General features: G+C 38.7%; 3 protein-coding genes across 5 annotated transcripts; all 3 read left to right on the forward strand.

The window, feature by feature from the left end:
* The first annotated feature begins 25115 nt into the window (after window positions 1-25115).
* ciao2b (cytosolic iron-sulfur assembly component 2B) lies at window positions 25116-28076 on the forward strand. Of its 2 annotated transcripts, XM_073836988.1 has the most exons (5): window positions 25116-25330; window positions 25470-25549; window positions 25637-25762; window positions 25851-25896; window positions 27506-28076. In XM_073836988.1, exons 1-5 carry the CDS (start codon window positions 25204-25206, stop codon window positions 27604-27606), a joined length of 480 nt encoding a protein of 159 aa, XP_073693089.1. In that variant the 5' UTR covers window positions 25116-25203; the 3' UTR covers window positions 27607-28076. The 2 variants fall into 2 exon arrangements, with proteins under 2 accessions (XP_073693089.1, XP_073693088.1); XM_073836987.1 differs by having other exon boundaries at window positions 25470-25762.
* A 1887-nt stretch (window positions 28077-29963) lies between these two features.
* On the forward strand, window positions 29964-32905 carry rrad (Ras-related associated with diabetes). Of its 2 annotated transcripts, XM_073837125.1 has the most exons (5): window positions 29964-30655; window positions 30773-31144; window positions 31274-31347; window positions 31528-31732; window positions 31936-32905. In XM_073837125.1, the coding sequence occupies exons 2-5, from the start codon at window positions 30787-30789 to the stop codon at window positions 32211-32213; spliced, it is 915 nt and encodes a 304-aa protein (XP_073693226.1). In that variant the 5' UTR covers window positions 29964-30655; window positions 30773-30786; the 3' UTR covers window positions 32214-32905. The 2 variants fall into 2 exon arrangements, with proteins under 2 accessions (XP_073693226.1, XP_073693227.1); XM_073837126.1 differs by having other exon boundaries at window positions 29964-31144.
* Window positions 32906-34878: 1973 nt separating this feature from the next.
* On the forward strand, window positions 34879-90262 carry cdh16 (cadherin 16, KSP-cadherin). Its single transcript, XM_073835842.1, has 17 exons — window positions 34879-34914; window positions 35009-35104; window positions 39503-39637; window positions 40668-40797; window positions 42458-42616; window positions 44940-45136; window positions 51496-51621; window positions 55966-56116; window positions 56190-56402; window positions 56865-56941; window positions 66070-66261; window positions 70950-71191; window positions 72809-72939; window positions 83980-84219; window positions 89032-89148; window positions 89940-90056; window positions 90162-90262. Exons 1-17 carry the CDS (start codon window positions 34879-34881, stop codon window positions 90260-90262), a joined length of 2460 nt encoding a protein of 819 aa, XP_073691943.1.
* The last annotated feature ends 53917 nt before the right edge of the window (window positions 90263-144179 follow it).

Consider the following 144179-nt stretch of genomic DNA (forward strand, 5'->3'; position numbering starts at 1 on the left):
TGTTTTTGATTACACCATTACTGTTTTTAATATTTATACCATATGTACATCGACTTAACATACAGTAGTCACCACTAATAAGCTACTAAATATATTGTAGTAGCCTACTTTTTTGTACAGCTGCTTTGCAGCTATTTGTATTGTGAAAAGCGCTATACAAATAAACTTGAATTGAATTGAATTGAATTGAATTGAATTTTTAAACGATGAGCTGTCATGCAGGATTTGTGTGTGTGTGCAAGTCTGGTTTTGTTAAAATTGAAGCAATCAAATGTCCCCAACTGAAGTCACTTACATTGTGGAAACCATCAAACCGGGTTCATGAGGAAAAAAGCTTAATATAAATAGGGATATGCCTAAAACAGTAAACCATTTTGGGAAAGGACATAAATAACAAAATAATAAAAAAAGAAAAATTGTTACGTTGATTAGAGCGATATTTGTTTCTAACATATGTGACCCTGGATCACAAAACCAGTCATAAGTGTATTTTTTTTTAATACATTACCTGAAAGCTGAATAAATAAGCTTTACATTGATGTATGATTTGTTAGGATATGATAGTGTTTGGTCGAAAGACAACTATTTGAAAATCTGCGGAAAAAAAATCAAATATTGAGAAAATCGCCTTTGAAGAAGTTCTTAGCAATGCATATTACTAATCAAAAATGTCCTAATGATTTTCGACATAAAAGAATTTGTTATTTTTATTTTGACCCATACAATGTTTTTTGTCTATTGCTACAAATATACCAAGGCTACTTAAGTCTGGTTTTGTTGTCCAGGGTCACATATGTAACAAAACTATGGTGAATCAGTTAAGCTTATATGACTTTGAATTTTATGAATAAAAATGTGGTGTGATTCCAAGTTCATATCGGATGGCCGTGTTTCAGGCTCTAAAGGACTTTCTCCCAGACCTAAGAGATCACCATGTGTTGGTGCGCACCGACAACACAGTGGTGGTCTCTTACATCAACCACCAAGGAGGTCTGCGCTCACGCCCCTTATACAAGTTGGCGCACCAGATCCTTGTGTGGGCCCAAGGGAAACTCCTCTCACTGAGAGCAGTGCACATCCCTGGGCACCTCAATCTGGGAGCAGACATCCTGTCGAGGCAGGGGCTGAGGCCCGGGGAATGGATGCTTCACCCCGAGGTGATGAAGCAGATCTGGAGAATTTTTGGCCAGGCTCAGGTGGACCTCTTCGCGACTCAGCAAAATGCGCAATGTCCCCTCTACTTCTCTCTTCATCATCAAGCTCCTCTGGGACTGGATGCTATGGTACAGACGTGGCCGAGGCTACGTCTGTACGCATTTCCCCCGATTGCTCTGCTCCCGGGAGTTCTGGTGAGAGTGCGCCGGGACGGGGCCCAGCTTCTTCTAGTAGCCCCGTGCTGGCCAGGTCAAGTCTGTTTCTTGGATCTAATATCCCTTCTAGACGGCTCTCCCTGGGAGATTCCCGTCAGACCAGACCTTCTCGGAAGAGATTCTCCACCCTTGCCCAAAGCGATGGAAGCTTTGGGTGTGGCCCCTGAGGGGGGCACAGCTCGTAGCTTCGGGTCTCTCAACTGAGGTTGTAGAGACCATCCTCCAATCCAGAGCTCCCTCTACGAGGAAACTGTATGCCTTGAAGTGGAAACTCTTCACGTCTTGGTGCAGGGACCGCCAGTTGAACCCAGTTGACTGCCCAGTTGGTTCAGTGCTGGAGTTTTTACAGGCCCGTCTTTCCACCGGGTTACGGTAGCCTATGAATCCTCTGGTCTCCCCTCACCATTGGGAATCAGAGCTCATTCTACCAGAAGTGTCTCTTGTTCTAAAGCCCTACTTTCGGGCCTTTCGGTTGCTGACATCTGTAATGCGGCGGGCTGGTCTACACCCCTAACCTTTACCAGGTACTATGGCCTGGATCTCAGAGCCTCTCCAGGCTCATTTGTCCTCTCGCCTTCACCGGCTGGGACTTCCTAGAGACACTTCCCCCCCTCTAGCCCTACTTTCGGGTCTTACCTAGCCCTACTTTCGTGCCTTTCCTAGCCCTACTTCCGGGCCTTTCTGTCGAGCCTCTCATGGTTCCTTCGTCCCCTTGCTCACAGGCAGGGACATTCCTCAGTATGGCAGCGCGGGCATTCTCGTTCCCAAATCGTTCGATGCAGCTCGAGTTACCTGTAAGGGAACGTCTCAGGTTATGTGTGTAACCCTAGTTCCCTGAAGGGAATGAGATGCTGCGTCTCTAAGCCATACTTCGGCATCCCTGCAGTGCTTGCTGTCTCCAGAAGCTGGCGTTGTACTCCACCGCACGTGTTCTTATGCTTCCCGGTCTGTGACATCATGACGCCCGTGACGTCTCACACTCTGGTTGGATAGTTGCACACATGATTCAGGACGTGGTGACGCAGGAGGCATTCCCAAAGCATTCGACGCAGCGTCTCGTGCCCTTCAGGGAACTAGGGTTACATACATAACCTGAGACGTTTTTGCTGCATACAGTCGGGAATAGCTGTACAAGGGAACAGACAATCCAAGATAATAGAGTTAAGCTATATCTTAAAATGGTTTATTCATTTTGCTTTATTCTATTCTATTCTATTCTGTTCTATTCACTTCTGCCTACTCTTGCATCTCTTTAAATACAGATTTTCTGTGCAACAGATAGATACTTCATACAGAGTATGACTTTGCTGCACTAAACATACGTATGTCTCGCAGCACTGTATCGGCGTATGTATTGGTAGTAGCAAGTTCCTGTATTTGCTTTGCAAAATCCACAATAGCAATAACCAACAGCAGCAGCAATTCAGCACTGTAGCAGATCTATTCCACCAAGACCAAATAGATTAACATTGCCATATACATTAGCATGCTAAAATCTTCAGAGTTGTTGTGGTAGAACTATATTTTTAAATCCAATGTCTTAATGAAAATATAAAAATGCAGAAAGGTTTGTGTAAGGATTAGGTTTTGAGATCATAAAATTATTAGCTCAGTGTTAAAACAAAGGAATGTAACCATCATTATAGAAATATGTGTACATGTCCTATATAACTTATATGTATTAAGGCTTCTCTAAAATAAACATAATATTGGAGGACTTTGAAATATTAATACAACAGACTCTGACTAAAAGTGTGCCTGTCGGAAATATAACTTTTCCTCTCCAATTACTTGAGCATCTTGAAAAGTGCCTTCCAGTAGCAATAAACAAATGTCATTCATCACAAAAGGGTGGATCAAAGATTCATGCATGATAAAACAGAATATGTTAGTATAAACAAAGGCACAGCTTAACCAAGTTTATTCAATCTCAGATGCACAACAACCTGCATTAAAGCTGTCATCTCTGCTGTGGCAAACCAATGTGCCATTTAGTAGTCACAGAGATTGTCTCTCCCATCTGGCCATTGTAAACTTATCAAACACCACTTCTTCTGCCTACCCTTCTCAAGCTGGCTCGTGCCACTTGCTGCTCTATTTAATTGGGAAAATCACCCCAGAGCGCTGGTCCTCTGACAGCCAATCAAAGCTCATCTTTCACTAATACGCTAATAGACACTGAAGTCATGCTAAGCGACGGATTTCTTCAGCAGACTGTGCATGAGGGATGGAGAGTGCTCTGTCTGCTGCATGCACAGTGCACTAATGACAGAACTGCTTTAATTTAGGACCGCTGTCTCAGGCTGCTCTGGGTAAGTGATATTTCAGTGGGTTATTTCTCTTCATTAGGGCACAGTGTGTACGGCTGCACAGGCACCAAGAGCATGAGGTGCACAGCCTTTGATGGCATCTTATCTGGTCTCTGTGCTGTGACAGGGATTGGGGCGGCATTAGTGCGACTGTAGCTATCCTATATTGCACATTCCCAAGTCCATAATTGGTCTGTCAGTCCTGCAAAGAAAAAGCCCTCCAAGGACTTCAGAGCAGTCATTGATTTTACGATGATAGAAATTTCCGGTCATTAAAAAGCCTTTTCTTTCCCAAGTCTTGCATCAGGCACAAGAGCTTAATTCTCATATCAGTTGATCTGTCTGGTTGAAAATAAATGCCAGAGAAGTGTTGCACATAATAACATATACATCCCAAACCTGCAATGGGACACATTATGTTTTCACCAAAATGTGCGAGTAAGCAATAAAAAAAAATAACACTGTAAGTTATATTTTACAGCTATGGACAAGTCTAATATGCAACATTGAATTAGAGTGCCGCAGAGCCACAGGCAACTTTCAAATATGCAAAACGCAAACAGGAGAACGTCCCCAATGGCCATGTTCCATTGCAAAGGTTCAGGAGGTCTTTTGCCAGTCATTTCGAGTGAAATTGCTGTCTACTTTAAATCATATCCTGCCCCCAGGACTGCTCAATGAGAGGAAATGAGGAAAATGGCCTTGCCTCAACCCCAGATCAACAAAGACAATAGCTGTTGCCAAGTGGACGGTAAATTCTTGCTCTTCATTACAATCTGAGCAGTGAGATACATATCTATATCTGCGATTTCCCAGCAAAGCAATGATTTTCAAAATAATGGGACTTACCGATACAGCTTATTCTGTTTTCAGTCATATTAGACCACTTTAAGTATCAAAGTAGTGTATTTGTTTTTTGAGTTGAGGTACTTGGATTCGGACTTCAGACTGCAATTATGAATTAACTTAAAGAGATAGTTCACCCAAAAATGTGAATTCTGTCAAGAATTGCTCACCCTCATGTTGTTCCAAACCTGTAAGACCTTTGTTCATTTTCAGGACACAAATTAAGATATTTTTGATGAAATCTGAGAGCTTTCTGACCCTGAATAGACATCAACACAACTACCATGTTAAAGGCCCAGAAAGGTAGTAAGGGCATTGTTAAAAATAGTCCATTGACATCAATGTTTCAACCTTATTTTTTGTGCACAAAAACTATTTTCATAGGTTTAAATAATTAAACTACTAATGTCACATGCACTATTTTATCAATGTTGTTACAACCTTTCTGGGCCTTGAATGTGGTGTACCATTGCAGGGTCAGAAAGCACTTGGATTTCATCAAAAATATCCTAATTTGTGTTCAGAAGATGAACAATGGTCTCACAGGTTTGGAACAACATGAGGGTGAGTAATTACTGACACAATTTGTTTTTTGATTAAACTAATTCTTTAATAATTGCCTCAAACTCCATTGGTTAAGGACTTGGACTCATAATCAACAGGGTGTACTCGGATACAACACTATTTGTTTTTGGTCACAATCTATTACAAATGCACCTCTTATTTGGTGGAACACATTGCCATGTTTCACAGACATGAAAGTTGTAAACTATTTAAAATGCACATCTTCTATCCACTTTAATATTGTTCTGTGGTAGGTGTGTGAACAAAAGTGCTTCATTATTTAAGAACCCCCCTTCGGTTGGTATATATCCTTTCTGCTGAATATGTTCATGCATTGTGATTAAAAAAAAGAATCTGAAAAATTTATCTAAAACATCTAATACAATAAAATATAAAAGATCAAATCCTTATCTTAGATCATTTAGAATTCCTTTTTTCCTCATGTGAATAACTTTTTCTTTTCTCTTTCATTGAAGTAAACCACCCAGCATGTATAGAGACCACAGTGAGAAGAGCTGTAATCCTATTTTTCCCTCTGTCTCCACTCCTTGGCTGTCTGAAGTCCTAATCCTTTTACATCCTTTTATCAACCTGATCTGTTCTCCGAGGCTAGGAAGCACCCTGATGAACAGCCATCAGCTGGCTAATAGATTCACCCAGAAAGAGCTACAAGTCTCTGCCAGGACAACTGGTAGACGCAATAAAGTATTGCAGCAGTTTATGATTATCCTTAAAACAATAAAACTGACCCAAACCTGCCAAAATAGTTATTAAAGCTGCCAAGTTTAAAGTATTAAGGATCAAATAAATTATGTGCCATAATAAAAAGGTTGAAATCTCAAGTATTTTATATTTATCGTGTTGATTCAATGAAAATGTTCTAGAAACTGAGGTATGTTTGATTTTGAAAATGAATGAATTTTCAAGGACTAAGGGAATTAAAAATTGCATGTGTACACAATAACAATGAACAGGAGTGATGTTAACATTAAAATTAACAAGAAGTAAGGGATGCTTGAGGCACTCTTTCATAAACACATAAATATACACACACACATTCATACATACATAAATGCATACAAAGAACCAGGGAGGAATTAATGGAAAGACTATCCTGTAAATTGTATTCACCTTATTTTTCAATGCAGAAGTAAGCTATTTTTGCAAGACTTCATTAGCTGCTGTGATAAATGCCAAGTTATGTCATGAAAAATTAGATGGCGCAGGCTGATGGGTCGCATTAAACCACTTGGCACAAGCTGATTGGTTTATGTTGCATATACAGCCAATGAGCTTGCGGCTTTACATTTAAATGACCGGTTAGCATTCACTTGAGAATTTTGCACGGTGCTTTCAGAGTTCCTCTGAAACCCTCAACCTCCCCAGCTCCACCTGCATAGATCTGCTACAGATTATTATATGTGCAGCAGCAGTATGTCTTAAATATTCACAGCACCGTATCGCTATGTATTGGCAGTAGCAAGTTCCTGTACTTGATTTGCAGCAGCAGCAATAATCTACAAAAGCAGCAGCAATTTAGCAGCATAGCAGATATATTCCATGCTAAAATCTTTTGAGAGTTGTTATAGAACTAGAAGAATAACAGTGCAGTAATTAGTGTTTTTATGATTACAATTAAAACAAAACAATATGATTAGAAATACCAGTTTGGAACATCAAACACTGAAATTAACTTTTTCATACCACTAAAATAACCGGACGCAAGTGACATTGGAAACCTTGCACGTTAAAATAAAAAAAAAAATTGCCATATTCACTGTTGCATTAAAAATAATATGGATACTGTATGTAATGCATACTGAATTGTTGCAATATCATTTTAACCCTTAAATGCATTCCTCGGGTCTTTTAGTTACCCGGGACGTCATTCACTACCCTCTCCCTCCTTCATTTTTTCAAGTTTGACATCAACTTTTGAAGTATTCCTCAAACGATTCATTATAAACAATATAACAAGAAAAAAATAACAAAATATAAAATAATGTCTATTTTCTGATTATTTTTCGTAAAATGAGTATTTGGTCACTAGAGACCCGAGGTGTGTAATAGTGTAAGTATATTTTTGTGCACAAAAATATGTAAATATCTGATGACTAAATACCTGCAACCCAGATAGCACATCCACATCTGCAAGATGTCTGTTAAAGATCACTTGATCTGAAAAGCATCTGCTGTGTACAAACATCTGGCAGACGTCTGTAAGATGTCAGTTTTACATACATTCTAAATCATAAACATCTTAAAGATATCTAATAGGTGCAACACGGTCTCACCCCAAGTCGTCACATATTGACGTTTGGTCAGGACCCCTTGGCGTCGCATTTTGATGCTTAAGGTACCCCTTTAGCGTAGTTTTTTGACGTGAAGGGTCCTCCACTGTTTTCACTTGTTTGTCTTACTGGTTTGCATGCATTTGTAAAAATGTAAACAATTTGATATAAATTTATACTTTGACTGGAGCACCTAAACCCACCCCTACCCTAAACCTACCCACTTCTGAACAATACAAAGCACAGGCAAATATAAGTACAGTCACATGTATTTATTGCAAAAACTGACCATAAACAAGCAGTAAAAAAGCATTAGAAACAAGTCGTGTTGCATTCCAAGTCTTCTTAAGCCATACGATATCTTTATGCTAAGAAGAAAGTAAAACATAAGGTTTTAATCGCTAAAAATTATCCCACTTCGTTAGCATGCTCACATTCTTATCAAAGTCCCTTTAAGGCACCCTTTAAGGGTATTCTATAGTCTTTAGGTGTTTCTCAATGTCAAGGATACGTCCTTGGCAGGACTGGTCCTTCCAAGTCACTTCCTTCAGAGGCTAGGCGAGGCTCCTCTTAAGCATTCGGAGAACACGTAAATGGAACAGGCTAACAAGTGCACATTATTGCGCCATTACGTCAGTGAAAAGGTCTAAGTTAGTTATTTACAAAAGAAATGCCGGTGACGGCTAACAGTTGTGAAATGACAGGTCCGGTTCAGTTAGCCATCAATAACGTAATTTGTATAATTTATAATATCAATACGGTAGTAATCTGTACTTGTTAATACAAAAATGTTTTTTAAGTAATTTGTAATTTTACATTTGAAAGCATATTATTGCCCGCGTTGGCGCTCCGACTCTGCTAATGTCCGTTATTTGTATTTTTGAACAAGATAGCAAAGCTGCGCGCATAGGATTGTGGGTGATTTTAGAGCGCGAAGAGCGCGAAGGCTACACTTATGCATCCTTTCCTGTGTATGGGATATTTTTCGAACGAAGGACGCAGTCCTTGGTTGAAATTCCGAGGATCCTCGACATTGGAACAGTCCTTCGACGGATGTCGATGACGTAGCATCCTCGAAATTCTGGCTTCCGAGGATCCTTCCTTGACATTGAGAAACGCCTTTTGATTCTTATTCAAAAAGATACACCCGAGCATTAGCATGACGTAATCGGTCACGAGACACACAAGAGCCAATAGAATTTCACAACCAAGGCTGACGTAATGCCTCTGATGTCTGGCGGCATTTTTTGAATTCGCGCACGGACTGCGGCAAACAGGATGAGCTTTACAGCGGACGGAGACGGCGATCGCTTCTGTTCCTCTCACAAAGCAATCGTTTTGCCTCGGAAGACTTGGAATATTCATATTTTTTCAATAAATTGTGACTGTAGTTGTATCTGCCTGTTATATCTGTGTTTTATTGACAAATGGTTAGGTTTAGGGGCAGGGGTTGGGTTACGTGCTCGTAAATATAGTGTAATATAAATAAAACTGTTGTGACTGTTTGCATTGAAAAATCACACCCCAATACATATGCAATAATGGCAATATTATTACCCAATATATCATTTAATCATGACGATACAATTCACAGTGCCTTTCGCGTCAGCTTATTGACGCCAAGGGTTTCTTATTTAAAGCAGTGGAGGACCCTGCACGTCCAAAAATGACGCTGAAGGGGTACCCTGTGCGTCAAAATGCGACGCCAAAGGGTCCTGACCAAACGTCAATAGGTGCGTTCGGAATTGTCCCCAAGTGCGTTCCATACGTTCGAGATGCACTACACTAGCCTGCCGCCGGCTGGCGAGAGCAGCCGCTTGCAGTCGGGGGAGGAGTGAAGAGACGGCCGTCAAGTCGGACACTTATAGACGATGAGACTGTATTTCAAACATACACAAAAAAAAAGGAATAAAGAAAAAGAAGAAATTAAACTACATAAGATAAATAAATAAAAGAAAAAAGTTACCCTATCATTTATTCTATATGCTACAATCGTTTTGCTTTTTTGTTGATCATATCAAGTATGTGAGTTACTTTAATGTAATGAAATATGACGCTTATTATTTGTATCTTGGTTTTGTAGTTAGCTATAGGACATTTTTAAATTTTTATAAGCAGTTTATTCAGTGTAGTGAAGCCTCTCACAACATCCATTAAAAAACGGCCTCTGGTTGACCAGTTTTTTTTTTGTTTTTTTTTTACTCTTATACAATAAGAATATATATTTACCATCGCCTAGTTGTTTGAATATCAGATATTCGATATAAAGATTGATTACACACCTGAACTTTTTTAAGAAAAACACGCAGCACACGTCGTGCTTGTCATCACATAATCTGACCAATGAGAATAAAGTGTGTCGTCATCAAGGCTTTCGCAGTCGGTTTTAAGCAACTGCAGCGCCTGACCTCTGCGACTGCTCTCGTTTTGCTCTCACGTTACTTTGATGGCACACGTGATCGAAAGGCGGCTGCAGCGCCGATCAAAGTCGGACAAATGATCTTACCAGAATGCATTTTGTAAGGCGGCAGCCGATTTCTTTCGGCGCCGCATGAAGTCGAACGCACCTAATATGTGACGACTTGTAACAGATGTCTATATGACATGTGATAGGAAAAGTCCAATAGAAGTATTGCAGATGAGCAAACTGTCTTGCAGATGTAAATGCAGACGTCAAATAGACGTCTCCGAGATGTACGTGTGTCACAGGGGATGTTTCACTCAAAACTATCGCAGGCATAAAACAAAAGAATATCATCAGCAAAAATTTAACTGGTTTGAATGGCTTTACACAAAAAAAATATTAATGTCACTGTTATTTAATTGTGGATGTGGTGGATTAAAATCTTGACTTTGAAGTTATTGAAAACGATAGTTTTGAAAATATTGTTAAGATCGTGAATATGAGCCAGATGCTGAATGTACTGTGGAAGTAGGCTACGTTATGAGGATGATGGCGATCGAAAAATCATCTGCTCAAATAATCGCTAAAGACCCGAATATGTAATTATGATTGGCGAAACATTAATGCATTTAATGGTAAAAATGTATTTAATATACATTATTGCTTGTATGTGTTTTACACTTAGACTGAAAGAGATGGACCACAGCACATGAATAGTCATAATGAAACTCATCTTCCAGACAGGGATTGATGCCCTCATAAAGGATTAAGTGTAAAAAAAAATGTGGAAATGATAACAGAGGCTGGCAGCATTGTTACCTGACCACTCAAGAATAATATTCTACTTTGTAAATGACACTGTTATTTTTTTCAATGCATTCATATTCATTTTTCTCATGCTTTCGACACATTCATTAGATGATAGTACTTTGTACTCAGTGTTCCTTCATTATAATTCCATGAAAGACGATGTAACAGTTAGTCATCTCATCAATATTGCAAATATTAATAACCATTTCAAATATGCATAATCATATAGAGTTAAATAGATTTTGAAGGACACAAGCTGAAAGCTGAACTACATCTGAAAAGCATTACACATCTTTCATTCTTGCATGGGATGAAATAAGAACTTACAGGGCATTGCATCAAGGAGAAGAAGAAAGAAGGACACAAAGACAGCAAAATACTTTTAATTTGATCTCAGTGAAAAGACATGCCTCCACTTTCTTTCCCACCTGACTTCGGAGCTGAATCATTTCCATCACCTCCCTAAAGTGGCCCTCTGAAAATTCATTTAGCCTTCGCTATTAGATTGATCTAATCAGCTCGCTCCAATTTTCGTCATGCATTTAACTGCGGCAGAGGGAAATCAGGCCCATAGTCTGGGGGTTTTGAAAGCCCTTTGCTACTAATGATGGCTTTGTTCCATAAAAAGTGATTTCCTGGCTGAAGAAACATTGTGTTTTGTTCCCTGTTGTGCGCTATGCAACTTTCTCCATATGCTTCTCTTACCAACTAATATACCCATGATGCAACTGATGGTCCGCCCAACAATTACTCACTCTCACACCTTCATTTCTTGGGACCAACTGGCCCATTTTCACAAAAGCCATCAGAGATAGTAGCTTCAACCAATAATTTTTTCTGGAATACACTAACCTTATTCATGACTAAGCTCAGCTGGAGTGTATGGATGTCAGTGTTTGGTTAAGGGAATGTGGCGGGTCACCCGCTGCCCTGTGTAATTTAATCAACATCACCTGAGCCGTATACAGTGGACAGGTTTTCAGAGAGGTTCAGGACAGATGGTCTGCACATGAGCGTATAATGGCAAGCATAGAGGAGCATGTTGGTTCATGGTTGTTGCATTCTGCACACGCACCAGTGATAAAATGTTTGCCTCTACGCTGCTGTAATCTCTGCTGTTGTCTAAGATATATTTCAATTGCCAGCAAGTTGCAACACTTTACAAGAAGAGGCCGTTATTGGAATTTCTCAAAGCCACTTTAAAAGAGCAAATGAACACAAACACACTTAAGGTGAACATTTTTAGATGAGAGAAATTTGATTCAGATGTTTGAAAAGAATAAGTCAATTTTTTCCCCGCTTTCAACCATTTTGAGAGCAATGGCAAAAAGACACTGAGAGTTTTACCTTCCCATGTGAATCTAGGTTTGTCATTAGCTGAACCACCCTTTCATTATTCATCATTAACATCAGAAACTCTTTTTTCTATTTGTTTCATTTTTTTGTAGCACAGTGGTTTCACTCTGAGTTGACAACTGCCCTTGTGTAATTTTACTGCTAATGAGGTCACCGCTCGTTTTTCCTTTGAAAGGTGAAATTCAATTAAATAAATGAAAATTGTAGGACGTTCTTTGATAGGCCAGTTTCTACACTTTTCAAGGTTACTAACCTTTTTCTGCTTGTGTATAAAACTGAGGATTTAAAGCCTTCTTGGTAAGTGCACTGAAATGAAATGCACAGCATTATTGTCGTGCCTAATGATGTTTTTCGATTTCCATCAATATTGTCACTGTAATGTTACTTACAATCATCACCACTGTCAGTATTATCTTCCTCGCAATCAGTCATACACAGCCCAAAAGCATAATGACCAACACAGCATATGTCTGTCTGATATCAGGAAATATTTTCTGACAGCTTTTATTTGTGTCAGATGAAGTTTTAAATCAGATGTATCTGTCTATGAGAAACTGATATTAAAATTTAGAATTTGATACAAATCAGTATTGCTCAGATGCCGACGTAAAACACATCCATTTATCTATAGTGCCTTGCAAAAGTATTCCTACCCCGTTTTTCACGTTTTGTTGCTGCCTTATGTTAAACTGCTTTAAATTACTTTTTTCCCACACCAATCTACACTACATACATCAATGGCAAAGCAAAAAAAAAAAAAAAAAAAAACATCTTTGCAAATTTCTTAAAAATAAAAAACTGAAATAATTCCATTGCAAAAGTATTCATACCCTTTTCTTGGACAGCTGAAATTTAGCTCAGGAGCATTCATATTGCTTGTAAATGTTACTACACTTCAAGTGGATTTAACCTAGGGCTGGGCGATATGGCCTAAAAATAAAATCCCCGATTTTTTTCACAAAAAATCCGATTTACGATTTAAATCGATTTTTTCCCCCCTACTACTTTTAGCATGTAAAGAAACCCCAGCTTTTCCACAATATATATGGGCACCATATATTTTGCAGTATACATTGCAACTGCATCAGTGCACCAGACCCCATTCTTATCATACCAGACACAGTAAATGTTTGTAAGACAAATAAATATGAGACAGGAGGAAAATATATATTTCCATGCTTTTCGCTTGGACTTATATCATATACAAAAATATACAATTTTGAACACAGAAATATTAAATGATTTAAATAACTGAAACGATCTGCCAGCAGACACTGATTTAATTACTGAATCATATTCATTTGATTCGTTTGAACGGATGGTTCATTCAAGAATAAAGCAAGTGACTCTTAATGAACGGGAAATTGAATCATTTCACTAGATTCATTTAAAAACGCATGTTCATTCATAAACGAAACACGCTGTGTGTTTGAGTGGAGATGCGCAGCGGCTCAGTTGTGACTTGTTTCAGACTACTTTTGACGACAAAATACAGCAAAATCAGGCAATAGTGTTATAGTCAGACAATGTAAGTCACTTAATAATAACTTCTTGTTTATTTAACTGTTATAATAAATCAATATCTCGTTTACAAACTCCCTTAAAAATGATTAAAAGCTGTAACTCATCTTAGTTCGCAATCTCACAAAGCTCTATTATAATAAACGAAGCTACTGCCCATTCAGTCTCTTATTTACACTCTCTCTACACTTGAGATACATTAGTCGATGTGCAAAACACAAAATAAACTTTGAAGCTCCACTCAGCGCAAATACAAATATGCTGGTCGCACTCGAGCCTTGATATGCAAATAATTCGCTATTGTCTTCAATCATCTCTCTACTCTGTTTATGTGATAAGTGAAATTGTATGTAATATAACAGGCTAACTTGCTAGCAAGCAGCTAATCATGTCCACTTAGTGACTCGCGTTATTTTACCAGAACGCGTTATATGTTTTCCGTTCTGAATACAGCGGTTAGTTAGGCGTGCTATCATGTGGTCGGACAACATTGCCTCTTAATTATTCTGCCATTGGTCCAATTACAATGTATCTAATATTTTTATTAAAAAATCGCGATACCTCGATTTAATAAAAAATAAAATCGTCTTAAAACGTAAATTCGAATTAATCGAAAAAATCGAAAGAATCGCCCAGCCCTAATTTAACCTGTGGCAAATTCAATTGAATGGTCATTATTTGGAAAGGCACACACATCTTAATAAAAGGTCCAACAGTTGAAAATGCATATCAGAGCAAAAACCAAGCCCTGAGGTAAAAAAAAAAAAAAGAAAGAAAGAAAGAAAGAAAAAACTACTTGTAAAGCTCAGAAACAGAACTGCACCAAGCCACACATCTGGGGAAGAGTTTAGAAAAAATCTGCTGCATTGAAGGTTCACAGAAACATGTAGTGTCCATTACCCTTAATGTAAGAGGTTTGAAACAACCAGGACTCTTCCTAGAGCTGGCCTCCTGGCCAAACTGAGCAGAAACTTACAGAAGGACAAACATCACTGCAACACTCTACTGGGCTTTATGGTGGTCTAGCAAGACTCAATCCTCTCCTCAGTGAAGATGCATGAAAACACACTTGGAATTTGCGAAAAAGCACCTGAAGGAGCCTCAGACTGTGAGAAACAAGATAAACCTCAGTTCCAAGCATCAAGTTTGAAGGAAACCAGGCACTGCTCATCACCTGCACAATACAATCACAACAGTAAAATGTGCTAGCAGCCTCATGCTGTGGGGCTAAGTAGGAGAAAAGCTCAGCACAGCAAAATTTTGAGATTTTAATGAGCCTTAATGAAAACCCAACCCAAAGTATTCAGAACCTCAGACTGGGCAGAAGGTTCACCTTCCAACAGGACAATGACCCTAAGCACACAGCAAGAGTGGCTTATAGACAGCTCTGTGAATGTACATGAGTGGCAGTGTTGCCAGACGTACGATAATTATCGTATTTGTACCATAATTTTGACCTCTGTACGATGTACGATCAATAATACCACAATGTACGATAATTTCAGAATTTTGTGACACCATGGTCGTTGTAATTATAAGAGCTTCTATTCTCAAAGATCGAGCTGTGTGGATACTACGTCTACCTTCATGATTGTGAGGAGACGTGAACGTGGTGTTACGCATGTCTTTCATCCAATCTTACGTCTTCTCAACCAATCATCGTGGAGAATGGCTCTCTCTCACAAGCACAAGTTAACGTTCCTGTCGTACTTAGGTCAGTTGTTTCAAAACTGAGGTTGTTAGTTTAACAATAAAGTATAGAAAATGAGTGCTGAAAAGGATAAATAGCTGTAACATCTAGATTAATAGCTGTATTTTGAACGTTTGACTCGGGTAAGATAATTAGTTTAGCATTGCAATAAGGTATAGAAAATGAGTGCTAAAAAGGAGAAATAGCTGTAACATCTAGATAAATATCTTTATTTTGAACGTTTGACTAAAATACGATAATTTTCTCCCAAATACGATAATTTTGAGCTTCTGGTACGATACTTGGACATTTCCAATCTGGCAACACTGATGAGTGGCCCAGCCAGATCCTGAGCTTGAACCCAATCAAACATTTCTGGAGAAACCTTAAAATGTGCATCTGCCCCCATCCAACCTGACAGAGCTTGAGAGGTGAAGAGGTGAGGAGCAGAATGGCAGATAATTGCCAAATGCAGATGTGCAGAGCTTATTGCATCATACCCTCCCAAAAAGTCTGAGGCTGTAAATGTGCTTCAGCTAAGCACTGAGTTAAGGGTATGAATACTTATGCAATGTACTTAGTTTTTTTATTTTTAATAAATGTACTAAGTTGTGACGATTCTGTTTTTGCTTTGTCATTATGGTGTATAAAGTGTATCTATCAAAACAGCTTACACTGTCTGTATTAAAGGACGGTGATGGAGTGAACAAAAATGTTTAACAAATCAAAACATACATCTTATCATAGATTCCTCATAGTATCCACTTTATAAATTGAGTACTTTTTTCACTTATTCTCATAAGCAGGCAACTATTTTATTTTGGGTATATCATTTATGCGCTCACTGTCTGCATTTCTCTACCCAGAATCCAAATGTGGCATGCATTTACATGCATATTCTTTATCAAATTTGTTCTATTTGTTTTGTCAATACATTCTATTCTTCATTTTATTCTTCAGAATAAAAGCCTATTTGAAAAAACGCAGACTCCCCCAGACTTTTATTGTAGCCGGTAAATTTGGAGTAGCTAATGTAGAATATTATAATAAAGAATGAGTAGTTGTATCCAAACATTTGTCTGTTAATGTAAATAAAACACTGTTTCAGATTTGCAATGTCCACAGATACAAATTCAGTCATCTGAGAAGTGAAACTCTGCAGAAATTACATAATCATTTTCAGTTTGTGCAAAACTGAGATTAAAATAAGCTACTCTTTACTTTTGCGCTTTCCATTTATGAAATAAAATGAAATTTCAATAGGGAAAGTCATTAACTTTTCATTTTTTTTCCCCCCACAAATTGTGTGTGGGTAAGTGAAAATGAAAAGTCTAGTCAGCTCAGCCAAAAGAAAAATGCCTCTTGACAGTCTGTTTATACACAAAAGCAGACTGGCACAAATGCACTGTCATCTCTGTGTGTCCATTTGACCAAATATGTCTCATAACCTATAAAGAGCAAAAGAGAAAAGACAAACTCTGGGGACGAGAAAAGAGACTCTTTGGATCCAGCTGAGATCAAGGCAATCAATGACAGAGCGGTAAAAGAAATTTAAACAAGTCAAGAAAAATTGTTGGGGTGTATAAATAATATATTTGGGAGTTTGTGGAAAACGATGGATCTGGGAAATGAAGAGAGTGAAGAGGCACTTAAAAGATGAACAGACTCGGAGTCTGTTTATAAGCTTCTCATTCCAACTGGACAAATTTGTTTTAGTTTTTCTTGACATTTGGCAACAGTGCCAAATTCTGGATGTTTTATACACAACTCTTTTTTGCTATTTATTAGTCAACTTTGAAATAAATTCAGAAATGACTCTACACCTCTGATGCTGTGTGACAAATATGTTATAAAATGTGCCAGATTTATTTATTTATGTATTTATTCATTGTCATAACATTTTTTGAGCGAAAATATCATGTGAATATTGTTTAATGCAGTATCAATATTACACACATTGCCTGTTAATAATAAAAAGATATTAAATATCTTTATATAGCCAAATTAGGGTCGTAGAAATGCATTATTTTAATTATATGCATAATTGTACATATAAGTATTATTTTTGTATTTAATCTGATAAACCTGTTAATAAAAAATAAATGAAGTAGACAAAATCTGCTATGCTTGTTTGTATTTTGCAACACTGGTAAAAAAAAAAAATATATATATATATATATATATATATATTTTTTTTTTTTTTTTTTTTTTCATGTATTAAATTCCATGTATTAAATAAATAGTTTCCCTCTACAGAAAAACTAAAGAATTGTTATTATTGCAATTAAAATTTATTTTATGACTGTATAAATGACCTCTTCAGGACTGAGAAGGATAAACAGTCTAGTTTAGTCCCTGGTGCTGTGCTGGTTTTGTGTTCATGCTGTGATTACTGTGAAGAGTTTCTAGCAGGGCACATGAGGGCAGTCCTCACTCAATATGCTAAAGCAGCCGAGCTTTCTGAGTCTTTCTAATTAAAATTGTGCATATTGGTCCACACATCTGCATGCATACAAAGCATTTGTGCTTAGAATCATTTTGAAGATATGAAAGTGTTTTCCATGTTTGTGTTTATCCAGAATGATTCCCTAAGGCAGAATAACCTTCGTACAGCAAAAAACATCTTAAAAGAAATACCGGTACCTAACATACTTCCAGTGTTTCATGATATTTATGGAAGTTACTGCAGAAGCCAGTTTTCATAAAATGGCATTGTATTTAAAACACATATACATCATTATGCCTACTACCATTATTACTGATTTATCTACATATTCCATATGTAGGTCTTCAGAAGGCCACATATTTTCGCACCTAAAATTTCATGCCCATTACAAATTAAATGTGCTACACATATCTATCATAGAGTATATGCCACCTTCAGTGGTTTTGATAACATTGCAAGTATATCAGTAACAGTGACAGCAAATATTTCAGTTTGGTCTGACTCTGAAAATTCGAAAAACAAGACAAAATGAAAGCAGAGACTCACTCTCCTCACCCCTCTGTGCCCAGTCAGCTGAACTGCTGAAGAAACTGGCTGCAGCTGCTTCAACCCAGTGATTCAGGCTGTCAACCCCGCTAGAGAAAGAACCAAAAACACAGTGACATCCCCAATGCCAACACCCTCAGCATTTTCTCTGTCCCTGAGAACCCTCGCATCAAACACCTCTCAGTCCAAAGTCTGCAGAGCAGTCAGCATCTTGCACATAATTGTTAAAAAGTGCACAATTCAAGTTTTAAGTATATAAGTAGGCCTATTAAGGCTACATTTAAGTATGTTTGAATATAAATGGCTTTTATGTCTCTCATATCACTTTACAGAATCGTTCTGCCTTGTTTAATACAAACATAAATGCTCAGAGTGTAGCTATTACTATAATATTACTGCTGCAGTGTTTAACATTTGCTAGGCAGATGTTTTGAATATTGTCCTTAGTGGATGTTTTAAGGCAATGCATGGAAAATGATAAAATGATCAAATTGATTCATGTCCACATTTATTTATAAGGTGAATAGCCTTTGATCTGCATCAGGTTTGTGATCGCCCTCCTAAAATAAAGGTTCTTTATTGGCACTGATGGTTCCATGAAGAACCTTTAACATTCATAGAACCTTCCCAGTGCAAAAAAGGTTCTTTAATGTGTATTTTTTTTAGATTGTTAAAAGTTTATCCACACTAAGAAAAAAAAAATTGAAAAAGATTTTTTTTTCTTAATGTAGAGATTTTAATAATCTACGCATATGCCACGCACACTGCAAAAAATGCTTTTCTTACTTCGATTTTTTTGTCTTGTTTCCAGCCAAAATATCTAAAAATTCTTAAATCAAGAATTATTGTCTTGTTTTCAGATAAAAAAGAAGTTAAAATTAAGTGAGTTTTTGCCAAATAATCTACAAATGGGGTAAGCAAAATAATCTTATTTCAATCAGAAAACTATATTATTTATCTCACCCCGTTGGCAGATTATTTTGCTTGTTTCAAGCAAAAACTCACTTCATTTTAACTTCTTTTTTTCTGAAAACAAAACAATAATTTTAACTTGTCTAGAAAATCCTTCTTGTTTTAAGAATTTTTAGATATTTTGGCTGGAAACAAGACAAAAAAAAAATCTAAGTGAGAAAAGAATGATCTCACACAGTGAAAAATAAGAGGAAACTGACAACACACCTACAGACAAGACACAGCAGGTTACTGCTGGTATGAAACAAGGTCTCAGCTTTCAAATTTGGTCATTTTGTGAGAAATTCAAACATTTCCATTTTGTGGCTCTTTAATGTGTCGTGACCGATCACTGTAGTGCCTCAGTTCAAGCGGCATGTGAAGCAATCATCTCTTCCTCTTTACTAGTTAAAGCATGAAATACGCTTGAATGAATATCAGAAGGTATTTTTTTCAACCACGGAAAGATGTCAATACACACCACATCAAGTTCAAGTCCACCGACATTAATATACTCCCAGGGTTGCCAGGTTTTCACAACAAAACCTGCACAATTGCTACTCAAAACTAGCCCAATGGCATTTCGAGAGGGCAAAAATCATCTTCCAGGGTGTAAAATACACTGGTAAAATTACCATCCCAGGGGGAAAATATCACGTTATTGGGGTAGGGTGACCACCCGTCCCGCTTTGTGTTGTACCGCACAGCATTTTCACCCTTGTCCCACATGTCGCCGATTGAGAAAATGTCCTGCATTTTCATCAGTCTGTTGGATTTTAATTGTCATATTAAGAAAACATAGATACGTTCTTTTGCCTTTAAGAAAGTTTATTCTTTTTGTAGCACAGTTTCCACGCAAAGTGATCTAGCACCACCGACCCTATATTATAGTTGCTTCAATCCACGAACATGAAAAACAACCCGCAGCAACAGTGTTAAAGTAGCCCAATTCTGCGGGAAAACCATAGACTTGGCAACACTGTCTACTCCTGTATGGTTTGTTTGTCTGACAAGATTGGGATCTATGATTGGTTAGATCGCTCCCTGCAAAGGGTTAATTATTAAACCACCAATCCCAGTACAGAACCGTTCATACGAGTGTGTTCATTGGTGAACCAAAAATGGTTCTTCCTCGACATCACTGTGAAAATCCTTTTTTGTAACTTCTATTTCGGGTTTATTTTTTGATAATGACCAGACACATTACCACTTAAACTGTTTATTTGTAGTTATTATTGTGTTCTTTTTCAGCATCATTACCTCTTCAAGTAGAATAGATACAGCTATATCAGATACATAGGCCTAGTGTTATCCAAAGAGTGTGTATCAAGTTGGCACTCCACTAGCCATCTGAGTCTTTAATCAGCAGTGTGGCTGAAATCCAGAGTAAACAAATGAATCTACTGCAAGACTGAATATCTGTAATACCCTCTGCAAAAACCTGTGGTTAACCCTGGCACTCTGAGTGAGCCTGGCCCGCCAAATATTGTCTAAAATCTCTGTCAAAGTCATTTGCAAAAACACATAGCAAACAAAACTGTGAACTTGTCAACAGCTGTTATTTGGGTTAAGAGGTATTTGACTTTCTGACTAAATGCGAAGGGATGCAGAGGGAAGTCATGATGTTCATAGTTATGGCAGCGTTCAGCTAAATAGGTCAGTACTGTTGGGTTAGTATCTGTGTGGCACACATTTCTCCACTAATATACCTCCCCCTCACACTCACCAACCCTGACAATGATATTGCAATCCATGACTTGTTTCCTACCTAGTTATGCCCTCATTTTAAAATTGTATGTGCCCCCCACTTACTCTGTGACGGCTATTGTGGCTCATACCTCTTATATCATACCTTTTCATTCTTTATTTATAACAACCAGCCACTCAAAGCTTTTTGCAGGATTTTCAAGTCTCCCCATGTAAAGCCTGGAAAAACTTCTGCAATTCTAACAGAATGACAGACCTACTTGCACTTAAAATGTCAAAAGCACTCAGCAGGACCAAGACAGGCCCAGATTCAAGTTTTATTCCTGGCCCTTGTACAAGGGTCGTGACTCTCGATGGGGTACAGTCAGATGACCTTCAAGAAGGTCCTGATGTGTCAAGTTAAGTCAAGTCACCTTTATTTATAGTGCTTTATACAATACAGATTGTTCCAAAACAGCTTCGCAGTATTGAACATGAAAGATACATCAAGATGCATCAAATATGGGGCAAATCCAAATTCTAATGACAACAGTGTCAGTCAGTTCTGTGTTGAGTTTAGATCAACAACTGTGTAAAAGTCATTGATTATATTTAATTATATATATTATATTCATTTAATTCAACGATAATAAGCTCAACTACAAACAATTTCTCAAGTTTCTCAATTGTAAAAAAAAAAACAGCAAATGTTAGGTATGTTTTGAAACATGGCAGCTAGTTTAAACTGGTTTAAGCTGGTCCTGAGCTGGTTATAAACTGGTTATGAGCTTGTCATGTGCTCATTCTAAGCAACTAGCTCTTGCTCAGGACCAGCTCATAACCAGCTCAGGACAAGTTTAAACCAGCTCATGACCAACTAATGACAGGCTTAAACCAGCTGCTATGCTTCAAAACATACTTAACCAGCATATGCTGTTTTTTTCCAACATGGTATTCATTTTAGTCAGTTCAGTGTTGACTAAATTAATTTCAGTAACATCGATGTTGCAAAAAAAGCAGCTTTCCAGACAACAGAAAAGCAGCTGTAATTTTTCAGCTCAACTTTTTGATAGTGTTAGTACCGAACATTATAAGGGTCTTTTTAACCCCAACTAAGCAAGCTAAATGCAACAGGAACATGTGGTCACATGTTTATAGGTTAAATTAAGTGGTATTGAGAAAATCTCAATACTAAAAAAGTATGTTTTTTTTTTTTCAAAAGTGAATCTGATTCTAGAAAGAAATTGAGTTTGTTTTCACAGCACCTTAAATAATCCTCTTATTTGTGTTCAACCAATGAGGGAAGAAAGAAAGAACGATGTCAGAGATTATCTGCTTTCCCTATCAGATGGCATTAAACCCAGTGCAGATTGCTGCAGTCCTTGTCACGATGAATAAATGGCAGTTGTTGTCATGTGGCAAGACTGCCCCCTAGTGGCTGCAGAATCATTTCTGCTGTCGCTTCGCCCTCAAGTAAACTTGAGATGCTGAGACACCATTTAAATCAGCTCAGAAGGTCTCTTTTTTTACATCTTCAGGTATTTTTGAAAATCGTTACATTTTGAGAGCGGCTGTTGGGTTTAATTATTCACTCTGGAGAAAATGAGTCATTTGCTATTTGGAGACATGCTAAAGTTCTTCAGACATAGCCTACTAGTAGACCTTCAACTCTTGAAGCTCTTCATGTGTATTAGCATTTAAAGCGTATCGTGCTTCATCTTACCCCTCATACGCAACCTCCTCTGCTCCATCCATTAAACTGCTTGATGCTAGTCAATGTTTTCCACTTGACATGAGACTATCCTCTCTCTGAAAATTATACCAGGAGAAATGTCTGTTCTCAAGAGTCACATCAAATAGCAGAGAAAGGAGAGCACTGACAGCAATTAGGACTTCAGTGTAAATTTGCAGATTGTACAGTCAAAAACATGCAGAATCTGCAAAATGCAATTATTTCACCAAAATAAGTACTGACCTGAATAAGATATTTCACATAAAAGATTCACCCTGGAGGGTGAAAACTTTTGGAATTTGAAGATCAGGGTAAATTTAACTTATTTTGTCTTCTGGGAAACATGTAAGTATCTTCTGAAGAGTAGTAAATAAAAAAATGATATTTAGGCTAAATAAGAAAAATGTACACATCTTCATTCTGTTCAAAAGTTTACCCTCCGGCTCTTAATGCATCATTTTTGCTTCTGGAACATCAGTGAATGTTTGAACACTTCTGTAGAACAGTAGTCAAAATTTAAAGTGGATCAAAACCCTTCATCAAAACAATACCCATTCTTGTCTTAGAACAACTTTGATTAAGTTTTTTGATCCATTTCAAATGTTGACTACTATAGTTGCATATGAGTCCCTCAGTTGTCCTCAGTGTGAAAAGATGGATCCCAAAATCATCATTTTCGGAAAGAGTTAAAATACACAAAAATGCACAAAAATCAAAGAATTTGTGAAACCTGAAGGATTTTTTTCTGAAAAACAGCGGGCAGTAAAAAAAAAAAAAAAAAAAAAAAAAAAAAAAAAAACAGCTGTGGATCATTCAGGTAACAACACAATAACAACACAATATTAAGAATCAAGTGTATGTAAACTTTTGAATGAGGTAATTTTTATAAAGTCAGTTATTATTTTCTCTTGTGAACTACATGTAAACATATTTTATGTGGATTATCTTATTCAGGTCAGTCCTAAATAAAATAATAACATGCATTTAGTTTGATCCCTCTTATTAATAATTTACATTTTACCGATTCTGCAAGGTGTATGTAAACTTTTGACCTCAAAAAAGTTAATGCAGTAATGTTTTTGAGACAAGTGCGAGCATCTCAGAGAGTCATAAATCGTTATTTTAACTTCTCAACTTTTTTGGTTGTAATATTTATTAAGTCTAGTCCTGAAAACCAAATCAGAGCATCTATAAATATTGATGAGAATTTTCATTTTGATCTCAGATTTTGAAACAGTCGCAGTGGGAATGATGGAAATAAGTGCAGTTTTATTGAAAATATTAAACAAATAATCTGTGGGAAAGCTTATTTGCAAAGCAACATTTCCCCCAACAGGCATTGATCAATACCAGCACTTCTGTGAGTTTCGAAAGGACGGGAGACCGAGGTTGTGGTCCATAAATAAATTCCTTTGTTAATTATCACCCTATACTGTTAACCTTTGACCTTTACCGAAACACACAGAAGCTGTCAGCAGATAAATGACAGTCTCTTAACAGGTCAATGCAGAGCAGCGATGCTAGATTTATAGTCTCGATGGTTGGAGAAGAGCCTAAAATAAAGGCACTTGTCTATTAAAAATAACATGGGACTCTCTTGATAATCTCTTTGTCTATAAATCCTTTGTGTGGTTGATTCAGCATCTCAGGAACAGACTTATTATGAACTGAAGTAGTGGCCAAATTTGTGCTATAGTGAGCTATAAATTAATAATGCACACACTGCATTCTCAAAATGCCAGAGCTTCTAAGAATAAAGAAAATGAAAGATATGAAACAGCACACTCAAAATGTGCTCTCTGTGGCAGCTAATGCAGTTATTTTGATTTCAGAATGCCATAACACTAGTGTATAATATAGGACACAAATTAAATGAGCACAGTACATTTAATAAGGACTTTGTAAGCAAACATACAAGCCTTGGTTTTTCAATAGATTTCTAGCAATGATTCTTTAATATAAGCTATATACCTATGTACAAAATGTATATAAAAATAACTTTATTCATATTATTTGAACAATATCTAATGGTACTAATTATTGTGAAAGGAAATATACAAGTAAATACTGGCTCATTAGATTGAAGATCTATGAAAATTCTGGTCTGATGCCAACTGGTAAAAGATTGAAAGCAGGTCTCTGCTGGGTTAAATAGTTGGGTTAAAAGGCTCTTTCTAACTGGAATAAGCATTGATTGGCTCACTAATAGCCTGACCTCACTGTTTAATCAAGGTCAGCTTTCAAGGTTGATGAACACCGCTTTGATGTATAAGCATATGATTAACCTTAAAAATAAGATATTTAAGGGAAGGCAGATATTTGTTTTCTCCTGTCAGTTAAGTTATGCTGTATAAATGACTATCACCCCTTTACGTTCAAGACTTTTTTTATACATAGGATTATTCTGTACAATGACAATATCACATCTATTTTTGTTTCCTCACAGATTATTATTATTATTATTATTATTATTATTATTATTATTATTATTATTATTATTATTATTATTATTATTATTGTGCCGTTAAAATTAGCACTGTATGTGACTTTTATTTTGAAAAGAGTGAATTTGGTTTCCGGTTTTTATCGTGAGTTCCGGCTTGCTTGTTTGCGACTTTGCAGAGTTGGTTACGTTAACAATTTACTTTGCTAGTTCTATTATTACTGTTGAGGCTGTAATAATGTCAGGCGGAACGCGACTAGAAAACGCCAATCCTCTGATATTTCAGCGATCTGGGGAAAGGCTCTTCACTGCCACTGATGAAGATGAGGATGTAGCGGATCCCATCGATGACAGGGAGATCTTCGATATCCTTTCAAAACTGCTTTGACATGTTAGCCTAGTTGCTTCAAATTATTTGCCATGATGACAGTTACGAATACAAACTGCGTTAGTTCAGAGATGCGGTTTGAATATTTTTGAGTCAGACCTTAACTAAATAAATACATCTGATCAGATCTATCAATGACCCTGAGCACCCGCTGTCCCTCGAAGAACTGAATGTCGTGGAACAAATGCGCGTCAACGTGAGTCTAATCTGCGAGCATCTGTCTATCTATCTAAAGTTTTTTTCTATCGTTCTGTCATTGTATCGTGTTTTTCTTCCTGAGCAGGTGAATGATGAGGACAGCACGGTGTCTGTGGAGTTCACACCGACCATCCCACACTGCAGTATGGCCACACTCATTGGCCTGTCCATCAAAGTGAAGCTTCTGCGCTCCCTTCCAGACAGATTTAAGGTAAGTTTAGTGAGCAGCCAAACACATTTAAGCTTACATTAGGCTTTGAGTTTCCCAAGTCATTTGTGTTTTTTCTTTTTGTTGTTAGATTGATGTTCACATTACGCCTGGCACACATGCTTCAGAGGATGCAGGTAAGTTTCAATACAAGACAGAACAAGTTTAAACTGATAGTTCACCCAAAAAGGAAAATTCTGTCATGATTAATTAAGTAAATGAATACATACATAAAATGCTATTAATGTCCCTTAAGCCTTGTAAAATCTGAAAATAAAAGTTTATTGTACCTTTAAACAAAGTAAAAAAAAAAGTTTGCAAATGTGTTTTATGTTTTGTCATATTTGATACATCAGGCTTTTATGGCTCATATAGTGGGAAAATAGAGCTAACACACTTAATGAAGAAAAACTGAGCTAAAAAGTTGTGGTAAATATTTAATTATCTTTCTCCACATGATGGTCTTTCATGTTACCTGCTCATAAATTGAATGTGTAAACACTTACTTCAGTGGCCTCTGTGTTTATGTCCGTATGACAGTCCGTATCATGCCATCTTGTTAGCATTCTTTTGCTGGTATGTACGGTGGCCGACAGAGGCCAACGCGCTGCAAACTTAAGAAAACACATGCAAACAGAAAAAAAAGACAACAAATTAAGAAAACATCTTCGTCAGTTTGACAACACAGGCGCTGCAAATCCTCGCAACGCAAACACAAATACGGAACCGCGCTGCAAATTCTCACAACAGAACCAAACTCAGAAACGCGCTGCGAACACACGAAGGCGCTGCAAACTAACTAATGCGCTGCATATAGCATGGTCCACAACGGAAATGTTTCAGGGGGACCTCAAAAAGTGACGAACTCATCTGGGACCTGATTATTTGTTCAGTGGCTGTTGGTCAGAGCAGAGGTGTTATCGGTGAACTATCACCTTTTAGTGATAGTATAGTATCACTTAAAGGTGATAGTGATATAAATAATCAGGTCCCAGATGAGTTCGTCACTTTTTGAGGTCCCCCTGAAACATTTCCGTTGTGGACCGTGCTATATGCAGCGCGTTTGTTAGTTTGCAGCACCTTCGTGTGTTCGCAGCGCGTTTCTGAGTTTGGTTGTGTTGTGAGAATTTGCAGCGCATTTCCGTATTTGTGTTTGCGTTGCGAGGATTTGCAGCGCCTGTGTTGTCAAACTGATGAAGATGCTTTCTTAATTTGTTGTTGTTGTTTTCTGTTTGCATGTGTTTTCTTGTTTGCAGCGCGTTGGCCTCTCTCGGCCACTGTACATATGGGTCAGTTCAGGATTGTGATTCGTTCAATCTGGAATCTGATATTGGCCACATTAAAAAAGATAAAGTGAACAGCCAAACAAAATTGTAAACAAATTGTATCTGAGCATCAAAATTGTGATAAAAATTATACTGTATATTTTAATAGTAGATGTGACATCAGTGGTTTAACCGTGATTTTATGAAGCTACTGTTCGAGAACTTTTCGTGCACAAAAAAAAAAAAAAAACTATGTTAACTCTCTTTACTTTATTCTGATTTCATCAAAAATATCTGAAATTGTGTTCTAAAGATGATCGAAAGTACAGGTTTGGAATGACATGAGGATGAGTAATTAATGACAGAATTTAAATTTTTGGGTGAACTATCCCTATACCATAATTTTTCCATTGCACAGCACCCTGTATCCATTTTAAAATAAAACTTTTTAATAAAAATTATTTTGTTTTTCCTCCTCCAGTCAATAAGCAGCTTGCTGACAAAGAGAGAGTGGCAGCAGCTCTGGAGAACTCTCAGCTGCTGGAGGTGGTCAACCAGTGTCTGTCCACCAGAACCATGTGATCCCAAGAATCCTGCTGCTGTTATTTGGTTTTCTGACACATCAGGATTTAACTCTTACAGCCAAGCCAGAGTTGAGTGAAAATAACAGCATTATTATTTTTTGTTTCTTTTTTAATTTTAGTGCAGTACTTAACAAACAGCACCAGATCAAATACACTGGTTAGTATGTATAAAATGAGAGATGCATCCAAGTTGAGTTTAAAAATGTATCAAGGAAAAAAAACAATGGTTATACAGAATTTATATGAAACCAGTGTTTTTTTCTTCTCAGTTTGACAGTGTGTGGAAACATAAAGAGACACATTATTCTGTAATTATGTCAAACAATTGTGAATATGTACAAAATGACTTCACTTTTAGACATTTGTGGACTTTCCAGAGAGATGTCTTATTGGTCAAAATGTTTTAATTTGCACTGCCTTTTGTACATGTTGTTTTTGCCAGTAAAAAATACATATTATGTGAAATCAGTTATTTTTTTGTTATTTTAATTCAAAAAGTTCAAATCATTTAATCATAAATGAAAAGTATTTTTCTACATTTCTGCGTTGATGTTACTGCTTTGTAATAGCTCTGAAAAGCTAAAACAAAACAAAAAACATAGGCCTACCTTCTATAATGTGGTATAAAATGTTAATTTCTACAGATGTGGTAAATGGATGCATCATTATACATCATTACTTTTATAATAGACACTTCATAATGCAGGCAGGATAACTTCTGGAGTTAGCTATTATCAACCTCCATCCCAGACCAACTTATAGTACACTAGTTTATTGCATTTTGAGAGACAAACAAAAAAGTTATGCTGATGCTCATCACACTGGGAATGACAAAACTCACATGACTTCTTTATGAAAATGCTATTCTTTAATACTGTGTTATAAAGTTATGATTAACTTGTTTGTCTTATATAGTCTGAAGGGTAATAGTCTGTCTAAGCTCAAGACAGAAGACAGTGATGATACACAGATACTATAATAAGCACAATAGTTTGCAGAGTCTGTTTAGATTACACTTGCTTGGCTTTCAAGTCACAAAAGTGCTTTCACTAGCATGCATTAAAAATGCATGATAGATACTATTTCACGTAATAGAAGTCTTTTTCAATAGTTTTGTTTTTTATAAATTACCAGACTAGCTAACGCTGCAAGTCTTTTTTGGTCCGGTCATGAAAATAAATACCAAACTTCAAATATACATATTTGTCATTAATTTATGATTATTTTTGTGAAAATTTTGCTCGCCTTGCATCTGGCGCTGTAAGTAGAAAGGACATGTCAGGACACATCAGCACAAAAAAGAACGCATAGCCTATATTCTCTGAATACATACATTTTGTTTACCATATAATGTTTTATAGTGTAAAAAAAAAAAGTGGGGAAAATAAGTATGAATTTTAGCAGCTAGTGAAGGCTATAAAAATCCCATAACTTTGGCAAGTTGTCACAACACATAAACCTCCTCAACATAATTCTGAAATCAGCTTAGCATGGATAAAAGACTTACATAGGTAGCCTACTTTCCAAAATGATTTTGTTTCACAGAATTGGTCTGTACATATGAGTGCTTAACAAAATCTGATAAATATGAAGAAGTTGTCATGTGCAATATGCAGTATTATACAAGCAGCTGTTAAATGACAGTCTAAAATGTGAAAATGTATTTTCTCTTATCACGTTGGAATAAAAAGGTGGAATTGTATTAGCTATGCACAAGTTAGCTGATACACCTGCTGGTAAATGCCAGTACTTGACAATACATTTCATACACCACTAGATGGCAACATTGAGCTATCTATAAATGTACTCCAACATGATGAAAGGGGATTTTGCCCTTGAAAATGACAGAATAGTGTTTTTAGCATGCAGTGAATATTATATGATAATTTGACAATGGATAATAATTCTGATTCTAATCAGAACATCTCTTTAAGTGATGCCTTTTGAATGCTAAGCAATAACAGCCCTGAGTAAATTGCTGGTCCTGGATAATTCTGTCATTCATTGAATTTTATAGAAATTCAATATGATGATAATTATGTGATGACATTTCGATAACTTTGAGACTTCAGTTCATAATTTTATATCATGAAATCATATAATGTTAATGTTAACCAACCTGTCATAAACCATTAAATCTTGTTACAGAACAGCACCAAAACCACACTATGTTTTTAAAACTGACCTTTCTAGCAGCTGTGATAAACCAATAATCACAATGTAGTGCACAATTAACCACACAAACAATGGAAAAATATCATCAGGGTAACACACATGATGCTAAAATAATGCTATGACATACAATAAACACAATGTACAAAATAATATTTTTTAAATCTAAACAAATGTTTGGTCAATGAATTTTGGGATTCCCCCTCTATATATGGGGGTACATATAATGTCTTGTTGAATTCATTCTTTTTACTTCTGAAAACATTAACAGTAAAATTGTCAATGTCAATATTTTTCCATATAGCCTATGGTTAGGAATCTTATCTTACAATTAACCAATTCACAGCATTTTACACTGTTTTGTCTTTAAAATAAAATAAAAAATTTAAAAGGCAGCTGAGCTCAGATTCAGAAACCAGCGTAAACCAGTTAAAACTAGCAATACGTCTGTTTCAGAAGGAGACGGAAAATAATAAATAACGTTAAAAATATGTATCATAAAGCATTTATGTTCGCACTATACGCCTTTGCTTTACCTACATGCGATGAAGAACGCATTTCATGGCTGTAGTAAAAGCGGAACATGATTCAGCCCCATCGTCCGTGCGTTACGCGCACAGGGGAGGGAAGACCCTCTCTGCCGGACGCCCTCGCAGAATTGTGAATCACACGCCCCTCCCTCAAAATGATGTTACTACTATAAGAAGTGATTCTCCGAGGCAAGCCCTCCCTCGGCCTGACGTCACTCACTCGCATAAATAAGGGATCCGTCTCATCACAGATCATAAGCGAAACCCTCAGCGGACGAATAACGGAGTAAAACGGAATAACTGAATTTTGACACTAAAAGGAAGGCGTTGTAGCCGCAGTCACATGTAAGTATCATTTTAACATATCTTTTCAACTCCTTTTGGTATTATTATAGGCTAGGAATAAGTTTATACTCAGGTGTCGTTAAACAGTACAGTTTGTTATAATATAGTTTTACACAGACAGGTTTGGAGTCATGACTTTGAACAAAGGAGACAAATTAAGGAACATGGATAAGAGAAGAGGTAGCATGCCGTTTCCCCTCCACCTGCAGAACTTGCACAGAAGAAGCATGCCAGTGGACGACCGAGAGCTGCGCTCCTCGATGCCCGAGGGTCAGCCCACCGAGCTGTCCAGCCTCATGCGCTTCAGTCAGGTGGAGGAGCACAGGAACAGCTGCGTGTCCGACTCCTCGGACTCGGTCATCTCGTCCGGCAGCGATTCAGACGGCCAGGTCTACAAGGTGGTCCTCCTGGGCGAGCACGGCGTGGGGAAGTCGAGTTTGGCGAGAATATTTGGAGGAGTTGAAGACAGTTACGAGTGCGAAGAAACAGGTAAACGTCTTGATTTATTGAGAAGTGCTTGAAAATTTCACCTTCAGCGAGTCGAATGTGGTGCTTTTTCGATTTACAAGCTTGTGTAAGGTTACAGATGTGTAATTATGTATTGCACCTTTATTTCAGGAAACACATATGACAGATCCCTTGTGGTTGATGATGAGGAGACGTCAATCCTTCTTTATGACATATGGGAACAGGTAAGCAATGGACTTAGGAGTAATATATATTTGAATAAATACAATATTAAAATAAATAGACATTTAACTAAATTAAAAAAATAAAACAAAATGGTTATAGTAAATAAAATGCATTAGTGTCATTATTGTCATGATCAGCATTAACTGTACAATGCATAACCATCCATTTTATTCTTACAGGATAACAGCCAGTGGCTGAAAGAGCAGTGTATGCGAATGGGAGACGCCTATATCATCGTGTACTCTGTGACAGACAAGTCCAGCTTTGAGAAAGCTTCAGAGCTACGAATCCAGCTGCGTAGAGCTCGGCAGTCGGAAAACATCCCTATCATCCTGGTGGGCAACAAGAGTGACTTGGTGCGGTCCCGGGAAGTTTCTGTAGATGGTAAGATTTCACCCACCTTCTTTATTTTAAAATATGGCGGATAGAGCCTCTGTTTAGAGATGTTTTGGATAGAGTACTTCTCTGACTCCTGAACTTTGAGGAGCTGCCTGGAGGCATAGCAATGATGACACGTTGCTTTTATCCCTCTGGTAATGGAGTTAATGCTCACCTGCTTGTGCATCTCTGTTTCCTCGTCTCTCTAGAGGGCAGTGCCTGTGCCGTTGTGTTTGACTGCAAGTTCATTGAGACCTCAGCCTCCCTGCATCACAATGTGCGCGACCTCTTCGAGGGCATCGTCCGGCAAATTCGGCTGCGGAAGGACAGCAAGGAAGAAAATGCCCGGCGCATGGCCAACTGCAAGCGGCGTGAGAGCATCAGCAAAAAGGCCAAGCGTTTCCTGGGCCGCATGGTGGCCCGGAAGAACAAGAAAATGGCCTTCAGACAGAAGTCCAAATCCTGCCACGACCTGTCAGTACTATGAAAAACTGGACTAATGTGCCCTCTGATACCCACGACCAGAAGCTGTGTGTTTTTCAATCTAATATAAGGACTATCTAGCTGTACAGACAAATATGAACTTGTTTTGTAAACCGAGAAGAGATTATATATGACACAAAACTGACAAAATCATGTTGATTATGTTGACTGGCATGAGGCTTTTTATTGTTTTGTTACTTTTACTCTGTTTTGCTGCCTTAATATGTATAGCTGTCAAATTCTGCGCATGTAAATAGGAGGTAAATCCACAAATCACAATGTTCCCTTTGGAGAGCTGTGGGTATGTTTGCACAAAGGCAAAAGAAATTGGTTCTTTTCTTTATGTGTACTTTAACTGTATCAGATGAAGGGATGAGCACAAGTAATTTTTCTTGCTGAAATAACATGGAATCAAATGTTACTTGAAACTGAGTGCGCAGGTTCGTAACTCAGCCAAGACACCGAACTAGAAGGTTTGGGGTTATTTGGGGGGTGGGATGGGGTTGGGCAAGAGGCAATATGGGATGTTTTAATATCAAAAGTCTGATATGGTTATTCTGACATCTATGCTCCGTGTGTAAACGACATAGAAGCAATAAATTATGTGTTGTGAGCTGTTTTTAAAAACGTTTGATTTGCACTTAATGCCGTTTAATATTATTGAGTTGTTAATTTTGTTACATGTTTACAATTGGTTTTTATAATAAAATAAATGATGAAAAATACAATGCTAATTTGCATGGTGTTCTATTTACTTTAAACACAAAATGCACATTCAGACTTGAGGCTATTATACCATGTAATTTATTCCCCCATACATATGCAAGCCAGGGACTTGCTAGTCAGTTGTGTAATTGGAGGAAACAAGGTAGTTTAAAGTTTTCTCAGCCGAATTAGGAAAGCTAATCATTAATCAGATACAAAGCAGATGCAATGCTCTTCTAACACTTAACGCCATTCTCAATTTCGCTCACGGGAAGTGTGGACTGGAGGTAAGAGCTGCTTTTATTAAACAATATATGATAAGTTAAACCGAAAGAACCGTGTGAGATTTTCTGTCACAGTCCATTTGTTGTCGTTTTAAATGATTTGCGTTGTTATAGCCTTATCCAGCATAACACAACCGCATCACTGATTGAGAGACTTAATTGACTTTCTTTAAAAGTTCGACTAAGACTAGGCCTATTTAGTTCTGCGTAAGGTGTATATATAGCCTGTTCATTTCTCTCTTTTTTTTTTTCTTTACAGACATAATCGTAGAATAGCCAACAGACTTGTTTGTTTTCATTCATGTAATCGCTGGTGCACGCACAGTGTTTATTCTCGTGTTTTGTAAAACGTGCACCTGACGGATATTCTTGTTTTATGGTAATGTTTTGTATTTTGAAGAAGAATAAGAAAAGTTTTGCAATCCTGTAGCTATTCCCGATAAAACGTAGGCTAAAAAAGTAAGTCGACACCTGACGTGATGTTACATTAATGAGTTGTACTTGAGTTTAACATTAACTGGAGGGCTGATGGCACGCTTGATTATTTTGCTCAGACTAATACTTTCTCTCTTCAAAGGTGTATTCAGCATTTTTTTAAATTATCAGAACGTTGAAGAAATACCCTTAGAATTACAGGTGAGGTCAAAAGTTTGCATAAACCTTGCAGAATCTGCAAAATGTTCAGAGGGATCAAACAAAATCCATGTTCTTTTTTTATTCAGTACTGACCTAAGATATTTTACATAAAAGAGGTTTACATATAGTCCACAAGAGTAAATAATAGTTACCCTGTTCAAAAGTTTACATACACTTGATTCTTAATACTGTGTTTTTAATACTGAGTTGTTCATGACTCCCTTGTTTGTTCTGAACAGTTAAAGTGCTGGCTGTTTTTCAGAAAATTCCTTTAGGTGCAACAAATTCTTCGGTTTTTCAGCATTTTTGTGTATTTGAATTTGAGCTACAGAAGATACTTACATGTTTCCCAGTACGTTTTAATCCAAAAAGTTTAATTCAAAAAGTTTTCACTCCCCAGATCTTATTGCATCGTTTTTTATTCTGAAGATTCAGTAAGCGTTTGAACCCTCTGTAATAGTGGCGTATGAGTCCCTCAGTTGTTCTCAGTGTGAAAAGATGGATCTCAAAATCATACAGTCATTTTTGGAAAGGGTTCAAATACACAAAAATGCTGAAAACCAAAGAATTTGTGGGACCTGAAGGATTTTCTAAAGAAAAGTAGGCAGATTAACTGTTCAAGACAAACAAGGGACTCATGAACAGCTATCACTAAACAAAAAAACACAGCAGTGGATCATTCAGGTAACAACACAGTATTAAGAATCAAGTGCATGTAAACTTTTGAACAGGGTCTTTTTTATAAATTCAATAATTATTTTCTCTTGTGGACTATGTGTAAACGTCTGTAATGTGAAATATCTTATTCAGGTCAGTATTAAATAAAAAAATAACATGAATTTTGTATTATCCCTCTCATTTTGGGAAAATAATAACCATTTTACAAGGTGTATGTAAACTTTTGACCTCAAATGTAATTATGTACTTGTACATTACAATGCAAACCAGCTGATAAGCCACATATGTCTTTAACTAAAGCAAAGCATATTCATGTTAAATTGATGTTGTTGTTTTTTTCTAAGCATGAAGGCCACTGTTATCTCGATGGAATCTCTGAGTGCTTGGTTTATTGCACTGAGTGTAAGTTGTCTAAGTTGGCCTTTTTGTGTGGACCATATACATGTTTATCACTCAACATGATTTGCCTTCTGCAATTAATTGCTTTCTATTTTAGGTGCTGTCTCATAACATTTTGCTTTCTGAGACTGCTCATCTTAAAATTGGTGTTCCAGAAAACTATGATGGTATTTTCCCATGGTACCTCACCAAGGTGAGTTCTTTCTGTAAGGAGGACAAAATGACTTTGGAAAGTTTACTGAAGCTTTAACCTGGCTTATATTGGGTATATATTTGTCCAAAGTAATAATTGTGATAACAATAATAATAAAAAAAATTAACAACAATAATTATTATATTTTATTTTATTTTATTTTGTTTTATTATATTGCATTGTATTGTATTGTATTGTCTTATATTATATTATATTATATTATATTACAAGCTCAGTTGAAACAGGTAATCAGGTAACTGAGTCTGAGTAACTGTGTGTACACTCAAAAAAATAAGTCATTGGATGAACTCAATTTAATTGAGGGCAGGATTTCCATCCAATAAATATGTGTGACCCCAACTCATAAAAAACAAATTCATGCAATGAAATGTAATTGAGTTGGGCCAACTCAATTTGATCAAATATAGTTTCAGTAAAATTGATACGTTTATGAAGTAATTATTTTATGCTTGTTGAACTCAATCTAAAAGATTTAACTGGAAAACAAATAACTAGGCAGAAATTCTTCTACACTCAAAAAATGATACATTGGATTTACTTAACTTTAGGCATTAACCAACTTATTAGGCATTAGCCATAAGATGGCTTTGTTACATCCATGGCATGCCCAAAGTAGTTGTTTATTTTATTATTAAAACAACTTTAACTTATGTTATCAGGTCCTCAACCCAAGCACATGCTCTATGCATTCACCACAATGGTAACCCCCAAAAACACTACCATACCAGAAACTGTTTTAAATACAAACATAAAAGAACATTAAACATTAACAAGTCTCCCAATTTTATCATTTTATTAAAAAAATGCATAAAATAAAATTTTATTTCAACATTTACTCTCCTTATCCAGCCGTGTGCAAAGCATGATGGGAAGGGGAAATCCACTTCCTAGTTACACAAGTAAAATAATTTATGTACTCTCAACTCTACTTAATTGAAATACGTTCTTTCAAAATGAAAATATTGAGTTGAACCAAAACGAAACTGTTTCAAATCAGTTTAACACAATGCAATTGTTTAAATGGGAAACCTAACACAATGGTGTTAAATGAAAAAGATTTTTTTTAATTAACTGTACAGTGTGGTAGAATCATTTTTTTGAGTGTATAGACTGGCCAGACAGATGAAGAGCTATGAAGGTTAAGAGGAGTGTATAATACAAGACGGTATAGGTTGCCGATTTGTCTAGCATTGTTTTTGTTGGTAGACTGATGAAAAGGGCATGTAGATGTTGAAGGCATGTAGATTTTTTCATATTATGAATGGTGCGGAGGTGTACCATTCTTTAGTCTAGACTGAAGAACTAATGTAATTTTTTTAAAAGCAAGCGGTTGTAACACCAAGGCTCTGAACATTACAGTAGGCTAAGAATTTCAATAAGCAGTTCTGACTTACTAGGTGACATATTGTCAGCTCTGGCGACAAAAATACAACTGAGAAATTGAATTAAATTGTTGTGCGTGTAAGTTATAGACTGAATTTAGTTAGTTTAAACGGACTGTCCTTGTGCCGCGTTGAGAATGACTAAAGAGTTCTGAGAATGTATTAATGACTGCTTCTAAGAGCAACATAGAGAAAAGACTGAAAAAGCAGATCATTGAACATGCCATTCAATAAACCCTACATCCCACTTCCCAGAGCACTCAGAACTCAAGGTGTAATTATGAGCAGGCATTCAGGCACAAACCAGTCGTCACCAAACTAAATATGGAGCTCGTGTACAATGCCTTACTTCAAACCCTGTGTCAGACATCTTTAGCAGATGCCGTTTGGTAATAGCCCAGTTGCTCTTCAAAAAGCTTTTCGCTTTGACACTGTAATTGGTGGCATTTCTGAAGGACTGTTTGGGTCCTAGTGCTTCTCGCTCGTCATTTTCTGTATTTGACGCCATGTTATAAAAACAGTCTCTGTGCGGTGTCCAAATCAACTATAATGGCCTACATGTGGGTGGGCGATAATTACCCGCGCCCTGTGTGATCACTGAAAGAACACAATGATGGCTACATAATATTTGTTTAGGCTTACAAAAATAAGGTCTGATGCATTATTTTAGCTCTCAGTTGAGCACCACAAGCAGAACTGATCAATTTCTGCTACCACAGTCAATCAAAACAACCAAGTATGTGTTTAAAGACTCTGTTCCCTGGATATCCTGTGCCGACGTGTAGGCAGATTGAACAAGGGGAAAAGCAAGCTACAAAGTGTCACGCGAGTCATGCTGTGTGCAATTTGCACTTCAATCAATCTTTACCTTTTCTAATAGACACTCACTGGCATGCTATCTTAAACATGCTAGGCATGGAATAAGCATGAAAAAACAAACAAAAGTATTAAAATTCACTGGCCAGGCAGATGGGAATTTTTGGCATGACACTGATTGTTTAGGTTTGTGTGCTATTTAAGATGTGTGACCACATGCACACTGCACCGTGTATTGAATGTGCCAGTACTGAACACAGAGAATTTAGAGCCTCATTCCCAGCTTAATTCTGAATCTCTATGTGCATTGGTGTCAACCACTGAGCCACATAACTGCTGTCAACAAAGAACATCTAGAGAACATTCAGCCAAACATTATTACAATCTCACTGACCACTTCTACTACACAACCAGTGTTTATACTAACAGTCATTAATGTGCTCTTCAAGCGCTCTTTATTGGAAATAGCATAATTACGAGTTCCCAGCACACGAATGACCAAGCCAATTCGTATATTTACAACTGGGAAATTCTAGATGGTACACAAAAAAGAAAACACTGAACTATGCACCTTTTTCCTGTAAGAGAGGATGCCATTTGTAAATTTTATGGGTCTGATTTTCGATCTACATCCAGCTATTTCTGTTGTACAAAACAACTTGTTTTGCTGCTTGATATTGCAAATTGGTGTGTCTTACCATGTTATTTTAATGTATTATCTTAATTATGAACACACTGGTTTGTACTGCAAAAAGTTACTGTTTACTTACTATTGTGGTTCTTGTCGTTATTCCCCTATTAAGCGCCTAATAAACCGGATGTCTTACCGTGTTGAAGGCTTACTTCCGTGTTGAAGAAAAAGGTGTATATGGATGATATATTTATAATCTATATAGAGATCAGTGAACAGAAGGCAAGTCAGTAATATATGGTGATAATTATTCAACTTTCACAGTTTGCTTCACGTATAGGCCTAGTTGTGATACCCTACTGTATATATAGTAAGTAAGTGACAGAAAATTAAAATTTCTGTATACTATTTTGAATTCTGATGTTGTTATGTGGGTTTATTGCTCACAATGTAATTTGTTTTGTTTAGAGAGCATCCATGTTATTTCCAAATTCAACATCAGACATCATTATGAAGAAGGCCGGGCACACTTTACATTAGGTGGCCTTAACTACTATGTACTTACATTTAAATTAATTATTTGATACAGTGCACTTATTGTGTACATGCATGTTTTTACATTGTATTAGTATTTAAAAACCTGAATCTGTATATTAATTTCTGTAATTGCATTTATAATGACACTGTTGACCCATTCCTTACACCTTAACCCACCCTTAAACCTACCCATATCACCAAACCTGTACCTAACCTTACCTATATAGCACCTCAATAGCAGCAGAAGTGTTTTGCAGTGCACTACAATATGAACGTAATAAGTACACTGTACGTATTTTTCAATGTAAGTACATAGTAGTTAAGGTAGTGCAAACAGTTTTACCGTTTACTGCACGTTGTTATTGTTCTCATTATTTCCGTACAGCGGCTAATGAACCGGAAGTCTCACCCATAGGCTTACTTCTGTGTTGAAGAATCAAGTGGATAAGGAGAATGTTTTTTGTGTGTGTCTGTGTATAGTCTATTTACTATTTGTAAAGGAAGTTTTTCTTGCTTCTAAAAGACCATTGACTGTCTACATACTGCAAAATTAGTGACAACTGCAGAACCAACTAGTGATTCTTTTTCAGTTGGCTGAGCGTATCAGACCTGGTAAAGTCTTTGGTGGAGTGGACAGAGTTTGTGTGATTTGAATGCATATGATGACTTATAAAATACACTGATATCCAATCACACATTGCATCACCAACTTTCTCAGCACAAGCAGTTCACAAAAGCTTTTAAACTTTTATCGTTTTTTTTTTTCAATGCGTGTTTAGAACATCCAGATACAAAGATTGCATTGATGCCAAGTGTAAACTGAGCCAGCACACACCAGAGCCATTTCTCACACAGTACATAATGTTGTCTGTTAAACAAATGAATAAAGCAATAGAGGTACATTAGATGTTCATCAGAATATCTTTTGATAACTACACAAAACATACAGTTCCACTTTATGGACATTTATAGCTTGTGTTTTTATATACTAACCATATTTTATTTTTACAGTTGCCAGATCTCCCCCTGACTTATTCTGATCTGATTGTAAGTGGAGACGATGAAGGGATTTTTGGGGTGGAATCAGGCTTTCTATACGCCCTTAAACCTCTGGACAGAGAGAAGCAGCCGTCTTACTCCTTGCAGGTGCAGAATTTTCTTAGACCTGTTTATGTAATTAATGTAATTTTTCTAAGTACATTAAAGATACACTGCCAGTCAAAAGTTTTTGAACAGTCAGATTTTAAATGTTTTTTAAGAAATTGATTTGATCCAAAATACAGCAAAAGCAGTAATATTGTGAAATACTTTTACAATTTAAAATATCTGCTTTCTATTTGAATATATTTTAAAATGTAATATATTCCTGTGATCAAAACTAAATTTTCAGCATCATGACTCCAGTCTTTAGTGTCACATGATCCTTCAGAAATATTTATAATATGCTGATTTGCTGTTCAAGAAACATTATTAATTATTACAATTATTAATATTCAAACCAGTTGAGTAATTTTTTTCATGATTCTTTGATGAATAGAATTGAAGATCCAAAGATCAGCATTTATCTGAAATAAAAAGCTTTTGTAACTATACACTACACCATTCAAAAGTTTGGATTCAGCATAAATGTCTTTTAAATGCTTTTAATATGAAGATTTCTATTTCATATATATATCAGGATAATAAAATGATTTCTGAAGGATCATGTGACTGGAGTAATGATGCTAAAAATTCAGCGTTGACATCACAGGAATAAATTTCATTTAAAAATATATTCAAATAGAAAACAGTTATTTTAAATAGTAAAAATATTTCAAAATTGTACAGTTCTTTTTCTGTACCTTGGATCAAATAAATGCAGGCTGGGTGAGCATGTTAGTGTACACTTAAATATATACCAATTATATTTTAATAATACATTATTTTAATTGTTATTCAATCTTTTACATATTCATCTAAATTCAGCATTGACTACTACAGCACATGGCTTCCCAGTGAAACCTACGCCACTCAGTTCATTTTTCAGCATGTAAAAATCCACGTCCAGCACATCCGGTGGCAGCCCAAAATAACAAATGCAGACGAAAATTGCCTGCCAATGAAACGTGAAGCAAAAAGGCTTGAGCTCTAATAAGACATGCTGTTTGAGTGCTTTGACCTGCGTATTTGTTCCCAGGTGTCCTTCACAAAGTCCGTGCACACTCAGAGCTTTACTGTTGAGGTGTGCGTCATCGATAAGAACGACAACGTGCCGGTGTTCTTGGAAGAGAGCATGAGAGGCAGCGTGCAGCTGGGGCTTCTCAAAGGTGGGTGGGGAGGCGCTCAGCAGGCCAGCGCCAGAGAACTTCCTCTGCTTGATGCTTATCCTAATTGCCTTGACTTCTTCTTAAATTCTACAGGCGTGCAATGCTCAATGAGATAAACTGTTAGTCTGAATGTCACACATTTCTTACACCACACAATTAGAGTAGCATAGTCGTGTGATTAGAAATAGCTTAGTGTGACGTAATTGAATAGAATTTTTTTTCTTTTTGCTTTCCATAATGAGACACATGAAGAGCTTTTAACTGATATGAGGACGAGCTGTTTTACCTGTGATGACAGATGAAATGCCCTTGAAGTGCTAATACTCATGTTCTTCAGGTTCTTCAATATTTTCTCAGAAACGCCAACAGATTGGAGTGAATAACAATTATTTTGCTCATTAATGTTCAGAGATTACTCATCACTTATTTTAAGAACATCAATAAAAAGACTCACATACTCTGACCTCAAAGGCTTCCTACGAACACAAAAGCGAACATACTTAATAAACAAATGATGATACTGATTCAACATCTATGTCAGCGCAAAGGAGTCATCCGCTTATGTTGAATAAACATCGGTGATTATTTGAATATAGCACATCAATAATGACCTGTGTTGAATGTCAGGCTAGTCATGAGATTGTAAGTTGTTTTGCAATCACTTGATTGCAATCGAATATCAAGAATGGTGCAATTAAAGAAAGTAAAATGCATTCTGATTTCAACAAAATGAAAGGAGTAGTTCACTTTCAGGACAAAAATGTACAGATAATGTACTCACCCCCTTGTCATTCAAGATGTTCATGTCTTTCTTTCTTCAGTTGTAAGGGAAATTATGTTTTTTGAGGAAAACATTTCAGGATTTCTCTCTATATAATGGACTTCTATGGTGCCCCCGAGTTTGAACTTCCAAAATGCAGCTTCAAAGAGCTCTAAACGATCACAGCTGAGGAAAAAAGAGTCTTATCTAGCAAAACGTTTGGTTATTTTCTAAAAAAATATATATATTATTTAATTTATATACTTTTTAACATCAAATGCTTGTCTTGTCTAGGTCTGTGTTTACTCTGTCTAGAGATTAAAAAGTATACAAATTGTAAGTGTTTTTAGAAAATAGATAAGACCCTTCTTCCTCGGCTGGGATCATTTAGAGCCCTTTGAAGCTGCATTTAAACTGCATTTTGGAAGTTCAAACTCAGGGGCACCACAGAAGTCCATTATATGGAGAGAAACCCTGAAATGTTTTCCTCAAAAAACATAATTTCTTTACGACTAAAGAAAGAAAGACATGAACATCTCGGATGGCAAGGGGGTGAGTACATTATCCGTACATTTTTATTCTGAAAGTGACAGCTGTCAACTCTAATCAATGCTAATAATTACAATTTTATTTTCTGTAGTAATTGAGGACTGTTGCACAGTATACCAGTCCTACTCCTTCCCCTTACTCCTTCCTCTTCTCGCTGTTGTTTCCTGTCTCTTTTCACACTGTTTATTAATAAAATGATATAATTGTAAGGAAAAGCTATTTTTGAAATTCAGTTCTGTCAATATGCAAATAACCACCATTTGCTCGTCAATCTAAATGTGCCAGTTCAGTCGGTTTATGTAGATTGTGATAAATAATTCTGATATATGTGTGTATGTGTCATTGTCACAGGAATCCCGTTCATGCAGGTGGAAGCGCTGGACCGAGACGACCGAAACACCGCCCACGCGGACTTGCGCTTCAGTCTTTTGGACCAGATACCACGCATCCCTGCCAGCCACATGTTCTCCATTGATTCCATCACTGGAGAAGTGTCTCTTACAGAGGATGGTAATACATTGCTCCTGTTTGTGTGTGACTAAAATTAGGATGAATTAATTTATGACTGATAAATTTGGCAAAGAATAATGTGATATGCTTTACATCAGTCAGTGTCTCTTAAACACCATGCCAATACATCGATCAGTCAAATCCTCAAAAGGCATAGAATAATACTTCCTTTCTGGATGAGTGCCCTCATGCTTTTAGCGTCTTGGTGTAAATTGAAAGACAGCATCCCTTCTCGTCTGCCATGAAATCAGCTAATAACACTCTCTCTTTCTCTCTTTCACTCAGCCAGTCCAATACGCTCTGCTTATTGCATTGTTAACTCAGCTGTTAACAACATTGCCCTTTGGTTTTTTAAACATGGACGCTAAATTAAAATGATTTTGTGCCAGTGCCAAACCTCAGAGAGCCAGAAAAGAAAGACGGTTAATTTGAATGAGTCATCGAGAGCCCGAGCCATCGGGTCAGCTAGGATTCTGGTTCAAATATAACCAGAGCCGCCTGGCATTAGCTCAGAGAGAGAGAGAAAGAGAGAGAGATAAAATCAGAGGCTTAATACTCACAGAGTGTTTGTACACTGTTTTCATGTGGCAGTGCAGACAATAGATGAAATAGCTTGGGTTTAACACCCCTGAGAAATAAAACCTGTAGCTGTATTTCAAAAATAGCTTTTTACAGTTTAGTTACACTACACAAACTGAAAATGTGCAATTGGAAAACTTGTTTATGTTTATGGTGTAACGAAATGTAGTCAGGTTAATTCAAATAACACAAATTTGACTTACATTACCAACATTCAGAAGTTTGGGGTCAGTATGTTTTTATATATATACACATACATAAAATAATGACTTGTTACAATGTATTATCATATTCATGTTGAATAGTAAAACGTATTTTCCGCTATTGAGGGGGGATACAAGTAAGGTTATGGGCAGGTTTGGTGGTATGGTTAGATCTAATGGGGAGAGGTAGGGGTCGACAGTGTAATTATGGAAGTAATTACATAACTACATCTGTAATTAAATTCTGTTATGTTTTCAAATAGAAGTACAATGCAAAAACATGTATGTACACAATTGTATCAAATTGTATCAAATAGTTAATTTAACTACATAGTACATAATAGTCAAGGATACTGTTAGATCATGCCTCAACGCAAGAAACAGAACAACTAGTCAGCAAAACTGTCTAACACCCAAAACCAGGGCTTTGTCTAGTATCCAAAACTGTATTAACAGTCTTCTATCAGCTAAGAAGTTGACTGAGTCAAGCCAGTGAAGAGCAGAAGCAGGAGACAAAGTGATGATGATAAAAAAGGAGCAGAGTTTTTTTTTTTTGAATAGTGTTATAGTTGTGTATGTCTTAATTCTCAGACTTCGTCTAATGAACACAAAACTAACGAGTAGTGTTATACCAAACTGTTTCACAGCAGCATCCCATAAACCTTGAGTTTCTATAAGCATTCTCTCTTATCATTTATTCATAAAGACAAACAGCCCTTGAAACACACAGTCATAAAACTAAACAACAATGGAAAATAACAATATAAAAAACTATAATGAAATATAAATGATGAATCAATTAATTAATTAATTAATTAATTAAATGAGTATAATGGTAAAATTGTTATTATAAATGATTATATGATTAAATGGAATAATGAAACAATTAAAATGTTACAATTGTGCATGAAAGTAAAACACAACACAAATGTTTGCTGAAGCAAAACACACACAGTTTGCATTTGAGGGTTCTTAGATCCTTCAACACTTAATATAAAGTGGGTACATATATTAAAATAGAATTTCTGATCAAATAAATGCAGCCCTGGTAAGCATAATATATACACTGCCCTCCAAAAGTTTGGAAACACCCCTGGCAAAGTGTGGTTTTGGACGATATCAGCATAGTGTGAATCATCTTTGGGCAATCTTTCAGGAGGCTTGGAGTAATATATCAAGTTTATGTTTGAATAAACCGTCAGCTCGGCTGCCCAGATTATGCAGAGCTGTAATAGCTGCTAATGGTGGATATTCTGATGAATCCAAAATTGAAGTTTTTTTTAAATGTATAAACTGTTTATGTAATAAAATATGTTTTCGTAGTTTGTGTTGTCCCTTATCAGTGCAAAATTATCACAAATTAAAAAAGGATTCATGCCAATAATATCCAAAACCCCACTTTTCTAGGGCGTTTCCAAACGTTTGGAGGGTAGTGTATATTGTTAGAAAAAAATTATTTATATATAAATTTATGTGTGAATTATCTTTTTGTGTTGTCCGTCGTGTGTTTTTTTTTTTCTTAAATGTGTCCATCTGTCCAGGTGCCTCAACTCTAGATCCAGAGATGTGCGGCCGCTATAAGCTGTCTGTGATGGTGCAGGACATGGCCGGCAAGGCCAACGCTTTTTTCTCCACTGGAACTGTCTTAGTGGAGGTGACTGGGAATGCATGGGCCTCACCTGACCCTGTGAGACTGCAGGAGAATCTGCCTGGACCATATCCCATCCCGATCTCACAGGTATGACGAAAGCAGAGGACTGACGGCATGAAATTGATATCCTGTGTGTGTGTGTATATTAAGATAGGTGAGTCTGTTTTATATTGCATTCATCCTCTTCAAAGGCGAGTGTGGCAGCATCCCACAATTGCACATAGCTTTCATCATGACCTTTGCTTTATGTTCAGATTTTATATTAGTCACGACTGCCATCTTAACATACAGACACTGTCTATGAAACACCTGATGTCATGATAGTGGATGTGGGGCATCTACTTTCTACCTCTTAGCACTTATCTTTAGTTAATTTTTAGTGCTAAATAAACACATTAACAGACACAGTTAACGCAGGGGCGGGGCAAGGGCAGGCCACCCCCACTCACAACTGCTGCTTCTGTCTCTTTTTTCTTGACAAGAAGTGTGTTTATTTAGTTGCCTTTATGACCACATCAAACGGGGCTTTTCAGACGCGCTCTCCAACTTTACTTCAGCGCTAGGCGCTAGTCAAACGAGCATGGGAAAGATACAGCAACACATTCTCACTCTCAACTCATCACATATTGACACTTAATCAGGACCCCTTGCCGTCGCTTTTTTGGCATGCAGAGTCCTTCAGTGTTTTCAGTTGTTTATCTTAATTTTATGGTTTGCATGCATTTGTAAAAACTAGAAATAATTTTATATAAATGTATACTTTAATTAGAGCACCTAAGCCCACCCCTACCCTAAACCTACCCACTTCTGAACAATATAAAACACGTAGCAGGCGAATATAAGTACAGTCACAAGTATTTATTGTAAAAACTGACCTTACACTGACCAGTATAAAAGCATTACAATCAAGTCCTGTTGCATTCTGAGTCTTCTGAAGCCATACAATATCTTTATGCGAAGAAGAGAGTAAAACATAAGGTTTTAATCGCTGAAAAAGATCCCGCTCCATTAACGCGCTTATATCTCATTTAAAAATAAGTCCCATAGCATGACACAATCAGTCACGAGACACACAAGAGCCAATAGCTGACGTTAGGCTTCTTCTGGCAGCATTTTTTGCGCACACAGGATGAGCTTTACGGCGGACGGAGAAGGTGATCGTGTCTATTCCTCTCACAAATCAGTTGTTTTGAAGACTTCTCTTTTGAATAAATTATAACTGTAGTAATTGTATCTGCCTGTTATATCTTGGGTTTTATTGACAAATGGTAGGTTTAGGGGCAGGGGTTGTAATATAAATAAAACTGTTGTGACAGTTTACATTGAAAAAATCAGACCCCAACACATATGCAATAATAACATTAGTACCAAATATATCATTTAATCATGACAATGAAATTCCCAGTGCCTGTCGTGTCGGCATATTGATACTGAGGGGTTTCTCATTTAAAGCGTTGGAGGACCCTGCACGTCGAGAAATGACATTAAAGAGTACCCTGAGCGTCAAATATGTGACGAGTTGGGAGTGAGAATGTGTTGTTAAAGCTCAAATGAAACTACGAGCATGTCAGATCTGCGTCACATTCAGCAGTGGCATCTCTTAGAGTAATAGCAGCCAAATAACCTAATAACCCACCATAGTATTTAGTGTTTAATAACTTTTCAGAATTCAGTTTCTGTATATTTCATACTTGCTAAACGGCACAGGTAAATAATAGGTTTGCGTGAAGATTGTTTCAAGTTCACTTAAATTAGAAGTTGTAAGTCTTATAAATGTTCAAATTGATAGCTCTCAATTATACTGTAATGTTGATTGCCTTTAGTCAATGGTTGAATATTAGGAAATAAAAGAACAACTTCCTAGAAACATCAATGTTATTGCTATCAGTGATACTCACATTCAGTCATAAATATATTTAACAAATATTAAAAATATAATGTCTTTATGTTGTTTCTACATAAATTTGAAGATTGAATGTGAAATTATTGCAATATAAATGTATATTTAAAAACTTTATTTTATGTTAGGTTGAATTAATCATGATTAATTTCAGAAAAAAATATGTAGTTAATTAGTTTATTTGTTTTAAATCGATTGACAGCTCTATTACTATTTCTTTTACATCTGTATTTTCACAGCAAAGATAAAAACTCCTTGAATACAGCCAGTAATATGAGAACAAAATAGTGCCGTGTGCAGTCGAAAGTGTGTATGATGTGTAGTTGCAGAATCATTTTTATAGACATTCGTGGGTTTGTGGCAAAAGATCCTCCTCTTTGTCTTTCGTGGGTGCCTCCTACACACACCAGCGCCTTTCCACCCACTAAAATTCCTGGATCACGCACACAAAAAAGCTTTGATTTTCCAACCAGGGTATACAGTATGTACTCATACTTTTGCTTTTTAAACCTAAAACATAAGATTACAACTTTAGCATCTTTAAAATATATTATAATCAATAAGAAATAATCACAATATCTTACTTTTAAGGACTCTTTCAAGAAAAGAAAAAATATGTTAAATGTGTGCAAGTCAATTCCACTGAATGACATTTGAAGAAAAATTGATGTGATTTGTGTTTTATGTTTGTTTGCTTATTTACTATAACATGGAAAATGCTGGAAATACTGTTCTGTTTTATAGTATTGGTTTTGATTTATTTTGAGTATTTGGCAACTGAATTTCAATATATAAGTTAATATTAAAAAAACAATAACTTAATCTTAAAATAAAATATAAGCAATGCAATCCTAATTCAAAATATGCTGTAATAGAACATTGGGCCGAACATATTTAAATTAATTTATGTAAAAGATCTTTTGATGTAAGGGGAGTCAGATAAGGAACAATAATACGTGTGCTATGTGTGAGCTGGGTCTGACTTTTTTTTTTTAATGGGAAAAGCCTTTTCCCACCCACTCGTGTGTGCTGTGATGTGCATGTGGGTGGCTGGAGTTACACTGGTTATGAAACAGATTAGTGGTCATGAAGGACTCAGAGTCTGCGTGTCGTGCATTTCTCTCTGTCTCTCATAGCAACACTGCAGGACAGCATCGGCTACGCTCTCCTCATTTCATCCTTCTCAAATTTTCTATTTTTAAAACAGCATAGAAATAAACCTAAAAAAGTTAATCCCAGTCCTCTTAACTCTGTATGTCCCTACAAAACACTTTTGGTATTTCAGATAAAGAGCTTTATTTGATCATAATGCTTAGTGTATGACTTGAGCTTGGGATGTCAGCTTTGTTTGTTTGCTCTCACTCAAATCCACCAAATAGAGGGGTGACGCAATTCAGGAGAGCAGCTAAACTGAGCGGCTACCCATTCTTCATCCCCATTTCATCCATGTTGTGTTTAGCTGATGCCACAATAGTGCAAATTAAATTTTCTCTCTATTTGTAGTCCACATTGACACTGCTTGACAAATCACAGCTCAAGAGGGACAATTTGCTGTTTGTGACTGAGTATGTAAAGGAGATAGATAGAAGCATTTTGAATTGTTATGTTTAAGTCAAGCCTGTAGAGGATGTCATGAAGCTTCAGGCTAAAAAATGGCATTGTTCCAGTAAATCTGTGATCCGTGATACTCTAGTTTATTTTGTAAGATGCTGGTGTGCTTTAAAATGTCTTGCTTAAACAGGAAAGCTCTTTAGGGAGCTTGGGTTTCACTGTGCTGCATTTTAATGAAGTTCTAAACATAAGTTCAGGAGGAGACTGATCGTTCTGTCCTTCACACAAGCGTCTTTAAGGAACCACCTAATTGTCTCCAGTTTACAGGGGTTATCGCCAGAGTCACCACTTTAAGTGCTGGAGCTATTTAAAGTCGGGTGGATTCTGATTGACTAGCTTATTAGCTGGACAAAAACTAAAAAAAATAGCTAACTTTGTTCATTTAAAAAATAAATAAATAAATAAATAAAAATCTATCTGTGACTTTATATCTCACAATTCGGTATTTTTCTATATCTATATCGATATTCTATATCTGTATATACAACTGCAATTTTAGGATAAACTGAAATATAAACTTAAAATTGTGAGATATAAACTCTTCTGAGTAGAAAAGTTGGAATTGCGAGAAAATAAGAATAAGAATTGTAACTGAAATCTAAAATTGAAATTGTGAGATATAAATGTAGAAAAAAAGATAATTCTGAAAGATATTCCAAAGATTTTGTTCCTTTGGAAGCTTGTTTAAATGGAAACCTTAGGATAGGATAGGATAGGATAGGATAGGATAGGATAGGATAGGATAGGATAGGATAGGATAGGATAGGATAAAATAAAATAAAATAAAATAAAATAAAATCTGCGACTTTATATCTCACAATTCTGTCTTTTTTCTCTTCTGAGTGTATATCTGTATAAACAACTGCAATTTTAATATAACCTGAAATATAAACTCAAAATTGTGAGATATAAAAAAAGGTTGGAATTGCAAGAAAATAAGTCAGAATTGTAAGATAAAAATTTTTATTAAATTAAATTAAATGATTAAATATACATTTTGACTGAATTTGTAAACTAAACTCAAAATTGAGATGAAAAAAGTTGTGAGTTTTGAGCTTATATCTTATATCTCACAATTGCAACTAGTAAAAATCTATTTGTGACTTTATATCTCACAATTCTTTTTTTTTCTCACAATTCTGAGTGTATATCTGTATATACAACTGCAATTTTAATATAACCTGAAATATAAACTCAAAATTGTGAGATATAAACTCAGAATTCTGAGTAGAAAGGTTGGAATTGGAATTGCAAGAAAATAAATCAGAATTGTGAGGTAAACAATGTAATTAAACTAAACTATTAAATATACATTTTGACTGAATTTGAAGTTGTAAACTAAACTCAAAATTAAGAGGAAAAACTATTGAGTTTTGAGCTTATATCTTGTAATTCTTTTTTGCCTGATAAACAATTTTTTCTTGTTTCTGCTTTGAAATAAAATAAAATAAAATAAAATAAATATAATTGGAATCACTTTCCGACTGATTTTTTTTTCTGAGTTTATATCTCACAATTTTGAGTTTATATTTTATTTTATTATATGAGGTTAATTTTAATATAACCTGAAATATAAACTCAAAATTGTGAGATATAATTCTGAGTAAAAAAGGTTGGAATTCCAAGAAAATAAGTCAGAATTGTGAGATAAAAATTTTATTAAATTATTAACTCTTCATTTTTACCTGAATTTGAAGTTGTAAACTAAATTCAAAATTGAGAGGAAAAGGGTATTGAGCTTATATCTTGTAATTTTTTTCTTAAAACTGTTTTTTTATTATTATTATTATTTTATTTATTCATTTAATTTTAATTTTATTATTTTTTTGTGATCACTTTTTGTCTCACAGTTCAACACAACAAATGTTATTTATTAAGATCTCGACTTTTTTATTTTTATTAAGTTTTCTCTTTTTTTATGGCTGCATCATGCATAAGCATTTTTTCTTTTTACGTTGACTCTACTTTTACTCTTCCTATGAGTAAACAGTATTAGCAACACTTGAGGAGGTGGAGCAGAAGGCTACAACTTTATCATCATAGACACAACAGTGACTTAGTCAGCCAGCTCAAGTGTCCAGGAAACTTGAATAAATATAAAATATTTGACAGAAGTCATTTTGTTTTCTTGTGATCATAAGAAAACAAAACAGAACAAAAATAATAATTGCCTCCTGGAGATCCTAGTGCTTCTCAATGTGCATGGATGGGCTCCTTATCACAAAAATATATGTTCAACATCCAACTGTTAACACTCTCTCTTGTCAATCCACAGCACTAATCATCAAAGGCATGAACTGTCTCATTCTAAGAGGATTCTATCACTTCTATCAAAAACAGGCCTTGGAAACTAAATAGATGACATCACCTTAGTTGGTGCTCGCCATTTTTAGAACAGCAGGACGACACACATTAATCTCTTCAAAGCTCTGCTCTTGACGGTTCGAAACAGTGTGGGCAGGTCATCTTTAGAGAGGCCCGCTGATGTATACAAAGTGCTTGAGTTTGGAGAGCCATCTCCATAACAAACGGCTGGAGGGCGAGGTATTGAGGAGATACACATGCCTCCCCTCTACAGGGTCCTCTCCTTCTTCGGTGCGTTTCCACACCCTTTCCAGGGCCGTTTGCATCATTTGTCGCAGCGCAGTGGAAAATCCTTCCATCGTGAGGGCAGCTGGTTTGTTTTGGCAGGTGCCTGCCTCACCGCACTTATCAGCGAACTCTCGGCAGTGCCTAAACATGCAGGGTTTTCCTCAAACACTGTATCTCATTGTTGTTTAAATCTGTTGTCCAAGCCATTTGGATGGTTCCCACATTGTATAAAGAAGCTTGATTTTAACATCAGCCATTGGGTATACACATTCATTCAAGTTAACAACTGTTAATGTTTTCATTGATTAGTTATGCTTTTTTTTTTATTGTGTGTGCGTTGCAGGTAAAGTGGAGTGGCAGTCCTGTGGAGTATAGTCTTGAAGGAGAGTTTCCAGAAATGCTCTTCACTATCAACAGGGAAGGAATCATTTACCTGAATGCTCCTCTGGACAGAGAAACACAAGACCAGGTAAAAGATAAAAAACTTTTTGCATACTTTTATAGTTTGCTAAACCCTGTCTGAATGTTACAGAATGACTACAGAAACTCTAATGTGCAATAATTAATCTCTAATGTCATTTTGTTGTTTTGCTTTTGAATATTTAAATTATAAAACAAGAGTGAGAGCTGTGAAACTTGAGTCTGGTGTTGCCCCAACCTCATTTTTACACTCCAATATTATTTATTGATGCTGATTTTTTATGCGTTTATTATTATTTCTTTAATCAAGTAGTCCAGCAGGGACGTTAATGCTTGAGCCCAGTTCTGCACACTAGCACGTTTTTGGCAGAACACCAAGTCCTCTGTCGTGCTTGAGGATTATATGAACTAGTAAATAAATACTGCACCTAAATATACCATTCTAAATCCCAATCATTTGTTACTAATCATACAGTGTTGTTACATGACTTCTCTTTTCCATCTATGTAACTCCCTCCACTGCCACATTCACACAGTAGCAGAATACGGCCAGTCATTAATACGGTTGCGTTATTTACGAGAGTGACAGTTGCAAGTTTAGCATTGTTTTTGTACTGTACATGACAATGTTAAAGGGATAGTTCACCCAAAAATTAAAATCTGTCATTAATTACTCACCCTCAAGTCGTTCCAAACCGTAAAACCTTTGTTCATCTTCAGAACACAAATTAAATAATTTGTTGGTGAAATCTGGGAGTTTTCTGACCCTGCATAGACAGCAACACAACTGATACAGTCCCAGGCCCAGAAATGTAGTAAGGACTAGGGCTTTCCCCAAAAGGTGACTAACCGTTAGTCAGCTAATAAGAGGCTTGGTCGACCAAAATTGTATTGGTGTATTAAAACTACAAGTTGCGAAGTTACAAAGTCCATGACGGACAGATCATTAATAGCTGCTCTATGTGGTAATATAGTACATCGGGCAGGACATCTAAACCTGCCTCTATCATTCATCAACCTCAAATATGACTTTTCATCTGAAAGATGTATGTAGTAGCAACTTTACATGGCAGCTCAATCTAATGTTAACCTAGAAAAATGTGCACTATTCAAGTCTCCGCAGAGTGTGGAAGCTGAATAATAGCACGCTTACTGCATCACAGATGGAGGCGCCGGTGTGGTCACATGCTCTTAAAATACTCCATAATTTTTGGTTATACAGATAAAAGTAATACATCTTTCGAATCTGTAAAGACTCTGTTTATTTTTGTGCACTCAGAATAACAATGAAATGTTGCACTTTTGTAAAATAATTAAAGCAAATAGGATGCACTTTCTGCCGCCTCAGTCTTTGTGAACTTGAGCGTGAAACTTTAAAACTCCATGTATACTTGCCTTACAGACATGAAAAATATATATAGAGAGAGTGACTTTTAAATGAAACAAATATTCTCAGATAATGTAATCTGTATGAAACATGCATACAGGTGAATTAACTACTGCGGATATGACAAGTCAGTGTGGCCGACTTCATCTCTTAAGCCGAAAACAAAGCACTAGTTTATCAATAAATTATTAAAATGTCAGTGCAATCTCATTGCTGTTTTTCCCTGACACATTCATAATTAATATATCTACCGGTGCGCTGTGGCAAGCTTTTTTATGCATGTGCTTGAGCACTTATTTGGCTATGTAGGCAATTAAAGGCTCATTATTATGATTTATATGGTTTATTAATAAACGTGTAATAAATCTTTAGTCGAAGTCAGCCCTAGTAAGGACATGAAATTGAAATTGTCCATGTGACATCAATAGTTCAACTGTATACTTTTTATGCACAAAGAAAACAAAAATAATGACTTTATTGACTCTGTCCAACAATTTCTTCTTTTCTGCTTCAGTCTCTGCCACCATTTACATAACACGCAGGAAGAGAAGAAGTCATTAAAATAATATAATTACGATTGAACCACAGATGTCACATGAACTATTTTAACAATGTCCTTACTACCTTTCTGGGCCTTGAAACTTTCAGTTGCATTGCTGTCTATGCAAGGTCAGAAAGCTCTTGAATTTCATCAAAAATATCTTTTTTGTGTGTGTGTTCCGAAGACGAACAAAGATCTTACAGGTTTGAAATGGCATTAATGACAGATGACATTAGTGACATAATTTTCAATTTTGGGTGAACTAGCCCATTTATACATCCACAGACATGCTGCTGTGTGCTTGTAAGAAAAATATGAAATAACCACCATACATAACATACAATAAATCACTCCATAGCAGATCTATACAGGTGGAGCTGATGAAGGTGGAGTTTTTCTTGTGCAGCAAGCTAATTGGCTGCTAATACAAAAGAACCAGTCAGCTGCGCCATGTGAATAATGATGTCATTATTTTATTGAATTACACTGCGCTACAGTTTCATGTCAAAACTTTAGATTTGTTAACCCCAAACACTGACGGTGTGAACAAAGCCTAAGGGACAGTTTTACTAAGCTTATGCAAGTGCAAACCATCTTTTGGTGTTAAAATAGTACCGTCAGTATTTACTAAAGACGCACAGTAAAGAATTAGCAAAAGGCATGGATACAGTTATTTTTGCTCCTGACCTTATTGAATACGCATTTGTAGGTGTTTCTTTTTAAGACGGAAAATTTATGGGAGAAGAGTATTAAAATGAATCACGCAATGCGTTTTACTAACACTTGCGCTTATCAAATTACTGGTATTTGTGCCATTATTTAATGCCCTAAAAAAGCATGTCTTAAAGCAGGCGGTAATTTGCTCCGCTGTTGGTAGATGGTGTTCTTTAATGTGCACATTGTCAGTAAATCACATGCAGAATTTTCCCCTCCCATCTGCGCTTTTATGGAATTGCGCTCTAATGCTAACTTGCCCTGTTTAGTAAATATGGCCCTAAATGTCCTTTGATGTTCCAGTGTATATTGTATGTCTTACTGGAGATTCCCCGCCATCAGATAACTAGCCACTTTTACATCTTCACATTTATTAATAAGCCTTTGAATTTTAGACAACAGGTGTTTTAGCTACAGAGAAACAAATGTATTTTTCATACTTTTTATTTTGTTTTAAATAATTTTTATTTTTACTATGTGGGATTTTGGTGAGCATCATTACTTTTCATCACATACTTAAAGGTCCCATATTGTCAAAATCGTAATTTCCTGGCTTTTTTCATGATAACTGAGGTCTAGGGGCTATGTAACTACCATATGAGTTTTAAAACAGTCAATCCACAGTAAACTGCACACAGCCTGCTTAAAGTAGCTGTTCATTTTCACCAGCCGCTGTGACTTCCGTAACGATGTGACGTCCGATCTACTCAGTCACCGCCTTCAGCCACCACCCCGAGCACCAATCACGTCCCACCCTCCTTTTGTCAAACCCAGACAATATCGTGTCCATAACATTGCTAAGAAACAACAACACGAAAACAAGTCGAGAAAACCCTGTTCAGTCGATAGATGTCAAAACTGCATCATTGCACAGGCTTCAGAACAACGTGAATATAAGAGACCAGTGGCATGTCAACTTCAGCCTCTTTCACACAGCGATTCCGGTAAATACACGGATAATGTTTCCCATGATTTGTTCCGGAATTGTTTGATTTGGTTCATTCACAGTTGTTTTCCAGAATCTGTGCGTGCTTTACACACAACCCATAAAGACATGTGACATTTGGATGTGAGATGTAATGCGACGCGTACGTTTCACTAAACTGAAACTAACCTGAACAAACTAACCTGATCGCTGCTTCATTCCACTTTGCACGTATTTTTTTGTTGTGAAGAGTCGCAGGGTAACGTTCATCATCACTACAACACTGCCTTTATGGTTCTGGCTTTTGTTCACACAGCGCTCGTTCCCGTAATTTTCCAGAATCAGCGCGCATTGTGAAAGGGGCTTTACTAAAGCAACAGTTATGTAGCTTACTGCATTCGGTGTTTGAAAAAGAAAAAACATTAATGATCATTCTGAAATATCTTGTTGAGTATCAGCAGGCTAGGCTCTCTCTATGGCTCTGGGTTCGGCTACAACGATACATGACCGTAGTTACCTGTGATTGGCCTGGCTGTGCGTCACTCAGAAAACAACAGGCCAATCAGAAGAGAGGCTCATGAATATTAATTAGATGGGCCAAAATCGACCTGTTTTTGACAGAGCTCCTAAAAAAGGAGCTGTAAAAATATTTTGAGATGGATTTTGGCACTTATACCGCAAATATATATTCTTAAGGACATCAACAACTAAAATAAACCTCCAGAAATGTGTACAATATGGGACCTTTAAGGCCACAGATGACTATAATACATCGGCAGATGACATACTAATTTCTTTGCAAATGTGAATCCCTTTTCCCTTTTAGTTTCATATTGACATAGTGGTAGAGAGGCCAGATGGCAGAGAGATTGCTAAGCCCGTGGAGCTGCGAGTGATGGTGGGCGACGCCAATGACAATAGACCCACGTTCCCACAGATGCAGTACCACACTGTGGTCAAGGAGCTTGCAACTAAAGGTTACACACACATACCCAGACACTATATAAATGCTATTTACATGCTAAACAAAGCAGGATCTTCTGCTTGCAGGTACAGAGATTCTCACAGTCCAAGCAGCCGACAACGACGATCCGAAAACCGATAACGTCCGGATATTTTATCGCCTGGTGGGACAGATGCCTGAGACTCCCCGAAATTTGTTTCGTGTGGACAGGGACTCAGGAGTGATCACAGTGCAGGCGGACAGCATGGAGGGCACCGCTCCACAGTACACACTCACCATCACGGCAGAGGATGCTAAAGGTCGACAATCCCCAACACTGATCAATGCTAAATTAGTGTGGTAGAATGGCACCACATAATTAAACCGGTGTCATTTTGTGCAATTTTTCCTGATTGGTTTGTATAATTAGAGACACCTTTTTCAGATTTCACATTGTGATGCTTAAACATAATTTCATGTAACACTTGAGGTAGTTACTGTAGTTATGCAGCTGCTAGATGGAGCTGCTATAATTGATCTCTGTAATTTTATGGACCCCAGTAATGGCTCTCAAAATGTCACTTCTTTCCACACACACGGTGTGACTAGTATGTCAGTTGACATAAATAATATGCCATGTAGAATATGGTACGCTGTGAGACAGAAACATGAGATTGTGCAAGACTTTTTATGCTTGATATTAATAGCCGTCAACAGAACTAACTAATGGTGCAATATTGTTATAAATAGTTAATCAATATGTTCTCTGACTTGTTTCTCAGGGCTGAACAGCTCCTGCACAGTCATAGTCAAAGTTCTGGATGAAAACAACAACCCACCAATCTTTTCCCATCATGAGGTATGGACTGTGCACTATGGGTACCGCTATGTTTTGTGAATGAGATCAGTTCTCTTTAGACACTTGATGTTTTTGCTGTCTTCTCAGCTTTTCTCTCTCCCTTTATTTATCTTTATGTGTTAGTGTGTGTGTGTGTGTGTGTGTGTGTGTGTGTGTGTGTGTGTGTGTGTGTGTGTGTGTGTGTGTGTACAAGACCTGGGCTCTAGAAAATGTGATTTACAGAGACAGATGAGATAAAGAGCTTTCTGGGGGAATCCATGCTTTAATCTCAGGCTTATGGACTTGTAATAATTTAGCCGGGAGTGTTTCTTTTTTTTTAGTTTTGAGCACTACAAATGGACAATGTTCACAGCTATAATTGGTTATACCAATCACATTTATTCACATGAATTCTGCATTTAAGTCCTGTGACCAATGATGATCCTGGATCATTTTTCATTCACTTTTATTATGTCTTGCACATTTGAAAAGAGCATTGTTTTTAATTACAGAGTTATTGATTTGTTTTGTTATTTTCAAGGTTATATTCAAGGTACCAGATCTCTACCTTAAAATTACAAAATTACATTAGGAATGAATGATGCATAGCATATCAATTGACCATTCACAAAACTCCTTTTGCAAAGACCCACCCCCCTTCATTACTGTTGCTGTTACTGTTCATTACGTTATTGGGGCCGCTTCAACTCGCGGACATAAACCACCTGCGGAGGTGTAAAATACTTGAGTAATTTTACTTGATTACTGTACTTAAGTATTATTTCGGAAAAGATTTGTACTTTACTCAAGTACAAATTAAACTGAGTACTTGTACTTTTACTTGATTACATTTCTGAAGAAAAAACAGTACTTTTTACTCCTTACAATTTTATGTCATCTTGAAAAGTATATTACATTTTTATTGTATCTTATGCACATTAAATATGGTAAACAGCAGCTCAAACATGCATGCCTGCTGTGACAATCAATGCTCAGTGTTTTCATGCATCAAGCACACACACATTGCTACTTTAGTTATTACTTTTATCAGGTAAATAGCTGGCTTTAACCCTTTATAGGGCACTCATTGAAATACTTGGAAATTCTAAAATTCAACCCCAGAGTGTTATTGGAGGTTATTACAAGACCTTTAAACTTTTGTGACTTAAAATGTTTTTTTATGTTTTTATGTTGAAAATTAGGTTAAATGAATTGATCATATATAGTCACTTGCCGGTCTATGGTAACTTTTCCCCCCCAAAAAATGTGTATACATTTTAAATATAAGGCATAAATAAATACATAAAACATATATAATATTCATAGAATATTTATTTAGAAACAATTTACACACACATTTTATATATATATATATATATATATATGTATATGTATATATATATATATATATGTATATATATATATATATATATATGTATATATATATATGTATATGTATATGTGAACACAAAAACTTAACAGAATATTTATTTAGGAAATTAAAATTTTTGCTGTCTTCCTCGTCAGAACCCTAGATGGGGTCAGCTGGCACAACAAAACTGACTTCTATCCATAGAATTGTTGAGTAGACAGCTGCGAAAGAAAAGGTTTCTGAGTCAGTATCAAGCCCATGTTGATTTGTTTGTGAAAGAAAAGTGCAGATCTACTAAAAACATATAATATTCACATAAATAGTAAATTTATAATAAGAACTGAAAAAAATAGCATTAAGTACTGGTGGTACCACCTATTTTAGCAGAAATAATAAACACCAATCTATTGGTACTAAAACCAAAATTACAAATTTTTCACTGTTTATTTCTTGATCATTTCAATAAATGGTTTAAGTTTGACACTGGATTACTGCATCATGGTATACAAGCCTTTGCAATATTCAGTGGACAAAAAACAGGCATAAAAACAGCCAAACTATCACTTGCCTTACTTTTACCTGAACCGGGCGTATGTCTAAAAATGATCACTCTGTTGTGTTACCACAAACGGGCGTATGATCAAATATGATCACACCATTTTTTTTACCACATCGTTCACTAATTTATAGAAATCAAACGCAAACAATGTCTATATCACCATATAACACAACTATTCAGCTATATAATGTGTGAGTTTTATTGACTTACCATTGTGCATTTCGATGCTTTCTCCGTTTTTGTGGGACAAAGTAGGAGCGTAAATCAGCATTTTCTCATTCTGGAAGCACGCTGAAGTTTGAAACGCCCCAGACAACTTCCGATTGGTCAGATGCCATTGTGTCGCTATCCGTGACGTAGACTAACATCCGTTGATTGGCTGGGACAAATCCATGTGCTTACACGATCTCATACAAGGGAGGCAGACGCTATTGAAAATGTTCGATTAAGTGATCAAATATGGTGCCTCGCCCTATAAAGGGTTAAAACTTCACCATAAAATCTGAGGAAGCATATTGACGTAGCAAAATTGCGTTTTCCCCCAAAAAACGTTTATTCATTATTCGTTCATTATTTTTATAGAGCCATTAGCTGTGTAATATATTAGCTGAATGCACAACATTGAGTGCAAATGAAATCAGTGATAAGAATTTAAATACTGTTCATATTTTTGTGGGATTTTTTTAAATAAATGTTACAAATCTCAAAAAAAGTATTTAAATAAACATTGTATGCTAAATTAATTGTAATACATGTTTAGACATGTTCTTACCAGATAGTGGATAGGTTGCATTTACAATATGCCATTATATGACACATTGAGTAGGAATTAATATATTTTTAATCTTAATAATTACATTATTTGCTCATCCCAAATAAACAATTAAATGATTAATTATCCTTTTTAGACAGTGACGTTGAATAGACAACACAAAAAAGTGGCCTTTCAAAATGTTATTGTTTTATGTTTTAATTCTATGACTCTCCTCATTAATTCAACACATCATTGTATTCTGTCTGGACTATGTTTCTAGCCTCTGCATCACATCTTGCTCTTCAAAGGGATAGTTCACCTAAAAATGAAATTTCTCTCACTATTTACTGAACCTCTGTCATCCCAGATGTTTATGACTTTCTTTCTTCGATGAACACAAGCAAAGATTTTTAGTCCATATAATGCAAGGTGACAGGACCACTTCAGAAACCACCCAAAGTGAACACGACGGTCAAAATTAAAATATTAATATTTGTATTCTTTGTTTTACTTAAGAATACCCTGATTCATTAACAGGGGTTGCATACATTACTGTCATTTTCACTTAGTGTATAGTTTTTGAAGTGTCATTTTTGGATGTCCCATACACTTGTGTTAAGAGATGATTTTTCTAAAACACTTAGTTTGTGTTCATCTGATAAATGAAAGTCATGTGGGATGGCATGAGGGTGGAAAGGATGGAGTTTCCTTTTAGTTCCTTTTCTAGTATTTTTTTTCCGATGTGCTTCATTTTAATTGTTGTTGTTGCACTACGTGTTCAACCTGTGCCATTGCATTTTGTTTCATTCTCTCCCTTTAACCATACGTCTGTATGTCTGTCAGGAAAAAAAAAAGTACTTTTACTTTTTCAATACTTGAGTATTATTTCAAAGTTGTACTTTTTTACTTGTACTCAAGTATGTTTTTGGCAAGATACTTTCACTTGAGTAAAATTTTTGAGTACTTTTTACACCTCTGACCACCTGCTGCAACAGTATTAAAGTAGCCCAATTCCACGGGAAAACTTGGCAACATTGTGCTATATTGTCCAACAAGCTGTGGTACTCCCACACCACACATGTTCTTACGCAGTCAAAAATACATCGCAGAGCAAACAGGACAATGACAACGCCGACAGACAAGGCAAAGCAGGTTACTTCATGTATAAAACAAAGTTTTAGCTTACAAATTTTGTCATTTTTTCAGATTCAGACAATAAATACCATTTTATGGCTCTTTAACGTGTCTTGACAGATTGCAGTAGCGCCTCAGTTCAAGCGGCACATAAACCGATCATCTCTTTCTTCGTACCAGTTATAGCATAAAATAAACATGAATAAACATCAGAAGGTATTTTGTTTTAACCATGAAAAGACATCAATACACATATTTTTTAAAGTTCAAGTCCACAGATGTTAATCTTCTCTCTGGTCTGGTTTGTTTGGCAGACGAAAAATGCATATTCGGTGTTTTGATTGGCCAGATCGCCTGTCAATTAAAGCCGGTGCGAAGGGTAAATTATCCGCCAACCTTATATTGTATATTTTCAATGTATTGGGATCCGTTGATATTGGATATACTTCACCCAAACATGAAAATTCTGTCAACCTGTATGCATTTCTTTCTTCTGCAGAACACAAAAGTGTTTTGGTTTCCATTGACTTCTATTGTTCTGTTTTTTTTTTTTTTTTTTTTTTTTTGTATATACAAAACTGTTTGGTATACATAATAAAACATGGATTTGGAATGACATGAGGTTGAGTAAATCAGACAGAATTTGCATTTTTGAGTGAATGTGTGATGGCAAAAGTGAAGTCTTTAAGTCAATAAATTGAAACTTCTTTATTCATTTAAGAGTTCAAAAGAGTTCATAATGCTGAATCTGCCATTTTGTCCTAAAAACAAATCAGACAGGAGAGCAGATTAACTTCGGTGGACTGATGTGTATTGATGTTTTTCTGCAGTTTAAAGCAACACTAAGTAACTTTTCCCTCAACGCTCCCTCTACAGGTTGGAAGCGGAATTGTCAACACTAAAGAGTTGTTTTTACCTTAAAATAATGTTTCCGAACTCATGTCAGTGGTTCATCAACTCATAACAGGGTGAAACGGCACTTTCGTATTCGCTTTGCGACCCTCTATCGGCCATAACAGCACTATGTAAGTTTGGGTCGTCGGGTCGCGGTTTTGTAGTTCAAATGAGACTACAAATGCGACTTGCTTTACGGCAGGCTTCACAAAAGGTTTTCATACTTTTATAAAGTCATACAACATACTCTACCTTGTCACTGGACATCGTTATTTCCAAAGCCGGTCCTGGATAGCCTCCAAACAAATAACGTGCATGTGACGCGACGGTAGGCTAAATTATTAACGACAGCGGTAATGGGCAATTCCGCTTCTAACCTGTAGAGGGAGCATTGAGGGAAAAGTTACTTAGTGTTGCTTTAAATAAAATAAGTTCTGATGTTCATTCAGTTCATGTGTCATTGATCTAATAAAGCAGTACAAATCTGTCATGACACATTAAAGAGCCACAAAACCATATTTATTAAATTAAAAAATGTCAACATTTTAAAGCTGAGACCTTGTGTCATACCAGAACTAACCTACTTTGTCTTGTCTGTCTGCGTGTTGTCAGTAACAGTTGAAACACAATCACTAAAATAGAATTTAAAGTTAAGATTTTAGATTTCTCTTTTTTTAGACAAAATAGCGTAATGTATTTTAATTTATATAAGAATTATAGAATAGAAATTAAAACATTTAAATGTTTAGGTTATCAACCAGAACAATAAAGTAATTTTCACCATATATATATGTGACCCTGGACCACAAAACCAGTCTTAAGTCGCTGGGGTATATTTGTAGCAATAGCCAAAAATACATTGAATGGGTCAAAATTTTAGATTTTTCTTTTATGCCAAAAATCATTAAGAAATTAAGTGAAGATCATGTTCCATGAAGATTTTTTGTAAAATTCCTACTGTAAACATGTTAAAATGTAATTTTTGATTTGTAATATGCATTGTTAAGAACCTAATTTGGACAACTTTAAAGGTGATTTTCTCAGTATTTTTGATTTTTTTTGCATCCTCAGATTTCTGATTTCAAATAGATGTATCTCAGTCAAATATTGTCCTATCCTAACAAACCATACATCAATAAAAGCTTATTCATTGAGCTTTCATATGATGTATAAATCTCAGTTTTGTCAAATTTAACCTTATGACTGGTTTTGTGGTCCAGGGTCACATATAAAATGAAATGTATTGTGCTGTGATGTTAATGTAGAGTTTAACATTAAATATTTGCATAGCAAATCTGATTCTCCTATTTTTGGTCATTTTTTTTTACTCTGAGGTGATTTCTAAAAATTGCCACTTACTAATTTGTAGCGCTGTTTATTTGTGGTACAGGAATGCATTCGCTTATGCAGAACAGCCCTAAGTGCCTTTCTTATGTCATCATCTTTGTTCATTGATGCAGCCAAGTTGAATAATAAACAGTCAGATGATCACTCACTAAAGTGACGGAAAGAGATGAGCAAAAGGAGAGATGGAGAGCAGATGCAGAATGGAGGCAGGCAGTGGTCCCTGACTTCTGGAAAATACCCTGCGTGTTTACGCCTACGTGTTGTGAATAATACAGGAGATGTACGTGGGTGCAGACAGAGTGCTGGTGTGAAGATGGAGGGCAGCAGCAGTAGAAGGGTAAAAAGCAGCGCTGGCTTGAATTCAGCAGGTATATTTAGATCCGCTTTGAAAGAAGAGGAAGACATGCTCTGTTTTGCATTCTGGAAACATCCATAAAGCTAACCTCGCTGGCTGTGTGCCTTTCATTTCCATTATGTATCCGCTAATTTAGTTGACAGCGAATTTCAGTCACTATGATGCAGCCAAAACTTAGATGAATGATGTTCGGATGAATGCTGCTGTACTTAAATTATTAAACAGCGTTGTTTGCGGAAATACACAAACACACTCCTACATCTTTTATTCCCCTGCTAGATACTTAGTCATTCAGTTATCATTTTTTTCTATTCTTCCTCTGTTTTGTTATTTTTATTTCACTCTCTCTAGAAGTATAAACATTTTTAGAATGTCATGTCTGTGTGTCAGGAGTTTAGTTATGCAGTGCAAGCGCAGGGGGTGTGTTGACAATCCTTAGTTATGCAGACCAGTGAAAGAGTGACTTGCATCTGAATACAGCTTTTCTGAAATTCTGAACGTCAGCAACACTATAGCAAGTGAGCAGGGTTGTCTAGTTAGCATGGTTTTGTTAGCTCCTGCTGGTAGATGTTGTAATTGCACCATCTGAATTCAGAAAGCATGTTTATGGGGAAAAGTGGAACTGAATACAGGGGGCCCAAAGCTTTTGTATTTCGTATTATTATCAGTCTTGAATAGCATGTTGTGCTGATTATTATTTTTGTGGAAACCATAATACATCTTTTTCCGAATTCTCTGATGATTAGAAAACACAAAAGAACAGAATCTGTTTGAATTAGATTTAGTCATCATTTACTCACCCCCAAGTTGTTTCAAATCTATATGAATTTCTTTCTTCTATTTTTTAATATTTTTACTATTTAAAATAGCTGCTTTCTATTTGAATACATGTTAAAATGTAATATATTCCTGTGATCAAATCTAAGTTTTCAGCATCATTTTTCCAGTCTTCAGTGTCACATGATCCTTCTAATATGCTAATTTGTTGTTCAAGAAACAATTATTATTATCAATATTTGAAACAGTTCTCAGGATTCTGATGAATAGAAAGATCCAAAGATCAGCATGTATCTGAAATAAAAAAGCTTCTGTAACATTATACACTATACCATTTGAAAGTCAGTTACAAAAGATTCCTATTTCAGATAAATGTTGTTTCTTTCTATTTATCAAAGAAACCTGAAAAAAAATCTACTCAGCTGTTTTCAACATAATAATAATAATAATAATAATAATAAATGTTTTTTGAGCAACAAATCATAATATTAGAATGATTTCTGAAGGATCATGGGACTGGAGTATTGAAATCACAGGATTAAATTACATTTTAAAATATATGGCATCCTTGCTAAATAAAAGTATTAATTCCTTAAAAAAAACTCAAATTGTGAACAGTAATGTAGCCTATACTACTAATATTTAATTACATGACATGTTCTGTTTCTCTAAAAATGGTGATCACTCAGAAATGACACATTTAATGCATACGTTCATTTGTTTAATAGGCTTCATTCATGAAACACGAGCTGAACAAATTTTTGTGCAAATCTTTCTTAAGATTTTCTAATGTAAACTTTCAAATTCAAGAAAATGTTAGTTGCTATGAAAGAAATGTACACCTGCTCACTACTACTGTAAATGGTGTGTAAAACATTCAATGTTCTTTTTGGCAAACTGATGGCACTACATTTTGATGCACTGTCATAATATTTCTCAAGCTCATTTGCCCTGTAATTCTTTTTAACTTTGGGTAAAACGCAGGGCTTGTCACTGTCACTTTTTTCCCAGTCGTCCAATCAATGGAGGAGGGGCGGGAAAAATACTACACTGACCAACCATCCTACTTGGCTAGATGGCCACTGTCAGAAGAAAGGCTGGCTTTTTCTTTCAGCTGGCTAAAAATACTTGGGTGGACACATGTTAATTAATGGTTAGTTCACCCAAAAATTTAAATTTGCCCATTATTCACTTATTCACTGTATATGACTTCCCTCTTTCAGACGAATTTAATCAGAGTTATATTAAATTATCCTGGCTTTGGAAGCTTCAGAATTGCATGGCCGGGTGTTTCTCTTCATCAGTCCAAAACAAGTCCAATAAAGTGCATCTATCCATAATAAAAAGTGTCTCACACAGCTCCAGGGGGGTGAATAAAGGCCATCCTTTATTCCGTCCGGATCTGCTTCCACATGAAGCTAGATGAAAGTGATTATTATGTTTTAAATATGGATATTTTTCTTACAAAAACGCATCAGTCCACTACAGGAGGCCTTTTTTCATCCCCCGTAGCTGTGTGGGGCACTTTTTATTATGGATGGATGCACTTTATTGGACTTGTTTTGGACTGATGAGGAGAAACACCCACCCATGCAATTCTAAAGCTTGAAAATGCCAGGATAAATTTTAATATAACTCTGATTGGATTTGTGTGAAAGAAGGAGGTCATATACACCTAGGATGCCGGGAGGGTAAGTAAATAATGGGCTTATTTTTATTTTTGGTTGAACTAACCCTTTAAATATTTATTGTTAGGCATATGGCCTTTTAGTTATTTTTTTACATTTATGCAAGATACTGGAGCCAAACCTAAGAAGAAAGTCCAGAATATTCCACTGCATTCCGTTGACCATGACATTGTCACAGATATTTCTAATCACACACTTATTAATGATTGCTTTATTGTCCATTTTAAGCACAATTACATCTTAAAAATGTTTCATTCATTTCTCTCTAGTATGGACCCTTCCACCTGGCTGAGGATTCCTCAGTGGGCACCACAGTCACTGTAGTGTCGGCATGGGATGCGGACGAGTGGGGTGGAGACAGCTGGCAGGTGGACTACCGACTTGAATCTGGGAATGAGGAGGAGGTTTTTACTCTAGTGACCGACAGACAGACTAATGAAGCTGCCCTCATCCTTGATAAGGTATCGTCCCCGTCTGAATAGATAAACGTCAAACTGAGTTGAGCACTTGTTAAAAAAAATGTGCTTTTAAAGTACAAGTTTGCTTTTCTTTAAAAAAACAATAGGTTTCAATGGTCTGTTCCTTTTCACTGAATTAGGAACAAAATGTTAAATTATCACCCTGACATAATGTGATTGTTCTTTGTTTATACAACTTTTAATCTGTGGTATGAAACTGATGTACTGTCGGAAACTTCTGAACACATCCAAGTGAGCCACATGCAGTTCTGTGAAGTGCTTACAATATGGGACTGACACTGCAGATGCTCATCGTCAAATCGTCAAAATGTATGATTGTTCATACTCTTGAGTTACTATAATTATCCCTGTGTTTACCTTCACTGAACAGTTTTATTTATACTAGCTGGTATTTTTATAGGTACTGTTAAGTACATGATGAGGTTTAAGTGTTAAGTTGTTCACCACTCAGCCCCCAAGAGTTCAAATTGTCCTTTTCACGCTAAATATTTCTCAGAGATTTTGAATTTTAAAGTTAGTTTATATACTGTTCAAGAATTGACAGTGGTGTGAACTAAAAATGTCTTTTCCCGGTTGGTTAAAAATGGCTCTTGTAAATACTAGGAAATGTCTAGCTCAAATGCCACTTGGTTTGATGTAACACAATTAAATTTATACAACTTAGTAGAGCTTAGGTTTTTAAATACTTTATATGGTCACTGTATGAAAAAGAACAGTTAAGTCATTATTTAGCAGACCATTCAGCTAGGGCTCAAGGCCTGATCCACACCATGACCTACATTCCCTTCAGGTGATGCAGTTGTTCACTGATTAGTATCACTGATTCCCTTGATCTTGGACTCTGTCCACCCCATATGTGATATACAACTAGTTTGATCCATTTCTGGCATCTTTTATTCATGTTTTGTCAGATTGCAAACTGGGAGTTGAGGACATTTCAACAGAGGGTTTCTGAGCCATTTGTTTTACCTTGTGTTTATCTGTGTTCTCAACAACTCTGCACAACTCCCTCTGTTGTTGTTCTGTGGCTCGGTAATTAAGTAATTGTGTTGTATACTTAATTAGCAGGCACTGATTACAGTATGTCATGTTTGCAGCATGGGCAATCAATGCTGGAGACCACATATATTTAGTTTCTCAGTAGAAGAATTGTTTTTTTGTTTTAAGATTTATTTTTGCCTTTTATTGTGATAGGACAGATCAGAACTGACAGGAAGCAAAGTGGGAGAGAGATAGAGGGCAGGATCAGGAAAACACAGGACACAAAACATTCGAACACAGGACGCCCAGAGCACAACAGCACTGTATGTTGGCGCACTGCCCACGAGGCTATCGGCGCCGACAGTAAATGACAGATTTTTCATTTTTGGGTGAACTATCGCTTTAACTGGTCATCAAAGAGTACTACCAGGTTTCTCATTACCATTTAATTTGTAGATCCTAGTTGTACAGTATACTGATGTTGTGGTTGACTGATTAATTGACTGGGATGACAACTGGAATAAAGGCAAAGAACAACAGAGCATTAGGATCTGGTCAGAATGCTGTCTGCTCTTTAAAATACAAGTGAATTAAGTGACTTAATAGATTAAATCAAGTGAGGTTTGGATGTAATATGTAATATTACTACTGGATAAAATGGTAATGCTGTTCACTTCCAGTCAGTAGTATTAGTCTTTTTCTCTCTGTCTCTGTTTTTCTCATTTTCTCCTTTCTGGGAATTGTTCTTAAATATAGTATGGCTGACTTTTGTTGTTGCTTGACAAACAAGCTGTAAAGATAAAGCCGTGAGAATTAAAGGGATAGTTCACCCAAAAATTAAACTTCTGTCATTAATTACTCACCATCATGTCGTTCCAAAAGCATAAGACCTTCATTCATCTTGGAACATAAATTAAGATATTTTTGATGAAATCCAAGAGCTTTTTGACCCTGCATAGACAGAAACGCAACTGACACATTTAAGGCCCAGAAATGTAATAAGGACATTGTTAATATAGTTCATGTGACATCAGTGATTCAACCGTAATGTTATAAAGCTACAAGATTTCTTTAAATGCACAAAGAAAACAAAAATAACAACTTTTTTTTTTTAAATAACAACTATTCAACAGTATCATGACAGTACCACAATGCATGTGTGTGATGCTGCTGACGCAGGAGCCAGCATTCTGATATAAAACGATCATCTATCTTAGTTCATCATCTGTATATTCTGGTTCAAATAAGTAAGGTTCTGCAAAAAATTGCAAGTCATCCTCTCTGTCGAGTATGCGTCTTCCTCTGCTTGTAAACAAGGCACAGCGCATCCAGGATCTATGTCAAAATTCCAGTTCCTGTGTCAGCAGCACCACACACGTGTGGTACTCTCAGGAATGTGCGTCAAAGACTGACACGGAAGAAAATTTTCTTTGTGCGCAAAATATATTCTTGTAGCTTCAGAAAATTACAATTGAACCGCTTATGTCACATGGACTATTTTAACAATATCCTTACTACCTTTCTGGGTCTTGAAAGTGGTAGTTGCATTGCCGTCTATGCAGGGTCAGAAAGCTGCCGGATTTCATCAAAAATATCTTAATTTCTGCTCCATAGATGAACTAAGCTCTTAAAGGAACACTCCACTTTTTTTGGAAATAGGCTCATTCTCCAACTCCCCCCGAGTTAATAAGTTGAGTTTTATTGTTTTGAAATCCATTCAGCCGTTCTCCTGTTCTGGCGATATCACTTTTAGCATAGCTTAACATAGATCATTGAATCCTATTAGACCAATAGCATCGCGTTCAAAAATGACCAACGAGTTTTGATATTAGTCCTATTTAAAACTTGAGTCTTCTGTAGTTATATCGTGTACTAATACCGGCGGAAAATGTAAAGCTGCGATTTTCTAGGCCGATAAGATTAGGAACTACACTTCCATTCCGGCGTAATAGTCAAGGAAGTTTGCATCACGCCGGTCACATTGAACCAGTGTTGTTTTCGTCAACGATGACGATGACGAAATCATTTCGTTGACGCCACTTTTTTTCATGACGATAACGAGACGATGACGAGATAAAAATGGCTCGTTGATAACTAAAACATGACGAGACGTGTGTGAGTTTTCGTTGACGAGATGAGAATAGACGAAAATGTTAGTGGGTGGTCCGTCAGACGTTTAAAATGCATGACATTTCCGCTTATTGTGCATGCCAATTAAAACTTAAAAAGTATCTGACGCTATGGCAAGCCGTTTTAGCATTAAATACTCTTTGCTATACTAGTATGGCAAGCCGTTTTAGCATTCCATCCTTGTTTGTCTTTTATGTTCTAAAACATTCCTTCATTATTGTACTTATTGGTGAAAATAGTCGATCCGGAAGCTCACATTGTGTTGAACTATAGATCTGCTATTTTCAGAATTTATAAGTGACACTACCCAACAGTAAAATACTTACTGACCTACATTAATTTGTTAAAAGACTACTTTTTTCCCTTTTTTTGACTAAAACTAGACTAAAACCTTTTTGACTTTTCGTCGACTAAAATTGGACTAAAACTATCACATATAGAAGTGACTAAAATTTGACTAAAACTAAGAAGCATTTTAGTCCAAAAGACTAAGACTAAGACTAAATCTAAGATGGTTGTCAAAAACAACACTGCATTGAACATTAACTTGCTGGGAACTAATTTCAGGCGCTGCGTGATATTACTGCGCCTGCTGCGTCCATATCATGGCAGCAAACTTCCTTGACTATTACGCTGGAATGGGAGCGTAGTTCCTAATCTTAACGGCCTAGAAACTCGCAGCTTTACATTTCCACCGGTCTTAGTACACGATATAACTACAGAAGAGTCAAGTTTTAAATAGGACAAATATGGAAACTCGTTGGTCATTTTTGAACGCGATGCTATTGGTCTAATAGGATTCAATGATCTATGCTAAGCTATGCTAAAAGTGATATCGCCAGAACAGGAGAACGGCTGAATGGACTTCGAAACAGTAAAACTCAACTTATTAACTCGGGTGGAGTTGGAGAATGAGCCTATTTCCAAAAAAAGTGGAGTGTTCCTTTAAGGGTTTGGAACGACATGAGGGTGAGTAATTATTGACACAATTTTCATTTTTGGGTGAACTATCCCTTTAAGTCAAGTGAGAAATAAATGAAAATAAGACAATTACAGGTATGGACAAACAAAGTGTGTTTTCACATTGTTAATGACATGTCAGTACCACCCACACTCACTTTGACATTTATCTGCATTCTGTTACCGTTTGTATTACAACCTTGTTTCCCTGGAAGACAGCCCAGTCTATGCAATACTGTCAGAGTGATGTCAGCAGTTTGTGCGCATCCACAGAAATATCTGACCTTCAGTCTGATGATGACATCAGAGCATACAATGGGTCATTCAGAACCTGATTTGAACACATTTTACCTTCAGAAATGCAGTTTGACACATTGGGATGACTAGTGAGCCACTCTCAGATTATATGATTTTGTCCTGGTCTACAGTGTGTTGGTATAGATTATTAAGAGAACTGCCTGTGAAAATCAGACCACTGCTTTTTTTATGTTTATAATTACAGAGTGGCATTATTTTTTCTTAAAGCCATCTTCCAAGCTAAAAAAAAAAACAAAAAACAGAGAAATAAATGTAATGTACAGTGTGTTCATTGCTTGCAGGTGCTGGACTTTGAACGGGAGAATGAGTATATACTGGTATTAAGCGCTCAGAACCCTGTTGCTCTGGTCCGAGGCAGATACGGGCCAGCGTCCACAGCTACTGTCACCATTTTTATTGACGACATCAATGAAGGGCCCGTTTTATCTCAAAGCCATTATGAAGTCACTGTCAGAGAAGGGGAGGAGCCAGGACGTGTCATTGCCACAATCAGAGGCTACGACCCTGACTCACATCCAATCAGGTAAGGTGGTATCTCACTCGTTTAAGTTAGAAAAACTACCAGTGACAACACTTTAAATCAATACATTGATTACTGCCCTGCAACAATTTTCATCTGTCCCTTTTATTTATGAACTACAAGAGATTCCCCAAATTAAAGAGATCACTTAAAAAGGAAAATTTCGTTATTAAGTACTCACCCTCATGCCTTTCCAAACCCGTAAGACCTTTCATCTTCAGAAAATAAATTAAGACATTTTTGATGAAATCCCAGAGCTTTTTGACCCTGTTGACTGATGTATTCAAGGCCAAGAAAGGTAGTAAGGACATTGTTAAAATGGTCCATGTGACTATTCAGTGGTTCAACCTTAATTTTATGAAGCTACAAAGCTACTTTTTGTGCTTTTTGAGCAGGAAGCTCTTGGATTTCATCAAAAATATCTTAATTTGTATTTCAAAGATGAACAATGGTCTTAAAGGGTTTGGAATGACATGAGGTTGAGTACTTAATGACAGAATTTTCATTTTTAGGTAAACTTTCCCTTTAATAAATCTCAATTGACACAGATATCACATTCTCAAAATCTAAAACATACAGAGGAAATGTACTTTTTGCTTGAAAACTAAAAAAAAGACTGATTATCCAGAAGTGTACACCTAAATCTAAATGTGCAGAAGCTTAATTTAATATATTACATGTGTCCGTGTCTATGAATACTGTCATTGTCAATTACTGTGGTTTATTCAGGTTGTGGATTGTACACAATGTACAAGCAGGTGTTGTCCTGCCGTTCAGATGTTGCCACATAATTTCATGTACCTGACATGACTGATTCTGGTTCCTTAGTTAAACAGCAGAGGAAGTAGTGCATAAAATTACAGGCATCTGGTGTGATCTAAAATGACAGTCTCAAGAATAGTTACTTGCTCATATAAATTACAGTAATACATTTTCCATTTGAAAGTGGAAAACGATCTGAATCTTGATCTAAAATACATTAAAAATGTTAATATTGTAAAATATTAATGCAATTTAAAATAACTGGTTACTTGTGTCATATATTTTTAAAAGTAGTCTATTCCTGTGAAGGTAAAGCTTTTCAGCAGTCATTATTTAGTCTTCAGTGTCACATGGTCCTTCAGAAATCATTCATCTGAAAGCTGCATAAATAGCTTTCTATTGATGTATGGTTTGTTAGAATTGGACAATATTTGGTCGAGATACAAATATATTTCAAAATCAGGAATCTGAGGGTGCAAAAAAGTTCTTAGCAATGCATATTACTAATCAAAAATTGAGTTTTGATATAGTTATGGTAGCATACATACAAAATATCTTCATGGAACATGATCTTCACTTAATATCCTAATGATTTTTGGCATAAAAGAAAATTTGATAATTTTGACCCACACTATTGTTGGCTATTGCTACAAATATAACCGTGCTACTAATGACTGGTTTTGTGGTCCAGGGTCACATGCTGAAAACATATTATTTTCTTTGTAGATGAAAATTAACATTTCTGGAGCACTGTTTTACCAAAGCCATGCTTTTTTGTATTAAAATTCATAATGCTATAATTTCTTGATTAGGAAAAACAATCATATGTGATTCAAACTCTGATTGCTCTTTCTTCAGATATTCACTGAGAGGAGACACTAAGAAATATTTCTCCATTGGGAAGTACTCAGGAGAGCTCAAGACGGTCCAGGCCTTGGACAGAGAGGAGAACAGCACCTACACCATGGAAGTAGTGGCTGAAGATGGGCGTAAGAGATATTTTACCCCTCCTTGTGCTGTGCAATCACTGTGGAGGGCTGTCAATTCATGTTGTTTGTTTGAATAAACATGTCCATCAAACTGAAGTTATTATACAGAGCAAGTACAAGAGGAAGATGCTATCGATGTGAGACATCTGGGGAAAATCAACATCCCTCGGCTTTCTCTTTTTCAAAATCATCAGTGCTGCTGAGACACTTGACATTTCAAAACGCTGTGACAGGCTCTATTCACTATCAAATCTCATTGAAAATTCTAGGCCACATCCACACGCCGTGAGAGAAATCTCAGACATTGTAACTAGCAGCGAATGAGTCACCAGCTGAGACGTTGCGGCGTATGAACGCTGTGTGTGTGTGGTATAGAATTCCACATCGTTCCTCCGCACATGAACATAGGCTGCAGATCAAAGATTTGAGGTGTGAAGGTCATACAGTTCACCCTCCAATTACATTCTGCCCCCATCAGCGCTCACAGATGAGAAATCAGTCCAGTCCAGGATGCTCAGTCACAAATGTTTATGGGGGAGAAAAAAAGGAGAGAGATGAGATGAGAACAAGAGATATGACTCACAACTCCCTGTCTTGCGTGGTCTTGAGTGTTGAAGCAGGATCGAAAATGAGAGGGAGGGTATAAGAGGAGGGAGCAATAAAGAAACTATAGATGATAGACAAAAATAATACATATACCTCAGTATCTGAGAGCTTATGACCTTCAAAGAATTGTATTTTACACTGTGCTGCAGAAACAGATGCATCAAAATTGACAGAAATCTCAAACAGCTTTTGCAAAAGCCCCTTATACCACATCAATTCCTTAGGATTATTCTTTTCCTTACAATAACTTCGTATTTAATCTGGGGATTGATAGTAAACAGTGTGACAAAAACGTCAGGTTAGTTTACCTGTCAAGACAAAGCTCCACAAGATTCATTTCACAACATTCAATTTAATTTCTACACTTATTTTACCTACAATTTTTGGCATGTTGTGCATTTTGAATTGCACTTCTATGACCAAATCTGAATTTCTTTTCCCATGTAACATGTCAGCCATAGTCCCACACCGGCTAAACACCCACTGGCTCTGTCTGCAGCAGTAACTACACCCCAGTCTCTTGCTTTACATTAGGCTGGAAAAAGATTAACGAATCTGAGTGTGCTGCCCTAAATATTTTAATTGTTCCTGGGAGGTTATTGAACAATAAACTGGATTAAGAGATTGAAATTTGACAGAAAAAAATTCTCCTTTAAGTTCTGGACTTCCACTGGTGAGTCATTTATGAGTCATTTATTAGTGAAGTGGTCTTCAACAGGGGTCTTCAGGGGTCTTCAACAGATCCCTACGATGTCCATAGCTTTACAGCAGGTGGTCCCAAACCACTGTGCATGAAATATTAGAAATCTATTTACTATATGTTAACAAAAATACAGTTAATGTTAAGCAGTTCTGAATCTAAGAGACTAAAATTCAGCTTAATGTCTTTGCTATATGTGTCAAACGAAATATGCTAATACATAAAACTGACTATTTGCCTTTTTTTGCAGAACAGGTATAAAAAGAAGGGCATGTTTTTTTTAAAGTGTCCTAATATTGTGTTGGAGTCCCCTATAACAGGTTTAAAAGCATCAAGGTTAGAATACATTGTAATTTTCGCAGAATATACATTTATACATAGAGTCATTTGGCAATGATTTCGAAATGGTTTGTTCGAACCAGCTTTGAGTTTAATGTCTGGGAACCTCTCTCTTCCATAAGTCTGCTCTGCTCTGATTGGTCAGCTGACCAAGCCTGTTGTGATTTGCACAGAGAGGAGTACTTGAGCAAGTTGGTGAGTGCTACTATCTGTGTTGCCAAGTCCTCGGTTGTTTTTGATGTTTGCGGGTAGAAGCGACCCCAATAACGTCATATTTAGCCCCTGGAATGCGAATTTACCAGGTGAACCCTGACAAAAAAAAAACATGATTTTTAACGGAGACCCCCCTAAAATGCGATTGGGCTAGTTTTAAGTAGCAATTCTGCGGGTTTTGTTGTGAAAACCTGGCAACCCCAAGCACTTTTTACATAAAACAATAGTATGGTGCTCCAATCGGTGATTAAAATAATGGCATAAAACATTTTGTATGTTAACACTTATGCAAGTGAATCCTGTCCTGTAAACACATAACAAAACAACAATACTGGATATGTTAGCCAATGGACTTCTTCATCGAATGTGATTTTAGAATCACCAATAGCCTTGGACAGTGCCTCGACACATAGCACTGTTGCACTACAGGCGTCCCGATTCTGGCTTGAGGATCTTTTCCTTTCTCTCTCTCTCTCCCCCATTTTGCTTCCTGTTAGCTTTACACTGTCCTATCAAAGTAAAGGCAAAAATATATAAATCGTTTAATGTGATTCTGGCAGTAAAAGCTGTTCTTTGCAAGACAAATATAAGTCCGTGAAGTTGGATATTCCTTTTTAAATCAGTTGTTATTGTTTTATAATAATAACTCTTGCTTGGTTAAACATAGACTGATGCCATTGAGCTTTGTAGTACTAATCTCAATCTGCACATCCTTTAATGCTGCTCCTGACCAGTATTTAGCATTAGGTTAATGCCCGCTTTAAAACATATCCTGCAGTGAAGAGAGTGCAGAAACTGTACACGAAGCAGCATCTTATTTAAACCAACAGTTTAAATCCACTGAATTATAGCTGGATTTGCATGTCTCTTTATATATAGTATATTAATAATGCATGGCTTAGTCCATAAAACTTTTGTGGTATGGCACATAGTGTGGCTTTTCAGTGTAGTTGCTAACTCAAAAAATGTCATCATTTACTCATCCTTGTGTCATTTCAAACCTGTACAAATTACAGTTGAGGTCAAAAGTTTACATACACCTTGCGGAATCTGCAAAATGTTAATTATTTTACCAAAATAAGAGATCATACAAAATGAATGTTATTTTTTTTATTTAGTACTGACCTGAATAAGATATTTCATATAAAAGACGTATTTGAACTAGGGGTGGGCATAGATTAATTTTTTTAATCTAGATTAATCTAGATTAAATCTTGGAATTAATCTAGATTAATCTAGATTAAAATGGCTAATTTGAATTCTGCTGAAGGCATTCAGAATATGTGTGCTACCCAAATAATGACTTAAAGTCTTTGAGAATTGATCATAAAGCTCATAAAGCTGTTCTATGATAATTTGTTGATGAAAATAAATTATGTTCAATTAGATGTACTTGTGTTTACTAACTAACTAACAATGAAATTATTTTTTCTCCCTATTAGATTGTGTTTTTTTAACGTCAACACCTACCCAGCCCATTACATGTTACAGCGTACTTTTATTTTGACAGGTTGCCGTGAAGTTTCTGTGTCATACAGTATGATATGATGCTAGTTCTCTTACAAGAGGGAACGAGTACTGCGTAAGAAGTATCTTACGCTAGGGGAAAATCCTTTTCTGCGAGATATTGAAGCCAAAAATTATCCTTAATTTTGAAATAATGTAAAGCGCGTTGCAGCAGCATACAGACATAGGCGAAACAGCTTGCGCGCCTATTGGCTGCTCTGCGGCAACTGCAGCAGCCTATTAGAGCGAGGCCTGACGCGACGCCAGATCCAATGGGGGCATTTCGCGCCCTTTGCGTCGCTTCGCGCCCTTTTCGTAGCTTCCCGCCTAAAAGGGCGTGGTCTAGACCTATAAATATCGCTCATAGGCAGCTATTATCTGATTTTTCATCCTTCAAGCGAAGCACACGCATCGCTGGAGCCGGATAAGAAGCCGCCGTTTGACTGCAAGCATCTCAGCGGGACGAGCCACTGAAGCTGCTGGCCACGCCGCCTTCCGTGCATTCCTGCTGCGCTTTCCGGCGCCTATATCCTTTATAATCTACAGTGTGTGTCGCCGCTGCGATACACACTGTTTCTCTAAAAAGAGCAAAGCGTCTTTTTAAAGATGCCTTCATACGGCTCGTGCAGATGCCAATGGTGACTCTGAGGACTTGCCTTGCCTTCTTCACTGAGACTGCTCCCCCGCCCGCCGCGGTGTAGCGCCGTAAAAAGCGCCGTGCCCAGCGGGCCCCGGACACTTCCCCCAGCCGACAAAGCTCGCCGGTTCGCCCGCCTGCTTCATCGACCTCGTCAGCCTCTGTTCCGGACGTAAAGCGGCCGCTGTCTGCCACCGCTTCCATCGACGCCGCTGACGAGGGGGGCCATGAAGGAGGAAGAGGTTTCTGATTCTGATTTCCGTTTCCCGCCAAAGCAGGAACGCGCATGCTGCTCAGAAGAGGCGATAGCAGCCCACTTATGTCTGCCCTCCGCTGGACGGCGTGCTAACTCGGCCCTCCCCTCTAAAGCTTGCCGTCAGACGTCAAACCTGCTTCGCCGCGCTTTCGCCGCCGCCTAGCCGCGTCAGCGCTGCGTAACATGGTCTCTCACCGTTGCTGAGAGGCACCCGTGGTTAACGCTTTCTGACGTTTTTCTCGTCTGGCCGCCGCCCCGCCAGACGCGGCCCGCGGCCCAGGATTGAGTTGAAACCTGAGCCTCCGAAATCGTCCTAGCACAACTGGGAAAACGACGGTGTACGAGTCCCGCTGTTGCCGGACCCCCACCAAAGTTATTCGCTCGTCCAGTTCCAGGAAATGTGACTGTTCCAGTGTTTTCTGCAGCCAACAAACCGGCTCCGTCGCCCGTTTGCCTGCACACAAAAGTCGTTCCCACGGCTACACAGATAAACCCCCAATAAAGTGTATTGTCTGGTGTCCCGGCCACGGCCGATGGTGTTTCATGTGTCGTAAGAATGCCCACTAACCAGTGCTCATCTCTAACGTTACACACAAGCACAGCGCACATAAAATCGACACAGATCGATTGCGCTTCACAACCGGCCACGGCCGATGGTGTTTCACGTGTAAGAATGCCCACTGCAGTGCTCATCTCTACACACAAGCACAGCGCACTTAAAATCGACACAGATCGATTGCGCTTCACAACCGGCCACGGCCGATGGTGTTTCACGTGTAAGAATGCCCACTGCAGTGCTCATCTCTACACACAAGCACAACGCACTTAAAATCGACACAGATCGATTGCGCTTCACAACCGGCCACGGCCGATGGTGTTTCACGTGTAAGAATGCCCACTGCAGTGCTCATCTCTACACACAAGCACAGCGCACTTAAAATCGACACAGATCGATTGCGCTTCACAACCGGCCACGGCCGATGGTGTTTCACGTGTAAGAATGCCCACTAGCAGTGCTCATCTCTACACACAAGCACAGCGCACATAAAATCGACTCAGATCGATTGCGCTTCACACGTGGTAACTATGCCCGCTTCACAGTGGCCACAGACACCACATTATGCACGTCAAACGGTTTCTGTGAAAACGAAACCAAAAGTGCATTCGCTCTACGCAGGCGAACGTTGTTTGGAGTGTGTTAAATGTGCCCGCTGCCCCACAGCCACATCCACACACAGACATAATAGTTCCCGCTATCAGCGTGCCCCATGCCTCAAATATCACGAGCACGTTTTGCATGAAATCAGCGTGCATTCGCTCCATGCAAGCGAACGATGTTTGGAGTGTGTTAAATGTGACTGTTCCAGTGTTTGCTGCAGCCAACAAGCCGGTTCTGTCGCCCGCTTGCCTGCACACAAAGGTTGTTTTCACGGCTACCCAGATAAACCCCCAATAGAGTGTATTTTCTGGAGTCCCGGCCACGGCCGATGGTGTTTCACGTGTAGTCAAAAATGCCCACTCCTCCAGTGCTCATTTCTACACACAAGCACAACCTGTCATACAGACCCTGCGAACATAAAATCGGCTCAGATCGATTGCGCTTCACAGTGCCCACAGACATCACATTATGCACGTCAAAAGGTTTCTGTACAAACGAAACTAACGTGTATGCAGGCGAACGGTGTTTGCAGTGTGTTAAATGTGCCTGTTGCGACACAACCACATACACACACAGACATAATAGTTCCCGCTATCAGCGTGCCCCACGCCCCGAATGTCACGAGCACGTCTCTGGTGCCACAGCATACCGAAACCACTCCGTTAATGAAAGAACGGAGCGCGCTTCGTATTCAGCCTCTAGCTATTCATGCAAACGCATTGGAAAAGCTTCCAGGGGTCTCGAAATGGGTGCTGGACATTATAAAAGGAGGCTATTCGCTACAGTTTCACCGACGTCCGCGCCGCTATACAGCGCGCGTCGAGACCACAATGCAGACAGAAGCAGCACACCTGCTTCGAGCCGAAGTGGCGAAACTATTGAGCAAAGGGGTCATAGAGCCCCTTTCTCAAGCTCAAAGCGAAGGGAGGCTGTACAGCAGATATTTCCTGGTACCGAAAAAAGACGGGGGTCACAGACCCATATTAGATCTAAGGCAACTGAACAAAGCGTTGGTGAAGCGTCGGTTCAGGATGCTCACGACCAGAAAAATCCTCGCGCAAGTTCGCCAAGGAGACTGGTTCGTGTCAGTGGATCTGAAAGACGCGTATTTTCAAATACAGATAGCGTCACGTCACAGGCGATCTTTGAGACTCGCCTTCGAGGGCCAGGCATATCAGTACACAGTCCTGCCGTTCGGTTTGTCCCAGGCACCCCGTACATTACGAAGTGCATGGACTCAGCGCTCGTTCCTCTCAGACTGAAAGGCGTGCGCATACTGAACTATTTGGACGATTGGCTGATTCTAGCGCAGTCTCGCTCAGTGCTTGTACAGCATACGACCATGTTACTCGATCACCTCGAGAATTTGGGTCTCAGAGTCAATTGGGCGAAGAGCTCACTATCCCCCAGTCAGAAAACTTCCTTCCTGGGCACAGAATTGGACTCGCTGTCAATGATAGCGCGGCTGTCATCACAGCGCGCAGCAGACATTCAGCGCACAGCGGGCTCGTTCCGCTGCGGCGCGTCTGTCCCGCTCAAAAAATTTCAGAAAATGCTGGTCTCATGGCCTCAGCGTCATCAGTTCTGCAGCTGGGTCTGCTATGTATGCGCCCACTGCAGTTCTGGCTGAAAGCGCGCGTCCCGCGTCAAGCGTGGGCGCCCGGTCGGCTTCGTATCACGGTCAATCAGTAATGTGTCACAGCCCTGAATCCGTGGAGAGCAATCGACTGGTACCAGTTAGGTGTAAGCCTGGGGACTTCCTCGAGAATAAAAGTGGTGTCTACGGACGCGTCCACCTCGGGATGGGGGGCTCTGCTCGAGGGTAGACCGTCTTTTGGCCAGTGGTCAGAACGGGAAAAGCTCCTGCATATCAACTGCCTCGAAATGTTGGCAGTACAGAACGCGCTGATGCGCTTCTGTCCCCAAATAAAAGGAAACCATGTATTAGTCCGCTCGGACAACATGTCAGTGGTTTCCTATATAAATCGCCAGGGCGGTCTCAGGTCCAAAAACCTATACAGACTTGCAGAACGCCGCCTGGTATGGGCTCAGCGCAACCTGCGCTCGCTGAAAGCAGCGCATGTGCCGGGGCTTCTAAACATAGGGCCAGACAGACTGTCCAGGAACAATGTTCCAGCAGGCGAATGGTCTCTACACCCACAGACAGTACAACTACTGTGGAAGAAATTCGGCAGAGCGGAAGTAGACCTGTTTGCGTCTCCGAACAACGCTCACTGTCTGGAATTTTGCTCAAAAAGCAGAGACGCGCTGGCCCACGAATGGCCCCGCCGTCATCTCTATGCTTTTCCCCCCGTCTCTCTCCTACCTCAGGTGATAGAGAGGGTCAGCGAAAAAGGATGTTCAATACTGCTGATAACGCCGTTTTGGGAAAACCAGCCCTGGTTCCCAGCGCTGATGCAGCTGACGAGCACTGTCCCGTGGCCGATACCAGTGAGGAGAGTCCTTCTCTCTCAGGCCAGCGGCTCGATTTGGCATCCTCACCCAGAGCTGTGGTCCCTTCATGTCTGGGCCACCAGCGAATATATGATGAACTCCCTAAAGGAGTATTAAACACGACCACGCAGGCTAGAGCCCCGTCTACGAGACGGCTCTATTCCTCAAAATGGTCAGTGTTTTCGGGCTGGTGCGCAGCTCGCGGCTCGTCACCCACTAACTGTGGTGTGATGGAGGTGCTTTCCTTTCTACAAGAGCTGCTGGACAAGGGCAGAACCCCGTCCACGCTCAAAGTCTATGTGGCGGCCATAACAGCGTTCTCGAGCACAACGCTAGGTCAGTCAATAGGAAGGAACGATTTAGTTATTCGCTTCCTGAGGGGAGCTAGAAGACTAAATCCCCCCAGACCTCCCACAGTCCCCGTATGGGACCTTTCTGTGGTACTAGAGGCCATGAAAGGTGGACCATTCGAGCCTCTGCAGACTATTGATTTGAAATACCTGTCTCTTAAGACCGTGTTTCTGCTGGCTCTCGCTTCAGTGAAGCGCATAGGGGATTTGCACGCACTCTCTGTGAGCGCGACGTGCATGGAATTTGGACCTAATGACTCTAAAGTCATACTCAAACACAAACATGGTTACGTTCCAAAATCACTCAACACACCGTTTAGGGCACAGGTCATCGCGCTGTCAGCCCTACCGGTCAATGATGAGGAAACGGACGCGAGCCTCCTATGCCCAGTCAGGGCATTACGAGCTTACGTGTCTCGCTCGTCTGCTTTTAGACAGACAGAGCAGCTTTTTGTTTCGTTTTACGGGCGTCCCAAGGGACTGGCCGCGTCGAAACAGAGCTTATCCAGATGGATAGTTGATGCTATTGCGTTGGCATATGCTTCCAAGGGAATGCAGTGCCCGCTAGGTGTCAGAGCACATTCCACGAGGGGCGTGGCCTCATCGTGGGCGTGGTCGAGTGGGATTGCCTTGCAAGATATTTGTACGGCGGCGGGCTGGGCCTCTCCGTCTACATTTATAAGGTTTTACAACCTGGAGGTTCCCGCCTTACAGGCCAGATTGCTGTCAGTCTAGATGTTCAGTGTTGTCTGACCTGATGTTATCAGCTCGGAATGCTGCGTCTACTGAGCACAGCTCTAGGGTCGACAGTGAAAGTGATAGCACAAGATGTGTCTGAGCAAACTGTGTGAAGACCCTTATTTTTACGTCAGCTCAGGCCGTAACCCCGCCCTGTATGTACGTTTACTTAGCGTCTGAGTGACGCTGCACTATGTGGAAGAGTGCGGCATTGCCCCTCCCTCTTCCCCGGACTCCCTGTGAGTTCCATAGGTGATTATGAACTGTATGAACCCCGGGCTTTCGCCCTTGGGTCTTTGGTGTCAGATCTCACGATGCACGGCGTTTTACACTGGGTCCCCTAGCGTAAGATACTTCTTACGCAGTACTCGTTCCCTCTTGTAAGAGAACGTACTCGGTTACTAACGTAACCTCGGTTCTCTCTAGAGAGGGAACGAGTACTGCGTATCTTGCCGTGCATGCGCACGCTCTGGTTGCTTTGATGATGAAAAACCAGATAATAGCTGCCTATGAGCGATATTTATAGGTCTAGACCACGCCCTTTTAGGCGGGAAGCTACGAAAAGGGCGCGAAGCGACGCAAAGGGCGCGAAATGCCCCCATTGGATCTGGCGTCGCGTCAGGCCTCGCTCTAATAGGCTGCTGCAGTTGCCGCAGAGCAGCCAATAGGCGCGCAAGCTGTTTCGCCTATGTCTGTATGCTGCTGCAACGCGCTTTACATTATTTCAAAATTAAGGATAATTTTTGGCTTCAATATCTCGCAGAAAAGGATTTTCCCCTAGCGTAAGATACTTCTTACGCAGTACTCGTTCCCTCTCTAGAGAGAACCGAGGTTACGTTAGTAACCGAGTACGTTTTCTCAAATGAAACGGTAAAAGTGACACTCACAGCAGTTTGGGAGATTGAGTTTATTTGTTCATGTGAGATGAAAATGCCAAAAATTACCAGGAGCGTCACGTGTGTTTCAGTATGCGTGTAGTAAAAGCTCGTCTCCGCATACATACAGCTAGGCAAACGGAACATATCGGATTCATATTAAAACGGTCTTTTTGCATTTCAGTTTTCACAGACACTAGTCCATATCGCGATTTGAATTAAGTGACTGACCAACATTTGATTTATGAATCCAAAAAACGACGAATTTACGTGGCATTTCGCTATAGTAGATTCGTTTTTTTATGAATGGAGGACGACGCGATCCCGTCTGTGTTTTGGCGGAGGAGACTTAAACGCGCGACCATACAGTCTTCGGTATACATCCGCGTTAAACTATCAAGGTGAAAGTCATCATAGCTTGCGTAGTTTAGACCCAGCTCCCAACCCAAATTTGAGAATAGATTAACGGCGATATTTTTTTTATCGCGCGATAAGAGTTAAACGTTAACGCAGCACGTTAACGCCGATAACGGCCCACCACTAATTTGAACCCTTTCCAACAATGAATTTACGATTTTGAGATCCATATTTTTACACTGGGGACACTGATACAACTATTACAGAAGGTTCAAATGATACTGATGCCGAGCAAGGGGTGTAAACTTTTAAACAGAATGAAGTGTTTTTTCATTTAGTACTGCCCTTCAGAAGCTGAAGAAGATACTTAGATGTAAACAGCGAGCAGTTTAACTGGTCAGTGCAAACAAGGGACTATCAAACTATCAAATCAAAAAAAAATGTGGATAATTTAGGTAACAACATAGTAGTAAGAATCAAGTGTATGTAAACTTTTGAACAGGGTCTTTTTTTCTTGTGGACTATATGTAAACATTTTATGTGAAATATCATATTCAGGTCAGTACTAAATAAAAAATTACATGCATTTTGTATTATTTCTTATTTTTGCTAAAACCATTTTGCAGAAGGTGTATGTAAACTTTTAACCTCAACTTTATTTTCTTCTCTGAAACAGAAAAGAAGATATTTTGAAAAAAGTCTCAGTCATTTGTTGTCAATGCAATTAAAGTCAGTGGTTACCAATATTTTTCAAAATATCTTCATTTTTGATTGAGCTATCCTGAAATACACAATTCACAGTTCAAGATGAAAACGATTAATATTTTCTGCCATCTCTTCTCTCCTTTAGGTAATTCCTCTTTGTCAGCTTCCACGCTGGTGACAGTGCACATTCTGGATGTAAACGACAACAGCCCAGTTTTGGTGGGCGATTACTCCTGGAAGTACCTGTGCACCCCTCGCTGGCAGGATCAGGCTCTGGTTCTGGCCTCTCGGGACAGCGATGGGCCACAACATGGAGGAAGGCTCAACTTCTCCCTCCGCAGTGACGCCACAGTCCGCCGCAACTGGAAGCTCACTCCTATTAATGGTTTGTCTATTCCTTTACCCACTTCCAGCCGTGTTGAATAATACTGGGGCTGAATGTGAAGTGACAAATCTTCCCAATTGCCCAAGAACTACCTGACCCGTCTTTAAACATCTATTTGTCTGTCAGTCCTTTCAAAAATACATGTCAGACGATCTTCACTCATTCTCTTATTGTGCCCAAACCTTCTATAATCACAGTAGCGCTGACATGCGCGGTTACGTTGACCTCTTCTATCACTGACGTCAATGTGGATAAAGTTAGACATTTGAAAAGAAAAAAAAGCTGTTCTGTGGCTGTAACATCCATGCAGTCAGTTGAGACGTCATCCGAACTGGATGTAATGCTTTCCACCTGCTGAATCACACACACACTGCAGGTCTGGGGAAAAGAGCGTACTGACAAAGAAGGAAATTGCCATCCATGTCTAGTGTCTTCGGACGAATCTGTCTTGGATGTAATAAGCATAATGGTTCTCTTCCTGATAGCTTTAGGCATCATTAATGTGCCAAGCTCATGTCGGTGTGCAGGTTGACTTAGTTGTGGCGTCTGAGTCACGGACCAGAATAAAATTGATTTTGATTCTGTTGTTCACTCTTTCTCTTTCACACTCAATTTTTTCTTCTCGGCCTCTGTCTCAGTATTTCTCTTTTTTTTCCCTTGTTGTTAATGGATGAAAAGGTCCCCTCTAGTGACATGGGGTAATTATGTTGCCTTTAATTTATATGATCTCACAGCTGGGGCCGGTTGGTTGAGAGGCTAAAAGTGTACTTCCATTGACTTTTCATCTAATTGATCTTTAGACATCCAACAGTGAGCTGCTTTTTTCCACACTTACCTCTCTCTCTTTCTTTTTTACTTGTTTGGCTTTACATGCTCTTTACATGCATGAAAGCGTGCTGAGAATGATGGTGAGGGATGACGTAGTCTGGTGTCTGTAGGTCTCGATTTATATTTCACCCTGAACACGTCTTTGCTTGACACACGCACATCCTCTTTAAAGGATAACTATTGCCAAAATGCAACCTGGGCTGTTTTTTTTTACTGTAAACGAGACAAACTTATATCTAAAAGCATAATTACGACAAACAAGCCGTTTTTGAGATTGACCGTGATTTCGTTTTGTGGTCAATGGCCGGTGAATGGGAATACTGGGGGCATAAATTTGAGCGCATCAAAATCGATATTTTTACAACACTAAAAAGGCTCGACACACCATGAAACTTTGCTTGAAGTATCGCCTGGGTCTCTACACATGAACTCCAGCATTGAGAACATTGTTTGTGTACACACAGTTTACTAAAAAGAAAGTTTTTGAACAACTCACTTACACTGTTTGGGTTTCCGCTCGCAGCCATCTTGCCAGTCAAGAAGTGTCGATCTCCGAATGCGAATGAATGGACTCCATAGGACGAAATATTAGGCTTATATGAGGCTCTTTTTACAACTAGAAGGTTAATATTGTTTTTCACTTGCGACAAAACCACGAATTAGCCGTGCATTTATATGGAAATATGCTTTAGGAGCTATCCATCCTCGCATTCGGAGATCGACACCTCTTGACTGGCAAGACGGCCGCGAGCGGAAACTCAAACAGTGAAAGTGAGTTGTTCAAAACCTTTCTTTTTAGTAAACTCTGTGTACACAAACAATGTTCTCAATGCTGGAGTTCATGTGTAGAGACCCAGGCGATACTTTGAGCAAAGTTTCATGGTGTGTCGAGCCTTCTTAGTGTTGTAAAAATATCGATTTTGATGCGCTCAAAGTTATGCCCCTAGAACTCACATTCACCGGCCACTGACCACAAAACGAAATCACGGTCAATCTCAAAAACGGCTCGTTCGTCGTAATTATGCTTTTAGATATAAGTTTGTATCGTTTACAGTAAAAAAAAAAAAACAGCCCAGGTTGCATTTTGGCAATAGTTATCCTTTAATGTCTGACGGCGTTCAATTCCTGAATTTAAAGTTTGAATTAAGGATAAAAAAAGATTCAAAATTACAAATGAGGCTTGCCTTTTTAGTTCGCTTCATTAATAAGGTGTACACTGAATTTGATCTTTTAAAATGACAGTTTAAATTTGTTTTTCATGTTAAGATTTTTAGGATGTCCAACCGTTTTAGTGATTGAAATACTGGCAGGTGCTGCATATGGATTACACGTGCACAAAACAATTATTTTGAAAGGTGATCTAAATATTCTTGGCTTGCAAGAGATGGAAAATATACACACTTGTGCTACAGTTTTCCTGGTCTCCATGACTGAAAACTGTGGATAGGCCTGACAGATAGTTGTACTGTCAATATTGTGTAGACTTAATTATACATTTCTTTAAGTGGTTCCACCAGAAAGTTTTTGTTGTGGAGGCCATGGGCAACATATTGGTCACCTCTGACAAGAGTGATACCCTGTGAGAGATATTCCTGTACTAGTTTAGTACTGGTGACCCATTTAGTCCGCTGTTGACTAGCACATTAAAGGACTCTAGTGTCAAAGGACACTACTGGGGTTTCTTGGACCCCTGATAAGAGTGAGCAGAGACTGATAACAGCCCCTTGTTTACTGGACTGAGTTCTTGCTTCTGCGTCACACTGTGTCACAAATTCTGATTGGGCTCAGTGAGGAGTTTTTCCATAAGATTTACTCCACAGCAGCACTGCTTGACTTAATGTTGTGTCACCTAATTATTTGTATTTTTTATGTCAAGAATAAATATTTTATCTCACATTAATAACTAGAGAAAATAAATTTTGCATGGACAAACTTTGATGCTGGCTTGACAAAATCCTCTTCTAAAATTTTGAACTTTGATGGTTATATAGAATGATAGCATGATTTAGCATGTTGATAGCGTGTTTTTGTAACACGTAACTAAATTGATGCTAACATATTTTAGCACATTGCCAGTGTTGGGAAGGTTACTTAGGAAATGTAATAGGTTACAAATTACAAGTAACCCTATTTAAAATGTTGTAAAAAGTGTAACTGCACTTTTAGTCAAAAGTTTTTTAACAGTAAGATTTTCAATGTTTTCAAAGTTTCTTTTGCTCACCAAGCCTGCATGTATTTGATCCAAATTAGAGTAAAAACAGTAAAAATTTGAAATATTTTTACTATTTAAAATAGCTGCTTTTTGTTTTAATATATTTTAAAATGTTATTTTTTTTCCTGTGATCAAAGCTAAATTTAGTGTCATATGATCATTCTGAAATTATTCTAATATGCTGATTTGCTGTTCAAGAAACATTTTTTATTATTGTTAATATTTAATATGATACAAAAGTGTGTGTTACAAAAGATTTCTATTTCAGCTAAATGCTGTTTTTCTGAACTTTCTATTCATCAAACAAACCTGAAAAAATTCTACTCAATTGTTTCCAACATAAAAATAATAAATATTTATTGAGCAGCAAATCAGAATATTAGAATGATTTCTGAAGGATCATGTGACTGGAGTAACAATGCTTTTAAAATATATTCAAATAGAAAACAGATATTTTAAATAGCAAACATATTTCAAATTGTACTGTTTTTGCTGTACTTTGGATCAAATAAATTCAAGAAAATTAGAAAGCCAGAAATTATTCATACCCCTGGCAAATTCTGACTTAAAATTACTTTTATTCAACCAGCTTTTTTTTTTTTTTTTTTTTTTTTTTTTGACCGAAAAAGACACAGGCTTCTTCCAAAAGATAATAAGATGATGTTCAAGAGGCATCATTGTGGAAAAAACTATTTCTCAGCTTTAATTTACATTTGAACAAAAAGTGGCATGTCCAAAATTATTCATACCTTTTGCAAACTGTTACAGTCTTTGGGAAAATCCAAAGTTCTATACCATTCCAAATAGTCCAAGCTGTTCTAAAGCATCCTTATTACCCTGATTTATTGGGAACAGCTGTTTTAATCAACTCAACAGGTGAAAAACAGAAGACGTTCCGCACTGTGAAAAATCTCAGAGGATGTGGTCGGAAGCCAAAAGTGACACCTGTGCTAGACAGGGGGATAGTGAGAGAAGTAAAAAAGAATCCAAGGATCACCACCAAGGCCATCCTCAAGGCAGACAGTCCAACGGACACTGCACACCGCTGGGTTCCACAGGACACCACTTCTCCAGATAAGACACACAAAAGCCTTAAATCCAATTGAGAATCTGTGGAGGGAGCTAAAGATCAGGGTGATGGCAAGGAGACCCTTCAACCTGAAAGAGTTGGAGCTCATCGCTAAAGATGAATGGGCAAAAATACCAGTGGAGACATGCAAAAAGCTGGTCAGCAATTATAGGAAGCGTTTGAAAAAAAGTGTTTTTCTAGTGATTATTGAGAAGGGTATGAATAATTTTGGACATGCCACTTTTTGTTTAAATGAAATTAAAAGATGAGTATCATTTTTTTTTTTCCACAATAATGCCTCTTGTACATCATCTTATTATCTTTTGGGAGAAGCCTGTGTCATTTCCAGTCAAAAAAACTTGCTGGTTGAATAAAAGTAACTTTAAATCAGAATTTGCCAGGGGTATGAATAATTTCGGGCTTGACTGTACATAAACCCAAATAAGAATTAAAACTAATCTGTCAACTGAAAATATTCAGATATAACCCCCTTTGTAATCGTTAACATTTTGTACATTGTAATATTTTTTTGTCAATAACTGTAACAGATTACAGTTATTTTGTAATTGAATTACGAAATTCCATGTAACTATTTACTCCCCAACATTGCAGAGCCAACATAATAACTGGCATAAGCAATAACATTATTCTTTCTGACTAATATTTCATAGAAATGTAAGCTGGGATGTCATTGTTTCCATAGACACACACACCAACCTGTCTTTGAATGTTCCGTACCTGCCTCCAGAGGTTTACATCGTACCCTTTACCATCTCAGACAGCAGCTCTCCTCCCAGAAGCACGTTCATCAATCTGCCAGGTAACGCGCACGGACTAAAACAGAACTGAATGAATAAAAACAGAGCAAGACAGAGAAAGAAACCATGTACGTCATTCAATTACATTCATACACTGCATTCACTAGCTGTCTGAACACAATGTTTAATGGGCTCACTGGAGACTGTTCATTGGAGGTCACAAATGACATTTTTAAATTTAGACGCAATTAAGCCACATTTACGTTCACGTCATTGCTGTTAGTAAAACTGTACAAATAAGCTTAATGACTGTTCAGTCAGAGGATATTTGTTTTAAAAAACAATTTAACGCAAATGAAGTCAGTAACTGTAATAATGGAGTCTTGATTTTCTGATAAAGCTTACTAATGTAAGGCTGTGAGAATAGGTGAGATTTTTTTTTTTTGCCCTTCTTTTACATATTCTCAAAGTGGATATATGCAGTTGAAGATATAAGCGAGGAATTATCTTAGCCAATATGGGGGGTCTTTGCGTCAGAACGGCTGAGAACCAATGCTGTGTATTTTTGTGTCTGCTTGGTCACGCATTCACATTCATTGGTTTAATAGATTCTCCCTTGAAACATCCTGTTCACACAGTCTCCAGTGATGCATGGCATGGCCACAGGTGCATGACTCCTCTCTCTCCCTGTCACGGTCTCATCTTGTCTGACTCTCATGCTACTTCCCATGAGACCTCACAGATGCAATCACCCTCACCTAGTGCTCCATAAATATGTCCTATTTTCCTGTGTGCCACCATTGCCCCTCTAATGCATTTAAAAAGAGCTCAATGGTCGTTGTTTCTCTGACAGTGACGGTTTGCCCATGCAACGTGAGAGGGAACTGCAGAACGGCACCAAAACAGCTTCAGGGCATGCCCACTATTCAGTCTACAGTGGGCATCCTGCTCGGGACTCTGGGAGTTATAGGTGAGACGTTCACAGCTCATTCAGAACATCCTGAAATTATTTCAAACGGAAGTGGATAATACAATTTGCAGTTCCTGCAATCACATTTTATGTTCTTGTTTACAGGCGTTATACTGATTGTTATATTTGTGAGACTGTCCTACCAGAATTCAACACCACCAAACAAAGGCTGCCAGGAACGAGTTCCACTTAAAGTGTCTCTCTAACTTCTGAGGCCATTCGGTCACTACCGTCTTGAAAGTCAACTCTTTGGGGGATTTTTCCGTTTAAAGTCCAGTTTGCTAACTTTTGATACAATAGGTTTTTGGTTTTAGTGAAAAGTAACATATTAGACTATATATATATATATAGATAGATAGATAGATTATTAGCACTGTGAAGAATTCAGACTTTTCTCTACATGTGATATTTCTGTGTTATTTATTTGTTTTTAAGCTATGTAGTTCCTTTATTGCAATCATAGTTTATAATAATTAGTGGTGATTAAAAATATGGGCTAAATCAGTTAATTCTTTCCTCTCTGAGTTGTGTGATCAATGAACTGAAATAAAGACAATCATAAAACAACATGTTTGTGTTGATTTTCTTCTGTTTATTTTGCGTTCTTTTCTAATTACTATTTTATTTTGCCACCTTGCTTACTAATTAATCCCACCTAGGGATGTGCTTGAATCTGAATACTGTGTTCTGAACCCCTAGGGAGCACCTAAAGAGAATAAATATGAGATGGGAGGAAAAATATAGAGTGTTTTCACAACACATCATCACTTGGCCATATTCGCAGCACTGAACATAAACAATGACACTGAACCGAACAAAACTTGCATATTTTGCTGATTATTGCTGCTGAAAATGGTCAATTATTGTCATGTTTTGGGATGGGAGGAAAAATATAGAGTGCTTTCACAACGCGTCATCAATTGGCCATATTGGCGACGCTGAAAATAAACAATGCCACTAAACCGAACAACAACCTTTTATTGTTTATTGTTTATACTGATTATTGCTGCTGAATATGGTGTACTAATTGGTCGGACTGGGAAAAACATTTGTAGTACTACAGACTGCCAAAAGTTGCAACAAATTAATGAGAAGAGTACAAAAAACTGTCTGAGGAACAAATGGTGTTTGTGGTTGGCCAGACTGAACCAGGATTTCCAGGGCAAGAATCTTGACAACATTTGTGTTTGTTCTTATCATTTCTGGTCAGTTAGGTGAAATATTAGGCTAATGTCTTAATTAATACTGCTCGTATATATCTTTACCACCTATTAACTTTATTTTGTCAAAATATGGCCCTTTCCTGCTAACTAAGACCTTCTCTATATGATTTAGCAGCTTCCACAGGTTTTCTCTGTGGTCGCCAATATGATGCGCATCAGCAACAGAATCATGATGAAAGTGCAAACTCTCTATATAGGCTATTTTAAAGCTTTCTCTGGCATTTATATAGTTGGATAAGGAATTGTTATTAATACATGGGACAGTGAAATCGCTTTTGAATGCGCCATTTATTTTTACTTTCACTTTCGAGATTAACGATCATGCATACTCTGTGTATACTATAGGCGGCAGTACTTGTTACTTTTTTACAAGATTTCTCAGGATCAGCAAATCATCGCCATTGTCCTCAATCATCTATCTTTACTCTGTTTATGTGGTAAGTGAAATTTCATGTACTGTAATGTAACAGGCTATGCTAGCAAGCCTGTTAGTTGCTCCATAGAATGCGTTATTCGTTTTTGCCTTTTCAAATAGAGTGTTTTCATTATGTGTCATCAATCAAACATGCTGGCGGCACTGAACGTAAATGGTGCCACTGAAATATTTATATTTAGCATATTTAGCTGATTATTGCTGCTGAAAATGGTCAGTTTTTGTCATGTTTTGGCCTGTACTATTCGGTCAGACCGGGAAAACATCTGAACAGACTACCAAAAGTTATAACAAATCTTAATTATTACTGTTCATACGTAACTTTACCACCTACACTCTTAAAAATAAAGGTGCTTTAAAAGGTTCTTCACAGCAATGCCATAGAAGAACCATTTTTGGTTCCAGAAAGAACCATTCAGTCCAAAAGTTCTTTAAGGAACCGTCTCTTTCTTACCTTTTTATAATATGAAGAACCTTCTTTCGCCACAAAGAAACTTTTGTGAAATAGAAAGGTTCTTCAGATGTTTAAGGTTCTTAAGGAACCATTTAAACAAAAAAGGTTCTTCTATGTGTAATGAAATTAGGTGACCGACAGCCGGATTTGCCTATCAGCGATCAGTATCCTCAATATAAAGTCTGATTGGTTGCTGCCCGGGGTGCGTCACGTCCGATTTTCCCCTTTGTGCCCGTGTTTACGGTGGTCACAGATTTATAGTGTCGTTTTGTCCGGCCGTTGGTGTGTTTTTGGCGCTGCTCTAGTGGATTTAGTGGCTGTTCACCCCTCAGGTATGATTTCCTGTACCCCATTGTGCTATCGGTGGGCTGATTAATAGACCTGTGCCTGTACATTTTCTGTTTGGTGTGATACCTTGACGGATTCTCCCTCTCGTTCTCTCGTTTCATCTAGTTTTTATATTGTATGTACTGTTGCTTCGCGCTGCAAACGTTCTTACAATCCTACGGTCCTCCTGTGCGTACTGTTGTGCAGACGCCGCCATCACCGTTAATGAAAGGGGACTGTTCGTCTGGGTTTTTTTTTACGGTGCTTAGTGCCTTCTTTGTGTGTGCGACTGTGTGTCAGCATGGAGAATACGACGATCTCAGTTTGAGAGAATAACTCCTCTTTCTTTTGTGACTTACGTTTTTCTTTTGTTTATACTGTTGTAATTGTTTTTGTTTTATTATATATACACACGAATATATCGTTTATGCTGTTTTGTTTGTATGTTATTTTTCCTTTATTAATGCAACTTGATTTGTATACTAGTTACATCTGCCTCCAAGTTGCTTTGTAATTTCATTTCAATTTATTTGATTCTTCTAAACGTTTTCTTTCAGTTTGTAGTAGTATTTCTACTCATTTTTGTCTGGAGTTGCTTTAACAGTTATCATTTTCTATTGTATGTTGAGTTAAATATTTAATTGTGATTGTTATAGTTTATTCATTTATTTTTGGTTTATTGCAGGAGCTGGGGTCCCACGGGTGAACGGATCTTCCTCCTTATGGTGGTGGTTCTTCTTTATTGCGTGCTGTGTACCACTTCGAGTGTGTGGTAGTGTGATCTGAGTGCACCTTGGTGTGTGTGTGCGTGGAAGTGTGCTCTTGTAAAACCAGACTCCATTTTGTTTCCTGCCGTTGGGAGCCTCAGCCCTGCTGGTATTTATTTCATTTTTGTTTTCATATTTAAAGCTGATTTGGTGTTACTACCCACATTCATTATTTTTGTAATTTCCTTTCATTTAAAGTGGAATCTCCTGCTGTTCCGCTGACGTTTTATTGTCTATTTCAAAACATTCTTGTATTAATAAAAGTTTGTATTTTTATACTGCACCCACGTCTTCTGTTCACTTATATGAGGGAAACGAACCTGTGTGCTTAATTTACTTCATTGTTGGGTTTTGAGTATTGTTCCCTAGAATTAATTCCTAGGGTGGCGTAGTCGGACTTCTTTACTGGTAAAAGGTTAGTTTTCAAATTGTACCGCTCCGTCACATTCTGGCGTAGTCGGCAGGGTTCCCTCTTATTTAGTGCAGAGACGTGGGTTTTGTTTTCATTTGAGTATTTGTTCTGCTCTTTTTCTTTTGTGTCTTTTTGTTAGGAACCAGACAGCAGCTTTCCCTTTCTGTGGTGCACCGGCACGAGTTAAATTCAGTTTACATTTTGTGGTAAGTGCTAGTGCATTTGCAATTATGGAGGATGAAATGCGTGAGTTAAGAGATTTGGTAGCTCAATTAAAGTCGGATAACGAACGACTGAGACAAGAGCAAGTGACCGTTGCACAGCCGGGCCCATCTAATGTTTCTATTCCTGCAGTTGCAGATCCCCCACTCGTTGGTGCTGATACGTCGGCAGCGGAGCGGTTTGTTTTTGTTCCTCGAGATCGTAAGTGTCCAAAGTTTAGTGGTCGGTCGGGCATTAGCATCGACGAGTGGGTGGAGGAGGCTCAGGCTTGTATGCGGCTCCGTCGTCTGTCTACAGCTGATCAGGCATTTTTCTTGGTTGATCATCTGGAGGGAGAGGCGAAGGAAGAAATTCGTTATCGATCAGTGAACGAGAGGGAGGATCCGAAACAAATTATTCGAGTGTTGCGTGAATTATATGGGTGTACAAAGTCTTATGTAGCGCTTCAAGAGTCGTTCTTTTCCAGAAGACAACAGGATGGGGAAACTTTGGTAGAGTTTTCTTTGGCCCTGATGAGTCTTCTGGAAAAAGTTAAAAATCAATCACCTCATGGCATCCCTAATGGCGAAATTTTGATAAGAGACCAGTTTGTCGAATACGTTAATGATTGTGCTCTTCGACGTGAACTGAAGCAGTTAGTGCGTCGTCAGCCTACTGTCACATTATTTGATGTTCGAAGCGAAGCCCTTCGTTGGGAAAGAGAGGGTATGCCTGGGGGGGTACGTGGTCGAAGTCAGTCTGTTCCATCCGCTTATGGAATTCAATATGGGGTACAGGGACATCAACGCATTAATAGTAGTAGTAGCAGTGGTGGTTCAGCAATGTCAGAAATGAGTGAGCTTCGGGACATGCTTCGGAAGCAGCAGCAACAATTAAATCAGTTAACTCAAAGTATGGCTCAGCTTCAAAATCCCCAGTTACATCCGCGATCATCTAGGGCTAATTTAATTTGCAGAAGGTGTCAGAAACCTGGCCATTTTGCTAGAGATTGCGACGGGGAGCGGATGCCTGTCCGCCCACCGCCGGCCCGTGTAAATTCGGCTTTAATGAGGGGTGAGCAGTCATCATCCATGCAGCCGTCGGAAAACTAGTTCCCACTGAGTTGCAGGGCCGCAACTTGGTTGGGAAAAGGATAGGCTCCAATGTTACTGGTATCGATTTTATGTCACGTTTTATGTCGTCTTGTCCACAGCTCGTTGTATCTATGGGTGGGGTTCGGGTACCTTGCCTGGTGGACACTGGTTCAATGGTGTCCACCATAACAGAGAGTTGCTTCATGACAAATTTTGGGTCGTGGGGTCAGGAGCAGCTTAGATCGTGTAATTGGCTACAGCTTCAAGCTGCAAACGGCCTTGCAATTCCCTATGTTGGCTATTTGGAATTGGACGTGGAGCTCTGTGGGCGAGTAGTTGTAGGCTGTGGCGTGTTAATTGTCAGAGATCCTCCTGGTGGTATGTGTGCACAAGTTCCTGGGGTGTTAGGTATGAACATCCTTAGCCGCTGCTACCGGGAGCTCTTTGGCCAACATGGTACAGCTCTTTTCGATTTACCAGTGGTGTCACAGGCCCCTAGTTTTGTTTTTCAGGCATTACAACATTGCCACCAGGTTGACGCTCAGCCAGCTGTGGGTGGTGGGGGGCGAGTCAAAGTGCGTGGACGTCGGGCGTGTCGCATCACGGGTGGCACCATGAAGTTTGTTGCTGCAACCTGCTCTACGCAATATTCGAGTGGTACTGTATTGTTTGAACCACCTACTTCTGGTCTACCGGCAGGTTTGTTGGCCACCTCCGCTCTTCTGAGGGTGGACAGTGGTACCGTCTACGTGCCAATAATAAATGTTGGTACCAGGGACGTGGTGTTGTATGCTAGCACTATTATTGGCACTGTGAACCAGGTCGATGTGGTTAGTTTACCCCCAGAAGTTGCGGAAGTTAAGACCGTCACAGCTAAGGTGAGTGCACAGTTTGGGCAGGTTTCTCCTACGGTACAGGAACAGATAGCCGGGTTAGATCTATCAGTGTTGTCAGAAGAAGAACAGGGTAAGGTTAGAGCATTGTTGGTGAAATATTTACCCGTTTTCTCCACACACGAAGGGGATTTGGGATGCACAAACCTGATATCCCACGATATCCCCTTGTTGGATGACATCCCTGTCAGGCAGCGGTTCAGGCGCATTCCTCCGTCAGAGTATGAGGTGGTAAAGGCACATATCAATCAGTTATTAGAAACCCAGGTAATAAGAGAGAGCTGCAGTCCTTATGCTTCACCCATTGTGTTGGTCAAAAAGAAGGACGGTAGTCTACGAATGTGTGTAGACTACCGTCGCTTAAATTTAAAAACTAGGAAGGATGCGTTCCCTTTACCACGTATTGAGGAGACTTTGGATTCGCTGGCTGGGGCCCGTTGGTTTTCTACCATGGACCTGGCCAGCGGGTACAACCAAGTGCCTGTAGCTGAGGGGGACAAACCCAAGACTGCTTTCTGCACCCCATTTGGCCTCTTTGAGTGGAACAGAATGCCGTTTGGGTTATGCAACGCCCCAAGCACTTTCCAACGTTTGATGGAACGGTTGTTTGGGGACCAGCAGTGCCAGTCCCTCCTCTTATATCTTGACGATATCATTGTCTTTTCCTCCTCAATAGACCAACACCTTGCTCGGATGGAGGTTGTCTTGAGCCGCTTGCAGCGAGAAGGCCTGAAGGCCAAACTGTCTAAGTGTGCCTTCTTTCAAAAGGAAGTCCACTATTTGGGGCATGTCATCTCTTCCGAGGGTGTTTCTACTGACCCAGGTAAAGTAGAGGCAGTTGCACAGTGGCCTCAGCCTACTAATGTTTCAGAGTTGCGCTCCTTTTTGGGGTTTGCTAGCTACTACCGGCGCTTTGTGGAGGGGTTTGCCAAGTTGGCTGCCCCTCTTCACAGGTTGGTGGCTCAGCTGGCAAACCCAAAACACTTAAAGCGCAGTGCTCAGGAGTTTGCTGAAGCCTGGTCTGCGGAATGTCAGTGTGGCTTTGAGGGGTTGAGGGGTAAATTGACCACAGCCCCAGTGCTTGCCTATGCTGACTTCTCACTACCGTTTATCTTAGAGGTAGATGCCAGTCATGGGGGACTAGGGGCAGTCCTTTCACAGGAGCAGCAAGGTAAGGTGCGCCCAATAGCATATGGCAGTCGCAGTCTTAGGCCCACTGAGCGCAACACATCTAACTACAGTTCTATGAAACTGGAGTTTTTAGCGCTCAAGTGGGCCATGACTGAAAAATTTAGGGAGTACTTGCTGGGCCATAAATGTGTGGTATTTACTGATAACAACCCCCTTAGCTACCTGACTTCCGCAAAATTGGGTGCCATGGAGCAGCGTTGGGCTGCCCAAGTAGCAGCGTTCGACTTTGAGATCAAATATAGGTCAGGGAAAAGCAATCGGAATGCTGATGCCTTGTCACGACAACTTTTTGGGTACAGGAGAAGTGCAAGAGCTGTGTCCAGGTGTGGCTGTTCCTGTGGCATTACAGCAAGCTGCTAGAGTTGGACAGGTGGCCCAGGTAAATCGTGTTACATCATTTCCTTGTTCCTCTATTAGTGACATGGGTGCTCAGCAGATAGCAGACCCTGTTATAGGAGAGTTGTTGGTGTTTTGGAGGCGCAAGCTGCCCCCAACTCCTGAAGAGCGTAAGAAACTCTCAAAGTCGGCAGTTATTCTGCTTCGGCAGTGGGACCGCCTGGTTGAGACTGATGGGGTGCTCTATCGGCGTGTGTTTCGCCCAGACGGTGGCGAGGAGGTCTTCCAGGTGTTATTGCCAGCAGTCATGAAACACGAAGTTCTGACCCAGCTTCACCAACAGCATGGGCACCAGGGGGTGGAGCGTACATCCCAGCTCGTGCGGCAGCGATGCTACTGGTCTGGGATGTCCGCCGATATTGCCCGCTGGTGCCAGGAGTGCGAGCGGTGCCAGTGTGCTAAAGGTGTCCCCACTGCCCCTCGTAGTTTTATGGGACACTTGTTGGCTGCCCGTCCTAATGAAATTTTGGCATTGGACTTCACTGTGCTAGAGCCCTCAAGGTCCGGGCATGAGAACGTGTTGGTCATGACTGATATTTTTACAAAATACACCTTGGCAGTACCCACTAGAGACCAACGGGCAGAGACTGTAGCTCAGGTTCTGGTGGTAGAGTGGTTTTGTAAATTTGGCGTGCCAGGTCGTATCCACTCTGACCAAGGCCGTAATTTCGAGTCCACTCTCATCCAGCAACTTTGCAGTTTGTATGGAGTCGAGAAGTCACGGACCACCCCATATCACCCGGCCGGAAACGGTCAATGCGAACGCTTCAATAGGACGTTGCATGACTTGTTGCGCACTTTGCCGCTTGCTAAAAAGGGTGATTGGCCGTTCTGTCTCCCCCAGGCACTGTTCGCCTATAACACTACCCCTCATCAGTCAACTGGGGAATCTCCGCATTTTTTAATGTTTGGGCAGGAGCCCAGACTTCCTGTTGATTTCCTGTTGGGCAGGGTTCAAGAGCCATTGGCTGGCAGTGTTCATAGGTGGATTCTGGAGCAGCAGGGTCGGTTGCAAGTTGCTTTCGAGGGTGCCCGTGAACGGTTGGGTGCCGCAGCCGATAGGCGAAAGGCCCGGCATGACCTGCAGGTAAAGGAAGCACCACTGAAGGAGGGTCAGCTGGTATACCTCCGCGAGTATAGCGTGAGGGGTAGACACAAAATCCAGGACCTGTGGAGCTCAGTGGTGTACCAGGTCTTGAGGGCGCCTAAGGAGAGTGGGCCGGTTTACACCATCGCACCCACCACAGACTTGGGTAAAGTAAAGCATGTGCACCGATCTCTGCTGAAGGCTTTGATTGGCCAGAATCCATCTCCTGAGTTGCCTGACCCTTTGGTCATTGAGTCTCTGCAACCTCTAGAAGAGGAGCATGATGAGGAGGAGGATTTGTTTGTCCTGGTGCCAGAGACACCACAAGATAGAGGTAGGTTGCGGCCACAGGATGCTGTTGTTTCTTCTGTCCCTCAGACATCTGGTGGTGCGCTATCTGTAGAAGCCTGTAGAGTAACAGATGGTCCTGAGGTGGAAGTGGGCTTGCTGCCAGTTGCATTGCCTCCCAATTCATTGGAGGTTGTTGAGAATGTAGTGAGAAGAACTGGGAGGAGAACTGCAGGTCACCACTCTAACATGCACCACCTCCCTCGAGCAGTAGGTGCTGGTTCAGTGTCTAGCATAATTGGAAGTACAGTTGGTACCCTGTTTCGGCCTTGGAACTGAGTTTTGGGTGGGCTGCCATTTAGATCACCGTCGGGGCGACGTTGCAGAAACTGGGGGTGGAATGTAATGAAATTAGGTGACCGACAGCCGGATTTGCCTATCAGCGATCAGTATCCTCAATATAAAGTCTGATTGGTTGCTGCCCGGGGTGCGTCACGTCCGATTTTCCCCTTTGTGCCCGTGTTTACGGTGGTCACAGGTAAGCGCGTTCTGCTGTAACAGGCTGTACTTTTAAAACTAGTTGGTCTTTTAAAGCGTTTCTTTTGTAGATTTATAGTGTCGTTTTGTCCGGCCGTTGGTGTGTTTTTGGCGCTGCTCTAGTGGATTTAGTGGCTGTTCACCCCTCAGGTATGTGTATATGCATCTGTATAATCTCATTGTGTTAGCGTTGATGTGCTGTTAACACTGCTGCATGCTGACTAGGTATGATTTCCTGTACCCCATTGTGCTATCGGTGGGCTGATTAATAGACCTGTGCCTGTACATTTTCTGTTTGGTGTGATACCTTGACGGTAAGTGTTTTAAATCTAATTATAATTCGTGTAGGAAAAGTATTATGATTAGTAATGTTTCTCGTTGTTTTTTTATAGGATTCTCCTTCTCGTTCTCTCGTTTCATCTAGTTTTTATATTGTATGTACTGTTGCTTCGCGCTGCAAACGTTCTTACAATCCTACGGTCCTCCTGTGCGTACTGTTGTGCAGACGCCGCCATCACCGTTAATGAAAGGGGACTGTTCGTCTGGGTTTTTTTACGGTGCTTAGTGCCTTCTTTGTGTGTGCGACTGTGTGTCAGCATGGAGAATACGACGATCTCAGTTTGAGAGAATAACTCCTCTTTCTTTTGTGACTTACGTTTTTCTTTTGTTTATACTGTTGTAATTGTTTTTGTTTTATTATATATACACACGAATATATCGTTTATGCTGTTTTGTTTGTATGTTATTTTTCCTTTATTAATGCAACTTGATTTGTATACTAGTTACATCTGCCTCCAAGTTGCTTTGTAATTTCATTTCAATTTATTTGATTCTTCTAAACGTTTTCTTTCAGTTTGTAGTAGTATTTCTACTCATTTTTGTCTGGAGTTGCTTTAACAGTTATCATTTTCTATTGTATGTTGAGTTAAATATTTAATTGTGATTGTTATAGTTTATTCATTTATTTTTGGTTTATTGCAGGAGCTGGGGTCCCACGGGTGAACGGATCTTCCTCCTTATGGTGGTGGTTCTTCTTTATTGCGTGCTGTGTACCACTTCGAGTGTGTGGTAGTGTGATCTGAGTGCACCTTGGTGTGTGTGTGCGTGGAAGTGTGCTCTTGTAAAACCAGACTCCATTTTGTTTCCTGCCGTTGGGAGCCTCAGCCCTGCTGGTATTTATTTCATTTTTGTTTTCATATTTAAAGCTGATTTGGTGTTACTACCCACATTCATTATTTTTGTAATTTCCTTTCATTTAAAGTGGAATCTCCTGCTGTTCCGCTGACGTTTTATTGTCTATTTCAAAACATTCTTGTATTAATAAAAGTTTGTATTTTTATACTGCACCCACGTCTTCTGTTCACTTATATGAGGGAAACGAACCTGTGTGCTTAATTTACTTCATTGTTGGGTTTTGAGTATTGTTCCCTAGAATTAATTCCTAGGGTGGCGTAGTCGGACTTCTTTACTGGTAAAAGGTTAGTTTTCAAATTGTACCGCTCCGTCACATATGGCATCGTGAAGCACCTTTATTTCTAGGAGTGTATTAACTTTAGTTTGTCAAAATATTACACACTTTCCTGCTTACTAAGCCCTCTATATGATTTAACAGCTTCCACACATTTCTTCCATGGTTTAGACAGCATAAATTAGCAGAACAACAAATTCAATAGTACATTTACATCCAGTATTTACATCAAGTATTGCCAATATGGCCGCGCATCTGGGTAACTGACCAAATCGTGATGTAATGCAAACCATCAATATAGATTCACTCTTGTTTGTGTTACGGAAGCAGACTGACAAAGAAGGTAAGTGATAATAAACCAGTTTATTTTCACAGCAGAGCAGATGAAGGAAGATGACATGCACAAATGGGTAAGTATAACAGTTCTGTAGAAGTTCTTGAAGGATATCCATAATCTGATGATTATATTTTCCCTTTTTGCAGGAATGACCGGAGGATGAAGTGGATTCGCTGAATGAGTCTCTGTAGACTTACGGCACACACACCGCTGAATGGATCCAGGAGAGATGAAAGACTTACGACACACACACCCCGTTGAGTCGAGTGGATGGAGCTGCACAGACTGAAATGGAACAGAGCAGAGGTAAGTAGCAACAGGTAGGTAAGTTTGAGATCTCGCAGAGAGAAGCACAATGAGTCAATGAATGAACAATGAACGAGCCCGGACCATGAGAGGTGCGTGGTGTGTGCTTTTATAAGGGTGTGGCTGATTAGGTGCAGGTGTGTTTGATTAATAGTCAGGTGACTGTGATCGCTGGGTGACTGTGGTGGATGAACCTGGCCAATCCGTGACATTACCCCTCTCCCCTGGGCCCACTCCTGAGGGCCGAGACCTCAGACGCCATGGTGGTCTACCTCGTCCCCGAGGTGCAGGGTATTCTGGGTGACTTGTGTGGAATTCCTCCATGAGCGTGGGGTCCAGGATGTCGGCTCTAGTAACCCATGATCTTTCTTCGGGTCCGTATCCTTCCCAGTCCACAAGATGAGTTGACCACCACGACGTCGGGACTGCAGAATCTCCTTGACTGTGTAGATGGAGCCCTCTTCCAGATCCAAGGGGGGGAGGGGGTTCCTCTTCTTGGCCAGGTTCTGTGGAGGGAAGCAGAGGTTCATGAAAGGGTTTTAACAATGAAACGTGAAATGTGGGGTGAATCCTATATTGAGGTGGTAGCTGGAGTTTATACATTACGGGGTTGACCTGTTCCACGATGGTGAAGGGACCAACAAATCTGGGACTGAGTTCTTTGAGGGCAGTCGCATGCGGATATCCCGAGTGGAGAGCCAGACCTTCTGTCCCGGAGTGTAGACTGGACCAGGAATCCTCCTACGATCTGCAACGTTCTTGTTTCTGCGAACTGCCCTCTGAAGATGGTGATGAGCCTCGTCCCAGACTATCTCGCTCTCCCGAAACCAGTGATCCACTGCGGGCACCTGTGATGGTTCACCATTCCAGGGGAAGAGAGGAGGCTGGAAACCGAGCACACACTGGAATGGTGTGAGTCCTGTGGTGGGTTGCCGCAGTGAATTCTGGGCATATTCCGCCCAGCCCAGAAACTGGTTCCAGGAGTCCTGGTGGCCGTGGCAGAAGGTCCTGAGGAACCGCCCCACCTCCTGGATCTTCCTCTCCGTCTGGCCGTTGGTTTGCGAATGGTAGCCAGAGGAGAGACTGACAGTCACACCTAGGAGCCTGAAGAATGACTTCCAGACTCTGGAAATGAATTGGGGTCCTCTGTCCGAAACTATGTCTTCGGGGATGCCGTAGTAACGGAAGACAGGGTTGAAGAATTTTTCCGCTGTTTCCAGAGCAGTAGGGAGACCTCTTAAGGGTAAAAGGGTATCGTTTGAAAAACGATCCACTATGACTAGGATGCAGGTATTTCCATCCGAAGGAGGAAGATCCATCATGAAGTCTACTCCTAGGTGTGACCAGGGGCGGTTCGGGATCGGCAAGGGATGGAGTTGTCCTTCTGGTAAATGACGGGGACTTTTGGACATGGCACACTCCTTACCTTCTCACATCCCTTGTCATTTCAGGCCACCAGAAGCGTTCAGACAGCAGTGAGAGGGTGTTGTTGGCCCCTGGATGCCCAGTGCCCAGGGAGGTGTGTGTAGAATGGATGAGATCTACCTGTTGGTCAGGAGGAATGAATTGGCGGTCTGGAGGACAACCCGGCGGAGGTCTGGTTTCTGGAGGAGCGACAGCTGGAGGAGCAGACTATTCTATAGGACTGATGATGATATTCTCAGGAATGATGGTTGTGCGTTCTTCGGATGATTCTTGCAGGTCATGGAGTCTTGAGAGAGCGTCAGCTCTGACGTTCTTGGGTCCCAGACGATAGGTTATGGAGAAGTTGAAGCGTGAGAAGAATAATGACCAGATTTCATCAAAAATATGTTAGTTTGTGTTCTAAACAACGAGGGTGAGTAATTAATTTTCTTTTTGAGATATTTTAGTTTGAATGCAATGTACTGTAATTAAAATTGTCCTATTTGCAACCATACAGTAGCGACAATAAAACATTTGCGATGATAATTAAATCTGAGGCGTATATTGATTTAGTTCAAATGTAATAAACGATCTATGTTTGGTCACTCATATAAATAGAGAAGAAATTAGACTGACATTGAGAAAGCAAGTGAGAGTCTAACCTCATTTGTGTTTTTTCAGGCCAAGCTGTTTTAAAGATGGAGAATAATAATCCCATCCCCCGGGATAATAACCAGGCTGAAACAGTTTCACATTCATTGAGACAGGAAAGATTACCCACAATCCCTTTTAGCCAGCCATCTCCTGTTTATGTTGAGATGACACTGGCAAACATGACCTAGATGACCTTACAAGCATGCTATATATAGACATCCAGTGCACCAAAAATAGTCACACCGCTGAGTGACGCCAAACAGCAGCCTTCCTGCTATGACTGTAAATGAAGCCTGTTTGGCATTGAATGTATAGCACACACCATTACGTTCTGCTCATGTTCCCAGTCTCAGGTGATCTTATAAAATATCGGTAAGCGTGTCACATTGCTTCATGCTCTTCCTGTCATGTTGGTGCTAAATCTTGCCTTGAGGAACTCATTTACAGGCAACAGATGAACAGAGTAATCACTTAGGATCTCTTTCATGAGTATTCTGCTATTAAAGCATAGCTTCGTAATATCACATCCACGGTTGCTCATTCTGCCGGGGCGTAAGGAAAGAACTGTAATGTCCAAAAACAACATGCTGATTATTTACCTTCAAGCAGAGTTCCCGATAGAGACGTTTTCAGGATGTTCCCTAACGTAATCTTAAAATACAACACGTACGCAAATATTACAAAATATGAATTGCTTTTGGAACTGTCAACACATTATTTTGCTATGAACAACCCCATGAGGGTTATGAATGGTTATGGTTGCGTATTTTTTGAAGGGCAGCAGCCCAAAAGAATGTTTACAATAAGACCCAGTCATTCGTAGGTCAAGCCTAATAATACTGTGAAAGGCAGGGTCTATATTTAGATTCTCTGGCCTTGTTTTAGTTCTCTTAGGATCAGATCGGTACAGCTGGCTAACAGGCCAGATTAAACTATCAACTAGCTGTAACTGTGAGCTGTTGCTATTAACCTCTGTCAGTATGTACATTTAAGTTAAAAAAGACAGGAAATAAAGGCTCACTTTTTTCCGGCTTTTTTTTTTTTTTTTTACGTTATCTTTATCTTCTACTGGAATGCGAACTGTACCGGGGGAACCCCTCCAAAAAATGTGTATTTTACCCCCCACCCCACCCAGAACGTGATTTTTACTGCTAGTTTTGAGGAGCAATTGGGTGGGATTTGTTGTGAAAACTTGGTAAAGAGCCAGTGCAAGCTTGTTTGCAGGGGAATATTACATTTTATTATTTCCGACAACAAAGCAAGCTTGTTTGCAGGGGAATATTACATTTTATTATTTCCGACAACAAAGCTGAACAGAGTAATCAGACAAGCTTGGAAAATAGTGGGAAATAGGACATTTCTGATAGCATGTTGGAAGCATGTTAGCAACATGCTAAAATATGTTAACATGCTAAAAACATGTTAAATCATTTTAGCAATGTGCTAACCCTTACTAAAAAGAAGTATACTTCAAGTTTATTAAGTATACTTAAAGGACTAGTTCACTTTCAGAACAACAATTTACAGATAATGTACTCACTCCCTTGTCATCCAAGATGTTCATGTCTTTCTTTCTTCAGTCATAAGGAAATTATGTTTTTGAGGAAAACATTTCAGGATTTCTCTCCATATAATGGACTTCTGTGGTGCCCCCGAGTTTGAACTTCCAAAATGCAGCTTCAAAGGGCTCTAAATGATCACAGCCGAGGAAAGAAGGGTCTTATCTAGCAAAACGATCAGTTATTTTCTAAAATAAATTACAATTTATTTACTTTTTAACCTCAAATCTTGTCTAGCTCTGTGTGTACTCTGTGTAGAGATTAAAAAGTATATAAATTGTAAATGTTTTTAGAAAATAACCTATTGTTTCACTAGATAAGACCCTTCTTCCTCTGCTGGGATTGATTAGAGCCCTTGGAAGCTGCATTTAAACTGCATTTTGGAAGTTCAAACTCGGGGCACCATAGAAGTCCATTATGTGGAGAGAAATCCTGAAATGTTTTCCTCAAAAAACATAATTTCTTTACGACTGAAGAAAGAAAGACATGAACATGTTGGATGACAAGGGGGTGAGTACATTATCTGTAAATTTTTGTTCTGAAAGTGAACTACACCTTTAAGTAAAGTGCAAGTATATTTTTGAGTATACTTTATGTAGTAACTATACAAATATCAGTGTACTAGTAGTATACATTTAAGTGTACTATTTCAATACTCCTAGGGACTAAATTAGCCCACTTTCTAGTATATAAAAGTATACTTTTAAGTACACTTTAAGTATAACAGTAGTAAACTTTGAGTACACAACTAGTTTACATCTATGTTTTCATTTTGTACTAAAAGTATACTAAAAGTGAATTTATAGGTACTGATAGTTTACTAATTATGTACTTTTTATGCATATTTAGTACACTTTGAAGTATAGTCTCGGTAAACTACTAGTTTAGTAGTTTTATACAGCAAGTATACTCGTAAGTTTTCTTTGAGCGAACTTTACATCATACTTTAAGTATACTACTATGTCCTTATTAATTAATATTAAATATAAATTTGTATATATTTTGTTTTATGAATATCTAAACATACAAAACATCAAAAGAAAGAACAGAGTACCTTCTGCTTGTAAACAAAAACCTTTTTTCTAGCTTCATGCTCATTCTTTTTTATAAACACTTGAATGTGGGTAAGTTTCATAAATAAAAAATAAATAAACAACATTTTGAACAAAAAGCTAGTCGATCAACACCCCAAAGCTTGACAGTCATTATTACCTCTTAAGGGGTCAACATTTTATTCCATGACATTGCACAGTTTTACATATCTCTGGTTTTGATGCTGCTTTATGTCTGATGATTGTGTTAGATTACATGTGGAAGCATCTATTGTTTCGGTTTCTTCTTTATTTGTGTTTCGGAAATTCTGTTCAGAGGATGTGTAATAGCGTCCCTAGTGTATAACAATGAAAATATGGATTCTCAGAGCAAGTATAGCTCAAATATATTTAGACTTTTTCTAAGTATAAGTCAGGTATACTTAAATTTCATTTTAAATATATTTTTGAGAATTATATACAGCACATGTTTGAGAAGTACACTAAAAGTATATGTTCCTATTTTTTAGTTTAAAAGAAGTATACTAACAGCACACTTGAATAAACATATTTTTCATAAGGGAAATCAATGTAGCAACATTAGGGTCACCATACTTGCCATTTTTTCCGGATATGTCCTGGCCAGGATTTCTATATTGCCTAAAATATCCAGGTTTGGCTTTATTTTCCTGTTTAAGGAGCCATCTGCTCTCTATACTGCCCTCCAAAGGCAAAGCACAGTAACTACATATTTGGTCAAAATTGAGTTAAGGCTTAAAATGGACTTTGTGACAACTGTTTTGTCTTGAGGCAAAGTCTCCTGGTTCAATTTCGTCCTGTTTCAGAGAAACGAGAGTGTCAACAGGTTTGACTAGCTGGTGTAAAAACTTTAAAGGCATTTTTTCTCAGCTTCAGTGTTGGCGTAGTTACTGCACTTTGCCTTTGGAGGGCAGTATAGCTCTCACAAAACCTGGATATTTTAACCAACATAGAAATCTAGGCCAGGACATGTCTGGGGAAAATGGCACGTATGGTCACCCTAAGCAACATGCAATCAACATATCTTATATCTTATCTTATATCTTATCTATCTAAAGCTTTTACGACTGCTTCAAACTTTAAGACAGGACTTTTTCAAGCCAGCTTCAAAGTTTGTACTCTAATATATTTTGGCACAGCTCCATATGTATGGCTATTCTGACAAGCGTGCTCAGTAGCTCACATGGTACAGCAATGCACTTTCAGTGTGTAATGCTAGGGTATGAGTCCTGTGAAACAGGACTTTGTATAAGCAAGCAAAACTGGCATGGATGTTTCAGAAAAGATCTCACTATTACTTTTGTTTAGAGTAGGGTTTGGTGTAGGTGGTACATTTTTTCAGACACAGAGCATTAACCTTTTAGGAGTGTTCCAACTGCGTTTAGCTCCACTCACTGGACATTTTCCACTTTAATAATGTCACTAAACGTGTAAAAAGCAGCATATCATTTTGAAAAAAATAACAACAGACACGTTTTTCCAATGAGCCTCGGTTAAAAATATGTCTTTCTGCATGAGTCCTGTACTGATTTGCCAAATGTCTCAGTTAGCTGTAAGTCCTGCTTCTATTCTTAGCCAGGAAGAGTGCAGCTGTGATGTCTACGTGAGACATATAAACACGTTTCAGGGTGATGAACTACCCATGATGCTGTTGGTTTGCGGAAAATGACTGTGGAAAATATTCGTAATTTCCAGAGCTGGACAGTGTCCCCTTTCCTCCACTTTCTCACCACTATTCCCGAAAGAGTAAAAGTTCACAGCACATCGGCAGCTCTTATCACTTGCTGTTTACACATGTGGAGGCTGAGTCTGGTGACCTGAAAGCGATGCCACAGTGAGCAGGCCAGCATGAAGATTGGCCATTCTTGCTCCTGCCAGTTTCAGCAACACCCTTCCACACAGGCCATGTGCTCACACTTGGGCAGGATTCAACATCAGCAGCGCTCCGCATCTTTCTATTTATAATCCTTTTTAATCTAGCCAAAATGAGCCAAGTGTTCGCCTGCCTGATTAATTTAAATGGGCCTCGGCCACTTAGCCTCTCTCCACTTCTCCCTGTCGACCCATCTTGTTTACCGCAGCTGAGATTGGAAAAGACGAGTGAAGGTTAGCTGTCTAAATCGGAGAGGCCTCCTTCAAGCAGAAAAACCTGTAATTGTCTTGATCGGATGCATATTTAATCTCGCCACATTGAGTGATGCAATCTCCAGTGGAGCTTTGTGAAGAGGGACAAGCATGAAATCCAATTTAGTCAGTGATTCAGATTTAGATCACCCCGTTGCACCCTACGGCACAACCTCATTCATCCTGTTGTTCTCTTCTGCATTTACATGTTCATTACCAAATAATAGTGTTATTTTTCTGGGAACACTTTGTGTGCTTACATACTTGAGAATTAATGTCACATTGTATTACTGTTATGCATAACAGTAAGGTATGCATAGGTAACTGTAATTAAGCTGTACAATAACTAAGGTGATCAGATTTCTGAAATTAAAACTGGGGGCATTTCTATTTCAACTGTCAAAATATTAAATTAATGATCAAAAATGTACAACTTCTGTATTATGACCATTGTCAATTGTAATGTTATGATGGCATCACTGCAAAGGTTTTGTGTGTGTTTTTTCAGCATCTTACGCAGTGAGCTCATTTTAAAATGCAGTTTAAAAATTAAAGAAAAGGGGGGAAATGCACTTAATATGATAATATTGTCACTCCCCTGGACTGTCTGTGTGTGTTTTTCTCCCTGTGTGCCCTGCATGACCCAGTTTCTGTCTCTTGTTAACCATGTCATTTAGTTCAGGTGTGCTTTGTTAATTGTCATCATTGCCCCTGTATTTAAGTGTCAGTCTGTGCTGTTCGTCTTTGTCTGGTCTCAAATACATCAAGTTTGTGTGTCATGCTGTTCCTTGTGTGGATTTTCCCCTGTGTTTGGATTACATTAAAGACAGTTCCTTGATCCACAGATCGTGACAAATATGATTATGATTCCTGATTTAATAAACCCATAATGTTCACCCAGGTCCAGTTTTCAACAGCATAACTTATTTAGTAAGAAAAAAAATGTACAATGTAATTAGTTAGGGTAGATAAATGACACAACAGCACAACTTTAAGTTGTTGGTCCAAACAAATATACACAATCTCCGTTTTTGACTCTATAGGTACAGTATTTTGTTTTTAACTTTTTGCTATGTAAATCATTTTCCTAATTTGGTGTTTCCTGTCAAAAATGACCGGTCTTTTAAAACTGCACTGATTTTGTTTTTGGAACTGATTAGTCATAGGCCTATTGATATTAGGTACCTCAGTTTTTGAGTGAGCACTGCCGAAACTATCCACAAATAATGATTTTTGGCTAGCATTTTCATTAAAAACTAAATCCTCATAAAATTACCAGAGGACAACATGAGGGTTAACCTGTTTTATCCCAACATTTTCCCAGACATGAAAATATCCAAATGGTGTGTCATTAGTAATTTTTTAGTTTTTTGGAAAAGTGTGTGAAAATTTGTTTTTAGAGTTGGTCACATTTGTGACAAGTCATAAGTGTAAATTTTTTGAACATAAGATTTATACATCACCTGAAAGCTGAATGAATAAGCTCCCCATTGATGTTTTTTTAGGATAGGACAACACTTGGTAGAGATACAACTATTTGAAAATCTGGAATCTGAAGGTGCAATAAAAAAATCTAAATATTGAGAAAATCACCTTTAAAGTTTGAAAAAAAAGTTTGATCACATTCTAGGGCTACTATTATGCATAAAAAAACCTTACACTGATAGTAAGAAAAAAAATATATAATAATCTACGTATTTTAAAATTGTTACTTTTTTGTAACATTATCATCAAAATTTCATTTAAGTGCTAACAGTATTACAACACCAATATTGTAACTTATTTGTAACATTTGAACTTAGTGCAATATTTTGTCATTGCAACATTTTACTGCAATCTTCACTAACAACTGCTATTGGAATAAATTCACTGTTATCCCATCAGTCACTATTGTGACCATCAACATTTACTCATTCTATGACCACGCTCAATAAAACTGAATAATTGTGAATTCATATATTAATACTGGACACCTTAAAGATGACGTGTACAAAAAATCTTTGTCAAAATTTATATTAACATACAGTCGTGGCCAAAAGTTTTGAGAATTACATAAATATTGGAAATTGGAAAAGTTGCTGCTTAAGTTTTTATAATAGCATATTTGCATATGATCAGATGAATTGCATAGTCCTTCTTTACCATGAAAATTAACTTAATCCCGAAAAAAACTTTCCACTGCATTGTTAAGAAGGCTTCAGGGCGTCCAAGAAAGTCCAGTAAGCGCCAGGATGGTCTCCTAAAGAGGATTCAGCTGCGGGATCGGAGTGCCACCAGTGCAGAGCTTGCTCAGAAATGGCAGCAGGCAGGTGTGAGCGCATCTGCACACACAGTGAGGCCAAGACTTTTGGAAGATGGCCTGGTGTCAAGAAGGGCAGCAAAGAAGCCACTTCTCTCCAAAAAAAAACATCAGGGACAGATTGATCTTCTGCAAAAAGTATGGCGAATGGACTGCTGAGGACTGGGGCAAAGTCATATTCTCCGATGAAGCCTCTTTCCGATTGTTTGGGGCATCTGGAAAAAGGCTTGTCCGGAGAAGAAAAGGTGAGTGCTACCATCAGTCCTGTGTCATGCCAACAGTAAAACATCCTGAGACCATTCATGTGTGGGGTTGCTTCTCATCCAAGGGAGTGGGCTCACTCACAATTTTGCCCAAAAACACAGCCATGAATAAAGAATGGTACCAAAACACCCTCCAACAGCAACTTCTTCCAACAATCCAACAACAGTTTGGTGAAGAACAATGCACGATGGAGCACCGTGCCATAAGGCAAAAGTGATAACTAAGTGGCTTGGGGACCAAAACGTTGACATTTTGGGTCCATGGCCTGGAAACTCCCCAGATCTTAAAACTTGTGGTCAATCCTCAAGAGGCGGATGGACAAACAAAAACCCACTAATTCTGACAAACTCCAAGAAGTGATTATGAAAGAATGGGTTGCTATCAGTCAGGATTTGGCCCAGAAGTTGATTGAGAGCATGCCCAGTCGAATTGCAGAGGTCCTGAAAAAGAAGGGCCAACACTGCAAATACTGACTCTTTGCATAAATGTCATGTAATTGTCGATAAAAGCCTTTGAAACGTATGTAAGTGCTTGTAATTATATTTCAGTACATCACAGAAACAACTGAAACAAAGATCTAAAAGCAGTTTAGCAGCAAACTTTGTGAAAAATAATATTTGTGTCATTCTCAAAACTTTTGGCCACGACTGTACTTTACTAGCCTTTCGTTTTGGAGCTTTGATTTGGCAATATCTTCTCACGGTGCAAACAGGAATTAAACTGCTTTGGTCATGTGACAATTTGAACTAATTATGTATAACTGCACATATTTACTTGGGACCCTTTTATTTTTCCAATATTTTCAGAAAGTGCACAACATCATCAGTCGGTAGGGTTTTTAGAGCTTTATAAATAAAAATCTTTTTTACAATCACTATTTAATTGGTTTAACTGCACATACTGTACATTTGCTTATATATTTTCATATTTTCACTGTACTAATTGAATCTAGTCTTGCTAGGGTCACTTCAGATTGAATCCCTGATCATTCCTGTTCATTCATGCTTTTTCTAATGGTAGCCTACTTTAACACGTCTGTGAACAGAATCACAACCTGTTCTGCACAGTCAGTTCTGCACCAGTCAGGCACATGAGATATTTACTCTGCGACATGCTGTGAGGCATGTACTTTTGAGTTTCTGTACTGTTAGGCTTTGGAACTACGTGAAAGCCAGATCTAAATTTAACCACTTTACTGGCCTGCACTGATAATACAACTAGTGCTTACTGGCACTGGCACACTGCAGGGGTTGTACTGGCTTCTAACTATAGAAGCAAAACACAAGCAAAACACAAAATATTTATTCACTTTAACCAATTAAAAAATTGACTGAGATTCAGGAACATCTCTGATTGGAGCATCTCAGATTCGGTCACAGTGGATCATAATATGCACAAATGCCTCACTAGAGGGGCTAGTTAACAGAGTACAATATTTATGATATTAACTGACCTTAGTTGATTTGTGTGTTGTAGTTTGGTTTGTTTGGTTCATTCGGTCCGGACCAAAAAGGAAAATGATACATTTGGTCCTGGTCCACTTAGCGTTAACACTGGCATTTTGGACAGCGAACCTAAAGATACCGAACCTAAAGCCGCTTATTGTCAAATACACACAATGCCATCTTCTGGACTAAGCTCACTCATTGTTACGTGCATATGATTTTAATTTCACCACCTGTAAACTCACAAAGAGCTCATAAAAAGGCATTTTACCTCCTTGTTGCTTTGGAAACACTGCTTGTTCTCTTCGTGAAATCATGTCGCATAGTGTCGCATCTTCGTTTAGAAGTATTTGGTCCATGTTGCATTCATATTTAATTCGAACCGCACCAGAGTTAGTTTGGAAGCAGACCGAAACCCATCTTTTTAGACCCGCTTGTTTGGTGCACACCAGGGTTCAGATGGCGGCGTTCACACTTACTCAAATGAACTGCACAGAGCAATCGCACCAGAGTTCATTTTAGTCAAACCAAACATGACAAGTGTGAACACACCCTTAAAGGATTAGTTCAATTCCAAAACAAAAACAGAATTTATGTTTTTTAAAGAAAAACAGTTCAGGAATTATCTCCATATAGTGGATTTAAATGCTGTCCGCGAGTTTGAATTTCCAAAATGCAGTTTAAATGTAACTTCAAAGGGCTCTAAGTGATTCCAGCCGAGGATTAAGGGTCTTATTTAGCAAAATGATCTGTCATTTTCTAAAAAAAAAAAATAATAATAATAATAATAATAATTTTGTTTGACTCTGCCATGCATACTCTGTGTAATCCGGGTCAATATAGTTAGGGAAGGTTGAAAAACTCCCATCTTATTTTCTCCTCCAACTTTAAAATCGCCCTGCATCGCTGCAGAAGTACCGACCCAGTGTTTACAAAGTAAACATGCTAAGAAAATCAAACACCCTTTACAAAAAAAACGTAAAACAGTATTTTAGGATGATTTTAAAGTTGGAGGAGAAAATGAGTTTTTTGACCTACCCTTACAGCATTGACCCAGATTACACAGACTGTGCATGGCAAAGCTAAACAAGATTAGCATTTAAAGTTAAAAAGTATATAAATTTCAATATTTTTGTTTTGCTAGACAAGACTCTTATTCCTCAGCTTGGATTGTTTCGAGCCCTTTGAAGCTGCATTTAAACTGCATTTTGGATGTTCAAACTCGTGGACAGCATAGAAGTCCACTATAGAGATAATTCCTGAAATGTTTTCCTCAAAAAAAATAATTTCTTGACGACTGAAGAAAAAGAGGCATGAACATTTTGGACGACAACAGGGTAAGTACATTATCTGTACATTTTTGTTCTGGAAGAGAACTAATCCTTAAATTCTTTCATGATTCTGTGATGTTTTCAACATTCAGTAGAAAGATAGCTCTGATTTATGCAATCACATTCAGTGTGTCTAAAATGTTTTGACAAAAACACACAGAAGTACTGGCAGTTGTATCTAAATGGTAAATTTATTGATATTAACCTCTTGTTTATTAAACTTCTTGTGTGCTTTTGCCCTAAATATCAGCATGGCTGTGATTGCTTGTGTGATGTTGCTTCAGTGTTACTTGCCAAGGCTCATTCCCAAACTCAAAGCTGTTTAAACTGTTTTTAAAAGAGCTAGAGCGCTTACTCTTAAACGTAGCAAATACATACCTGTTATGATATTAAAGCAAAGTTTCACTTTCTAAACGAGACACTATACATAGAATTTTGAATCCTACACTGTAAAAGTTTTCACCAGTTTCAACTTAAAAACTGCCTTACAATTTTAAGTTAAATCAACTTAAGTAATTTCAACTCACAAGTTAAAATCAACTAATTTGTATTGTAATAAGTTCAAATGACTTATTGTTTTAAGCTGATTTAACTTAAAATTTTAAGGCAGCTGCTGAACTTAGGTTTTTAAGTTGAATCTGGTGAAAACTTTTTACAGTGTATGTACACTGATAACTGGCTAAAGCTCCAATTTTTACCAATAATATATTTTAGATATTTATGAATTATGGTACAAATGTGAACTTTTCTGCATAAATGTATGTCAGGCAGATTATTATTGCAGCTATGGGGTGTTGACTAATTTTTGACATGGCATCGAGGTCCTTAGCCATGGCTATTAATGTACTACAGTTAAAAAGACTCACTTCAGAGCCACTTCAACCATTATTTGTCAGGCTACACGTGCAAGTGCTTGAATAGACTGAAGGTTGGAGTGGCATTATAGGACAAGAGCCATGACTGTGAATCTCTGAGTTGGTTTGTAATTTCCTTTATCCTATTTTTAAAATAAAATTACATTTTCTTGTCTTGTCTTGTCGCCTGATCTTCACTACTGTATGTGCACCTCTATTATTATTTGTGTCATAAGGACACTGCAGACTTTAAAATGATGATATTGTAGATGGCATTTACTGTGATTTAGGTGGCCGCGTGATTTGCTATTTTCAGAAAGAGGTCCTGTTGCTTAAAAATGCCTGCCAGCTAATGGCCCTAGTTATCTCTCAAAGAAAGCTACAGACTTGGGGCTAATAGAATAGACCTTTCTGTTATTACATTACGATGTCGGCTAGTTGCTGCTCAGTGAAAATGGTGCCTGGCCATGTTAACTGCATTAAAGTGAGTTTAAACTGTGGAGAATGCAACATGCTTTACATATCAGATGGTCTGTCTTTGTCAAGATCTCTAAATGCCAGAATGTTGAACAGAAGGGTTGACTGTACAACATTACCGCCTATGCACTAACAGTAACTATTTGACAGTTGCTGTTTACATTGATTACACAGCTCTTGATTTTTGATTTTTGTCTTACACAAATACTTGATTTTGTTTGGTCAGTTTGGCATTGAGCAGTCAGATATTTCCTGACATTCACTGTTGTACGAGGCAATGCTATATATCAGGCTGCTCATCTGAATTAAATACAAACTGGCGCTATTTTCATTACATCACAAATTTGCTCTTTCTTGGCTATAAACATGACTGCCACCATTTTGTATCTCAATTATTATTTATAGTAAAAATGACCTCAGAGGACTTCGGTATTAAAGGGATAGTTCACCCAAAAATGAAAATTCTGTCATAGCAATACCCAACAATACATTGTATGGGTCAAAATTATAAATCTTTCTTTTAGACCAAAAATCATTAGGATATTAAGTAAAGGTCATGTTTCATAAAGATATTTTGTAAATTTCCTACCATAAATATATTACAACTTTATTTTTTATTAGTAATATGCATTGCTAAAAACTTAATTTGGACAATAGTTGTATCTCGGCCAAATTTATAACCTATCCTATGAACTGATGAAATCAATGGAAAGCCTATTTATTCAGCTTTCAGACAATGTATAAATGTCAGTTTCAAAAAATTGATCCTTATAACTGGTTTTGTAGTCCAGGGTCACAAATTAAGATTTTTTTAACAAGTCCAGTAATCCATGTCAGTTGTGTTGCTGTCTATGCAGGGTCAAAAAGCTCTTGGATTTCATCAAAAAAAAAAAAAAAAAAAAATTCTTAATTTGTGTTCTGAAGATGAACAAGATGTCTTATGTATTTGAAACAACATGAGGGTAAGTAATTTGCTACAAATATACCCATTCTACTTAAAACTGGTTTTGTGATCCAGGGTCACATTTGTGTTCTGAAGATGGACAAAGGTCTTACAGGTTTGAAATGACATGAAGGTGAGTAATTAATGACACAGTTTTCAACTTTGATTGAACTATTCCCTGCAGTTCTGAGAAAATAAAAGAGTTAACATCTCACAATCCTGTGTTTATATCTTGCACTTATGTGAAAGCAAGAATTGTGAGAAAAAAACAGTCAGAGGTGTAAAATAAAAATCAGCTACATTTGTGGAAACATGCTTTCATAGGTCTGGGTCCTAATCACCAATGTTATTATTAATAATGTTTTAATTCGCTCAAATAAAGTTGAAATAAAATATAAATACTAAATAAAAATAATAATAAAGCAAACATGGGAAATGTTGAATTGGCAACTAACTGAAAAAAAAAATACACAAAATTTACTGAAACGTTAACACTAAAATGCTAAAGTAGTGCTAAAAGAGTTTCCCAGAACAGAAGAACGTACATGTGGTACATTTTATGTGATGTTGGTTTCATTTTCATTGTGAGTTTGAGTAGTCCCTTATATAAAAAGGGCATCATTAGAAATGCACCAAAAAAATATATATATTCTGGATGCACTTAGCCGAAAAGGAAGCCCGTTTTTAGAAAATTCGGTGCATCCCTATAGACATCGGATGCCCATTTCTCACAAGTTCATGAAATGTTTGCAACATATTTTGGTTAAAAGTCCTCAGTGTTTTACCCTGTCAGAAACAGCTCTGTTCACAGTGACCTGTTTCAGAGCATGGCTCTTTAAATGATTACGAGCTACTACTCACCCCGCCCCTTTCTTCCATTGTGTATTCGGTGGCACGTTATTATCAAAAACAAAACTTATCCACTTTGTCCTCAGTGGCTCTGATGTTGGGAGAAAATAAAAACTCTTATGTTCACCCTAAAACACCTGCACTGCATGGGAAACATTGTTGTCGCTACAGCTGCTCAAACGTGGAGAAAATGGCGAACAGCGTACAACTGGCTGAGGGCGGAAATATGCTAACACGGGACAGTCTATCAGCAGTTGTGGGCGGGGCAAAACGCTTGATAATCTAGACTGTTTAGGTTTTTTGGGGATTAAAAAACAAAGAAAATGGATTTTTGTCATTTTATGGTGGTTGTATCCACACACTATTAAGACACATTTATATGCAAATGAATTTTACAATTTTTTTTCTGATGTCCCCTTTAACTGTGGTCAACTCTAGACCGTTATGGCAAAGTATGTCAGAGCTTTACTCTTTAATGCATAATCAAATTGAAAATCATTCACTCAACAAAACTTCTTTGTATCCAATATTCAGTCTAACTCAGTGACATTCAGCTATAGTTAAAAGCATACTGTTTATTCTCTTTCTATTAAGATTGATGACGTAAGCGCCAACACTGGTGGTGACATAAGCGCCAAAGACAGTGTGTCTGTTGTGATTGGCTTGATTCTAACATAAAGGCGAGGCGTGATCACATGGCTGGTGAAGTAGTTTGGCGTGATTCATAGCCTGGCTGAAAGCGGCGAATCAAAGATATATGTGAGAGCACAATGCTGGCCTAACATAATAGCCTCATTGCATGCTGTATTCCACTTTAGGAAGCAGACATTAGTTTTGTTTAAACCTTTTTATAGGCAGTGCCGCATAGTGAATACCCCTACTCAAGGGGTGATCTTAATGTTAAAAAAAGCAAAATTATGCTATTCTTCTGTACCTTGAATGGGAAGTTTAATTTTTCTGTGGGCACATCCGCTGCATTGTCTTGGTTGTCATAGAAACAGCCCAACTCTGGGGCTTTAATTCAGATTGATTCTCTTTTGAACGGCACGCTGTTTTGTATGTCATCTCTTTTGTGTTGAAGATATCCTGCTGAGCAAAACTAGCACTTAAATAACTGCGTTTATCCACACCTTTGACAGCGCGCTTAAAAATAGTCCTTCTGCAAAATGAAAAGCTTCATTCCAGACTGTCTGCCAGACATGAAGAGCTACAGCTCAATTATTATGTGCACCATGTGACACAGAACAGGACTGAAGTGCTCAGGACAAATACAGCCCTGTCCTCAGATCAATATGTGTATTTTTCACTTCATAGCTCTTTTTCATCACTCTTTCCTGAGCAAGCCAGATTGTAGAAAGCAACAGCAACAGCATGGCCACCTACACACGCTGGCCGCTCTGTCCTGCCGGTGGTAGCGAAGCTCTCTGGGCTCAGTCTTACTACAGTCATATGCCCAGTCGTCCACATGAGCCGCCCACTGTCTGAGTCTTTACTAGGTGGCGTGAACGAGGGCCATCACGAGCAGACATGTAGTCGTTATGTGTGGGATTACATCCACTACTCTGAACGCATGTGGGCCAAATGCATTATCATTGTGATATTTTCACACTGGTTATTACTTGCCAATAATGCTGTGATTCATTTTTTATTATTCTGTGTGATTTGGCTTTCTAAATGATTCAGAATGGAGCAGCAGTACAAACCTGTCCATTTACAGTTAATTATGTCATACTGCATAAATTTAAATATTTCACAGAAATAATAATGGGATAGTTCACTCCAAAATGAAAACTGGATTATTTATTCACCCTCATGACACCCCTGTATTATAAAAGTCAGTGGGGTCCAAAACACCACTGGTCCCCGTTGACTTTTTTATATAGGGGTGACATGAGGGTGAATAAATGATACAGGTTTTATGTTTTATAGACAAAAAACTGTTCAGAATGTCTTCTTTTGTGTTCTGCAGAAGAAATAAAAGTCATACATGTTTTAAAATGACATGGATGAATAAATGATGACAGAATTTGCAGTGTTGGGTGAACTATTGCTTTAATTATATAACACAACATCTTGTTGCTATGGTCCAACACAGTGTTGTTGTTAAGTAAAACTAAATCTTCAACTAGAAAAAAAATATTCCAATTTATGTAAAATGTTGCTTTGGTGACTAATAAGTTTTGTAAATTGAAGTATTAACCAAAAAGTTAAAAAATAAATAAAATAAAATAAAATAAAATAAAATAAAATAAAATAAAGGTAATTACAAACAGAAAAGCTAAAATAAGCAAAATTATTAAAGGCATAGTTCACCCAAAAATTAAAATTCTGTCATGTTGTTCTAAATTGTAAGACCTTCGTTCATCTTCAGAACACAAATTAAGATTTTTATTTAGTTTTTCATGAAATACGAGACCTTTCTGCATAGACAGCAATGCAATTGAAACATTTAATGGCCCAGAAAGTAGTCATCATTAAAATAGTCCATGTGACATTAGCGGTTTAGTCATAATTTTATGAAGCTACAAGAATACTTTCTGTGTGCAGAGAAAACAAAAATAATGACTTTATTCAACATTTTTTGCATAAGTAGCTTCATAAAATTATGATTGAACCACATTTTGTCACTATTTTAACAATTTCCTTACTACCTTTCTGGGCATAATAGTTGCATTGATGTCTATGCAGGGTCAGAAATCTCTCAGATTTCATCTAAAATTGGGTTCTGAAAGAAAAGGTCTTACGGGTTTGAAACGGCATGAGGGTGAGTAATTAATGACAGAATTTTCATTTTTGGGTAAACTATCCCTTTAAACATGACTACAAAATGAAAATGAGCAGCATAATATAAAATAACACTGGTCCATAATACCACTCAACCTTTGTAATGATCATCTGTCTGTCCCCCATGAGAGGCCTTGAACCTCATGGCTATTAAATGTGACAAGAAGAGGGCTTCAGCTCAGTTTTTCCATTTGCTCAGGCCCTCCCTTTATAAGCAGTTGACCTCTGACCCTTTCATTTACTAGCAGGCTGGCTGAAAGCTCAACTCAAGAGTTTTGTTTTGTCTCCAGCTGTGAGGGAACTATCAGTGGTTTTAATCTTGCTGTGCTCTTCCAGGAACAACAGCCCCGATATGGCTGCTTTAAAAGTTTAGACCAATGGGACAGCTGCTCAGCTTAGATCTCCTGTAAAGCCTGCCTGACCCTGCCTTTCCCTTCCTCCTAAACCCTGGAGACTATTGTGCTCTCATCTATATGGTAGCTGCTCATCCACATGGACAGTGGAGAAAATGTCTATATAAGAACAACAGGGACTCCAAGTTACAGTATGAAGCTAAATGATGAATCCATTAAATTTCAATGTAGTTGATTCCATAAACAGAGTTTCCGCAGGTTGTTAAAACAGTCAAATTTAAGGCCATAGAAAGTTTTAAATTTTACTTATGATTTCAAGAGGTCCCCCAAGTTTTTTGTTTTTTAGTATGAATATGTTAGCCTTAATGTTATCTATAAGCTATTGTGTTTCAAAACAATGACAAAATTCACATTTACAAGCTATAAGCATTCAAAACGTACAGTCTCGTTCTTCCGCCAAAATGGATTAAGGATTTTGATGACATCACCCTGAACTTCAGCTTTTCAGCAAACTTTCTGTCCAATCAAAGCTCTCTAGAATCCCAAGCGTCCCGCCTCCTTCAATATAAACAGACGCTGAAGCTGCGGCTGAAATCTGTCACAGAATTAGTATTTTCTGTATGGTGGTACATAATGCATTATATAGGGGATAGTGAATGATTCAGACAGTGTAAATATGCTTCCACTGGGCGGCAAAATAAGTCTAGTTTAACGGTGTGTCATGTGACCCACCGCAGCACACACATAGTCTGCTACGGTCTACACAAAATGGTATATTTTATAGCAGTATGGATGATATTTGCTATTTAAAAAAGGGGGCGTGATATATCCCGCCCTGTCTTCCAGTTTGAGTTGAAACTACATTAACACATAGAATAAAGGTACGTGTTTCATAAGAACATAAGAACTCAGATTTTATTAAATAAACATGAGCACTGCACATTTCAAGATCATGCTTTGTGCACAGAGGTTACCGGAAAGCCGCTAGATTTCTGCCATTCCAATTGCGCCACCTGCTGGCAGAGAATGAATTTGCATTTTCAGTAAGCCGTTCTGCTTGTTTTATTCAGACAAAATCGACCCATATGCAGTAAACACGCTGTTCTAACTGTGAACCAGTGAATCGACAAGAATAATGCTAAAGCATTATAAAAATTTAAATAATTAAGACACTAATATATATTTATATGTTATTTAATATAATGACTGAAAATAACTGTTTAAATTAATATAAAAATTGGTGCTCTTGACTTTAAATAGAATAATCTTGTATCGTATTGACATAAATATGCAAAAAGTAAGAAATATCTCATTTGTTGTTATTAACAACATGAGATGCATTAAACATTATATTACATCAGGGATTCCCGAACTGGGGTTTGTGAAGGAACTGCAGGGGGTTTATGAGTTTGACAAAAATCTAATGATTTAAAATCATATATATATTAAATTAAAATAAATCATTTTCAGATAAATCTAAGGAAATGATTTTTTTCCTAATGTTATGTGACCATAACCAACACCAGAGAACGTCTCAGGTTACGTATGTAACCCTGGTTCCCTGAGGGAACGAGACACTGCGTCCTGAAACGCTGTGGGGAACGCCATTGGCGGGCCGCACTCTGAGTCATGTCCAACGTCCAATGAGAAACGGGAGTGACGTCACAGGCGCGGTGACGTCATCGACCAGGAAGTATAAAAGCACGTGCGTTTGAAGCTGGCGTCAGCTCATAGGCATGAAGCGAGCGCAGCAGGGATGCGGGAATTATGGTCCGAGACGCAGTGTCTCGTTCCCTCAGGGAACCAGGGTTACATACGTAACCTGAGACGTTCCCTTCCGGGAACTCTACACTGCGTCCTGAAACGCTGTGGGGAACGAGGTATCAACGTCCCCATAATTTCCGCACCCTGCCTAGTGTCTGCTAGAACAAGGGGGGGAAAAGACAGCGTTAGTACATTACAAACCTCAGCCTGGGGATCCTGCCAGGACATGGGTGGTAATACATCTCTGACTGTGGAGCCCACCAGATCAGAGGGAAAGAGACCTCGGCCCTCGAGCCCACGAGGTCATGTCATCCTTCGTCTGGTCTCGCAAGACCGAGAAGGGACAGTGTCTAGCAATACTTACCTGATGAGACACTGTAGTAACTCCGCCTGGTGATCTTGCCAGGACGCGAGTGGTAATCCACCTCTGTCTGTGACCCATCACCAGACAAGAGGGATAATGAGCCTCGGCCCTCAGGCACACGAGGAGAGATGTGGTCCTTTGTCTGCGTTGCAGCCAGTACAAGAGGGACACGAGAAGTGCCTGGTGATCTTGCCAGGGCACTGGAATTCATCTCTGTCTGTGATCAGCCACCAGACAAGAGGGATAGAGTAGGCCTCGGCCTTAGGCACGCGAGGCTAGGATTCTCAACTGCTGCCTGTCCTCAGACCAGTGCAGGGGGAGAAAAAGTTCCTCGGCCGTCGGGCGCACGAGGAGAGATGGTGGTCCTTTGTCTGCATTACAGCCAGTACAAGAGGGACACGAGAAGTGCCTGGTGATCTTGCCAGGGCACTGGAATTCATCTCTGTCTGTGATCCACCACCAGACAAGAGGGATAAGAGACCTCGGCCCTCAGGCACACGAGGATAGGGTTCTCGACCGCTGCCTGTCACACGACCAGTGCAGGGGGAGAAATGCTCCTCGGCCCTCAGGCACTCGAGGAGAAGTGGCGATCCATTGTCTGCGTTACAGCCAGTACAAGAGGGACGCAAGAAGTGCCTGGTGACCTTGCCAGGGCACTGGAATTCATCTCTGTCTGTGATCAGCCACCAGACACGAGGGATAGAATAGGCCTCGGCCCTCAGGCACACAAGGCTAGGGATCTCAACCGCTGCCTGTCAGCAGACCAGCGCAGGGGGAGAAAAGGATTCCTCGGCCCTTGGGCACGCGAGGAAAGATAGTGGTCCTTTGTCTGCATTACAGCCAGTACAAGAGGGACGCAAGAAGTGCCTGGTGACCTTGCCAGGGCACTGGAATTCATCTCTGTCTGTGATCCACCACCAGACGAGAGGGATAAAGGCCTCGGCCCTCAGGCACACGAGGCTAAGGTTCTCGACCGCTGCCTGTCACATGACCAGTGCAGAGGGAGAAGATGCTCCTCGGCCCTCAGGCACACGAGGAGAAATGGTAGTCCGTTGTCTGCGTATAGCCAGTACAAGAGGGACATAGGGAGTGCCTGGTGATCCTGCCAGGACACTGGAACTCATCTCTGTCTGTGATCGACCACCAGACACGAGGAATACAAGCCTCGGCCCTCGGGCACACGAGGCTGTAGAGGGGAGTCATACGCCTTTGTCTGGGGAACTTGCCAGAACCAAAAAGGGGTAAAAACTCCTTTCCTTACTCAAAGGAAAGCGCCTTTTGACCTCTTGGGCCTAGCCTTAGTGCTAGGGCTGAAGGATGACTGAGCCCGGAGTGGCTCTGAGGTCTAGTTCGTAGAATCTGACGAACGTAAGAGGTGAGGACCAACCCGCCGCACTGCAGATGTCCTTGATTGGGACACCTGCCATCAGAGCTTTGGAGGCTGCGACGCCTCGAGTTGAGTGAGCCTTGACTCCCATCGGTGATGGGAGACCAGAGGACTCGTATGCAGTAGAGATGGCATCAACGATCCATTTACTGATAGTAGGCTTGGAAGCCGGGCACCCCCTCTTAGGGGGGCCGTAACAGACAAACAATTGCTCTGATTTACGCCACAGGGCAGCTCTGTGGACATAAGTGTCTAGTGCTCTTACTGGACACATTAAGTTATACTTCCTCTGGTCGTGCTCCACGAATGGAGGAGGATAAAACGCTAGCAGCGTTATTGGCTGTGGTGTTACTGAGGGGACCTTGGGTGTGTACCCAGCTCTTGGGTAGAGGAATGCTTTGGCCAACCCTGGGGCAAAGTCAATATAGGAAGGGGCCACTGAAAGGGCCTGCAGGTCCCCAACTCTCTTAAGAGATGTCAGCGCCAACAGCAGTGCTGTTTTTAGGGTAAGCATCCGATCGGAGGCCTCCTCCAGAGGCTCGAAGGGAGGCTTACACAGCGCTTCTAATACCACAGCCAGGTCCCATGTAGGGACTCTCGGTCTTGCACGAGGCCTCAGCCTGAGTGCACCGCGGAGGAAACGTGAGACCAGGGGGTTTCTGCCCACTGAAAGGCCGCCCTGAGGGGCGTGGTAAGCCGATATAGCCGCCACGTACACCTTCAGGGTGGAGTGAGCTAACCCAGCGGACAAACGAGTTTGCAGGAACTCCAGCACTGTACCAATTGGGCAGTGGACTGGGTTTGAGTGGCGTTCGTGACACCAGGACGCAAACAGGTTCCACTTTAGGCCATAAAGTTTCCTCGTAGAGGGAGCTCTGGATTGAAGGATGGTCTCAGCAACCTCGGTTGAGAGACCAGCTTCTATGAGCTGTGCCCCCTCAGGGGCCACACCCATAACTTCCATTTCTCTGGGTGGGGGTGGCGTATTGCGCCCCCAGCCTGAGAAAGAAGGTCGCTCCTGACGGGAATCTCCCACGGAGAGCCGTCGAGGAGGGCGATTATATCCGAGAACCATACTCGGGCCGGCCAGTACGGGGCTACTAGCAGCAGCCGTACTCCGTACCGGCGCACTCTTTCCAGAACTCCCGGGAGCAGAGCGATCGGGGGAAAAGCATACAGACGAAGCCTCGGCCACGTCTGTACCATGGCATCCAGTCCGAGAGGAGCTGGAGGAACTAGAGAGTACCAAAGGGGACATTGCGATGTCTCCTGAGTCGCAAAGAGGTCCACTTGGGCTTGACCAAAGACTCTCCATATCTGCTTCACCACCTGAGGGTGAAGCATCCATTCCCCGGGCCTCAGCCCCTGCCTCGACAGGACGTCTGCTCCCACATTGAGACGTCCAGGAATGTGAACTGCTCTCAATGAGAGAAGCTTCCCTTGTGACCACAGGATGATCTGGTACGCCAGCTTGTATAAGGGGCGTGAACGCAGACCTCCCTGGTGGTTTATATAGTAGACCACCGCCGTGTTGTCCGTGCGGACCAGCACGTGACGGTTTCTCAGGTCTGGAAGGAAATGCTTCAGAGCCAGGAACACTGCCAACATCTCTAGGCAATTTATGTGCCAGGAGTGATGCTGGTCGTTCCATAGGCCTTGGGCGGAGCGGCCATTCATGACCGCTCCCCACCCGGTGAGGGATGCATCTGTCGCTAGCGTGACGCGGCGGCAAGGAGCTCCCAGCACTGGACCTTGTAGTAGGAACCAGGGCTTCTTCCACATGACTAAGGCACGTAGGCAGCGCCGCGTGACCTTGATCTTGCGGAATGGGTTCCCCCTCGGGGAAAACCCTTTGGTTTTGAGCCACCACTGCAGTGGTCTCATGTACAGCAGTCCAAGAGGTATCACGTTGGATGCAGCTGCCATAAGACCTAACAGTACTTGGAACTGTTTGACAGTGAGTAGCAGGCCTAGCTTGACCGCATTTACTGCAGTAAGGATCGACTCTATCCGAGCAGGTGACAATCGTGCCTGCATCGTGGTCGAATCCCAGATTACACCTAGATAAGTGGTTCTCTGTAATGGAGATAGCACACTTTTCTTGGCGTTGAGTCTCAACCCCAGCTTTTTCATGTGAGCAAGAACAACATCTCGATGTTGAGCCGCTAACTGTTCTGAACTGGTTAGAATGAGCCAGTCGTCTATGTAGTTGAGTATGCGGATGCCCTGGAGTCGCAATGGAGCCAGAGCAGCATCCACACACTTCGTAAAAGTTCGGGGAGAGAGCGCTAGGCCGAACGGAAGAACTCTGTATTGGTAAGCTTTGCCCCTGAAAGCGAACCTGAGAAACTTCCGGTGTTGAGGAAGGATGGAGACGTGAAAGTATGCGTCTTTCAGATCTATCGTGACAAACCAGTCCTCGGACCTGATTTGGGACACGACCTGTTTGACAGTCAACATTTTGAACTTCAGTTTTCTTACTGAGAGGTTTAGCTGTCTGAGATCTAAAATGGGCCGCAGGCCCCCATCCTTCTTGGGAACAATGAAGTACCGGCTGTAGAACCCGGCTTCTCTGCATTGAGGAGGGACCACCTCGATGGCCTCCTTCCTCAGGAGAGTATTCACTTCCTGTTCCAATACCAGAGCCTGCTCGGGGCCTACCAGAGTAGGAAATACCCCGCTGAAAGGTGGCGGCCTGGCGCCGAATTGAATGGAATAACCTTTCTCTACAGTACGCAGGACCCACATAGAAATATTTGGCAGTAGTTTCCACGCTGCCAGAAATTCTACTAAGGGAACCAGCCTCTCGAGACTGGTCTCTGGATTTATTAGAGGAGCTAACTTGGTGACCTGTAGCAGCGAACTGGCAGGATGCACCTGAAGTGAGCGCTCTCGAGACCCCCGTGGGGGTGGCGAACACTCTGGTTCCGCTACGTTTCCGGGCGGAAGGACCAGAGAATGAAGTTCGCGGGAGACTGCCGCGCCCTGTAACACCGGCAGGGTTAGCTGACGAATCTCCTGAGGGCCCCGAAGAGAGGTGGTCACCGTACTCCTCAGAGGCGGTGAGGCACCTGAATCTTCGAGAGGGGCTGCCCTCATTGGCCCTGGGCCACGACCATCAGGGCCGTTTAGCCGCGGCCCTCTTGGACTGTAGGACGACCCTCAGGTCGGGCCTAGTCTTCGAGGACCCCGGCTTGGAGCGTTGCTGAGCCCGCCCTCTAGGCCGCGCCGGAGGGGCACGGGTAGCAACGCTCCTTTTCTGGGTCTCCCTGTGTGAGGAGCTGGAGTGCGGCTGGGGCTGCTCCCGTCCAGCAGCCCCAGAGGAGAAAGTGCGGCGAGGGAGGTAGCGCTGGAACGCCGCTGCCTGCCTACGGGCCTCCTGGTGCCTGTTGACAACTGTGTCAACAGAGTCACCGAAGAGGCCAGCGGGGTGCAGGGGGGCGTCCAGGAGCGTGACCCTGTCCTTCTCTTTCATGTCGGACAGGGTCAGCCAGAGATGCCTCTCCGCGGCCACCAAGGCTGCCATAGACCGCCCAACAGCGCGAGCGGTCTCCTTGGTGGCCCGAAGCGCCAGATCAGCGGTCCTACGCATCTCTGACACGCTCACCTCCTCGCCATCACTAAGCTCCTTCAGCAGGTCGGCTTGGTACGCCTGGAGCACAGACATGGTGTGTAAACATGCACCAGCCTGACCTGCTGCCGCATAAGCCTTGCCCATCAAGCCTGATGTTACTTTTAATGGCTTGGTGGGCAAGGACGGAGCCTTCAGGGACGATGCCAGGCCGGGAGACAGATAGCTCGCTAGTGTCTGCTCGACCTGAGGCATCGCCCTGTAGCCGTATCCCTCCATCCCCCCCACATTACCGTAGTAATCTGAGGCGGGGGAGTAGAGACGAGAGGAATACGGCTTATCCCACGACCTCGCGATTTCTTTATGGAGGTCGGGGAAAAAGGGAAGGCTCCGTTTGGGAGGTGCTGATTTAGCCCGCAGGAAGCGCTCATCAAGCCTGCTCGCCTGGGGCTCTGGATCTGGAGCGGGTGACCAGCTGATGTTGAGCTTGGCCACCGCGCTCGTCAGCACCTCCACCAGCTCCTCATACTGGGGTGAACGGGGGGGGCGGTTGTGGGAGGTCAACGCTCTCGATGTCAACCTCCTCGGAGGAAGACAGGAGAAGCGTTGACTCCTCCTCTCGGAGGGAAGGAACCGCAGTGCGGGCTTCCTCATCCAAGAGGAGGTCATACGATCCGCTGGGTGAGGAGAGAGATAGGGGATCACCCGTCTCAACTCCCTCCAGCAGATCTAGCTGCGAACCCCACGAGTGCAGCTGCCGCTCCGCCTCGACGGAAGCGGGGCCAGACCCGCGGGGAACGCTAGCGAAAGCCCCCTCCTCAAAGAGGGCTTTCCGGGAACGGAGCAACCGCAGCGGCATCCGCTCGCACTGCGGGCAGCCAGCCCCCTCAAGGGCTGACCTAGCGTGCTCCGCTCCCAAGCAGGCTACACATAGATCGTGTGTATCCCCACCAACAATGAAGCGTTGGCAGGGAGGGACACACCGTCTATGTGGCTGCTGAACCGCCATAGATCGCTCGTTCTTAAAAGAACGTTCGTTCTTAAAAGAACGTTTTCCCCCTGGCATTTCTGCTCAAATAAAAGTAGTGCAATTGGCACTGAAAAACAGCAGAATGCGAATCAGACAGACAATAACACAGAGCGCTCTCGCTGAATGACAAAAGCTGACGCCAGCTTCAAACGCACGTGCTTTTATACTTCCTGGTCGATGACGTCACCGCGCCTGTGACGTCACTCCCGTTTCTCATTGGACGTTGGACATGACTCAGAGTGCGGCCCGCCAATGGCGTTCCCCACAGCGTTTCAGGACGCAGTGTAGAGTTCCCGGAAGGGAACCAATGAACATGCATATGTGATACTTGATTATTAAATATGTATTTTAAAATCTCAGGGGTACCTCAAGTACAAAAAAGTTTGTGAATTTGTGCACTTTAATATGTTTGAAAGACAAAAGCCTTCCAATGACAGAAATACTTGGTTAAATAACTTACTGTAGTGATAATTCAAATAACAATTAATGTGTTCATCAGTAGTAGAGGAATAGTTGAAACACTTCTTAAACCTGATTTTTGTCAATCCAGTGGTCATTATTCAGGTGTTTGTGTGAATGTCCACAAAAGACTTTCTGAATGTATATAAACTGTAGGCTATTTTAGAAAGGAAAATTTAAAAGATGCAAAACAGGAATTATGGGAGAATCAATAAATTATGAATAATTTATTGCTATTGTGTAAATAATATGTAATCATGTAATCCATAAAAAGTAACTGCCCTCCAAAAGTTTGGAAACGCCCTAGAAAAGTGGGGTTTTGGACAATGTTGGCATAAATCCTTTTTAATTTGTGATTTGTAATTTTGCACTGATAAGGGACAACACAAACTACGAAAACATATTTTATTATATAAACAGTTTATACATAGAAAAATATGTACATTTCCGATTCATCAAAATATCCACCATTATTAGCTATTACAGCTCTGCATAATCTGGGCATCCGAGCTGACAGTTTATTCCAACACTGACTTGATTATTACTCCAAGCCTCCTGAAAGATTGCCCAAAGATGATTCACACTATGCTGATATCGTCCAAAACCAGACTTTGTCAGGGGGTGTTTCCAAACTTTTGGAGGGCAGTGTAAATGTATTTAAGCATTTTTACTCTACTTAAAAACATGAATTAAACAGCATTGACCATTGACAGCTTCTTTTAAAAAACTGTCTAGTAGTGAATGACCAAAGACTGAGTGCCACCTCCTGGTTCAGTAGGAAATCAATAATAGGTTAACAGATAATAGAAAAAGCAATCAACAAATTGAAAATTCAAGTATCAATTTCATTTTTGTACTTCAAAATTGTATATTCAGTATTTGTTTGCTTGTTTATTGTTGTTTATTTACTTTTTAATCTAACTGCAGACTGGTTGTCTTTTTATCCACATTCATAATTTATTGTTATTCTGATTTATTGATTTCTCCATCAATGCTTTCATTTCTTACTTGATTTGATCTGTTTCTCGGTTGAGTTTCGCCAATGAGTTGCGCAAATTGGCTCCTGCTGATGCATTTAATTGAATGATAAACTGATCTTTATCCTGCATTAAACCATAGGCTGTGTCTATCTTAAGTGAGATCAGCTGTTTCTCAAATAATCTTGTACCATACCTTTGGCTGGCCATCCTGCATCCCATGCATAAGACTGGTTTCAGGTCACCTGTTTATTTCAGCCGTTACCAAGGAAACACTGGAGTTGAAAAACAGAATAAGAGCCAGGAGTAACCCTACTCACACCCCTTGATTTCAGCTGTGAAAATTGCAATGTGCTCCTGTATCATGTTAGCAGGTGATAAGATGCTGGCCATTTTGTTGAGCACGTTCTTTGGAAACGTGAAAAATGGACTGCATTCACTACATAGATAAAGACACAGTGAATAAGAGAGCTGGATGGAGATCAGCCAGAATCTTTTTTTAGTTTGCAGATGGCTTAGTGTCACTTAATTTGTTTAGGACTCAGAACAACAATAGATGGCTTTTATGATTACTGTACTTTTTTATTTTATTCTATTATTTATTTTTAATTATTTAATTTATGGTCTATGTTCCTTTATACAACAGTTCTTTCTGGTCCTTGAATCTGATTGGCTGATAGGAGTGCGATAGAGCAACAGCCGTTTCATAGTTTTTAATCGTATCACTCATGGCGGACATCCAAATCCAATATAATTTTATAAATATTACTGTTTTTGTGTCACGGAATGTAGTTTTAGGTTTTTCAGGTGAGAATGTACATGTTTATAATTCAAAAATGCAGTTTGTTAATAAAGATAACTGAATACATAAATAAAAATTCCAATTAAAGTGCTCACTAATTCAGTTTTTGCAAGTAAGAATTCCATTTAGAGAGCTCTCTAATTCAATTGTTACTAGTAAGAACTGAATTAGAGAGCTCTTTTATTCAATTACAGAGCTCTGCAATTAAACATATCTTTAATGTGGTTTTTTACTAAACATTTAATTGTAAAATTAAATGTTAATTTTTTGTAATATTTAAATTAGAGAGCTCTCAAATTAGAATTGTTACTAGTAAGAATTCAATTGTAGAGCACTGTAATTGAAAATGAATGGAAGTCAATGGAGACATATGACTAGTAAAAATGTATTTGTTGAGAATTGGATTGTTTAGATCAGAATTGTTACTAGTAAGAATTGAATTAGAGAGCTCTTTAATTGCCATCGTTATTAGTAAAAATTTAATTATAGGGCTGTTTGAATTGTTACTAGTAAGAATTCAATTACAATGAGTAACACTTAGTATATTTTAGGCTTGCCATAATAACGTCTATTTGAACATTTGCGTCAATGCTTTCCGACATGGAAGCTCCAGATCGTCAGCGGCCGTTCTGCACTCATGAACCTGCACGAGAGCGCCTCCCCTTGGCCAGATCTTCTGGAATTTACTGCTGGCTCTAATGTCTGTGTAGTGGTTAACTTAAATATCAGTTATAATTAGGTGTGGGTAAATCTAATAGGCAAAATCTCATCATTCAATGCTGTATATCACAATGCTGTGCTTGTAGATTTGACTGAAGTGCCTGGCAACTTTTATGATGGCTGTTGTTGTTTATTAAATCTTATTATTCAATAAATAACATTTAATATAAGTAATAGTAGTATTTAAAAGTGTTTAGTATTGAGAAACGGTGCATTTGTTCACAATGGTGATTTCAGTTACATTGTTCCGCTATTAGATGGCAACAAGAGACTGTTTTACGAGTCAGCAGTAAAGACTTTTATACTGAAAAATAAACATGTTAGAGACGGAAGTTATTTAACAGCTTGATGCAGCTAACAAATGCACTGAGCAGTGCTGTCCTCAGAAATCACCCTTAAAGATAAATAACGCTACAACAAAGACAATGCTTTCCTCAGCGGACATTTAAACTAATGTTTCATCGTGATTAAACAAAAAGAATGAATTCTTTATCAAATGCAGGTAATCACGATCGCTCAGACCATCTCTCTTTCATAAAACTCTACATAATACAGTGAGCTTTTAGTGATACAATAAGTTTTCAATAAAGCAACTTAGTAACTGTCAAACTGACATTTCTATCTGTGGCAGAAGGAAGTAGTTCTGGACAAAAGAGGGTTTTTAAAAACACTCTTGTTTTTTTACGCACTGGTGTCGTTGAACTGTTGTATATCACACCCACACTTGTACTGCCCTCCAAAGGCAAAGTGCAGTAACTACGCCAACACTGAAACTGAGAAAAATGCCTTTAAAGTTTTTACGCCATATAGTCAAACATGTTGACACTCTCGTTTCTCTGAAACAGGACAAAATTAAACCCGGAGACTTTGCCACAAGACAAAACCATTGTCACAAAATCCATTTTAAGCCTTAACTCAATTTTGACCAAATGTGTAGTTACTGTGCTTTGCCTTTGGAGGGTAGTGTAGACATGAGATATGGCTGCAAATCGGCATGCTGTGATTACTTATACCTATGGCCGAATCACAGCAGTGCCAATATATATGCCTACTCGTGTGATATTGCTCATAGATCTCTCTTTTCTGTCCTTTCAGTTAAAATAAACTTTTAAGAAATGCATTTTTATTTATATACTAAAGAATAGAGTATGGATTATTCTCCCCTTCTATCTTTTGCCACTATTTGTTCAAATAATGCGAAGTACTTTTGTATTTCAGTTGTATTTTTAAGTAAGCAGAATTTTTGAATGGAAAGAATGTGAGCAGCTGATTTGTCGTTAAGTTAAAAATGGCGCAGTTATGGTTGCGACTGTTAGTGAAACACACGTGCGAAGGCTTTTCTCGTAAGGTGGTGCTTTCCAGCAAGCCCTGGCAGACATGTGACCTATTGAATGGTGACTGGAAAGCATGCAAGTGCTACTGTCAACACCAGTGCATAAATAAAGCTAAAGATAGGGCCTCACCACCATCACCACCAACCAGCTACGCTTTTTATAGGGATGCTTTGATTTATAAAAGGCAGAGGGGTCTATTTTTTGACTAACCGGCCCTCTGATGGAAACTTCTGATGGATGCATGACTGACCCCCATGGCCTGAGTGTGGCTGGGGTTTTGGGAGATAGCGCTTGGTGGAGAATGAGTGACACTGTAGCCAATGTCTGTATGTACTGGAGACTGTCCAGAAAGAAATGCTGTTGCAGTAATGGACTCCTGTGGTGGAAAACCTCACATTCAAATAAGATGAATGACAGTGACAAGCATGAGATTGATTTCCTGTTCTTGGGAAGAAAAACAATGTATATTTAGGGGTACAAATCCTTAGTTATTCAAAATTGCTTTCACCCTTGTAAGGCAGTTATTTTAGTGTCATTGAGAAATATCTAAATGTCTATTAGTTGTTATAGATTTTTTTTTTTTTTTTTTCAGTTTTAGTTTTAATTTATTATGGAAGCCCACCACTAAATACAAAAAAGGCAATTTTGACTTTTTTTCTTGCAATTGTGAGGTTACATCAGAATAGCGTGATACAAACTTGCAGTTCTAAGAAATGAAGTCAGAATTGCAAGAAATAACCTTGCCATTGTGAGTTAAAAAAGGAATAAATTTGCAATTTACAAGATATACAAGATTTTTCAAATTACAAGATATAAACTCACCATTGACTTTTTTTATTTCGCAATTGTGACTTTTTTTTCTAAGAATTGTGAGATATAAACTTGGAATTTTAAGTTATAAAGTCCAATTTTAAGGGGGTAATAAATTTGCAATTCTGAGAAGAAAAAGTTAATTAATTTTTTTTTCTCAGAATTGTGAGTTTATATTTCGCAATTGTGACTTTTTTCTCAGAATTGCAAGACATAAACTCGCAATTCTGTGAATGAATTTATATCTTGTAATTCTGACTTTTTTTCTCAGAATTGCTAATTTATTCCCTATTTAAAATTGGACTTTATAACTTAAAATTCCAAGGTTATATCTCACAATTCTTAGGAAAAAAGAGTAAGAAATCAGAATTGAGAGTAGTCCGATTTGTAAAATGTGAACTCGCTTTGCGAAACAAAAAGTCAGAATTGCGAGTTTTTATCTCACAATTCTGACTTTATTTTTTCGCAATTGTTAATATCACGCAAGAGTTAATATCACACAAATCTGAGAAAAAAATGTCAGAATTGTGTGAAAAAAGCTCACAGTACCTTTTTAATGTTCTAGGCTTCCATAGGTTTTGTACATAAAGTTAAACTAAATGAAAATGTCTTAGCAAATTGCTAAAATAAAATAAGACTAGGTTTAATTAAGTTTTATATGATTTATTTTTTATTTAGTATTAGTTAATTATAATAACCCAGGGCAATGTACTTACTAATGTATTGTTTTACTGTATTGGATTGCTAATATGAGATGTGAGGCTTATTCATTCAAAGGCCAAAATAATATTAAATATGCTCAGTAATTGATGGCTAATTTGACCTTTTCCTAGTTTATTATTCATATAATTTGAAATGTAATTCGTATTTTTAAATTCCAACTATTCATTACTTAATGAATTGCCAATTATTATTATTATTTTTATTGTTATTGATGATGTTGTATGTCGGTGCACTACCCACAAGGCTATTGGTGCCAAAAGCAAAACATTTTACCCAAGCTCATGAAAATAAGTGCCTCTAGCCTATATATATTTCTACAACACAGTAATTGCGTACCTTACTGCACATTTGCCGCAGTTTCAAAGTGAAATATCCAGAGAGTGGCGCTAAAACACACATTGAATATGTGACCCATGACACGTTTTTGCTGCGTAATTGCTGCATTATTATTATGCTGCTTGAGGTATTATCTGGGGAGTGTCACTAAAGGTTAATGCTCTATCATGTTGGAATATCCCCTACACCAAATGTTAACAAATGCAAAAGTGATATAAAAAACGCATTTGTTTCCTTATGCATTTTGAGCTGCTTTGTCAAACCATAGTTTCACAGGGTTTGTACGGGAACTCTTCATCGATCAAGTGCATTTGTATTCAAGGTATATATTTTATCACTTCACGTCTTTTCCGGAAACTGAACCCATGACCTTGTTGTTGCTGCACTGTTTGATCTGCAGGAACCCATTATATATTTCACACACATAAGCTGAACCTCTTAGTGACCTTTAGAACATCAAAACATGTTTAATTAGCAGTTGAGAATGTGAGCACAGCGTGTAATAGACAAGTGACCTGTGTTGTGGGAGACTGACCATTCTGACACATCTGAGTGTTGTTCTTTGGGTGAAAGGTTAATGTGATGGCATGTTCAAGAGGCCGGCTTTTCAACTGACAGAAAGCAGACATGGGAGGCCACTTTGTTCTTCCCATCCTTGAGTGAATTCAACAGTCACATAATTACAGAAATAAACTATATTCTCTATATTCCTGGGTATATGCCATGGGTATATTTCTGGGTATATACCATGCACACACATCTGCTTTTAAATGTGGGGGAGAGGAAATAATATGTGACCATGGACCACAAAACCAGTCATAAGGTCAAATTTTACAAAACTGAGATATATACATCATATGAAAGCTCAATAAATAAGCTTTCTATTGATATATGGTTTGTTAGGATAGGGCAATATTTGGTAACACTTTCTATGAAGCCCCTATTTATAACACATTATAAGGGCATTTCTAAGGCATTATAATAAATGCATAATGCATTATAAGAAACCTTATAATATGTTATACCATCTCATGAATAATCATAACAACAATTATAATACATTATAATACTTGAGTTTTTGAGGTTATAACTTTTAAGATTATGATCATTTATAACACACAATGAACTGCATATTAAATATTCTTAATTTATAATGGACTATATCATATTAAATTTATTTTTTACATTATATTACGTTTTATTTTGATGGTCCCCTAAGTCTATTGACTATAAGCTTAAACTTTCGAACTACATGCCAACTAACACTCCTTAGAGTATTAGTAGGCTTAGGTTATGGTTGGGCTAGGTAGAATGTTCATGTACTTGCAAAGTTACTTATAATATAACATAATAGCTTGTCTTTTGGGGAAACATCGAAATTTAGTGTTAGCATATATTCAGCATAATAACAATTACTGCTAGCTGACATGCAGTTGCAGAGTTACTTATCAAAAGCTGTCTGAAGGGTACCATCAAAATCATCAAACTGTTCATATTACACATTTATCTAAACTGATACCTGATCTTAGGGTTCTTTGGGAAATATTATTATAATTACTTATAAGTGGTCTTTGTATGCTTTAAGTAAAGTGACATGAGAAACATGGCAAGATATGAGACTTATAATATGTTATAACTATGAGGAGGTAATCATTCTCTTAAAAGCTAACCACAAAAAAGTAAAAATTATAATACATTAAAACTGTTCTTATGAATACTCATGAGATGATATAACATATTATAAGGTTTTTTATAATGCATTATGCATTCATTATAATGCCTTAAGAATACCCTTATAATGTATTATAAATACAGGCTTCATAGAAAGTGTTACCCAATATTTAGCCGAGATACATCTATTTGAAAATCTGAAATCTAAGGGTGCAAAAAATCAAAATACTGAGAAAATCACCTTTAAAGTTGTCCAAATTAAGTTCTTAGCAATGCATATTACTAATCAAAAATTACATTTTGATAGGTTTACAGTAGGAATTTTACAAAAAATCTTCATGGAACATGATCTTTACTTAATTTCCTAATGATTTTTGACATAAAAGAAAAATCAATAATTTTGACCCATACAATGTATTTTTGGCTATTGCTACAAATATACCCCAGCGACTACTGGTATGTGAGGCTTATTCATTCAAAGGCCAAAATAATATTAAATATGCTCAGTAATTGATGGCTAATTTGACCTTTTCCTAGTTTATTATTCATATAATTTGAAATGTAATTCGTATTTTTAAATTCCAACTATTCATTACTTAATGAATTGCCAATTATTATTATTATTTTTATTGTTATTGATTATGTTGTATGTCGGTGCACTACCCACAAGGCTATTGGTGCCAAAAGCAAAACATTTTACCCAAGCTCATGAAAATAAGTGCCTCTTAAGTACCCGACTTACCAGTAGCACTAGTATATTTGTAGCAATAGCCAAAAATACATTGTATGGGTCAAAATTATCGATTTTTCTTTTATGCCAAAAATCATTAGGATATTAAGTAAAGATCATGTTCCATGAAGATATTTTGTCAATTTTCTACCATAAATATATAAAAACTTGATTTTTGATTAGTAATATGCATTTCTAAGTACTTCATTTGGACAATTTTAAGGCGATTTTCTCAATATTTAGATTTTTTTCCACCCTCATATTCCAGGTTTTCAAATATCTCTGCCAAACATTGTCCTATTTTAACAAACAATATATCAATGGAAAGCTTATTTACTCAGCTTTCAGATGACATAAGATGACGTAATCTTACAAGAATTTACACTTATGACTGGTTTTGTGGTCCAGGGTCACATATATACAGAAAATATAGTCATGAGATGTCACTGCCTAATAAACAGAGACGGGCGGATAGTGAGAAGGCTTTGAATCATTTCTGGTGAGTGCCAGTATTATAAGATTACTAGAAGTGATGCACATTTGCATTCTGAAGTCTTTACAAAGTAAGTCCCGCTAAGTATAGGGAAACACCCGTTCCTAAAATATTACAAGACATGTCAGGATGATATAGCCTTGAATATCCTTTACACCTTGCCAGTAATACCATTCAGATGATTCGACTATGAATCAGCAAATCGATATCATTAGTCTAGATGCCAACAAGAGCGCAGCCAGTCCATGTCATCGTCCTCATGTGGGAAAAACCCCAGACTGCCTGAATCTTGTGACGGATGGCTTCCAGGACTGTAATAAAGTAATTCTCATCAATGAAAACTGTGTGTGGGAATCAACAACTCCTCTTAGTGCCTCTGCCAAAATGACTGGTGCATACAAGAAACAGTCGTGCCTGTGGTTCTGCCGAGATTCTCCTTCTCAGCAATGCTATTTTAACAGGACATGCTCGTAGTAACCCTGCCAAGCCTGTAACCATACACCCTGCTTGTAAATGACCCAGTCAGTCATGTCAAAATGGATACGTGGACCATCCCTGACCCCCAACATAAGGACCACTATGATGAGTTATTGATAGCCAGATCAGTAATCATACATGCTTTCTGCGTATATAGCATCAGTGGTGTGACTAATGGTGACAGTCAGAACGACCTCTGATTTGACAGAGCATGACTGCTCAAGATCAAGGTTGAGGTGAGAGCTCCCATTGGTCGCAGTGAATAAATGAGGAGAATTTCAATGAAATCTCTCCATGACGTGTACCTGGATAAAAATACCTGTGGGACATCGAATTTCACAGAAACGCTGAAGATATTTCAGCGTGCTTTTATTTGCCTGATGTCTGAAGACAAAAGATTGCTTGTTCAGAGGTATATAGATGTGATGTGAGCAAGATTGTTTGTTTGTAACCATGGCAACACAGCTTGTGAAGAGATATGGTGAATTTAACTTGGCCTACATTGACTGCCCCCTGCAGTTTAACACTCAAACTTACCATCTTCTCACTATAATCTAGTAGTCTGCAAAAAACAAGAGAATCAGATTCCGATTTACATACTTATACTATGCCCTAAAACAGGGGTGCTCAATCCTGTTCCTGAAGATCTACCATCCTACAAAGTTCAGCTCCAACCCTCATTAAACACACCTGAATCAGCTAATTAATCTCATAGGCAGCACTTAATAATTACAGACAGCTGAGTTAAAACAGGGCTGGAACTAAAATCTGCAGGCAGTTAGATCTCCAGGAACAGGATTGAGCACCCCTGCCCTAAAAGAACAAACTGTTGTAGTAAAGAAAACAAATATTTTGAGTGTGTAGCAGATCTTTAACAGACCACTTTGTCGCATAATTATGAGCATCTTGTCACTGTTTAAACTGCTCTGTCAATCATCTTGTCACAGTGAACATCCTCCACTTTTCATTTCATTTTAATTTCCCACCGTATTGGAATGAAATGAAGTAACGGTTTAATTTACTCACTCTCAAGCCGTCCTTGGTGTATATGACTTTCTTCTTTCAGAATACAATTGGAGTTGTATTAAAAAATGTCCAAGCTTCATAATTGGAGTGGGTGTTGAGATTTTGAAGTCCAATAAAGTGCATCCATCCATGATAAATTATACTCTACATGGCTCTGGTGTGTTAATAAAGGCCTTCTGAAGTGAATTGATGCATTTCTGTATGAAAAATTGGGGTCATTTTCATTCTTGGGTGAACTGTCCCTTTAAATGTATTATTCCATGGAATGTCTGGATACTGGATTCTGATTGGCTGGCAGGTGTGCAGTAAACCCGTTTAATGCACAGGTAGTTCCAAGTCAGTTTAATCACCGTTCTATATTAATGCGCTGCTTTAATTGATGCACGCAAAAGCACAGAGAGAGAGAGAGAGAGAGAGAGGTCGGAGATCGCATTGTGCTGCGCACATACATAAACTTCTTGTCAGCGTTTGCCTGCGATCCTTATTAAAATATCCTAGTAGATACTAGATCGCTACATTATATTCCTCAGCAACGGGTTGGTAAAACTGCTGTTTTTGAATGAATTGTTGTTTGTAGAGAGAGACGCACAGTATGCAGGTACGCACGCACATTCACATACACACACACGCAACTGTCATCTCTCTTGCCTTCACACTCTCTCTTGGTCGATCGATAATCTACTGAAACCAATGCTATTTTTCATTCAAATAAATGTGATTTTACCGGACTATTTAATCTCTGAGTCTGATTTGAAGCGGGCAGAATGCTAGAGCTGCGTGTCATAACTGTCTTTTTTATCCATTCAGTCAAATTTTGCGCTGCAAATATCAATCCTAGTTTTAATTTGTCTATAACCATGGAATACGCGGGATAATCAACGGCTTGCCGTGCGTTAAAGGATTTAAAATGCACTTCGCGGAGGCAACCACCCTCCGCTTCGCGTCGGGCGGTTATTAGCCTCCACGTCGTGCATTTAAAATCCTTTAACGCACGGCAAACCGTTGATTATCCCTTACTTATTTTATGTTCTCTATAAGCTATTCCTTTAATAATGATGCATTTAAAAGTTAATGACAAACAAATCTTTATAAAGTTGTTGCAAATGAAATCGCATTGAGAACAGATATTTTTAGGTTAGAAATTGACTTTTAATCCCTCGCCATTTTATCTAAATCTCTCTACTTAGGACAGTTCACCCAAATTTCTCAAATTCCACCCAAAATTCTGTTATCATTTATTCAGCCACAAGTTGTTCCAAACTTGTGTAAGTTTCTTTATCTGCTGTACACAAAATAAGTTATTTGGAAGATATGTTGGTAACCAAACCATTGCTGGTAGCTATTAACTCCTGTTAAAAAGGAGAAGTCAGTGGCTACCAGAAACTGTTTTGTAGTCCTAATCATATCCAGTGGTTTGTGTGCAATATTAACTGGTTTTAAAAAATTGTTAGTTTTAAAAAATGTGGGTATGTTTGGGATACTCATTTCAAGATACTACAATTTGGGACACACTAATTCTAATTCTAAATACCATTTAGGACAGATCTCTTCACAGATTATATATATTATATTTGGTTGTTGTTGTTTAACTTTAAACAGTTTTAAAGGGATAGTTCACCCAGAAATGAAAGTTCTGTCATTAATTACTCACCTTCATTTAATTTTAAACCCGTTTGTTTATCTTCAGAACACAAAAAGACATTTTTTATTAAAACTGAGAGCTTTCTGACCCTGCATACACAGCAACGCAACTTCAGTGTTCAAGGCCCAGAAAGAAAGTAGGGACATCGATAAAATAGTCCATGCGACATCAGTGGTTCAAATTTAATGTTATGAAGCTACGAGAATACAAAAAATATGACATTATTCTACAGTTTCTTCTCTTTTATCTTGGTACTCTCCTGAATGTTTGTCAAGGCTGACATGGAAGAGAAGGAATTGTTGAATAAAGTCATTATTTTTGTTTTCTTTGTGCACAGAAAATATTCTTTTAGCTTCATAAAATGGTTGAACCACTGATGTCACATGGACTATTTTATTTATGTTCTTACTACCATTAAGGCCTCGAACTTGTCAGTTGCTGTATATGGAGGGTCAGAAAGTTTTTGGATTTATTTAAAAATATTCTAATTTGTGTTCTGAAGATAAACCCATATGGTCTTATGGGTAGCAACGACATGAGGGTGAGTCATTTTTTTCAAGCTTTGGTGACCATTAACTTTCATTACAATCGGCACATGTTTGCTGTAAATCCTGGGGGGACAGAGGGGACACAATGCATTTAGAAACAGTTGAGTTCCCCCTCCCCTTCCTCACAGTGGTTTGGCCCACTGCCTGCTCTACACACAAGAGTCAGGTGTGTGGCTGCGGCTCAATTAATGTTGAACTCCAGGTATTTTATTCACTTTAAATAAAGCTATTCACTTTAATGTAGTTGATGCAGACTCATTCATAATTTAGTTATAGTTATAAAAATGCTGATTACCGATGTAATTTTCCATGAATCTGCTATATTAGCGATTAAAATATTACTTAACGTTAGCTTGTTTAAATTAGCTTGTTACACAGTGCACTGCAACTAACACATTAAAGCCTTTCCCATGCATTGTTTTATTTGTGACAACTTGGCATAATGTTAACTTAACATTAACGGCCACAATTAGCATATTGTTTAGCTGTGCATTTACTAAATGAGCACTGTGCTACGTACAATGGGGAACTGACCCCATTGTATTTTTTTTTTTTTTTTTTGTATAATCAATTTCTATTCTATGTCTTAATTAATTTTAAATAAAATTTTAAACCTTTTTTTAATTCCTTTTTTTTTATTGTTGTGTAATACAATTTGGCTGTATTATGTGTGTCCCCTTCAAAAATTACTCATGAGAAATTTTATATTTATTGTCCCCCCTACTGTTAAAGGAAATTTCCGCCCATGGGCACATCCCAATCGGCAAGATCCTGGACAAGCCCCCATTTGTCACAACCGGCTCACAAGCCGTGTGTCAGGATTAAGTCTGTTCTGTTCTGTTTTCCCAGTGTTTTCCCCCCTCTGTTTCTAGTTTAAATGGTTTAATCCTTGTTCTCCCCCTTTTGGTTTAGTCTTAGTTGGTTTAGTCGTGCCCTTATTTGTACTTCCCCCTCGTTATCTTGTTATCTCATTTGTTACCACGCCCTTGTCTCAGTGTATTTAGTCTGTGTCAGTTCACTCCCCGTTTGTCCGTCGATGATTGTTACACCTGTTTCCCCATTTGCTCCTGGATTTCTGTTTGTTTTATTTAATAAAGTGTGTTTTGTTTATACTTCGGTTCCTGTCTTTCCCTGGATTCCACCACCTCTCCATCCGCACACTCATTGTGACACCGTAACAATGGAGGAGAGAACGCATCAGATGCGTTATTAAATACACAAGAAAAAAGAAAATCAAAACATAAAGAAAGCAAATACCTTAAATGAATACAACACGAGGAAAACAGCCTACGCGATGGAAGGGAACTGTTTTAAAATTTCCGCCATCAGCCCAGGAGCAGGTGACACACCTCAAAAGGAGAAACAAAAGAAAAGAAACCCAACCACAAATGTATTGAATGAGTTCATAACAAGGGGGAAAAGTAAAACAAAAAAAAAGAGAAACAAAATGTCTTCCTTATGTTTAACTGAACAGTAAAGGATGACATTATTTTCATTTTTGGGTGAACTACATCTTACACTACACTGCAGCTAAATAAAGTGTTTAGCCCTCTAAATAGCTGTGAATTATATTTAAAACAAATAAACATCAGTGGATGGTTGTCTGATGGTGCATTCTTAGCCTGTGTGATAAACAGGATCAGGATCATTTCATTGCATTTATTTTTGTGGCCATATCTCTTATTGAATGACTAACCAGGAGCAATAGCGTGGGTTTGTGATTGTATCTAGAGTCTGCTTTGCTTTCCCTCGGGGTATATTGGTTATTTCTCAGTTTGATATTATTGATTTCCATGCTACCAAAAATATCAGCTTGCTGCTATTTTTATGACATCCAGATGCAGTTTACATTACATGCTACATTGATCGCAGTCATACATTTTGTGCTTGCTCAGGTAACCTCGATCTGTACACAGTGGCACAGTCGCTATTCTGGGAATTCTATTTCTGCAAATATGTTAAATATATACTAGACATCCAGCCTCATTCATTGTTAATGAAGCTGCAAACAGAAACATTTCCATGAATCAGACTGCTCAAATGACAGATAACAGACAGCGGAGACAGCTGAGATATGGCTCCACCTGGGATCACTTAGCAACCGAAAGCATGACATCATCATGCTTCATGTAAAGAATCAGAGACTATGATGTCATCAGGAAATGCATGACCTTGGAGAAAGGAAGTGTGTGTGATGTTATTAGTGTTATAAATAGAGAATGGTAAGATACAGGCTTGTTGCTGTTATTTTTATTAGTACAAATAACAGAATATAGCACGTTAACTATTCACAGTTAAATCATTTGATTGTCTAGGGCGCCTGTTGTAAAGTACACTGAAGGCTTCTTATAGCGTAAGGCTAAAACCTCTTCACTTTGTATATGCTGCCATCTGCTGGATAATGATAATTACACTGACAAAAATGTGGTGTCCGCTCTGTTTGAACATGGTTTATGGTTTTTCAGTCTTTCTACTTTAAAATGTAATGTTCTATTCAATCTGTTACTTGTTTCTTTTCATTGTAGGCTATTTGTGAAATTTACTAGCAAGTTGAGTGAAGACTGACTTTTGCACTGAAAAAAAAGTTAGTAGTGAAACAATTTTCACTAAGAAGTTGCTAGTACATTTCTGAAATAATTACAAAGAAAAAGCAAGTAACACTCTCCAATAATATGTTTGTTGTGTAATTTTAAAAAGTCACCCTTCAGAAAAAGAAGTATTGAGCAAAATGTAAGCATTTTTAATCTTAAAGGTAAAATAATTTTAAAAAGCACAAAACACAGGTTAATGCAATCTTACAGTTTTACAGTCCAACCAAAAATTATTCTGACACCAGATATCATTTTTGATATTTTTACTAGTGGGTGCAGGACACTGTTCTTATATGTAGGCTAAGTGAGGATAGCAAAATGAACTGTGACATCTTATACCCCAAAATTGTAAAATACCAGTAAAATTTATACAAATTTGGGACAAAAAATTATTCAGACACTTTGACCTGTTTTGCTTAAGTGTTCTTCTTTAATTGTTAATGCGACCTTTTTACATTACAGACTGAACAAAATTAAGCATTGCTTGGTAATTGGTCAACAGTGTACTGATAGTTGTGTTAATATAACTGTAATTGTAATCCATTACACATCTCTATCAAAGTTATCTGACATTATAAAGATTGATTTTTTTTTTCTGACACCAATTAATAAATTACATTTCTAAAGACTACAGCGATTAAACTGATAATGTGAGAAATTTTTAAGGTGTCTTAAAAAAATGGTTTGACTGTAGTTGAACATGGTTTATATATCGTTTTTAATTAAGTATTTATATTAAATCTATTATTTCAGAACAAAAAAATGAACTTTATTTCATGTAGTGCAAGTAAAAATAAAGAAGAACGATGTCTGATATGCGTGTCAATCGCCCGAAAACGCTCAA

The sequence above is a fragment of the Garra rufa genome, chromosome 3 (assembly GCF_049309525.1).
Source record: "Garra rufa chromosome 3, GarRuf1.0, whole genome shotgun sequence".
In the NCBI taxonomy this organism is placed as follows: Eukaryota; Metazoa; Chordata; class Actinopteri; order Cypriniformes; family Cyprinidae; genus Garra; species Garra rufa.

Excerpts from the sequence above, each read along its gene's own strand:
- cdh16 (XM_073835842.1), top strand. The coding sequence starts at position 34,879 with ATGGAATCTCTGAGTGCTTGGTTTATTGCACTGAGT. Across the intron at positions 40,798-42,457 it reads GCAGCTGGGGCTTCTCAAAG|GAATCCCGTTCATGCAGGTG; the intron begins GTGGGTGGGGAG and ends TCATTGTCACAG. Across the intron at positions 84,220-89,031 it reads GAAGCTCACTCCTATTAATG|ACACACACACCAACCTGTCT; the intron begins GTTTGTCTATTC and ends TTGTTTCCATAG.
- rrad (XM_073837126.1), top strand. The coding sequence starts at position 30,787 with ATGACTTTGAACAAAGGAGACAAATTAAGGAACATGGATAAGAGAAGA. Across the intron at positions 31,348-31,527 it reads TTTATGACATATGGGAACAG|GATAACAGCCAGTGGCTGAA; the intron begins GTAAGCAATGGA and ends TTATTCTTACAG. Across the intron at positions 31,733-31,935 it reads CCGGGAAGTTTCTGTAGATG|AGGGCAGTGCCTGTGCCGTT; the intron begins GTAAGATTTCAC and ends TCGTCTCTCTAG.
- ciao2b (XM_073836987.1), top strand. The coding sequence starts at position 25,204 with ATGTCAGGCGGAACGCGACTAGAAAACGCCAATCCTCTGATATTTCAG. Across the intron at positions 25,331-25,469 it reads CGATGACAGGGAGATCTTCG|ATCTGATCAGATCTATCAAT; the intron begins ATATCCTTTCAA and ends CTAAATAAATAC. Across the intron at positions 25,763-25,850 it reads CCCTTCCAGACAGATTTAAG|ATTGATGTTCACATTACGCC; the intron begins GTAAGTTTAGTG and ends TTTTGTTGTTAG.